Source organism: Tasmannia lanceolata, unplaced genomic scaffold (assembly GCF_043159265.1).
Source record: "Tasmannia lanceolata isolate RefF3 unplaced genomic scaffold, GAP_Taslan_0.1 ptg000037l, whole genome shotgun sequence".
Classification (NCBI taxonomy): Eukaryota; Viridiplantae; Streptophyta; class Magnoliopsida; order Canellales; family Winteraceae; genus Tasmannia; species Tasmannia lanceolata.
In genome coordinates this window covers 1325623-1469801 of record NW_027518714.1, presented here as the reverse complement: position 1 = coordinate 1469801, position 144179 = coordinate 1325623, and the positions used below count along the sequence as shown (strand labels likewise).

Here is a 144179-nt window from a genome sequence, read left to right as displayed (position 1 = left end):
ATTTGTGTCCTTCCCAACTGCACTTAAAATTTGTCCCCCCCAGGGTCCTTTTAAATGACACCCATCCAAACCAATGAAGGGCCTGCAACCGGCCAAGAACCCCTGCCTCATAGCATGAAGACTAACATAAAGCCTATGGAAGGTTGGCATCACATCTAAAGTTGGCATTTCGACCTTCAGCTTAAAACAACTACCTGGGTTTCTAGACCTAACAAGGTCACAATAGACCCAAACTCTAGCATACTGCTCAACATAACCACCCTCAATGCATACCATAGCCTTCCTCTTCGTCCTATGTATCTTTGAGTTGGAAACATCAACTTTGAAATTCCTTTTCACACTCTTTCTGATTGCATGTATATTCCAATTTGGGTCATCCCTGATCTTCTCAAGATACTTAGAAGACAACTAAGAAGAAGTCACGTGGTGGTTCTGATATGATCTAGGGCACTTGTGAGTGGGCACATAGCTTTTGATTTGGAAACCTTCCCCCATCTGCATAGGAGAAGCGTGTATCCTCCAACCACACTTACTCTTGCACACTGTAGTCACTCTTGAACTCTCATTCTTCAGAAAAGTATAGTCGAACCCATGCTGGATATCGTATTCATTCAAAGCAGCTCTAAAAACTTGAGGGGAGCTAAATATCATCCCCACAACCAACACTGGCTTCTGCATATCCACATTCTCATTAAACTCTACTCTAGGTTCTCGCTCATCTGAGGAAAACCTTGGACTTCTTATGCAATAGTCATCATTATCTTCTTCATGCACATTTGACCTTAGAGGATCAGGACATATAACCTCCTCTGGACATTCATCAGGTACATCATCCTTCTCATTTACAGGTTGTTCTTCAACAACATCTTCATCTCCCCCCAATAAATCATTATCATAATCAGAGTCATTTCCTACTCTACAGCTATGGTCACTATCACCATAAAAACTAGAGACATCATCAAGAAAATCATCGGAACCTTCATAATCTTCATAATCTTCACCAAGATTGCTAGGAAAACAATCATCAAGTTCAGTCTGTTGAACTGAGGATTCCCGTGGCGTAGCCAAACTGTCATCACCTTGGTTCTCCACTCTCCTAGGCAAATTTTCATGAACCTGTTCACTGGGGGTCTCCACTGTCCTACCCAAGCTTACATCAACTTCAACCTGTTCAATGGGGGTCTCCACTGACCTACCCAACCTTACATCAACTTCAACCTGTTTAGAGGGGGTCTTCACTGACCTACCCAACCTTACATCAACTTCAACCTGTTCAATGGGGACCTCCACTTGGCCATGCACACCAACATCAGCTCCCAAGACGCTCTGTGAGCTCCCACACAACACACCAGTTTGTGAGCTCACTCCCAATACATCAACTACATTTGGTGGCAATGGGGGAGTGTCAAGAAATATATGGATAGTTTTTTCCCCTCTATGAACCTCCATCATTTGCAACACATCTCTATCAGAATTGATCAGAATAAACCCACCTTTCTTACCCCTCCCTTCAATTCTATGATACATGAAAAGGTGCATAGGGGTGCCTACTATTTCCGACATCATGTCTTGCATTTCAAAAAGGGAGACCTTGTTTGGGTCGACATCATCAATGTGGGTAACAGATCTCCCCTTATATGCCCTCTTAGATTTATCAAATTTGCCACCATAGTGGACATCGAAAGTAACATAGTCCATCACTGTCATAAAGGACCAATAGAAATAAAGGAGTTAGATTGTACAAAGTAATAAAGGGCCAACGGAAGCTAAATGTACTTAAATGTTGCCCTACTAAGCTTATATTGTCTCTCAACAAAAGTTAAATGACGTAAATGTGGGTCACCAATGTCATTAAAATACATAGTGGTACAAAAGACAATAAAACACACCCCATGGCTACAGTAACCCAGTAATTGTAATTGAAAAACACTGATTTTATAGAGGGGGACCACAAAATATGAATTTATAAAGGAGGACTACACCCCATGGGTACAATTTTATAGAGGGGGACCACAAAATATGAATTTATAAAGGAGGACCACACCCCATGGGTACAGTAACCCACTATGGTTGTTAAATATGCCCTTAAAGAAACACAACAGATAGAAACCCCTAATTTATAAGGGCTTCCTATGCATAAAGGGTCGAAATTGGGGGAAAAATTAGGGTTTTGGTGCAAAAGAAGCGACATTCCCGACAAATTCCACTAGCAGCAGCAAATCGAATCTAAACTAAAGGGGTGGGGGGGGGGACCCACAGTCACACTAAAAAAACAGAAACCCCTAAGTTATTCGAATTGAAATCCCTAATTTTTTCACACAACGACAAGGAAAAAACCTAATTTATCCAAACAACAACAAATAATCAACTTCTTCTAATAAAAAAAGGGTTTCGAAGGAAGAAAACCCACATCCCCAACAGAAACATTACAAAACACCAAAAAACTATATAAAATTTTAGGATTTCATTTCAAAAAACCTCAACTCCATGCACAAAACCATAAACTATGGCACAAAAACATAAATTAGGGCAGAATAAAGGTACTTGAAGATTTAAGATATTAAACCAATTCTTCGTGATGGGGAGTTGGGAACGAAGGGGTGAAGGAGGAAAGGCAAAAAAATTTCTTACTTTTTGTACTTCTATTTTACTCTTCGTCATTTACTTCAGTTAAAAACAAAGGATATATTGGTCATTTCACCGTTGCCGTCAGCTCCGACCCGTTAAAAAAGCCCAACGAAACTTCAGGGGGTGTCCTTGTCATGTTTTGAAATGCAAGATTAGAAGTGTATGTGTCAGAAACTACAGGGGGTGTAAGTGTAATTTTCCCAAAGAAAAACGAGGATACTCTGGTTGAAAAAAATAAAACTGACAAAATGGGGCTGTCAGCAGGTATTAAATTATGATATGTGGCACTAGGGCTGCAACAGGGTCGGGTTTTTCAAAACTCTAGCCCAACCCTAGAACCCATTATCTCGGCCGTAACCTGCCCTGACCTTGAGTCTGGGCTGAAAAAGCTCAACGCATTGCCCGCCCTACAGGGTTCAGTGCTGGCCCTGGCCCGCCTTGATTGGTCCTGATTGGGCAGGGCCGGGCCGGGCCGGCCCTAATTGACCCTAGTGCAAATACTTGTTAAGAGTGCAAAAAATAAAGCAACTTATCATATAGAACAAAATGATCAATAAACAGAGAAAGGGAACAAAATAAGACAATATGAATTCAACAACATGACGGGCAACAGAGACAATTAATAATAATAATCTAAAGAAACATCAATCCAAGATAATAGAAAACATTAGCAAAGGAAACATGCACATATGGTCAGGGTACCCGAGGCATTAACCCAGAACCCGACCCGCCTGAGTCAGGGTCTAAAAAAATGAACCCTGACCCGCCCTCAGGGTTGGAAAATCCAGCCCTGGTCGGGCTCAGGGCGGGTCAGGGCTGACAGGGCCAAACTTGCACCCCTATGTGGCACCTTTGATCCGCAAGTGGTTCCATGGTCTAGTGGTAATAAGGACATTGGACTCTGAATCCAATAGCCCGAGTTCAAATCTCGGTGGAACCTTTTATCGGTTGCTTTTTCTAAAAGTTTATCGTTTTGTTTTTTACTAAAAGTTTATCGTTTCGTAATAGGCGACATTCCCCTGTGCAGACTTTTATCAATTTTCCGGAATCCAAACGCCAACCTCTTAAGCGAAATCTCCTTATTCTCTCTCTCTCTCTCTCTCTCTCTCTCTCATGGCAATTTTCCTTCCAACTCCAACCTCTCAATCCATCTTCTCCCATTCGAGCAGGTGGTCACGTGCCCCTTATCCAACCCTCAAGAGATCTTCCACTAAACCCCATCTCTTTTCTTCTTCCTCTCTTCAAACACCATACCACTCTACTTCACTACAAGATTTCCCTTCTCCTCCAACTGATAGGGTTTCCACAGAATCCGATTCTTCTATTGAAAGCGGAGAAAATCTTCAACTGAGGTTCATAATCATATCCCATTAGCTCTTTGTTAATTAGTTTATTTTGTAATTTCATTAATGATGCTACTCCTATTTAACTTCATCACATTTTTACGAAAAAAAAAAAACGAATTGTAATGGAAGTTTAGATAACTCTTCAGTAGTGTGATATGTGGAGATTTGAGATGGCAAGGAAATTATCCTTCTCTAATTCGCCAGCTAAAGTTTATTTGAATTGGGTTTCTTACATTTTGTTTCAATCTTACACTTATTGTTTATCTACTTATTACAATTATTATGGCAGTGATAATAACATGCTGCTTTATTTCTTAAGTACTTGTGATTTTCTTTAATTTGTTTTCAGTTTTTTACTGTTGCTATTGGTTTTCTTTGGGTTAGCCCGGAATTAGTTATTCTTTGTGAAATGGGAGAATTGATATCTTGACTCTTCTTTTATTAACACCTTTTCTAATTAGCAGTTAAAGGGTAATTACAATGCCCAAAAAACTATCATCACCCAATCAAAAATTGTTTGTAAAGTAAGCAGTACTGCTATTAAAACTAGGGAGGCTGGCATTAGTGTCAGCTTGGGAATATATGTGGATATTAGAATGGGAATGCTTGAAATGTCCCAACTGATCAAGACAATTCTACAACTCATTATTTGAGCATGGAGTTGTGCTTGTTTTTCATTTTCTTTTCCTCTTAGTTAGTTGGACACTGGATTATTTTCTTATAATGTGAGGATATAATTGATTTAGAAAACAATCATTATAATGCATGATTTGGAATCACCTGAAAACCTTTCTTCCATTACTCGGATCTGTGTAAGTTGTCAAACATCACATCCATCCTTTTTTAAGTTGGATGAGAATTCATTTCTATGTAAAATGAGATCTGTTCTATCACTAGTTATCACATGGGTTCTGGTTTTTTTCCCCGAATGGTCAAAGTGTCTGTGGATTCTTATAAGTGACAGATTTTTGTTTGTAAATAAGATGAATATTGTTTTACTGTGGTACGTTCTGCTTAATAAAGCCTTTCAAACGGAAACAATGGTATGCCTAATTCATGCATAACTGAGCATCTTATTTTTTTAATATGTATTCTGTGCAGCCTGTAAATTTAGTTAAAAAGTACATAAAGAATATTTTGTTTTTCATTTCTAATCATCTTATGCACTTTTAGGGGTTGTAAGGCCTGTGGGAGAGAGGAAATAGAGAAGGGATGTGATGGCGAGGGGAGGATTCAAGGTGGGATAGCAACAGTCCCAGGTTTTGGGTGGTGGCCCATAAAGGCTTTCAGGCCTTGTCCAGGGTTTGTGGCATCTGGCGGGAGGTATAGGCGACGTGGGCAAAACATGGACGAGGTTGCTTTTGGGAAGGAGAGGAGGGGAGTTTCCAAGGGGAGTACGAACAAAGATCAATCAGGGTAGAGCTTATATTGCACTCTTTATTTTCTTCTGAAGTCCTGTCGTTCCTCTGCAATTGTTAATTTTGTTCCTGGGTTATTGGAAACAATTGAGTTATGCTTGATAATTTGAGAACGATTGGATCGCCTGTAAGATATAAAGCAATATTTTACTTTCTTTATAGAAAGGGATTTGTTGTGAATGTCAAGATGAGTCGATTATCCTTAGTAGGCTGTTTGGAACTGGTATTTTTGTTTCTTGCAAGAATATTTGTTTCCATGGTTTGATGACTCCTTTTCGAATTATGACTAGAATATACTTGATTTCATTATAACTGTTATGCTTAATGAGGTTCAAGAAATGATATTATATACATATGCATGCATCTATTATGTATATATTATGCATGTGGGTGGGTTAGCAGACTGTTTCTTCCCATGGGATTGTTTGAACTGTAGCCCATTTTCTTATGCGTTTGAATTTCATGCCTTATTTATAAATTGATTGTATTTATTCTACTGAAAAAGTTATACCTTCAGTAAGTTCTGATGTAATGCGTGGAGATTTGGATCTTGGCGTATTGAGAGGACTTTTTAGCCTTGGTTTAGTGCAAGAGATTCCTTTTTTTTTTTTTTTTTTTGAAGAGTGGCTTTAGTAAAAAAAAAAAAAACAAACCAGAATTTACATGGGGGTAGAATTGCATTACATACAAAGAATCTATGTTCAAACTTCAAAGTCAGACCCCCTTTTGCTAACGTATCAGCTATCTCCTTGGCACTTTGGAGGGTTTGTTGCCAAAAAACAAAAAACTTGAAACTACAAGAGATGATAACTCTAATCTCGTTGATGATGTTAGTGAAACGAAATGACCCCAAGGAATCACCGTTGATCCATGACAAGACAGTGGACAAATCACCCTCTACCAACAATGAACTCCTACCATGATGAGTGGAATACATCCTTAGGCCCATTAGCTTTCACCATTAGCTCAGAAACCTCAAACGACCATGAAGTACTTCTCACATTGAGAAGATGAGTACAAGAAACACCAAGAAATATCAATGTGTCATCTGCAAATTGAGGTTGTGATGTAGAAGGATTGTTCATGCCCATATAGAATCATTCAAAAAGGCCCACCCCTTTGGCTCTAAAAAAAGCCTACTCAAAACATTACCCACTAAAGTGAAAAGGATAAGGGAGAGCATGTCCTCTTGTCTTAGGCCCCTAAAGATCTAAAAAAACCCGATTACTTTCACATTTATAAGGATGGAAAACTGTGGACAAGAGATTCACCCTATAATACAACTTCCCCACCTTTGCCCAATCCCATCCTTCCCAGGAGATTGAGAACGAAATCCCAATCCACCAGGTCGTAAGCTTTCTCTATGTCCACTTTGTAAATGACCCCCGGGTACCATCCCTTTTCTAGTTTCCAGGAGTATACTATAGAGATTTTTTGGCTTGTTGCCAATAAGGATCTGGGCGAAGGTAGAAAAAAAAGAAAAAAAAGGAAAGAGACTTCCTATGGGAAGGGGGGATCGAAGAAAAGGATCAAGCACTTGATGAGTTGGAAAAAGGTCTGTAGACTGAAGATCAATGGGGGTATTGCAATTAGAAAAATAAAGCTGCACAATAGGGCCCTAATGGGAAATGATTGTGCGGGGTATGGAGAAGAAAAAGAAGCCCTATGGCACAAAATTGTAAGGGATAAATATGGGAGGGGTTTGGGGATTGGGAGAGTAGGAACCCAACGTTAGGCGAAGGTTTGGGTGCATGGAAGACCATATGCGTGCCTAGAGCTGATTACGAGCCTTTAGTTAGGTTTAAAGTGGGGAGGGTGCGAACACTAGATTTTGGGTAGATGTTTAGCTAGGGAGTCCAGTCTATGCCACGTATTTCCAGACCTATACCGTTTAGCGACCCGTAGTGAGGCCATAGTTAGTGACTACTTGGTTTGCTTCACTCTTATTATTGTTCTCCTTGTACCCTAGAATTTGGAGCACTGATCCTCACGGTGAATTCTCTGCTAGATCATTCGTTTTGCAGGTTGAACTCCACGAACAGGGAAGCATCAAGCCGTGCTTAAATATGGAGATCGGCAACCTCGCCAAAGGTGGCAACATTTGTATGTACGTTGGAAAGTTAAACAATAAACATATGTGATCGTTAGAAAAGAAGAAAGTCCTTCTTGCTAGCCGTTGCATCTTTTGCAAAAGGAATGGAGATTTGATAGATCATTTGATGTTGCAATGTCCGTTCTCTTTCCGACTCTGTTGTCTATTATCAATAGCTTATGTATTATGGTGGGTGCACCAAAGATCCATTATGCATGTATTAAGAAATTAGATAAGAGGACCGTTTGGAGAAATGGGGCAACCGTTATGGAAGCTACTCCCTTTTGCCTTAGTGTGACATATATGGAGAGAAAGAGCAATTGGATATTTAAAGGGAAATAAAAGAGCTGGGGAAGAATTATAGCAGACATTAAAATGATATTGATATTATGGGGAAGAGAAAGCAAGGGTAATCCCAGGTATAGCGTGGGTGAGGTTAGGCACGAGGAACGGTTTTAGCTGCTTAACACCACTCAATCCATACGTAAAGATCTTCTTTACCTTGGTGCCTGCTTCTCTTCCCTGACCAGTGCCCAAGAGAACGAGTCGTCCTCGCAAGAATCCGCCCAAGCTCTCAAACCTGGGAGATCTCTGAGGGTTGATTTAAATGTTGATTTGAGTGGTCTGGTTCCGCCTCACGACCGCAAATCGCTCACCTGAGGGTGAGCTCTCACGACCGATTGTTTAACCAAATAACTCTTTTCTAGTATCTTCTGACCGGTTGACTCTCTTACTATTGGTTACTGGAGCCACTGGGTGTCACTCACGAGTTGAAGTTGCTTCTAGTCAGGATCACCCTATCCAGATTGACCCGCTATTGGTTACTAGCGCATTGGTTCTTAGAATGTGGCGTACAATGACGACCAAGAAGAAAATGAAGCAGAAAAATTGAGCCCAAATGGGAAGCTCCACCGAACGGCTTTCTAAAATTGAACTTTGATGGTAGCTCTAAGGATAAGCCGGTTAGGGCTGGGATCGGTGGAGTCATTCGCGACTCTAATGGGACGTTGATGTCATTCTTTGGTCTGGCAAGAGAATACAATGGTAATGAAGCAGAGGCAAATGCTTTGTCATGGAGGCTTGCTGGCTAGCCTTCTTTTCTTGTACTATTTCGGAATTATGTGAGGATAGTGTACATTTGACACATTAAGGGGGACATATTGTCCCCAGTGATGTAATCTGGTTGCCTTTATTAATAAATTTTGTTACTCTTCAAAAAAATAATAATCAAGAGAGGCAGGGTGGAAATGTCTCTGTATTTCCCTTTTCTTCATATCATGTCGAGTACATTGACTACAGGAGGAAGACTGTATATAAGATTGTTTTACAGAACGAAAGCTAGTTTTTGCTTTGTGTACATGTTTGTGATTCTTGTCACCTTTGCTGTGGATCTGTTCTAAAAGTTCTCCTTATGAAACTGGAACCGGGTCGTTGTGTTATGGCTGAATTCTTTGCACAGATCCTTCAGCTGTTTTATAAGTGTGGGGGGTCCACAGTAGAAGACACCTGAAATTTCATGAATTAGCGATTGCACACTGATAGCTTGATCTGTAAACACATGAGAGAGCAGTTGGTCTATGGCTTACCAATTCGAGCGGATTTGTGGGTGTTGGCCACTTCAGAGAACACTTTTTTCCAGTTGGGTCTTCCAAAGTGTGTCCGTATCTGTCATGTATGTGTAGGGTTAGATACCAAACTCAAATGCATTGCATTTGCAAAATAATGCTGTATATTAAACATTGAAGAATAGTATTTAAGGATTTTGACTCGATGAGAACTCGGTTGAGATAAAAAGGGAGTAAACTCAGGTGAGTCAATGATTGATGCGATCAATTTTTCATTAAAGCAGTTGAGTCAAAAGAGTTTTGATTGACTTGGTAGGGCGAAATTTGGACTTAAACTATTAGTTGGCCAAGGTAACACTGAGTTGACTCAGGCGAGTTGATGATTGACTTTGGGAGTTTCTAATCAGTGTTGAAGAATATTTACCCGGCTTCCGGAGACAATATCAACTCCATTTTTGGCACTTTGTAGTGACTGAACCATGGCAATGAGTGCTGACCGTGCATCTCCTTCTTCATATACACAACTCAAGTGGTTGTGCATTTCGATAATTCCCTGCAATTAACAAAGACTTTTATAGTCAGTTCACCCAAAAGTTCAGTTTGGAGGGAGGGAGGGAGGGAGGGAGGGAGGGAGCATACATTCTGATCACTCTCTGCAACATCGTTCATGACACCTTTGAACCATTCAAATGAGGTTTGTTCCTTTGTAACCCAGTAGAAGTAAGCCCTTTCAGGACATTTACCTTTGTTCGCATCTGCTCTATGTCCATTTGTAGGCTCCTGCACCGGTTTAGAAAAATGTTTAGAAACCAGGACTCAGTGTGGAGGTCGCTGGAGATCTGTGACTCAGACCAATCAACTAAGTTGATTGAGTAAACGAAAAATCCATTAAACAAATTCGAGAGAAAATGGGAAGAAGAAAGAGAATGGCAATCAAGAGAATTCAATAAGAAGATAATAATAAACAAAATCCAATAAATGAAGGATCTCCAAAAGGACAAATCTCCCCAGCCTCAACCATTTACTGTTTGGCCTTGGGATTTGGCATAGTTTCAATTCGAGCAGGTGATTATTCCAAAACCTCGTATTCCACACTAAACACTGCATTTACTCACCAGATTGGCCTCATTTGACTTGATATTGTTCAGGAGATCCTTTAGTATGCTGATAAATGGAGTTGCTCCAATTCCAAGCCCAATAAGCAAAAGAATGTCGTATTTCTTGTAATTCTGAGCAGGGGCCCCATAAGGCCCATCAATAAAGATCTTTGGAAGTCTGCAACAAAGAAGAGTGAGACATCTATGATAAACTAGCAGCAACTTAGACCTGGCCAAGAGACTTGAATAATTCAATTCCAATCACCTGGTCTTTGAAACTTCATCATGTACTATTACTGTGGTTTCAATTCTGTCTAGAGTAGCCTTCTTCTTACTGATCGGAGCTTCGGAAATCTGCATAACAACAAACCCATGTTGGTTCTTGCGAGTTTTAAACTAAACCAACGAGTTTTGATGTTCAGAATTGTGATATCTACACACCTTTTCAAATAGCTTCCAAATTGCTGATGTCCAGTCTCCCGCAGTTCGGATATGCACGCTCAAGTAGTCATCTCCTGGTGCAGAAGTGATGGAGAAGGGATGCCTGTTGAGACCAGATAAGAAGAAGAGTATAAATTACTACAGGGAGATGTTGGTTGTCTTTATATCTATCTTGTGAATACCATTTTTTTTAATGATATCTTGTGAATACTATTTACCATTCAAAAGGTGACACATCCGGGCACTTGATGAACAAGTACATTCCGCTTTTGTATTTAAATCCTGGAGGCTTGCTCATATACAATGAGAGGACATCTGGAAGGGGTTTTGCCTGTATATTTATATTGCATTGAAGAACAGTAAGTTTGATGATCTGAACATTTCTTAACTACATTTGTTACAAAAATCATTTGAGACTCACCTTAATGATGCTCACATGATGATGTTTTTCGCGAAATGCTCTGATTAATCTCTCGCTAATATATACGATGACCGGGATCATAAGGTACATCCAAGTCTGAAAAAAAACTGTTTATATTATGTCCGCATTCTTCTAAATTTACCATAAATCTAGTAGAAATATTTTTCGAATCTAATCACATATTTTTGGATCCAAAACCCAAATTTTCACCTCTAACGCCCTTTATACAAATCCGTCCCACACCAGATTTTGTTTTAAAGAGTTTAATATACTAAAAGGGTCGTGGTACTTACAGTCTTCTGGTACCATTCTTTGCTGAGAAAAATGAAGTAGGAATGAACAACCACGAGGACATAGACTAGAGCCAGCAAGTGATGGGCATACCAGAAGGCGTTGAAACCAGCCAAGTGATGGAAGGGCCTTTCCAACTTGACAACATTCCTCCTAAATGCATGTGTTGCTAAGGTTAAGGAAAATGCCATTATGATGATCATGAAAAATCCTGTGACACCTGGAATACTTTTTGATAAAGAAGCGTATGTCGGTTGCTTGTAACCAAAATTGGATCCTAAATTTCTCATGAATATGGGGTTTGGGCATGTAATTAGTCTTGGAAAATCACATGCCAGATGAACTGTCGCATGAACAAGTACCCCAGTAGCAATTCCCAATCCAACAATCTGCAAATCAAGGAAAGAAAAGAAATGAATGGTCTTTTGGCATGTTTAGTGGTATGTTGCATGATCACAAATAACACTTTCAAAATGTCTTGATAAAAATAGCAGCATTTTGATAAAATCACAGAACGCGGTTATAATCTTGAAATTTAAAAAAAAATTATGATATTTTTATTTTTATTATGGGGAAACATTTTCTAAGCGATACCTCAGATAAGTTATCTGAGCAAGAGCTCAAAAAATCATGTGGGCCCACATTGTTTGGATGATCAAAAGCATTCATTTGATAGGCCCTTACATAGATAGGGTGTGCCCAAAAAATCAGCTCCATAGGATCATCCTAACCCTTCGATTTTTGGAGGTTAAAAATGGACAGATTTGTGGAGGTTTATACCCATCCAGTTTAACCTCCACAAATTGAAGGGTTAGGATAATCCTATGGACTAGAATTTTTGTGCACACTCTATCTATCTTTCGACTATCCAAATGAATGCTTTGGATCATCCAAACAATGCGCCCCTATATGTTTTTTTGAGCTCTTGCGCAGATAACTTATCTGAGGTATCGTGCAGAAAATATGTCCCTTTTTATTATTTATCATGAAAATATTGTGATGATATTATGATAATTTTATGATATTCATTTTTGATAAATATGCCAAATTCATTAAAAGGGAAATATTACAAGTGCACTTCAGGCGGTAAAGATTGCCCCGTATAAAATGAGGTTCTAGATGCTTCTGATTTGACTAGACAATAGTTGGTGCCTCTAGGAATGAAAGGAAAAAAGTACTACACAAACATATATCTTTAATCTCATCCATGATAATTTTACGATATTTTTTACTTAATATTTTCTTAAATTATATATTTTTAAATATTATGTTTTCCTATTTTTTCCCCGATATAAATCCCAAATAACTAATAATCTGCACTTATGCTTGGCCCATGAAGTTTATGGCTGCTCTAGAACCTGGAAGGAGATTTGTTCTGTGCTCAGGAGCATTATATCATGATCAAAATGCTAAAAAATTTAAAGTCTCCCTATATACACTTCCCGAGAAATTTCCCACGCATATATATATGAGAAAACGGTTCCTACACATATGTGTAGATAAGTTATCTACACACTAGCTTAAAATACAGTGGGGGCCACATTATTTGGGTGATCCAAACCATTCATTTTTAAGGACCTCACATAGATAGGGTGTCCACAAAAAATCAGATCCATAACCATTCGAACTGTGGAGGCAAAAAATGGACTAATTTGTGAAGGTTTAAAGACATCCATTTTACCTCCACAAATCGTAGGGTTGGGACGATCCTATGGATCTGATTTTTTGTAGACACCCTATCTATGTGAGGGCCTTTAAAATGGATGGCTTGGATCACCCAAACAATGTGAGCCCCCACTGTATTTTAAGCTAGTGTGTAGAGAACTCTCTACACATATGTGTAGGAACCGTTTTCTCTCTCTCTCTCTCTCTCTCTCTCTATATATATATATATATATATATATATATATATATATATATATATATATATAGATTTGCGACTATGGTATGTTGAAACATGGATTTCACTACCTTGTGGAAATTGATATTCTCATCAAAGGGGATAATTGAGCTGAGAAAGCTCGATCTGAGCTTGGTTATGGTGTTTCGGCAGACGGGCAGAAGGATCAATGCCATGTTTAGTTTCGTCGTCTCGGCCGCCCCTTTGGCTATGCAGACACAAGTTCCCATCACTTCGTAAGCCGCCTTGTGCTTGTACTGTTCGAATTTCCATATAAACAGAACCATGTTTGCAGTCAACCATAGCACAAGGATCCATATCTGCTTCCAGTTCTCATGAATAATATCAGAAGCCCTGCTGAAAAAACGGTTAATCGGGTTTCTATATCGATGTGGAATCATCGTCTTGGTGAGATTTTGGCTATGCTTGGCATAATCTTCCCCTGATTGTGAGCTCACCATTCCAAGTAGGGATTCAAGCTGCCAAATCTGAAAAAGAAAAAAAAAAGCAAATAATTTCATGTTCAGACAAAGCTTCGAAACAACTCTGATTCCTGAGTACCTCTATGTAGCCATGGTTGTCAGGGTCGAACTTCTCCATTATCAGAGCAGCATACACTGCGGAGTCTTCCTTAAGCTTTACTAGCTTGTTTGCAGAGGCACTCAACACAATCACCTTCAATTCAAAAGCAAGACACCCATCTATAACTTCCAATAAATATCAAACAGGACAGAAATTTACTAGGGTTTTATTTTCCAATCTTACCTCCTTCACCTCTTCTTCTGAAAGCTTCCCATCACCATTCTTGTCGCACCTATAGAGAATTACACAAAATCACTTTTATCTTTGCTCTATATCTGAAATTTCCAAAAAAAAAAATTGAGGGTAAGTGATAGTGTTCTTACATGTCAAAGAATATTTGAAGGCGAGAATCGAAGTTCTGATCAGTCATTTCTGTCCAAAACTCCCTCAATTCATCCTTGGATATACCGGTTTTGATCTCTAAGTTCCGACGCCGGGCTAAGGTATCAAACAGCTCCCCAGCGAACTCCTTCGAATTGGTCATGCCTTCACAAACAATTCCCAAATTATTACACAGTACCTTTGTCTAAAATTCAAACTCTTAAGACCAAAATTTGAAAGAAAAAAAAAAAAAAAAGCTCACCAATGCACTGTCCGAATTTATCTTTGGAGAGCTTTCCATTTTCAGCCAACTGATCAAACTGTTTCTCGACCGTCTTCCACCCATCCTTTCTGGAGCATGTCTTGTCGAGGAAGTGCAAGCTTTTAAGACCTCTCTTGGCACTGGGAAGTGTCCTGTCCATTTTCTTCCGAGGCTTGAGCGACAGGACCCTTTTCACTTCGCTCTTGATCCTCAACGGTTGGGCTATGGTATTGTTACACAAGCACTTGGTTTCTGCTTCACCATCCAAAGTTTCTTCTGTTTTTCCGGGGTCGATCAAGACGCTCTGGAGCATCAAATTGGGAGGATTGGTTTGAGCTGGATCCTCCATATGATTTGATCTTTTCTTCATGAGGGACTGGTTTAGCAGTTTGGTAGCACAAACATATAGCCGTTGGGAGTTTACAGCTGGGGATCTCTCGCGCAAATATATAATGAGAATGAGAGAGAGTGCAGCCTCTTTTTCATGTGATGAAGGCCGCCTCTCTTTCGTAAAGAGTCACAACACCTGAGCAAAGGGTAGCTCGTGGCCCACCAACCATTTCCACATGTTACTCAATTGGGGCCCACACTAATACATGATTGACCTAATTGGGCCCATCAGAAGTTGTGATTAAGCCTTACCTATTGGCACCTCCATCAAAGTCCCGCCCTACCACTACCAAGTTCCATACCAAGCAGAAAAGAAAAAAGGAGTTCTTTGATGCAAACCTCCACTACCAAGTGCCACTCCTTTTCCCTTTTAAAACAAAATGATCAAGGACATTAGCAATCCATGAAGGAGCTTCTTATCACCGTTGTATCATGATCGGGCTGCAATAAAAAATTTATCTCGTCTTTGACTCAAGATCTCGGCTATTTCTCGTGTATCCTTGTCGTTACTGACTGCTTTCCACGTTGAGAGATTGAGGGGAACCACCTCTTCCTCTGCATGTGCATTTCTTTTCAAAGTCTTCCCCATTTATCTCTTATTTTAAGCTTTAGACATTGAAGAAATGGATGTAATGGAGTTGATTAAGGTATATCTCTTCATATAATCATACCAAACACATGGATTGATTCTTTCATAAATGGAGGTGTTGACTCCATCTTTGCTTAATCTAGACTATCCATCTGATAGGTCGTGTGTTGGATCTCAAGTGGCCCAAAATCACAACAATCGTACAATCTAGACCGTCCATCTGATAGGCCATGTGTTAGGATCCAACATAGAGACCAACTAATCGTCGTGCATACTATGTTATTGTTGTTCTAGGATTCTTCCTATTCGTGGGTCATTTGTGGCATGCTCCCGTGCAGCTGCAGCATGATTTGCTACAATGTGGTTTGATCTAAGTTACTCATTATCTCGTGTTTGGAGAGAAGTAAATGAGATCAAGTCATCTCGATGAGTGAAAATGGCCATGATCCAATGCAACTTAGCATAGTGCTCGGTGATCAGGACCGTTAATCTAATGGCCCATTGACTCTAGGTTTGAAGCCGAATGGGGATCTCACTCGCAAGACTGAGGCATAGAAAAAAATCAAAGGCTTAAAAGTAGGGCTGCAACTCGAGCCGGGTTTTACCCGACCCGCATCGACCCGACCCGAAAATAGCCTGGGTTGGGTTCAGGTTTCATGGGTCTCGGGTCGAGCCGGGTTGAAGGGGCCGGACCCGACCCGACCCGAGTTACATAAGTTATAATATGTACATTTTTTTCTATTGTTAGTTAAAAGTTAAAAGTGAAAACCCACGCACCCACTGTTATTGTATGTGAGTGTAATTTCTACTTCTATGAGTTGAGTTGATTCAAGTGTTTGATTCAGCATTGTTTGATTGTAATTACAACATTGTTTGATTCAAGTGTAATGTGAGTGTAATTACATCATTGTTTGATTCAAGTGCAATGTGAGTGTAATTTCTGCTTCTATGAGTTGAGTTGCCTTGCCAAACAAGAATTTTCCTTAAAAAATTGTGTCAACGTGAAAAAACCCGACCCGACCCGAGATTTATCATGGGTAGGGCCAGGTTTGGGAATCGTGGGTTTTCCGAAAAAAAACCCGACCCGAGATATTTCTTGGGTAGGGTTGGGTTCTCCAAAACCCGACCTGCCTGACCCGAGTTGCAGCCCTACTTAAAAGCGTCTGTAAGACGTCTTTTTCATCTTGCTTGATTGGGGTTTAGAGTTATCAGATGAGGGTCAGATCAAGTGCAATAGGCACTTGTGATGACCAACAATATTACATGGACCTGATCACTGTACATGTGATTGCGCAACAAATAAAAATCCTCTGATGCACGCTATGACGCAATTAGGCTCGGTTATTTCGCAGTGTGGCCCACCAGTAGAATCCCTATGACAATTGTCAAAAAAGTGTGAGGCGTCTAATCTGGACCCACCCACATGATGTCAGTGTGATCTAGACGTTCAATTTTCTTTAAGAATTTTAGTGTTCTGACAATCCAAACTCACCCAATATGCTATAACAAAGTGAGCAGTGCCGTTATCAAAAGAGGGTAGTATATTTACATGCTACTGTTATCAGCAATAGGGCAGTGATAAATCGACTCCCCATGTGTGTATCTCTCTCCTCTTTCTCTCTCTAACCTAGAGGAGAGAGAAAGACACTTTGGGGAGTCGATTTATCACTCCCCCAGCAATATCATGTATTATTGTTTACTCTTTTGTTTTATTCTTCTGTTACAGGCGGTTTCAACCAAGTGTTGGGAGCTTGTTGGGAATTGTAATAGCCTTTAACAGCCGGTTAAACAATGTAAAACAAGGCGACTTCATCCAATTATCAAAACACAGTCGTGCTGCTGATATCATTCCCTTCTTATATGGTGTTCACCCGTAGCTGCAAGTAGTTTAAAGGGTTTTGTTACTAACTTTAAATGTAACATAGTTTAAAGTTAATGACATACTTTAAGGCTTACATGAATTGATGATGCAAACCATGTCTTTGTTGATGAATGATAGAATGAAGGGCCCTCCTATTGGACCGTTTCAACCAAGTGTATTTATGAAGGCGCAGAAAATTATGGAAACGGCTTTGAACAATATGAAAGTAAAGGAAACATAAATGCACTTTGACTTTGGTGAAACGGTCCAATTGGAGGGCCCTTGTAGCTGGTTTTTGCAAGGGCGCCCTTCAATTTATCATTCCTCAAATTTAATTTTCTATGATATGCCTGTAAACCCTCTTTGGTATTTTGGAAGAAGAATAGCAATTGAAAGTACGAGAGAGAGAGAGAGAGAGAGAGAGAGAGAGAGAGAGAGAGAGAGAAAGAAAGAGAGAGAGAGTATTAGCACTATGTAGTGATGAAGTATTAGCACTATGTAAAAATGTTGAAGCCACTCTGCTTTTGGGAAACGTGAAAATTGCACTCTGAGAGAGAGAGAGAGAGAGAGAGAGAGAGAGTATTAGCACAGAGAGTATTAGCACTATGTAAAAATGTTGAAGACACTGCTTCTGGGAAACGTGAAAATTGCACTCTAAACTTTACTCACGTTAAAGCAGTAGATATATACATGAGAAATTTGAATAATAAAACTGCTTTTAGGAAACGTGAAAATTGCACTTTGAACTTTACTCGCGTTAAAGCAGTACATATATATACATGAGAAGTTTGAATAATAAAAAAACTCCGACTAGATAGCAACTAGCTATCAGGATAAAAACAAAACTACTTTAAACTAATCTTCTAGAATCCTAATAAAAACAAACTCTTAGCTTATCTAATATATTATTAATAAACTCAATCTGCAAAATCAAACAAAATAAGATAACTTTATTTGATTCAGTGGTGAGCCGGTGGTGACTCACGTTCACAACGCCAAAAAAAGGTGATTCAAGCCATTTTTTTGTGTGTGCAATCAGTCTGACCCACGTTGCCATTGTTGAGGCGGTGGGAGATTGATGCTTGAAGCATTACGCCTAAGGCATCTAAGTGGAATGCCAGACAAGTTGCCTCCAGCCCCTATCTATACTCTGTATAAATATTAAAGGGATAAAGATGAGAGATAAGAGAGGAGGTTATGGGCTTCACCCATACACCAAGTCCATTATCTATGGGCTTATATTAGAACATATATCCAACAATCTCCTCCTTATGTTCTACATATAGCACGATCCATAGATAGATAGTGTGATGTTCAAACAAATTATTGAACTATCCACAACATCATATCATAAAAGATCTGTAGTCTAATGAAAACAAGAATACTTTTATGAACCACCAAGAGTTTTAGATTCAATCTAAACTCAACAAAAGGTAGTTGCACTTACAAGTGAACCCCACCGATCTTAGAGAAATTCATTCATGGGGTATGATTCTCATCAAGATCCAAAAATAAAGTTTTACATACAAGTAAACTCTATACATAAGGGTGTCAATTTTGGCTCGGGTTCGGAAGCTCGCTCGAGCTCGACTCGAAAAAAGCTCGGCTCGAAAAAAGCTCGGCTCGAATCCTTAACGAGCCGAGCCAAGCCGGCTTGCCAGGCTCGTTAAGGCTCGTTAAGAATTTAATATATTTAAATATATATATTATATATTAATATATACACTAAAAGGGTTATCCAGGGAGTGAAAGGGGGAGGCAAAATATATCACTTCATTTTTGGAACCCCATTTGTTACTTGGACCACCCCCCATAGTGTAAAAAAAGTAGTCAAATTACACTAGATAGGGCTGTCCAGGAAAGATGAGGGGTGTGAACTTAATATAACCTGAGCTCGGTAAGGCTCGCAAGCCTGACCGAGCCGAGCCGAGCCTGGTTCGAGCCCGAGCCAAGCTTTTGAGCTTAACGAGCCGAGCCGAGCCTGGCCAAGTTCGGCTCGGCTCGGCTCGGCTCGTTTACACCCCTATCTATACATATACTGAAAGGTAGAAAAGTCTCCATGACTTTAATTAAAAGATTCACTCATCAAGTAAGTCATCCTCATCAAAGTCTATATCAAGACATGCTCCTCCTTTTCGCCAATCCCTGTAAATTATCACATATGGATTTCATTAAAACGAATCCAACCATTTGTGTAAAACATAAATTACACACATGAAAGTATCTAGTTCTACCATAAGAATAACTTAGTACAATCCTCATAGTTCACAAGAGTATCTAGTTCTACTATAAGAACTTAGTACAATTCCAAAAAAAATGGCTGAAAAAGGTATCAGTATCGCTCTTACTATAAGCATTATTGTCAAGTTTCAATTAAAAACAAAACCTAAACAGCTTCTTTTGCAAAGAGCTCTTAAAACATTGTCAAGTTTCAGTTAAGAACAAGACCAAACTAGTTTCTTTTGCAAAGAACTATTTCATGTTTCCATGACTTTATAGCCATCTTATCCATATTTGAGTAAAGTTGAAACATCTCCAACCCTTCCCCAAAAAGGATAATCAAATTTGAGTTAAGCTGTATCATCAAATGTAAAATGTACAACCTTTCCCAGAATGGATAATGTAATCAAGTGTGGAATGACACACAACACTATAACCGTCAAGGAAAACATATCAAGTGCTTATCTTTTTATGCAAAAAGTCAGGCGAAAACCCACTTCGTGAGAGAAATCCACGGCCAAAACAAGGAAGTCGATGGGTTGGAGGAGCAAGAGGCGGTGCCTAGTGCTTCAAGAATTGTTGAGGCGGTGATTGATGCTTGAAGCATTACGCCTAAGGCATCTAAGTGGAATGCCAGACACGTTGCCTCCAGCCCCTATTTATACTCTGTATAAATATTGAAGGGATAAAGATGAGAAATAAGAGAGAAGGTTATGGGCTTGAGCCCATATGGGCCCATACACCAAGTTCATTATCTATGGGCTTATATTAGAACATAAATCCAACAGCCATTCATAAACTAACCTGACCCCCATTAAATGTGACACTTTGGTATTTTTCTGGTCACACATCTTTTTAGAATTTGTATAGGTAAAACTTGGATTTCGAATTTCAAAAAATTTGCAATTTTAGATCATTCGCATAGGAACTTTTGGTGTCTCTAAAATTCGTAAATTTAGATGGGTTGCCTTCGAGAAAAAGAGTTAATCTAGACTTCGTTGCATTCAAGAAGTCTATTGTTTTGCGTGTCATGTTATGTATTGTTGAACTAACGCTGCTGTCTTTATGCTTTTTCAATTGTCATCTCCTAGTTTTTTTAGTGCATTGCCTCAATTCACTCCATCCACTTTTCTCCCCAATGTCTGTCTGAGATTAAAAAAAGGAAACGGGCTTTCAGGTATACTAATCTCAGCCATTCACGTAAAAGTGAACGGGCTGATTTTAGGCGACCCACCTCTCAGTTGAGATGGAGGTGAAACAGCCTCTTCATTCAATTGTATATATCAAGTTAGTTTATCAATGTACAACACGCATTTCCCACTTTCCCCAACCTTCTCATTTACAGTCTCGAGCCCAAATTAGGTCCTGTTTGGTTCGTTGGAAAGAAATTTTATGCATAAAAGTTTTTCTTAATTTTTTTCTTTCCTTTTCACTATTTTCCATGATATAGTTTTTAGTTGTTTGGCAGATCAAGCATGAAAAAGAGAACTTTTTGAGATAAAAATTACTTCTGGGGCTCATTCAAAGTCAAATCAACATTACTTTTTGGCACGAATACATTGATCATCTGGGTCCATCTGGCTGTATTGAAGCCTCTTATTCCGTGTCGTAATAAGGGGGCTAGGTCCAGTCCAGTTGTAGAGGTTCTCACCTTTTTTATTCATAGGAAATAGGGAGCTCTTGTGAGATGTTTGGATGATAGTTTCTAACTTTTCGGTCTTGGAACACTCCAACTAGGCCTACAAGGCCCAATGGCCAATGGGACCGACATGTGTTATATTGAGTGATTTACAAGTAAAACCTACACAGAGGGCCCATTGGCCAAACGGATAATGGGTGCATATGGATGCTAACGAGTGATCCATTGCAAGCGCCTAGGAGTTCCCAATCGTTACAAATTAGAAAGAATATATCATATAGGGGCGTTCGGATACATGGATTTTATAATTCAGGATTGTAAAATCTACCAGCTAAAATATGGATTTTTTAACCTGAAACCTGGATTCTATAATTCTAGATTGTAAAATCCAGGTTTTAGCTTGTAAAAGGGGAATCTTGTAAAAAATGGGCAATGATAAATTCGCACCCGTTCAAAGGAGGGTATTAGGCAGACTAAAACACAAAAAAATAATAGGGTGCGAATTATCCTACAGGGAAGGCGAATTTATCATTGCCCAAAAAAATATACTAGTGGAACCCACATGTATATTAATCAGTGATAACTAGTGGGTCCCAAATTAAGTGCCCAATAGACCGAAAACAAAGTGAGGCACAGCTGGATCTATGATAACACAAAAAATAAAAAAACTTGATAAATGAGCTTGACGCTGACTCATGCTTTATGGAAATTTGTCCCTGGTTTCTAAGAAAATTCTAATCATACCAACTCTTTTTACACATGAAAGATTTTATTTTCAATAAGAAATTTTAGCATAGATACAAGTAGGGGAGCAACTCGAGTCTATTTTTAGGAATTTGCGCCTTCATTTTTTTAGCAAAAGCTCAATCCAACCTATAGGCGGCCGTTTTTCAAGAAGGATAGTGATAAGGACACATATTGTCATGTAAACTTCTTTTTTGTTGTGATGTTTCCATGAGGAAGATAGAGAGGGTTGCTGTCTGTATCATAATTTTAGCCAAAGGCTAAATAGGTTAGTAAAGTTATAAAGGAGAGAACGTGGGCGTCCATGTCAATCAACTTTGTATGATGTAAAGAGAGGATAATTTAGAAAACTTATTCTTAGGTCTGTCAATGGACCCAGGGGATCCGACAAATCTTTTGTGTTAAAAACTCTAAATGGGTGAGAACTAGACAGATGATGTGGGTGGGTTGGAATGTCTCACATGGGGTGACCTAGGCATTGCTGAAAAAAAATCTGATGGTGTCCTAGATCCGAATATACTATGCAATAGTTCAAAAAAATACCTTTGAATTTTGTAAAATAATAGTAGGACCTAGGACGCTCCGATAGACCCTCTAAGGATTGTAAATTTGTAACACTAACAAGGAATGTAGGATCCGACCGAGTCGGACCCAACCGAGTTATGATTCAAATGGATCATGACACAAGCACAGGTGGATCCCATCCGAATTGGGACTCTGTTGACAGACCTACTTATTTTGAAAGACACATTGTTTTTATAAAGGGAAAAAAGTGCTCCACGTGAACTTGATCAGCTCTGATGATCAGCCTGGTGGTCACAAAATTGGCTTATAGCTCCCACAACTTGATCAGAAGATCCCAACCATTGATCCATTAGGCCTTGCTTAGGGTTTTTCTAAGAAAAGCTAAAGCATTGATTTTTGTAGGTCCTTATCATAGGGATGGGATATCCATGGTTTCCCCATAGGGCCGAAAATTATGTAGTCTAGATTCCACACGCATATCCCAGTGTGGGAATTAAACATTTTTTTATTTTTGGGTCTTGACCTTATAGATGGGGTGTGCATGTGGCCTCTTGGGTATTCACCAAATTAAATGTAAATTTATGGATATTAAATACTATCCCTTGACAAGCAACTATGTTGAAAGAATCTACGTGGATAATCTCGTCTTCTGTACTATACATGATCGATCTAATAAATAAAATTGGGTTGGAGTTGTAACAATGTTCGTTGAAACCAAGAAGACTTTAGCGAATCCATAATTTGTTACTCAATTTTACATATTTAGATCCATAACATGCGGATTGATAAAAAAAAATACTACATAACATTTGTTTTGTAACTGTTGTTAATCACTAACACAAGCAAATGCATCTTAGAAGAGCCAACACAATTCTTTTAAATAATTGTGTTTAAGAGAAGATTTGGAGTAAATAAAACATAACATGAGGATTACCGAATGATCATGCGAAATCCATCCTTGACAAGTAGGCCACAGTCTCTCATCATTCAAGAATCCTTGTAATCCGTGAACATGTTTTAATGCCACACATAAAACACAGCTTGTGGATCGTCGGCCACAGCAAAGGAACTCAGTTGCAAATTTCATGGTGATGGGAATTGCAGACCCATCACCAAAACTGCATCCTAAAAGGATGGTTTTCCTGTTTCAGTCAAACTCAGAATATTCATGTGTGCCGTAAATGAGAATAAAGATTACCAGGCATTTCTTTAGGCATCCAGAATTCTATGGGCATTTGTGTAGGACTTGAGCTTATTCTAGCTGATGTCTCTTCCTTAGTTTCGACATTTGCTCCCAGGTTCATGTTAGAGTCCATAACCTTTCGGAATGCACTACTTTGGCTCCATAGAAACTTGGCATGTCTGATCAACAGTTCATTGTTGGATGTTTCTATCATCCAGCCGAGACTCGGTTCTGTCCATTGCAACAAATTCAAAAGTCAGAATTAGGTTACCAATTTTTTTTAATGAATATAAGTGTAATAATTATAAACAAATGCTATGGCAGCAGCAAAACTTTATCAAAATCCTGATCACGGCCCGATGATAAATGTAGCAGGTGGGTGTGGGATTGGGACTGTTGATATTGTGAATGTCCAGTCTCACAAAGAACTTAAGATCAATGCCTGCCAATATGAAGACCAATTTGTTTTCTGCTTTTAGTAGAAGGCCTAAGAAAGCACTCTGAATTGAGGGGTTGGGATCATTCATACCGGTGTGGGGAAATAACTCCAAATCCCATCCCAATCACCACATTGATGTGCCACATGTATGCTAGGATGAAAGTAAGAAAAACTAAGCTTTGTAAGGAGCTAGGAATTCCTTCTCAACTTATGGAGGAAAAGCTCTAACTGGTGTAGGTCTACTCGACGGGTTTACTTCAACCTAACGTAGACACTCATAATATTCGCTATGCTTGGCCTCAGACATATATATGTATGCCTACATTTTTCTTTTCTACAGCTGGTAATAGAACTGACCTGAAATAGAAGCAAGAAAAAAGGAAAAAGTGCAATACATGGGCCAAGGTCCCCTCAAACCATGGTTTTAAATTTCGGCCGAAATCCGAAATTTCGGATTTCGGTGGAGACCGAAACCGATATTGGCGAAATCCAGAATTTCGGACTTTCCACCAAGTTCGGTATAGAGGAAGGAAAAACCCATGTGATCCCAAATGATTTATGTTCTTGGCCAACTTACAGTGAATGAATATGTGATGGACAGATTCTCCCGCCTCCACACATTTTCCTACTGTTGTATTTCTATATGACAAACAAACAGAGCCTTGCTTGATTGATTTCCGAAAAAGAGGAAGTGACGTGAAACACATGGAAAATTACTTTCCGGGGAGGTGTTTAGTTATCAAAGGTAAGTGAAGGACAAGCAGAGGGAAAGTGAGGTACATGTTGAGGAGTGGACCAATAATAATGTGGAGGCCACAGCCGCCACACTACCTGAAGTGGCACCATATGTGGTGGACCCCATACATAATGTGGGCCCCATGTGTGGTCATCCATGCACCTAATATGGGACCCCAAAATAATGGACCTAAACCTAAAGTGGGCCCCCCACACGTGGTGGACCCCATACCTAATGTAATACAAGCTTCTGATAAAGGGATGGTGGACCCCACCATCCATTTCCTACAATGCATACAAACTACAGAGTAGTTGCATGCAAATATTTTGTTTTAGGTACGTATTAACCCGAGCATTAAGATTTAGACAACCCATAGATAACATATTCGTCCATAGTGTAATAGATAAAAAACAATAATATATAATGATTATTTCCAACTAATCAATGCAAGTGTGAAGAACGATATAAATAAACATCTTGCTCGAACAACACAGATATGAATGTGCCATTCCTAGTCCGTAGTTGTTCCAGACAAATGTGGTTTACGTGATCCACATCCTCCAACACAATGTTAATTTCATCAGCCCAAATGAATGAGTTTGAGTGGCCTTGAAAAGATGACATTTTATAATTTGATAAGAGTTTTCTGTGCCTTTTTTTTTGAATGGCTTCTGCGCCTTTTGTTTGTACAGTTGGAGCTCTTATATTTTACATTCCTGGTGGTATCATTTTATATAAATAGGGTGATGGTATATCCGCACCCCCGGTAGGATAATTTACTCTCCTTTTAACGTGATTTGACGTCAAAAAGTGTTAAAGTCTGCGTCAATTCACGTTATAAGGTGTGCGAATTTATCATCTCCCATAAAATATTAGAGAAAATTGAGTATTAGAAAATAAGTCTACCACCTCCACCCTCCTTTTTTGATCTAGAAAACACTTAATTTCCCTTCTGATTACGTATACACTAATATTTCCTTTCGATTGATTTAACCAGATTTTTCTTGACTATAATAGTTATGAAATTTCCACAATCTGAAATTCTCTACAAATAAGGAAGCAGAAACTTACAGTTAATTCTCCTCAATGCTTGTGTCTCTGACAATGACGAAGGCTTGACTTGGAAAAGATATCATATGTACTCAACTAGGCTTGGATATATGATAATGATGATCAAAACTGAAACTATTTCTAATAGTTCAAACCCTAGTCATAAGGCCGATATATCACCTTCTTCTATGTTGTGCCTAAATATAGTATTGTAAATTTTATGTACTTTGAACAACATTTTCTAAGAAGATACTCTCTTATATCTTACATCACTAGATTTTTCTACCAAGTATCAGTATCAGAAATAAGAGATTATAAATTACCAACGTAGGAACAATGTTGGTTCCTGGTCTGAGCATAGGATATAACTATATTAAGAGAATATAATTTTATGGAGCATTAATAATGAGAGCTCCACTCTATTATACAAATAGGGCTAAGATGGAATACCTACCAATCTGGACATTGATGAAACTATCAAAATTGTGCCATGTGCCGATTGAGGTACTTCTTCTTTCGCCCGATCTCATACACCATGAATATTCGGGCTTGCTCGGGGTGAAGGCTGAGATACTCGAAGACGGAGTCAAGGAAGTTATTGTCAAAACCATCCACCTCCTGGACAGATGCAAAGAGAGCTGAACTATCAAGTACCGTATAATGTTGTCTATTGATGTCAGCTGTCATCTCACTAATGTTGCCAACCTTCTCCATGGTCTTCCAATATACAGCATGAGAACGCATCCTTTGCCCTATAGTATCACCCCTACTACACTTCACCATCAGAGATGATGAAGTCAGAACATTTGTACTTGACATAGGACTATGATCATCAGAGAGAAACTTGTTGTCTCCTAGGTCCTTTAGGCCCAAGTTCTCAGCGGAAGTTATGTATGGGGAAAAGTTGTTCACATTGTCAGAATCCCTCATGGTACAAACTCTAGCATCCATGTCACTTCTATTCCATGGTCCAATGGCATTGTCTTCGCCAAAATCATCCTTCATCTCCTCATACAACCCATGTCGCTGAGTAAATAATCTCTTCGATTCTGGGTGAGCCCATAACAAAGATAGGGATAAAAAAATAAGACAATGTCAAGTCATAATCATTTGTCAGTATGCGACATGGTCCTTTGTGAGGTGCAACCCAAAATCTTGGTTAACCTCATGAACTGCTGCATTGTATGCAACATCCTTGAAGCCATTTGGGATTTTATTGCCCACACTAACTTGATATAATAGGCTATTTACCAATACTCTGTCCATTTCACCGTTCCACACACTGATCTTCCCTCTCTTCCTTTTTCACCTGACATATCCATTCCCTACCCAATACAACAATTCATACTCAGTTTAAGTAATAAAAGAATCAATGTATTTAAAAATGTAGTCACATACAAAGAACTTGCACAAACTGAGCATCGCCAGCATAAACATCAACTTCAAATACGAAGCATACAACGATTCAAAACCCACATGAAAAGAAAATCATAAAATTACAACAATTCAAAACTGAGCATAGCCAGCATTAAATTGTCAACTTATGATATAGAGGCTAGAGCATGCACCAATTCAATACCTTCTTACTTCCTACATTCATTTCTCCCCTTTCCACCCCCCTCCTTCCTGCGTGGGTTTATAAACCGTTCCTCCTTTAGCCCTTATCATTCTTTTCCTTGATCTTCTTTCTTTTCTTGATCATATGATCTTTCTTGGATCGTGATCCCCTTTTCTTTTCTTGATCATATGATCTTTCTTGGATCGTGATCCCCTTTTCTTTTCTTGATCTTTACTAAATCTTATTCTTTTCTTGATTTTGATCTCTTCTAGATCTTGATCTTCCTTTCTCTTCCTGATCATTATTTGATCTTAATCTCCTTGTCTTGATCATATGATCATTATTTCCTTTATCTCCTTGTCTTGGCTGATATCAGCTCTGATTTCCCTCACTAGCTTTCACTCTTTCTCCTCTCGGCCATTACATACAACGGACGATCAAGGCACAAAGCCCAGCATGTCACCCCCGGTACAGATCGTATTCTATTCATTTTAACAGCCTACCTCCATGTCCTATCTCCGTAAACCTTTCCCATCAGATTTACAGTTTTATTTTTTGTGATCAGCCCTAACCTTGTCACCCATAATACCATACCCATATCATATCATCACCCATTTTTATTCTTACATCTATTGGACATCATTTGGGTCATAGTTAGGTAGACTTTTTATATATCTGATTGCTATGACAAATTTTTGGTTGAGATTTGATCTTTATTCCCATTAATTGTTGTTTCCCTTTTGGACTTACTGTATGAAACTTGCCTAGGTGGTTAAATTTTTATTTGATGAAAGAAATCCATTAATCCAAAGCTTAGAATCTCTGTAAGAACCATGGCTGATTTGATTATTATTACTTATTTAATCTGATTTTGTAATGCATGTCGTTGTTTTACTGAAATTAGAAATCATTTATGCTCCTAAATTCCCAAAAGTTCATTGGAGAACCCTATGTTTGCACTAATAGTTAAAAAACTGTTGTTGAAAACGGCAACACTTAAACATAGATTATAAATCATAATGCTACAGGAATCAAACTTGGGAAGTTGAAGCAAAGGTTCAATGAGACAATTTTTATAACGAAACACTAAAGTAAAAAAATGGTTCACATAATTCAAAAAAGGTGTCCACATAATTTTCACGAGTTCGCATATCTTCAATAATAACCAAGAAGGGGTCTACATATACCTCGGATGAGGTCCACATATCCTCAATGATAACTCAGTTGAGGTCGCCATATTCCTCCCCAATAAATCAGATGATGTCCACACATACCTTGAATGAGGTCCACATATACCACCTTGACAGAGGTCCAAATAATATCACATATATGTTACATAGATTCTTCTAAATGAGCGAAGAATCCATGTCGGACAAGTCTCGGATTCCAGTACTTCAGGATTCTCCAAGACACTTCTAGATCTCTTTTATTATTTTTTCTCTTTTATTATTTTTTCTACATACCACTACCACAACTTTACAATTACCTCATGTTTTGAATTTTACCCATCCTGCTAGTAAGTTTCGTAAATAGAAATAAAATATTATATCTACTTAACCGATTAAAATTTTCAATATATTTCTCATTATAACCATATTATTATGTAAGAAAAGAAAATTTGAAAATTGATTAAAATATTTTGGCGAATCCATGAAACGTTCTTTTTGAGGTTTGCCGAATCTGACACTCGATACCCGTGTCGGATCCCGACACTCGTATCCGTACTGATGCAACATAGTACCGAATCAATATATAGATGGGTCCACACAATTCTCACTGTAGATAAGGCAAAAAATGCCACATCAATGATTTGATGGGTTCACATAATCCTCACTGATAATTTAGATGAGGCCAAAAATATCGCATCAATGATTTGACTGGTCGACATATAATAGACATATTTATATAGCAGAGATTATGAAGTCAATATGAATTCCAAAACTGTAGTTTGCTCCTGAAAGTTAGGTATTGAAAGTATTACAAAATTGTGAACATATGCCCGAAAATTAAGTCCCAGAACTCTGCATATATATACATCTGAAAATCAACTTAAAATTATGCACCTATATACTTGAAAATAGTGTTTAAAAATCTAAGGTATAAATAGAAACATAATTACATATCACCATAAAAATCAAATTGTACTGAGGCCTGACTAAGACGATTGTTTCAAAAGGAATTTGTTGGAGTACTGGGAAATTCACTCAAGACGAAACACAAAGCTTACTGAAAGTGAAAATAGTAGAAGAATAATAATATCTTTTATAATAAAAAGATACTCCAGAAGCATGTAACTAAAGCCCTAGTGAATATGTACACCATTGGATGACCAGACATATGCTTCCTTGTGCTGAATCAATGAAGGGCTCAATGCTCTCCCTCATATTAGCCGGCATAGATGGATGATGACTCGGCATAGAAATCAGGGCCACATCAATGATTTGATGGGTTCACATAATCCTCACTGATAATTTAGATGAGGCCAAAAATATCGCATCAATGATTTGACTGGTCGACATATAATAGACATATTTATATAGCGGAAATTATGAAGTCAATATGAATTTCAAGACTGTAGTTTGCTCCTGAAAGTTAGGTATTGAAAGTATTACAAAATTGTGAACATATGCCCAAAAATTAAGTCCTAGAACTCTGCATATATATACATCTGAAAATCAACTTAAAATTATGCACCTATATACTTGAAAATCGTGTTTAAAAATCTAAGGTATAAATAGATACATAATTACATATCACCATAAAAATCAAATTGTACTGAGGCCTGACTAAGACGATTGTTTCAAAAGGAATTTGTTGGAGTACTGGGAACTTCACTCAAGACGAAACACAAAGCTTACTGACAGTGAAAATAGTAGAAGAATAATAATATCTTTTATAATAAAAAGATACTCCAGAAGCATGTAACTAAAGCCCTAGTGAATATGTACACCATTGGATGACCAGACATATGCTTCCTTGTGCTGAATCAATGAAGGGCTCAATGCTCTCCCTCATATTAGCCGGCATAGATGGATGATGACTCGGCATAGAAATCAGGGCCACATCAATGATTTGATGGGTTCACATAATCCTCACTGATAATTTAGATGAGGCCAAAAATATCGCATCAATGATTTGACTGGTCGACATATAATAGACATATTTATATAGCGGAAATTATGAAGTCAATATGAATTTCAAGACTGTAGTTTGCTCCTGAAAGTTAGGTATTGAAAGTATTACAAAATTGTGAACATATGCCCAAAAATTAAGTCCTAGAACTCTGCATATATATACATCTGAAAATCAACTTAAAATTATGCACCTATATACTTGAAAATCGTGTTTAAAAATCTAAGGTATAAATAGATACATAATTACATATCACCATAAAAATCAAATTGTACTGAGGCCTGACTAAGACGATTGTTTCAAAAGGAATTTGTTGGAGTACTGGGAACTTCACTCAAGACGAAACACAAAGCTTACTGAAAGTGAAAATAGTAGAAGAATAATAACATCTTTTAAAATAAAAAGATACTCCACAAGCATGTAACTAAAGCCCTAGTGAATATGTACACCATTGGATGACCTGACATATGCTTCCTTGTGCTGAATCAATGAAGGGCTCAATGCTCTCCCCCATATTAGTCGGCATAGACGGATGATGACTCGGCATAGAAATCAGAACTGAAATCGCATTCAGCATCTGAACCACCACCTACAACTTGATCTGCGGTCCCGTGATAGCTCATTTACAGTTCCGAGGCCGGATTTCTCTGTAGCATCTTTCCTTTGCCTTTTCCATTTCTTTGTGGATGAGGTTCCATCATCCAATCTTCTTCTTGTCTATCTTTGTGCAAATAAACCCACAGTTTCCTTTTTCCATCAAAATGTACACAAGGATCAGGTTCATAATGCAAACGATAAAGAGCCCTACTAACGACTTGGTTAACTTCTGCATCAGAAACATCCTCCACAATATACTGCGAGTCTCCTACCAGGGTGCAAACATCTGCCCTGGTGCCAATACTTCCAGGCAATCTGGCAGCTGCATCCCTTACAATACAGAGGATCGTGACATATGGCGGTCGATCTGGCTTAAGCATAAAATGGTCTCGAGCTTTTGACACTGGCTTGACATCACACCTCATTGGAGCAACTACGGACTTTTTACCATCAGCAGCAGTGTAGGAAAAAGCTCTGTCTGGAACTGAGTACCTTAGAAGTTCCTCCTCGCGAAAATATGCCCTAACTTCGTCAGAGCTTGGGCTCATCTTGGTGACACTCTTCTGTGCTCCTAAGTCCCTTAATCTTTCATAACTTGGGCTCATCTTGGTGAGACTCTTCTGTGCTCCTAAGTCCCTAAATCTTTCAGAGCTTGGGCTCATCTCGGTGAGACTCTTCTTTGCTCCTAAGTCCCTAAATCTTTCAGAGCTTGGGCTCATCTTGGTGAGACACTTCTGTGCTCCTAAGTCCCTAAATCTTTTTCTATCTCTGTGCAAGTAAACCCACAATCTCCTATCCCCATCAAAATGCACACAAGGATCGCGTTCATAATGCAAACGATCAAGAGCCCTACTAACGACTTGGTTAACTTTCGCATCAGAAACATCCTCCGCAATATACTGTGAGTCTCTTATCAAGGTGCAAACATCTGCTCTGGAGCCAATACCTCCAGGCAATCTGGCAGCTGCATCCTTTACAATGCAGTGGATTGTGACATGTGGCGGTCGATCTGGCTTAAGCATAAAATGGTCTCGAGCTTTTGACGTTGTCCTGCCGCCACACCTTCTCAGTGGAGCAACTACGGACTTTTTACCATCAGCAGCAGTGTATGAAAAAGTCTTGTCTGGAACTGAGTATCTTAGAAGTTCCTCCCTGCGAAAATATGCCCTGACTTCATCAGAGCTTGGGCTGATCTTGGTGAGATTCTTCTGTGCTCTTAAGACCCTACATCTTTCCTTCTCATTCATGTTGGGCATGGGTGGTGTGGGAAGGTTTCCAATTTGCTGACGGGTTTCTTGATCACTCTTTAACCAATTAGCAAATGCATCAACTAACTTCACAAGCATCTTGTGAGGGACATCCCAAGCCGCAGATGATGTTTCTTCTTCAGCCATATCATGATCTGATGAGCCAGAAGAAACTGGGCCAATCCAGGACCAACGTTTAGTAGATTTTTCATAGAATATAAGTGCTTTCCAACCCTTTGCTCCTAAAGGTGCGGTTTTAGATGAAAGTATCTTCAGCACTCCTCTGACCAAATCCTTAAGTGGCTCCTGTGTTTCGAGGATGCATGCGTCACCAGGGTTCGATCTGACACGGTTGACAATCTCTCGAACAGTGAGAGAAGGAAAATTCTTCTGCCCTGTATTGCCTGAGGAATTTAAATTGAAGTTCTCATGAGAAATGAAAACCTCGTTGATCCCTTCAATCTTCCTACTGTGTTTTTTTTTTGTAAGCTTTGGTCTTCCATCACTCCTCTCAAAATGGTTGCTAACCTCTAGAGGATCTTTGGAATGCAAAGTAGTCATCGCCAATCGGACAGATGAAAGAAGATGTACGATGGAGAATGAAAAGCCAGTGTGGACAGAAGGTGTGATCAAAGTAGATGGCTTCTGCAGCGGCTCTGTTTCTGGCCCTACATGTGCCAGTCCTCTTTCTCGAATGATAGCATCTGAAGTTATCCTCGCCAAAGAACTAGTTTCACCCTCCAATGTCTTTTTCCTCCGTTTCTTCATGAAATTGCGGTCATCAAAACTAGATTCCAAGTAATCAGATTCCTCTGACTCATCCAAACTTGCCACATCGACCTTCCCTTTCCGCTTCCGTGCTATTGAGTAGAATCCTAACAATGGTGTGCTCATTCTTCCATTCTGATCAATGTCAGTTACATGAGCTTCAACTTTTTCCTGCCCTGATCTACAAGTCCTTGCCTGGTTGTCCACAAAATTGTGTGTTACCAAATCATCCTCCTTCAAAGTACCACTGATATATTCATGCATATAATATGTTGCATCAGTACAAGTACAAGTGTCGGAATCCGACACAGAACTCGGTGTCAAATTCAACAAACCTAAAAAAGAAAGATTTGTGGATTTGCTAAAATATTTAAATCAATTCTCAAATTTAATTTTTTTTTTAAATAATAACACAGTTCTAAACAAGTAATATATTGGATTCGCTAAAATAAATCAATTCTAAAATTTTGATTTTTTTTAACATAAATAATAACATGGTTCTAACAAGTAATGGATTGAATTTTTATTTTTTTTAAATTTTTTTAATGATAATATATAGAAAATTTTAATCGGAGAAATACATATAATGTTTTATTTCCATAAAAACAACTTACTATTAGGATGGATAAAACTCAGAACATGTAGTAATTGCAAAGTTGAGGTTGTAGTATTCAGAAAAACAGATAAAAGAGATCAAGAAGTGCCATAGAGAATCCTTAAGTATTGAAATCACGGGTACAACGCCCATTCAGAAGAATTTATGTAACATGGAATTTGACTGAGGCAGAGAATAGTCCAGATCAACCTTCCCTTTTCGATCTCTCTGTAGTGTAGGTCTTCAAAAATGCAAAGTGTGACCTTTCACAAAAAACCATCCTGCATCTGGTCACTCTTCACTGGCTTATAAGTTTGTTTACGATTGTCTACTAACTTAGCTGAACTAGAAAAATTTCTATCCTCCAAACGTTCTGCACCATACCCGTGCAAGTAACTAGACTCCTTGATCTCCATCTGTTTTCCTTTTGAAGAGTGGATTTCAAATGAATTGTTTAAGTTAAATTGTTTTACACATTCATCCCTGCAACGACACTGATTTACATGAGAATCAATTAAGTTAAGATTTTACATGTAAACAAGGGAATAACCCCCACTTGGATTCAATAAAAATACTCCCAAATCTAAATTACAAAAGACTAAAAAGACTCCACTTTCTAATTCAAGTACAAAATTCACTTTTTAGGGGTACAAATTTTCAGCCAAAGTATTTTACCAATCTTAAAGGCTCATAAATTCTATCTTTCTAATGGCTTTTTTAATGGGTGCAAGCGCACAAACAGTTTGCTCTATATATATGTGTGTGTGTGTGTGTGTGCGCGTGCGTGTACGGGAAACTGTTTCTGCACTTGAACGCAGATAAGATATCTTATCTGCGCTAGAGTGCAGAAAACAGGAGTGGGCCCACATTTTTTGGGGGATCCAAAGCATTCATTTGATGGGCCCTATCATATTCATAGATAGGGTGTCCACCAAAAATCAGCTCCATTGGATCATCCTAACCCTTCCATTTGTGTGTGTGTGGAGGGAAGAATGGACAGATACTCGCTCGAGCACAGGAACAGTAAGCCCATGTGTGTGTGTGTGTGTGTGTTTCAAGTAGTAGCCTTGTAGCACATCCTCATCATATGCCAGTTGATGAGTAGTATGATAAGGGTGGAAATGAGGGGGACCCCTATGACGGTGAGGATCTAAGTTGTATATTTCGTTTCATTTCGGCCGAAACGGGCTGAAATTTCGGTTTCGGTCTGGAAATCGGAACGAAATCCGGTCGGAATTCGTTTCGGCCATTTCGGTTTGTTTCGGCAGAAATTGTCTGAAAATGCGTACAAAAAAGAAGAAGAAGGAATGCCATTATAGCCGTTGGGACTTGTTTTGGACCATTCTACCCTTATTTTATGACGGTGTATGACCGTTTTATAGCCGTTGGAAGGGTATTTTCCGTCTTTTCGCATCCACATGTATTCACACTATAATAACCATTGTTTCTCCACACTCTTCTCTTTCACCCTTCTCTTACAAACTTCATTTACACACTTTTCCACCAACTAAGATCTACTCTAATCTTCTTTTAAGCTCTTCAAGCTTCTCTAATTTTTTAACAATTTCTGATTTTTTTGCATTTTTTCATATTTTTAACTATTTAAAAAAAAAATCACTCTGGAAAGCAAAATGAAAAGTTTCGACGAAACGCGGAACAAAACGGCCAAAACACCGAAGCCTTCCGTTCCGGTCGCCAAAATGAAACGGCGAACAAAACAGATTTTATAACTTAGGCGAGGATAATGTTGACATTGATGAGGAGGACATAGATTATTGTATTTGATGGATTATGACTTTGCGTATTTGTGTTTCTTATGTAAGAAATTGGTAGATGTACTATAAACTTATTAACAACTCGTCCCTAACTATCTACTTTGTATTATTTGGTAGGTAAGTTGGTAATGATAGTTAGACACCTAGTTTGTTAGTGTATCGATGGTTGGATGATAGTATTTTTTTTTAATGGAAAAAATGATAATATTTTGTTAGAAATGAAGCATATGTTTTTATTTCTCTTCAAACAGATGGGATGTATATTCATTAGACCAAGACCATGTGGGTTGCCTCATGATGTCCTACAAGATCCCCCTCCCCCTCCCCCTCCCCCCCGCCACGCACAATGCCCATTGACTGCAAAAGTGACTTTTTTTTGTAGTGTTCTAATCATTATAAGGGGGCACCCCCAAACATACATAAGCGGCTAACTCCTAACATACACCAGTGGGTAACAAAAGTTTTAGTGCACCAGGGCAATATACATAAAAAAGTAAAATATTTTTGTAACAATGTATGTATGTAAATTCACTACAGGTACCTGGGGCACGCGCGGGGATGCCTCTGCGAGGAAACTCACGAACTCTTCCTTTTTACAGTCATAATTCTTTTTTGCATGCTGCAATAATGCTTCTTCTCTTTGCATATCTTCAAAGATCCTTTCTTTGTCCCACTCGATAAGCCTGATTTTCTCCTCAGTTTCAGTGATGTCCACAGGTACATTTGATATTCCTGAGCTTACTGGAAATCTCACTTCCATGTCTTTGCTGAAATCAGATAGAGATAATGATCAGAGATATAACAACAAAGAGGAATCTGATTAATGGGAGTTTTTGCAGGTTACTCAGTTAAATTCATGAAAGCAATAGCCAAGCTCATAATCATGTTAAAAGGACCTCAGCAGTTTCATATGTTAACAGTAAAAAATAAGATTGAAAGTTTTCTTACAGACTTGCAGTGTACTTCAGATATGTATAAATCATACTATTACTGAGGCACTTATACTCTTCATGATACATTTTTAAATGCATCATGAAGAGTATGCTAAATTGAAAGCTTTCTTACAGACTTGCAGTGTACTTCAGATATGTATAAATCATACTAGTACTGAGGCACTCATACTCTTCATGATGCATTTTTAAATATATCCACAAGGGTAACCTGGTTCAATTTAGCAAAATTTGATTGTGGCATTGCGTTAATCATGGTATCAAGCCAAGTAACATGCAAAATTATAAAGTTCTAAGTTGTTAGAAATAATTATTAGCTGTGTTTTATAATGTGCTGCAAGAATTTGAAATGTGAAAATTGTGAGCTCGTAATCTTTTTCACCTAGAAACAGTGTGCCTACGGCTTAAACGTAATATTGAAGAATCGTGCATATATACATAACCCATTTTGAAGTGTCTAGGAGTATGATACGTAGATACGAACACACATAGGGATATATACCAACATGGGAATGGAGATAATGAGCCCCCATTTTCCCAATGGCCAGAGCACGATACGGATTCACAGATTCGGGTATCCCATACAATGAGATAACACATAAGAGATGCATAAATAACATACCATAAATTATAACTAGATTTAACTTAGAAGGTGTAATAAATATCTATAACGGCAAATATGCGACACAAACAGGAAAAAGCATGATAGTTAATGCAAAGAGTGACATGTTTGAAACAGGATAGTTATTTTGACAAACAAAAGTATCAATGAAGCATACGATACATGTATAGGTATCATATTATGTCAGACACAATATGTTAGGTCTACACCAGTATCTGGGTATCATAGAGCTAGGTATTATAGTTGTTAATGTGCATAAAAAGTGGAATCATACTTCTAATTGGTCTACACAAGTATCTGGGTCTCATAGAGCTAGGTATTATAGTTGTTAATGTGCATAAAAAGTGGAATCATACTTCTAATTTTAGATTGGCCACAAGGAATTTCATGGTCTGATGTTATTGGAAAAGAGACTGATTTTAAACTTCCACCAACATGTGTCGATTTCGGCTGACATATGGGGACTTATGTGGGGACTCAAGTTTCAAGTTTGATTCCTTCGATGCACTCACAAAACCAAAAAAGTCATATTCATAAAATATTAATGTCATTCTATGATTTTCATAAAAAAAGGCTTTTGCCTTTTCTCTTTGTATTGACCACCTCGGTCTCCATCAATGAAGCACGGATACGCATACGGGGTTAGGGTATGACACGATACGGTTACGTAGATACGTATTAAAAAAAAGAAAAAAGGATACGGGTACGGGTACGTTGGGGGTACGCTGAATATAATATATTTTATATTTTATTATATATTTATAAAATAAAAATATTAAATATTTTGTTAAAGAATTCAAACAATTTAATGGGAGAACAATAAAAAAACAACAACACCAAAATCTAATATTACTTCTAAGTTGTTAGGTTTTTAATTACGGGATACACATATTTATATATGTATATATTATAGATATTTTGATATATTCAACCCCCCCTCCCCTTTGTTAATTGGGACAGCCCCTCTAATGTAAATCTGTAATTTTTGATTTAATTCGATCCGGGTGCGCAACAAATATGTACACAAAGCCCCAAACTGAATTTTTGTTTTGTTTGATGTTTGGGTGCGTACCGGGTACGCACCCAAAGAGTAGAGCACCCGCACACGATACGCACCCGACACGGGTGTGTGGGCGTCCGGAGAGTACCCGTGATTCTTAGGTCTCCATCTTTTCCTTCTCAGTTCTCACCTACCCTCTTCTATTATTCCATCTCCTTTTTTGCATTATATATTCATTACCATTCTTTCTTCTTACATCATATAGTCATTTCTTTTCCTCCTCCTTACAAACATTCACTTTCCTACCCCCTCATCTCCTCCTTTCACCCTTCCCGGTTGGCTTTATAAATTGTTCCCTCTTTTCTCCTTTTCACCCTTCCCAATTGGGTTCATAAACTGTTCTATTTTCCCCCCTTTTCATCCTTCCGGGTTGGGCTTATAATCGTTCCCCTTTCCCCCTTATCATCCTTCCGGGTTGGGCTTATAATCGTTCCCCTTTCCCCCTTATCATTTCGTTCCCTTGACCTCCATTGCTCTTTTCTTGTTCTTGACCTTTTCTGGATCTTGATCTTCCTTTCTTTCCTTGATCTTGACCTTGATCTTTTGGGTTCTTGATCTTTTCAAATTTTTCATCTTCCATTCCTTTCTTAGCTTGATTTTTTTAATGATGTTCTTTTGATCTTAATCCTTCATCTCTCCTTGTCTTGGTTGAGATCAGCCATTCTTTGCCTCAATATAGCTTTTTCTCTACCCCTTGAACCTTTCTCATCTTGTTTTAGATTCCCTCAACAAACCTTTTAGTTTCTCCATCACCTTGCCTTGGCCCCATTTTCAATTACCACACCCTAGCCACTCGTAGGTATTACTTGAGCCATAGATTATATTATTTCATAGATCTGATTTTTGTTATACATTATTTGAGATATGTTATATTCCAGTAGCTAGCTATTTTGTTATAGATTTGATGAATGGATGCATGTGGTTATGAATTCCTACAAAATCCCAGCTGCAATTGAATCTTATGGGATGTTTAATCTGATTTAGGGAATTGACATTGTTTTCTTCTTTGAAATTAGAACCCTTTTTATTGCTCCCAAATTCCCAGAAGTCAATCTGCGAACCCTAGTTTTGCATCAAATTGGTATCAGAGGTAGATTCACAACGATGATGGACAAAGAGAAAGGAAAAAAAAATTTAGAGCTGTTAGCCTGTTTGACAGAGAGAAATTATTCTCAAAAAGAGCTTAAATTGTGCTTTTTTTTTTCTTTTCAATTCAATGGGTCATGGGTGAAGTTGATCATTTTAACTGTACATAAATAACAGTTTTTTCTCTATATCAGAGTAGGATTATAATCAGTTTTACTATTTCTCTTTGTTTATTGCTATGAGGATTAGATGTAGCTCAGTTTATCATCTACCATAGTTTATGAACCCAATTGAGTACTTATGAAGCGCAATCTCAACTCAACTCAACTCAACTAAGCCCTTGTCCCAAACTAGTTGGGGTTGGCTTCTTGATGAAGCGCAATCACGAAGGAAAGTTAAACTTTAAAGAAAGAAATTTCCACAAATTATGACATTTTTTATTCACTTTCTGTTGCGAATCTAAGGATCACATCACTTTCGGAATAAATGCAGAACCAAATGAGGAAAGGCGCACAAAAATCCAACTAGACTGATATTAGGTCATGGTTGGGATTTAGGCAAGGAAATAGGGTTCGGGTTGAAGGATTAAAAGGGGAAATCTCAGGGTTGATTTTTTTTAATGGCCATTTTTTTAATGGCAATCTCATAGTTGATCTAAGGGCTGGGAAAGGGTAATTATAGAGGGGTCGAGTAGTGAGAAAACATGCTGTAAAGGTTCAGGTTTGGGGCTTAAGGTTTAGGACACAAGGAACTGGTTGGATGGCTTAGGTTAGGGTGCAGATATGAGTGACGGAATTCAACATGACTATTGAGTGTCGGATTCAGCTAATTTTGATAGGTTAAGTAAATAATGTTTTATTTTCATACATAAAGCTTAACATTAGAATAGATAAAAGTGGTAATAGTAAATTTGTTGTAATATTTAGGAAAAAAAAGATTAAAGAGACTTAGAAGTATCACAGTCAATCCTAAAGTACTGGAAAACGATACGTGTGACACACAAGTACTTCACCGATTCAGAAGAATCCATGTAACATAGGGTATAGCAATGTCAGGGATGAAGGCAGATTGTAGAATGTAGTGGCCAAGTGGTATAGGAGGAAGGTAGTAAGAGATATTAAATCTAATAAAGAACATGTTCAATCACTAACATAGCAAGAAACAAAACAAAATTTGTAGAGAAACAAATACCTTTAATGGAGAAAAAGAGAAGACAACATAAGAATCACTAGTGATTTCTCTAGGCGTCATAACTGGATGAAGGACTCACACTCCCACGGCTGCAAGTTTGCTTGCCGCAATAGCTTTCCAAAATCTCCATTAAGTTTCGATGCCCAAAAAGAAAAGCATCTACTTACTCATAACAGCCTCACGCCTCCCCTAAGTGGACTCCAAATCAACTCAAATAAGTTCAAGCAAGTATCGGCCCCATGTGGATTGGGTGCCATTTATTCTTGGATGGATTGTGGATTGTATTCCAGAAAATGTCCACCAATACCTTATTTTTTGCTGTTCATCAACTTTGAGTGGTCATCATGACCTACTAAAGGGTCCATGTGGGCCCACCTCATCATCGAACCTCCAAACAAGAGTTTGAACGGACCATTCTGTTCTCTCATATAATTTATTGCAAATTTTAAACTGATCCCTGCCAATATTTTTGTTGGATTTTAGGAAGTTCCTATTTTGGAAAGATGTGTGACCATTTGAAACTTCCAGAGTTTCTATTTTGAATTGAAAAGGTTTCAAGTGCAATAGGGAGGTTGAATTGCAACGATTTTACAGACAAGTTTAGGATATACAGTTTTCTTTAATGAGATTTAGGATTTAGTTTAGGTGCTTTCATAAAGTTCCCATTTTTGTTCTAAAAGGATTCTGGCTTGTTTCAGAACTGGAAGTGTTTTGAAGTAAGAAAGTAGGTACGGAGATCTAGGATTTTTTTTCCAGAGAAAGATATTTTTCTGGAGGGGAAAGAGTGTCTAGGATGTTTTTTTCTGGCTTGTTTTAGGACTGAAAGTGTTTTTAAGTTAGAAAGTAGGTATGGAAGTCTATGATGTTTTTTCCAATGATTTTTTTTAGAGGTGAAAAGCTCTAGGATGTTTTTTCCAAGTATCAGCTATTCATCTCCCATGAGGACACACGAACTTTTTTATTATTATTTAGAGGTGAGAAGGTCTAGGATGTTTTTGTCAAGTATCAACTATTCATCTCCCATGAGGATACGTGTGAAAATGAACAATCTGTTATTCTTGGTACTTCCATGCAATTATTCTCTGCAAAGCATGTAAGCCCTGCCTGTTTGAGCATGTGGTTGCTAATTATGAGCAATGTTGACACTTGGAAAGAAAATACATATTCAAATCTGATGAAATCATAGAAATACGAATGTTACAAGAGAAGCAGATAACAGGCAAAACTCTTCAAAACTTAATCATGAAAGAGATTCAAAAGAAGTGGAGTGATGAACCTGTTATTTACCTATTTCCAAGGAAAAACACACCAGCGCTCTTCATAATTCCACCATCTAAAGAAATGGCACCATCACTTATGCAAGGAACAGCACGTTCCATGTCAGCCCTTGTGCTATATACTTGCAACCGGGAAAAGAGACTATAAAATAGTGTCTCCCTGAGGCCATGCCCCCTTGCTGTGACACAAGATAAGTGTGTACCTTCCACGTTGATCATATTCACAGCAAAGCCTAGAAAGCCAGGTGGACACTCTCCACTAGGTAATCTTGGCTTCAGTAAAGCAAGTGACTTTTGTGGATCTTCTGCTACCAAGTCACCCGCGTATGGCCTATGCAAGAAAGTACTTTCAGTAATTATTCTGAGCAAAATGGCACAAATAATGACAGTATGAATGAAATAATTTGTCATGAGAATGAGACTAAATTGGTGTGCAATCCATACAGACATCAATGTTGAAACATGTTCAAACTCCTTAAAAAGAAATGCCTTTCAGATTTTTCTGCATGTATTATTCCATTAAGAAAAAGTAAAAGCGTATGTTCTGTTCTTGCCTTAAATCCTCAAGACAAATGACAAGGAATCTTCCGTCCATGGGCCTTCCAATAGAAGGTCCAAGACCATGAAGACCAGCATTCTTATCAACCCGGCCTTCTTTATCGTACATTTCAAGAGCTTTAACACCTTCATATGACTTGCACACAATTGCCAGCATAGCTTCCAATCCTAAGTATTCCGAGAGAAGTCTGTATAGAAACATGACAAGGAGCTAAGTATTAAGAGAAGTTAAATACAAATATAATAACCCTTTGCAATACATTTATGCAATTTAACTACTATGAAAAATGAATATGCAAGCCAAAATTAACCTGCTAAGATTATCATCTTCTACTCTGCCTAGTGTAGCTACTACACCCAACACGTCCTTGGTTAACCGTGATCCCGGAGTCGCATTTCGAAGTTTTAGTTGACAGAATATGCCAGCTGCTGTTTTCTCCTGCCGCAATATCTGTTCAATGGTGCTCTGCTCGGACTGTGCATGGTTAAGATTCTGGCTTCCGGCCTTGGATTGACTTGACGAATGGTACTTTCTAAGTATAACTGTGTGTGAATGCTTATGTTAGTTGATAAAGAACATGGAGGTCGCACATCTAAGCGATTGATTTGCTAAACATAGAAAAATGTGAGCAGAAAATGAGGTAGGTGCTGTTTTCCTCGTGAATTCCATCTTTCTTTCTTTTCTTTTCTTTTTTGAAAGATATTATTAGACCCTTAACTTAATTGTGGCATCCCAAAATAAAAAGGAAAATCTCAATTTTCAGAACCACTTTCACAGACCAAGCAGAAAGTCAAGGCTTCCTACTCAATTTCTGAATTTATCTATCTCTTTTGTCTTGCACACACACAATTGATACTAAGGAATTCTAGTGAATAGTATGAGTGTACACCTTGCATATCAAGAATTGAATCATCCAAGTCATTTGTGTGAGTCTTCAGAAATTTCAGGTTGTCCTCGTGATGCTTGATTTTCAACCCTAGCTTTTTTAAATCATCCTCAAGTTTCTGCAAGTAATAAAAGAGCGTGATATTAGGTGGCGCATACATATTCCAAACTTAAAATTGGTAATTATTACAGAAGAATGACCCATTAGCCTCAGTGGAAGATAAGATTGGACCAACCTTGGAATGGCTTCTGATTGTTTCCTCCATCCTATGTGTCTCGTCCTGTGTTTCATTCATCGTCATTAAATCAGGGTCACTTTGACATGCAGGTTCTGGAGAAGAGAATGCCTCTGTATAATTCGCCAGTGGAAGCTGAATAACAAGAGAAATCAGCAAGGATGTGCCTACTTCATGCACAAATTAAGCAGATTCATACTTTAAACAGTTGACATACATAGAGGAAAATGGTCTCTTCACATGCTTCTTGAAAATGTTTTCATTCCACTGCAATAAGCTAACGGACTAGATAAAGCTTGTGACTACATATGTTGAACTGTTTGCAAGCGAAACAGAGATTAACTAATATGAATGGATTGTGATTGAGCTGACATATAAAAGTTTTCTAACCTAAACTAACTACACAAAAAAACAAATAGCTTACATTTCTGTTTAAACAATAAGAAGCGGGGAATATAGAAACCTTTCCTATATCTATAACCATAGCAAATATAAAAAGATAAAAAGGGAATTGCTAGCGAGCTTTTGTCTCCATTCACGAGGTGGCTGGTCTGATATGCGACAGACCAGCCGCGAAATGCCTTTTGCGATGGACACTAACAAATCCCATATAAAAATAACTAACACGAAAACGAATCGCAGATACAGAGAGAGTAGAGCAAAAACAAATAGCTTATATTTCTGTTTAAAGTTTACACAATAAGAAGCGAGGAATATAGAAACCTTTGTGTGTGTGTGTGTGTGTGGGTAATGAAGGGGTTGGCAGAACCCCGACCAGAAAAATCAATGATAGAAAAAAATTACAAAGATTTAACAAACGATAGGAAATATAGAAACTTTTTTATACATCTATATCCATAGAAAATATAAAACAAATCACAGATACAAATAGTGTAGAGCCCCAAGTTAGGGCATTTCACCCACTTTTCAGGTTTCCTTTCTAGCTCTGGTGAATCACAAAGATCATAACGAGTGTTTATATAGAAGACTAAAAGATAAACATAGAAAGAAAAAGACTAAATGTAGAAAGAGATAAAGATGGAATCTGCCTGAATTAACCTACTTTCCTTATAACTCTAGGTTACCTCTTATAATCTACCTGCCTAATTTACCACAAAGACAATCCGACGGTGAATCTCAATCCAATTCAACGTCTCACATGACACAGAATCTCGATATCAGAAAGTTAGGGCATTATTGAATCAGAAATCGGTTTGAGCAGAAACAAAGGGGCAAGAACATGATCTTCTCTCTCAAAATAGCACAGCCAGAAACCCTCATTCTACATACTACAGGGCAATTCATCATTCATTTCACGGGCACAGAAGCAAGAGAATTAATAGAGAGGAAAAGGAAATCATTCTCAGATTAAAAACACTCAAAATCAAAGATTGTATAAACTGACAGAATCAACATTTCAGAGACATGCATTCGAGGGGGAAATTCAGATTTTACTTGTGGTAATTACGAAAACAGGAGAGAAATCCGACATGCAAAACAAAAGACACGAATTTTTTTTTTCCTTATCCCTTCCTTCTGAAAGATGTAAAATAATTTAAGTTGCAACGAACCTTATTAGGGTTGAACAAGGCAGAAATAGAGACGACAATCTCTCTCTGTCTCTCTCTCAGGATCAAGTGACTTTTATATTGAAATATAGTCTGTGGACCCCATTGGCTAGAAGAGTGGGACCCGCTTCGCTCCTCCTTTTTTTTCCAGGTATCTACAGACTATAATCTATTTGAGGAATCTCGGAGATTTCAAAAGATCTCTCTGATTTTTATTTCTAAATTTAGACAAATGCGCTCTTTCATTATGGTGGGCCCGGCGTCATCTATAGGATGGTTGGGATCATCCGCTTGGTGTGTATCCAGAACAATTGGCCATCCATGATGGGCCCACGTTACAAATATCATCGGCTATGAACTTCATTCTGAAGGAAAAATCTTTTAGGACGAGCATCGTTTCCAATAGAAACGAGCTTGATTTGTGGATGCCATGTGACATACGATATACCATTTTTAAAATGTTAAGAACAGGTTACCTAATTAAGTCCTTCGTTTCCTTTTTATGAATTTTTCATTGAAACTATTAAATATAAAAAAAAAAATCATTGAAGATAACATTACATAGAAAAAAATCCAGAGCCTAGTAACAGTAGGTCTGCAATTTTAGCTGAAAGCAAGGAATTTTTTATTTAATGAATTTTTGCTGTTTAGTGCCTCCATAGCAAAATAATTGCTTATTAATCCCTAAGAAAAGCATACTAGCTCAACAGTCCTACTTTTAGAAAATATTTACTAAAAGGCCCTCAAAACTCACGAACTTTAATTTTCTCCGTTTAAAATTTTAAAATGGCAAAGTTACTCCCAACCCATTTAATCAGTTTTATCGTTTTTTTTTTAAATTTCCCTCCCAATATTTTTGGAAAAAAACTAGGAAATAAGCAACAATTTTGCTGTGACAGACTTTAGAATCCTGGCTGGCCTAACCTACAACCTCATCGCCACATGCATTTGTACGATGTTTAGACTAACTTGTGAATGAGCCAAGACACAAACTATTTTTATGCATCGGATAGGGCACATAGTGAAAACTCAAGTAGGAATATGGTAAAGGAAGAGGGAATTTTCGGTGTAGGGATGAAAGAAATGGAGAGAGATCGGAAATTACACCAATAAGGATACAACACTGATGGCCAATTTTCAGGAAAAAAAACTCGTGTTTGCAAAACAATCCGGACACTAATAACTATAACTAGAAAACTTAATTCTAGCTTTATATAATACCCAAAACATAATCATATAAAATTTATAACCTACGGAAGTTGCACAGAAAAGGAAGCCCACGTGGCCAACATATTTACAATAGGGACTAACAAACCCAATTCTACGGTAGACTAAGAGTGAGACACTGCCAACATATTTACAACAGGGAATGCTAACCCATTTTATGGTAGACTGCCAGTGAAAAGCTCTATATACAGTATTATCTATAAAAAGCAGCAACAACAGGGTATCATGATCAGGGATATCCTAGCTCTTTGTTTCCGGTTTGTCCTCCAAAAGAAAGCCCTTGATCAAGGGTACCTTCTCTGCTACAAATCTCTGCAACCGTTCTTGTTGCTTTGTAAACTTTTGCAATGTTTTGTCATGAGCTTTCTCTTCTTTTGCTATTTCTTGACGCACCGCCTCCAGCTCTGCTAACTTACCTTCTATCATATTAAAAGCATCCATGCTAACCTGTGAGAGAGGCCTCTGGACTTTGGGATCAACCACTGGAAATAAGATGTCTGTTTCCCTGTATAAGACACGTCGCAACAAATCAAAACATAAAAATTGGCAAAGCAAAATTTAAAAAAAAAATATACCATGAATTTCCAAACAGGAGAGTGACTTCCAATGGGTCATTGTTACAAAGATTGATGCAGTGCGGAGTACAGTGCACACAACAAAGAATATGCTCATAATCACTGTCAAATGGCGATGCGAGATTCATTACCTTCCCTCTCTATCGGACCAATTAAAATAGGTCCATACCTCAAGCAAGTGGTGGCCCAACACCTGACCACCGCCTGATTGTGAGCAGAGTAGTGATGAACAAATAAGACCATTTTTTTACACTTCACACACGTGTTACGATTTGAATTGACAACATATGCTAGATGCTACTAAAACTAAGACAACTGTTACAGGGAAATAATGGCTCAACTCCCTTGATCTAATAATAGCACCCCCATCTTGTTTAAAAGTTTTCTAATCAGTTACTGAAGCCGGTTACTATCAACAACAAATCAGAAAACTGTTCTAATAAGTGTGAGTGGCCGATATAAAAAAAATAGGGGAGTACCTGTTGAAACAGGGGGTTATTGTTTGTTTACAGGGGTATAAGTGTAAGTAACATAATTGGTTTTTTTTTGTTTGAATGACGTAAGTAGCATAATTGTTAATATCTTTTATATATATATATATATATATATATATATGAGAGAGAGGTCCAAAATACTAGTTGTTAGTAACATATTTATAGACTAATGCAACAGCTAGAGTTGCTAAGGCCTTTTGATCGCCATAATATTAGATAGTAGTATCTCTAAGTGTTTTAGAACTTTAATATCTCCCTCATCACAAGATATGTCTCGCCGCTTGCAAGTGCCCACACATATTTCACTGTTATTAACAATTAAGCTGTACCACCAAAATCAAATCAATGAATCTGGAAAATAGGAACGGAGAAATTGCAATTCTACGGCCCGAAACAACATTTGGTCATGAGAATCTGATCAAGAACATAAATTTTTATAATTGAACTTGCAGAACCTAAAAATCACCAATCTGCATGTACTTACCGATGCCCAAGGGAAATAACTCCATTTCCTCTCTGGATTCCACCGTCCAGAGAGATGGCTCCAGATTTTATATAGGAACTAGCCTGTTTCATCTGTGCCCTGGTTTGATAAACTTGGAGTTCGCCGAAAAGAAGGTAAAACAAGGTCTCCCGAAGGCCATGACCTGTAATAGTTCTTGTATGCAAGTGATGCATGTCTAGATTGATCATGTTAACTGCATATCCTAAGTACCCAGGCGGGAGCTTTCTAGATGGTAGGAGAGGATCTGGCAAGGCCAGTATTCTCTGCGGATCATTGCCTTTGAACCCTCCACTAAAAGGCCTGTCAAGAAACTAGACTAGTTAAAGAAACTTTCCACTTTCAAAATTGCAGATTTGCATACCCCATAAGAAAGATTTTGCAGTAAACATAGTAATTTAGCACGCAGTCAGAAATTTATAGTCTTCAACAGGTTACACCCAAGGGGTTTGCTAGGGGACCATCGCAGAAGGCATTTCGCGGACCGGCTGCTGCATGAGAGAGAACCCACACAGGATTAATTAAATGAATAAGACAAAAAGTGAGCCTGTGGGTTCTCTCTCATGCAATTGCTGGCCCGCGAAATGCCTTCTGCAATGATCCCTAGCAAATCCCTACACCAAAATTACAATTTGAGTGCAAATTGGACCTCTGTAGATTTCACTCTGTGCAACAAAATTGGAGTTTGGGTGTACATCCAAAAACAACCAAATGCAACCAATGTGGGCAAAAGTAATTCAATTCACAGTTGTTACACACGAGAACTATAAGTTCTCTTGTCAGACAAAAAATAATTCGGAGGCAGACTTTTTCGCCAACACATTGAGTGTGTGCTACAAGTGTGTAAACTGTTGTCGGTACTGAAAATACAGCAAAAAGTTTTTTTTTCGTTGTATTGATTATTTACTTCATCATGGGCCATAAATGCCTAGAAGGGATTTGTCTATTCAAGCCAAATGCTTCAGATCCTTGAATTAAGAAGCCTTCTACACTACCTTATCTCCTCAAGACATATGACAAGAAAACGCCCATTTATCTTTTTACCCAATGTAGCTGCTGCTCCGTGAAGAGCAGAACTCCGGTTTATTTCTCCATTCTCACTATATTTTTCCAAACTACTTGAATTTTTAGATGATTTGCAGACAACTGCAAGCATATAATCTTCACCCAAATACTCAGCAAACATCCTGCAAACAGAGAAATGGTATATCAAAGGGAAATCATATGCAGGGTCAAATTACTTGTAATTTCCTTCTAAGGCTGATAAAACCTAAAAAGTGAAAAAAGCCGTGAGAAAGTTTACCGACTAAGGATTTTGCTGTCAACTGTTCCAAGAAGAGCAACAAGGCCAACTACATCTTTCATAAGATGTTTCTGTGGTTCTTGAAATTGAACAGCCCTTAACAGATTACAGAAAACACTTGCAGCAATATCACCCTTCCCTTCAATTCTTTTCCAGATCTGTTCCTTTGCATTCATTATGCAGTCAAATTGACCCAATGATTGATGTCCCATTGAAGCTGGAAAATACACCACATTTCATATTCACTTTAAGTCAGTTGGCATAATTAAATTTCCATCATCATATAGCTTATGCTCAAGAAAAAAGTATGATAAAGCTTCACCAAATCTGAGGATAAACCTTCAAATTCAAGAAACAAGAGATGCACTAATCATAGGTAAGGAGTGCTAGGGACCTCAATACCAATTATCGCTACCACGATATAACCGGTGAGAATAAGAATGAGGAATATATTAGACGAGTCAAACAGAGCGAAAAATATAGGGGTGAGTGATTCGGTATCATTTCACAGAAAAAATTCAGTTGGATGTTCACTTTTTTATTGAAGCTAGATGTAATAACTATATCACAATATTAAAATTTTAACAATAGAAATACTAATGATTTTTTCCTAAACAATATTTTATTTTAACCACCTGAATGAAAAATTAGAAAAACGTTTGTAAATGTGATTTCTTAAGTACTGTTTCTCAAACTCCTTTACAAGATAGGAATTCTAGTCCTTAATTAAAGACCACCGGAGTTTTTTATTTGAGATAAGTTCTTAACTTTGAAGTTTTCAACTTTTCATTTTTCAGATTATAATTATTTTCTTTATTATTTAGTTATTTGTTTGAAACTTAGTCATTTAAATTCTTGATTCGGAAACTTAGTTCACATCCCACATGTAATTGTCATACTATTGACATAAAATAATTTATCATTATGAATTACAGAGTGATAATGTCAGTCACATTTTTTGCAATATGAGCACCACGAATTCGATTTATTGCTGATAAATGCTACTATGGGTCTAAAACAGTTTTCCTTAGAAAAATAGCTGAAGCATTGACTGTTTGCAAATGGATGAAAGGATCCAAAAGGTGCTTCATCCAGATAACATTCTTACAGGATAACTCCATAGTTTTGAGGTAATACAGTTAATGGTCTTAATACTACTAAGAGTTACATTATTTTCTAAGATGACTTTAATTCCTCTCCAAATTCACAGATTAAACATATTAGAAACATTGTGTTTTACCATATCTTAAGAGACGCTCAGAAAATTGGAGGAACTTTTGATATATTTTGTAACATAACATCCATCACAAGCAAAACAAGGAGAGAAAATTGATCTTGTAAGGAATTTTAGAACCTTGTAAATCATATATTTCTTGCCCAATCACTTCCTTCTGACAATTGAGCATTTTAAGCTTGCTTTCATGGTCATCAATCCGTTGTGAGACTTCAGCAACAGCTTCTTCAAGATTCTGTGGAAAAGCATGGAAGAAAAGATGAACTGTACCGCAAAATCTAGCAAGGGTTAAATATATTACTTAATACCTTTTAATTAGACAAAATGTCTTACTGCTAAAAAATGATAAATATAAAGTGCAAATTAGTGGTGACTTTTAGAGCTAACGTGGCCATGCTTCAATTTCCCACATGCTTATCTGACCATATCATGCCACTGAGAGCCGGATCAAGGACCAGTTGCGAGTAAATTAGTTACCAAGATACGATAATCATATCAAAGACCAAAGCAATACAAAAACAAATTATCCAAGAAAAGTTTCTTAAAGCCAATGAAAAAAAAAAAACCAGCATTTGAGACAAATATGGACGGATTAGAAATAGAAATTGTTTTCTCACAGAAGCATGGGGTACCTGAAAAGTTCGTTACTATAAGGATAACTGACTTTTAAGTCCAAATAACATTGAAATAAATTTCTAGTACAGCCAAATCTGTCAGTTTACCTTCCAATCATTCATGTGGGAATCCACCAAGGTGTGCATATGCTTAGTACTACAGTGAGATGAATCCTGGAGGAGCAACATCCTTCCATCCAAACATTGTGATTGGACCACATCTGAATCTGGCTCTGATACAGTGACCAGCTCCAATTTGGGAGCTTGCATAATACAGACCTAGACATAAAAATAAAAATAAAATCTCGATCAGAAAATACCAGTCTAAAATCTACTTGAGTCTATCATTGACTCACCCGAATCGACTCGGTCTTGGCCCTACCGAGTCAATAGAAAATCCTTCAAATCGCTAGATTTAATGAAAAACACTCCGTGCCAATCATTGATAGGCCCGGGTCAACTCAATTTTACCTTGGTGAGTAGTTGTCTGAGTACAGTTTATAAAACTGGGAAACACAGAGGATGCAATTCCAAAAATAAACAAATGGATGAAAGATTGCAACCTCAAAACTTATGCGGAGTTCTGGGTGATGAGAATGGGAAGCCATAAAGCAGAAGTTCCCTTGCTCATGGGGAACTGGAATAGCAGGTACAGTGCACCTCCCATGTTGGAAAGCATATCGAATTGTAGTATCTATTTTTGATGATTCTGATATTATTGTAAGCGTATGAAACAAGCCATGTATTGCATCATCATTTATTGCTTCATCAACTGCACCTTCAGAGTCAATGATTTCGAAGACAATGTTTTCCAGTTGAGAACCGGCGACACAATATCCAGGCACCTGAATGAAACAAATCCAGAAAGATATGAGATGAGAGATTAATAGAAGCATCCATGCTATTCCATTCAGGTAATCCCATTATAGTGAATGGAAAAGAAACAAGTTTGGTAAAGTAGTTACCCCAGACACGGCTCTCAGCTCCCTTTTGGCAATCTGAAAGTCTTTCTTAAGGAACATTTTGTCACCAAAATAAACAGAAATAGACGCTGTGCAAGGTCACATAATTAGAAGGTCACTTAATTTATTTGCATAAAAGTGCAAGAAAGTCATAAACCTTTTTAAAAGGATTGTTGTTTGATAGAGAAGACAACAAATATATGATTTAAACCAAAACTAATAATTCTTGCAAATATCAAGAATGATTCATGGGCTTCTATACACCCTATTTAAAAGGATAGTTGTCTGATAAATGTACTAACAATCCCACAATTTGATACATAGTTGACATTTCTTGAAAACTAATTGAATGTCCTCTGAATAAGATACCAGTAAGAAATTCCAGGATAAGTAAGGCATACCACTCAACCGAGAGTAAAGGGTAACTCAAATTGTTTATGTCAAATACCAGATTCATCTGACTCCATTCACTAGATCCGAATCAATAGTGTTTTTTTTTTTGTGTGAAACAAAAAGTGTTTGTCATATTTTCAGATTTCTGTCCTAACCAATGCATTTTTTAATTCCATTCAACTCTTTGTACATCTCTCCACATCTTTACCATCAAACCTGAAATATGAAATGATTTCTGACGTAAGACGAAAAAAATTGTTAGAGGAAGTTATGTGCAAATATTTGTACGTGATAGAATATCTTTTGAAGATAGATGCAAAAGCAAAAAATCACGAAGCAGCAGCCTAATCATCTTTCCCTTCTTCTTTTTTTTGCATTATACATACGTACATAATGTTTTCCCCCTTAAATTGCTCTTTTAAACTATTATTGAAGATGTTTCCTTTTTTTCTTTTTCCTTTATATTTTCCAAATTAATGAATAAAATTTATGTATTTCTTCCAATTTCTGATTCTTTTTTTTTTTTTTTTGAATGGTAAAAGATTTCATTCCAAGAAAAAAGACCAAGGAGATCCATACAAGGAATAATGAGAAAAAGCAAAGACAATACAAAGACAAGCCCGCATGGAGCAAGAAAAAATAACAAACCAGGAGGGAGGAAATCAAACAACTCCATCTTCGCCCTCGACACACCCTCTCTAACTAATCTATCAGCCACTCCATTGGCCGATCGCTAGACATGAAGAAAAGATAAATTAGGTCCGCCCAACCTATCCTACATCTTATAAAAAAAAGGGGGCAAATCTCCAAGGATACGAATGGGAACCCCCCTAAGCCATCTTATCACTTTAAGTGAGTCCTGTCCCCCTCAATCACCACTTTATCAAGGTCAACATTTTCAAGGAACTTTATTCCTTGATGAACTGCTTGTACTTCAGCTTCATTTGCATCTGCTACTCCTATTGGACCCGAGAATGGCCATCTCACTACACCCTGCTTGTCCCTAAGGACACCCCCCAATGCCAGAAGGTCCAAGATTTCCCAAGCTAGGCCCGTCAAAATTAACCTTTAGAAACCTGAATGAGGGTAAAGTCCTCACCCAAGATATAGTGATGGCAATCACCTTATTGTATAGGAACAATGCTACCTTTGAATATCCTTTAAACACCCGCGCATTTCATTCTATCCATAGAACTACTAGGGAAAAATTCCAAAGGATCTTCCCTTTTTTTCTCCAAGGAACCACGGGCCAACATTCCAACAAATCAATAATCTTGGCAGGGAAGGACCAATGTATCTCAAATCTAGATAAAATACGGCTCCATACTTCTCTTGCCACCTTACAATGCATGGAATCCAGCGACTTATATCAATGTTAACATGTCTTGTGGCTTGCAGATTTAGCACATAAATATCATGTGGTTTGTGAATATGGAACAGCCATGTAGTATGTCGTTGTGCTTGAGAACTTGTCTGAAGCACATGGCCTTAATCCAAAACAAAGAAACTACATTTGACTCTAGAGTAAAAGCAAATAAACTATATGGTACAAATATGGAAATTCTTGGAAATTTTTGTCATACTAAACATTGATATGTAGTTCCTAAAATACTCTTTTACGATAATGATATGAAAAAGACACCTACACAATATCGAAAAAGATAGTTAATAATGTCAAACATAATCCTACAATAATCTCAACAGATTCTTACAAAATATTTGGACAAAGTAAGAGACTTAAGAAGTTCTTCAGGTAAGTTGATATGTTTTCCATTCGCGATAACCATTCACAAATAGGTATGAATTTCTAAAAGAGATGCGCATAAGAAAAATCAACTAGACCAAAAAAAATCAAGAAAGAGGGAATACCGCTTGTGTTATAACCCCCTGTGACTTCCAAGAGCCCACCAAGGTTCACATATCCTTGACCATCTACCTACATTAACATACAACCTTAGACAATACCAAGCATGCCATATCACCTTGTGTGGAAAATAAAATGTTCACATCAAGATATCTAAATAATTATGGAACTAGGGAAAGGTGTTGTTATCATTAGAGTATGATATTATAAATAATAACTAATTTGAAAATTTTAGCTTAGAATTCCAAAGAACACATAAACAAGAGTTCAAGAAATTGAATGCCCATTGTAACGTGCAAGCTACTCACAAGTGCTTTATTAAAGCCCCATGTAGCCAAGTTAACATTATTGGAAATTTTCATGTTTGGAGCAAAGTACGTACATTCAATTTTCTACTCATAATGACACAATTGAAGCTATACAAGAATGCTAAATGAAGGTCAGAAAAATGCTTCACCTTATGCTTTGAACCAATATGATCTTGAAAACGAAACCCATCCACATCCAAGCGAACTTCTATCCCTTCCTCAACATGATTTCCACAACCATCCAATAGCTGGTGCAAGTCCGATGGAAGTAAATGTTTAAAAAAACAACATAATCTAAAAATAGCGTCTATAAGTCAAACTATATTATCATCCAAAGTGAGAAACAACATCAAAACAAACTATTAACATTTCGCTAGCACCTATGCTGCATTTATTCACAATCTTTGTACAGCATTCTAAATGTGTGAATACATATTTAGTATGATATGCACCCCATGGTTCGAGTTGACCCAGATTTAGGAAGAATACAGAGGCGAGGTTATGTCAGATCATGTGGATAAGGTGCAGTAAGTGGGCATTGTCGAGCCCAGAACATTGTTCGATGACATAGTGTGCTTTTATGGCATAATTTTATAGGGGTGCAACTTGGGTCGGGTTCAGGACCTGTCCCCGATGGGTTCAACCCGGGAAAAAGTGGGGTCGGGTTGAGTTCGGGTCGGGTTTAGGTTGAGGGTTTGGGCAACCCGACCTGAGTAAAACCTGACATTTTTTTATGATTTTTTTTTTTTTGTAAGCTTAAAAACTCGTTTGGGTCATGTTGAACTCGGGACGGGTTCAGGATGGAAAAAAGGGTTCCTCGGGTTGGGTCGGGTTGGAAATTGGGTCGGGTCGGGTCGGATTCAGTTTGGAAAAAAGGGTTCCTCGGGTTGTCCTCAACCTGACCCAAGTTGCACCCCTATCATTTTACTTCTAAGGGAAGGAATTGTCGTGAGGAAGTCAAGAAAGCTTTGTTCTCGATGTCGGGAGGTGGTTAGAGACTTAGAGTGATATTTGATGCCCATATTTTAGAACATTTTTTATGGGCTGCAGTCAAGTCAAATAGTAGTACCAGTGCTACTTTCATCACTTATCCCAAAAAAGGATGGTGCGAATGGCCTCATGAATTTCCAGTCGATCAACGTCATGGGTATCTATAAATTATAAGATTTTATCTTAAGTGTTAGCTAATAAACAGTGGCGAGTGTTGGCTAATTTGATTTTGAAGCACCAAAGTGCGTTCATTCACAGTAAAAAATAATCCTTGACAGTGGCCTTATTGCTACCGAGTATGTCGACTAATATCACAAGAATGGAAAACGTGGTATGCTTTGTAAGGTGGAAAGAGAGAGACTATGACGGGGTTGAGTGGTGCAGTCTGGATTATCGTTTAGGCAGGATGATGTTTGGTTCGAGGTGGTGTAGTAGGATGAAGAGTCACATTTCTTCGATTTGATGCTCCGTTTTGATGAATGGACTTCCAGGAGCCTTAAGCAGGGAAATCAGCTCTCCTTGTTCCTCTTTACTATAATGGCTGATTCGTTTAGTAGGATGATGGATAATGCTTGAGACAATGACTTTATCAAGGGTTTCACTCCACTGGTTTGGAATTTTTGCATCTTCATTACGCTAATGACACCCTTCTTTTTCGTTCTGCCAATGAGGAGAGAGTTAAAAATCTGAAGGCGGTGATAAGATGTTACGAGGCGATTTCTGGGAAAAGAGTTAACCTCTAGAAATTTGCAATGACAGTCGTTTGGCTGCAAGAGGTGACTGGGGGGGGGGGGGGTGTGTGTGTGTTACTTGGGCGCATGGGGGGCATCTATTCCTAATTCTTATATTCAGTGTTACAATTTACAAGGCCCAATCCACCGCACCATCACATGCTTCAAAGTATCTTGACTACTACTTCCAAATGGTTCTCCAATTGAATTATCATATTGTCTAACTATTTTGTCACCTACTCTAGTACTTCCCAATAAGTGTATTCAATTCCCACAGCTTATCTGAATCATTTCCCAACTCCCACATTCATTGTGTACCATTTCCTAAATGTTCCCTTTTCTAGGAAAATCATTTTCAGCTATCAAGCACTTGTTAGAAGCTGTAGATGCAAGAATAGAGAAAATGTGTTACTTTTTATTAAATAATTTCTTCATTTATATTCTATTTCAATAATTTTACAAATTGCAATTTAGTAGCTGTTAGAAATAGCATCAACACTTTAAAACAATACAGTAAACATTAATAACATGATTGTGCATAAAGCTGAAGAAAGTTAAAAAAAAATAAAAAAGCTGAAGAAAGTTCAACATGGCACATCATAATCGGGATTATGAAAATGATAAAAGAGATTACCTCTAATCTGAGCTCCTTGATCAAAACCCCAGGTACGAGACAGTTCTGTAAATTTAGGCAGTGAATCATCCTAACGCGATATAAAGGTCCTGGAATGACTGGTATAAGTCGAATACACAAAACGGATGAGTAATTAGAACACAACCCTCATAAAAGTAGCCGAAGATAATTCCTAACCTACATAATAAATGGATGATACGCATTGATACAGAATGTTAAAAAGTAAGACACTACCTTTGCAAGGAACAGATACAGAGAATAACTTGTCATGTGAACATATCTCCAAGGTTGCTTCATAAAGTGGACGGATCAAATCTAGCTCACTACTTTCAACAAGTATATCCTAGATAATTTGGAAAATCCAAGCAAGTGATTAAGAAAATAAATACAAGGACGTTGGAAGAACAGTGAAAAATACTAAAAACCGGCATACCGTAATTTCCAGAGACATTTTACTCGATGAAATGCCAACCATCAGTTTGTCTATGTGAATAAGTATTATCCCTTTTGTATTTATTTTGATATCCAATTTGGGAACACCAGCGAATGGAATCCGATTATAGTACTCATCATAACATGCAACAGAAAGATGTGGAGCACAAGAACCAACCCTGTTAAATCACTATCAATTAGAAATGGTAACAGAACAAGAAAATGTATAACAGCAAATTCCATGCTCCCACTGTGGACAGGAATTCAGTTGAAATGGTTCATCTTCATAAAGTATTCAATGATTCAGCAGTGTATTGTATTCTACCATGAAATACAAACATGGATCAAAACACGAATGTTATGACAACATTGACTAGCTCTGGTCAAGTCGATGCTATTATTTTCGAATAAAAAAAAATCACAGAATGGGGAACTTAGAAGGCTCGGTCTGCCTTCTAGGGGTCTTATATTTTGGGATATATGCAACTACGATATTAAAAAAAAAAAAGGCTCATCAACAAATCTGAAATATATGCAGCCTTCACAACAAGATCATGTCTGACCTAGTTTTGTCGAAAGCTCAAGAGATCAACAAGGTCGCCTTTTCCCATGTTCCACTTATTATTTTGAATTTTTAGAATTTGGACTATGATACCCAGACATGGATATGGGGACTACACGTCAGTTCAGCAGTGCCTATCATCCCTATAAGGATAGACAAAAGGAAGTGGTCAATCACAGCCTCATGCAATTGCAAAGATGTCTAGCTGGAGAGACCTCATCAATCGGACTTAATTTTGCCCCCAAGAAGAAGTTGTATAAAATAGTGTCATGAATCGTTCTACTGGAAAATCCCTTTTTGCGACTATCTACAGAGACCACATTCGCCACTTTTTTATTGTACCCTGTTGATCTATCTTGGTCAGTGTAGTGTTGAAGCCAAAGACCTTGTTCATTGAATAAAAACCTAGAAATAAATTCTCTAATAAGGATTAAACACAATTTGCAGCATATGTGAAAAAAAAAGAGAGAGAGAGAAACAAAATCACACAATGCAAGAAGACAGGATTTACGTGGTTCATAGCTTAAGCTTTTGGAGTAATTTTTTATCACCAAATTGAGAAATATTTTGTTTTTCCATATTTCTTTTACTTTTCAAAAAAAAAAAAAAGATTTACGTGGTTCGGCAATCAGCCTACGTCCATGGGAGAAGAGTTTCACTATTTCGGTTTACGGTCACAAAACCCTTCTTCTCGGCCAAGAAATCACAATGAAAACCATGCTACCTGAAATCCTAACATGCGGCTTATATATCAATGCCACTACATCAAAAAATTACAAAAATACCCTTTTCAGTCAAGGTCCTGTATATTGAAGGAATACAGCGCGGGTGCATCACGCACATTAGTCCGTTAGGGTCCTGATCAGCACCGGAGAGATCACAAATTCAATGTTGAGGATTTGATGATTGCTTATTTTTGACGAGAGCGATTCCCACTTGTAGCAAACAAGTTGAAGCAGAAGATGTTCGGACCTTGCAGAATCTTCAAAGAGTTGGGTCCAAATGCATATCTATTGAACCTCCAAGGGGATGTGATGACTTCTCTGATCTTCAACGTTGCAGACCTTTCCTAGTTTCACTGAGGCCTCGGAGAGCCCAATGACATCGCCACCTTACCATTTAAAGCGATTCATCTATGAAGGACAAGATTCACATCATGGATATAAGGACGACTGACACTTGTCGATGATTGCATTGACGATAAATTGTTCGTTGGCGAGATTGACCGTTGACAAATTATTCGTGGATTTACGAAGTTGGCTTGTGAAGACTTCGGAAGACATATTTCAATGTGTTACCAACGTTTACTCCATGGAGTCGAGTTCTTCCTAAATAGGGGGAACTGATGTGATCCAAACGACTTGATAATGGACCTTCATTATTATATTTGGGCATGATTAGTTGAAGTTATTTTTTCTTTTTATTTAGGATTTATTATATTTTAGCATGCTTATTGACATAGATGTGGGGGTTGTCCACATCATCTAGGGCTAACAGTTGATCCCCCTTCTAATTTTCCCCACACTATTCTCCATACTATGCCCACTTATGCCTTATTAAGCCCCTCAAGTCACTCATGACCTTTTTATTTCCCAAGGCCTAAATAGGGCATACCACTCAAAAAAAAGCAACCCTTGTAGAACCCCAAAGAGAAGCCCTAATCCCAAACTTCGGAAAAATCATGGGAGCAACCCCTATACCTAGCCGTTAGGTGAGAACTTCTCCCCATATTGGTTCCTTCTCCTCCTCCCTCTTTCTCCTCTACTTTCCTCCCCAGCCTTGTTCCTTCTCCCCTCCTTCCTCCTTCCCTTTCCCTTCTATAATGAGGTTCGAAAGCAAATGAACCAGTTGTGGGTGTGTTCCGCCTTTGATTACAATTGACAGTCTGGGTGCCTCGATCACATCGGTTCCTTCTCCTCCTCTTCTCTTTCTCCTCTAGTTTCCATCCCAGCCTTGTTCCTTCTCCCCTCCTTCCTCCTTCTCTTCCCTTCCACTTTCTCTCCCTCTTCCCCTCTCACTTCTCTTTATCTCTTCCACTTCTCTTTCTTTCTCCCTTCTCCCTCACTTCTCTTTCTCTCTTCCACTTCTCTTTACTTCTTCCTTCCCCCTCACTCTTTCGGCTAGCCCATCGTGGCACTACAGCTGCCCTTCTTTTTCTTTCTTCCCTCCCCTTCACTCTTTCGGCCAGCCCATCGTGGCACTACAGCTGCCCTTGTACCCCACTTCTCCCTCCTCTTCCCTTATCCTCTCAAAGGGTTGTCGGCCAGCACAACCCCTTTTGGCTTCAACAGGCAGCCTCTGGCTCTTCCTCCGCCACATCCTTGATCAACAACAACTCTGATTAGTTGTTCTCTTTCCCTCTTTTGTACAGGTCAATCATTTTGGCTATTGTCCTCCCTCTTTTTTGCTGTACTTCATCAAGTTACAACAAATCTAGACCTTCATTTCCCCTCCTTTTCAAAGTCATAGCTGTCCTATCTGACCTCTTTGCTAAAAAATGCAGTTACAACATCTACTTCTCATCATTATTGAGGCTACTGCCTTGCTGTCCCTGCAGTTTCCATTGCCTCTATACCAATTTTCTCGCCTTTCTCTTCCTCACCGGTGGGCCTGGCAAACGGGTGGGCCGGGCTGGGTTTGACCCGACCCGAACGGGTCCGGGTCATACGGGCAGGGTAAAAAATGACCTGGAAAATTTACGGATCACGAAGTGTGGACCCCGACCCCACTCGTACGGGCCAGGTCGACCTGCAGGTCACCCGTTTTTTCCCACATTTTTTTTACTATTTTTCCCCCTGTTTTTTTTCCGCTAAGTCTGCATGACCTGCGGGTTTTCCCATCACCCGGCCCACCCGTTTGCCTGTTGTGCATGCATCATAGACCCTAAATGAAACCTGATGGGATAAAGGGTTAATATTATCCGATCAATGTGAAAATCAATGGCAATGGGATGGACTTTTCCAGCCCAAAATCCACTGTTGCAGACAACACAAGCCCGCTTTAACTACATGCTCACAAACCCAATTCACGTTAAACCCTTGTCAATGGCAGCTTTCAATACCCACAACCTGAACCCTTTTATCACTCATACCCTAAAATGTTTCTCAAGAAATACGTTACCACAGGAAGAAGAAGACCAAAAAAAAATCAGAGAAACCTAATCAAAGAAACCCCAAATAAAAAAACAAAACCCTTATCAGAGAAGAAGAACGAGAGAGAGAGAGAGAGGGAGAGAGAGAGAGAGAGTGGTACCGGAAGAGAGTTTTCGCCTGTGGGTGGCGTCGGCTAGAGGAGGCCGGTAAAAAACGGTGCCTGAGGCAGAGGGGAACCTTGGTCTCTTAGGGTATGGTCTTTCAAAAGCCAGAGGGGAACCTTTGTCTTTCAAAAGCCAGAGAGAAATTTCGCCCAAAAAAAAAACGTCAAACGTATTCCAAATTTCGCCACAAAAAAAACACAAGACTCTATATGGCATTTTTACGGGCACCCGCAGGTCAACTCGGACCGGCCCAGTTTTTACGGGCAGGGTGGACCCGCGGTTCATTTTTAAACGGGTTAAAATGAGTGACCGGGACCCTGAAAAAACGGGCGGGCAGGGTCAACCCGTGGGTCCGGGTCACTTCTTGCCAGGTCTACTCACCGGGGCGGTTGGTACAAACCTTTGACAGACCGTGGCTGCATCGCCCCAGCCCTCTTGGGATCTCCTCCACAAGGTTCGTGACCACAGCCTACACGATCAGCTGATATCTGACCTTTATTATCCACTACCCTATATAAACTTCAATTTACAGCCCTACTCATTGAACAAACTTTTGGGTCGTAGCTTTGTTTTTTTTATATCATTTCACGGCGTGGACAGATTAGTATGTTACAGTTTCATCTAATTTATGGATCTGATCTCTTAGCATGAACTATGTGTTTGCAAAATATAATGGCCATTTAATTCTAGTTTATTATTTTGGGTGTTTAATTCTGTTAGTGGAATGAATGCCCTGCTTTAATTGAGGTCTGCTCACTTTTATGCTCTTGACGTTCTCTAAAAGAACTTGCGAACGCTAGGTTTTCACCATAATTAAAGAAGTAGCAGCTGAGCTTGTGAGGTATAGGGTGCCAGAACATGCAGTAGGATGTCTTTCTTCCTTTTTTCATTGATAAGTGATTACATGTTTCGAGGAAGGACTAGGCAAGGCATCAGGAATCGTTCCCAAGAAAGGAAATTAACTAGGAAACATTGGCAGTAGATGAGTCATGTGGAAGCGAGTACAAGCGCACATTTTCAAAAAAAATAATATAACTTGAGACACAGAGACAATGTCGAGACCATCACCATATCCAACAAAGACACACTTCACAGCTTGAGGGAAAAGTTTATCCTTCTCATGTGGAAGAAGAACCATACAAACATAACTGAAGACATGGAGAAAGTACACTAACTTGTTGTTTAAGAATACATTCTTATCTATTTAGACACACTTGATTTTATGAGTATAAACTTGTTTACAAAGGTATTTCAATGTTACATATACACCAAATGATGGTTTATATAAGTCCTCTATGTTTCACATATCCGATAGGTTTTTAGTTTCGAACTGAATGAGGGAACAGATCTAAATAGGTCTTGGGTTTCCAAGGATGGAAGAAATAAGATCTGACAGGTTTGAGTCTTTGAAAGGAGGTGGGGAGCAGATCTAACATTTTAGTTACAGATCTATGGGTTTGGGTGATATATCAAAGGGTTTTTATGAGCAGAGGGGCAGATCTAACGTTGGGAAGGGTCTCATGAACGAAAGACACTGGATATGGATATTGAGAAATGGGAAGACATAGGTATTCGAATGAGACGTGGAGACAGATCTCACAGGTGGCGTAGTAGATACAGTCACATATCTAGAGGTCTGGGTTTCTAAACTAGGATGCAGACATGCAGTGTCGGAGATCTAGGGTTTTGGATTATAGATCTAGAGAAGAGATCATAGGGAAGTTTCAGCACTTACGCATGCAAGATAGAAACAGCCACACAAAAAGGAAAAAAATGAGAGCTCACGGCCCATGAATTGTCTCTCTTTTCTAGTATATAATAAATGAGATGTGACAATTACAAGTGTACACATGTCTGCAATTCTGTTATGAGATCTTTGTTCACGAAGAACTCGAGTTAACGAAAGCTTCACATTCTAAAAACAACTTTCTGAAAATTTAAAGCTATTAAACCGTTTAAGTTAAATCAGTACATGAGTCATACGATGCATGTTTTAGCAGCCCTAATAGTTAGTACGTAGACAATTTGATTTCACAATTTATTTATACTGCACCATTGTTTGAGTTTATTTACTAATTTGCTGACTTTCCAAAGCAATTCTCAAAATACAGACTCAATCAAACATATGGCAGAGTTTCATGTCAACTTGGTTCATGCACTCATCATGCTATATTTTCAGAGGACAGAAAATATTGTAGCTTCAATTTTCCATGCCCTTTAATTTTTAATATCTGAACAATAAAATCTTCCACATTTCCTCATGCTAGATAGTAGAAGGTTCCTACCTCACAACAAGTGATTTTCCATCATTGAATGGACCCTGTTCATTGCATAAAAGCCCCCACTTCCCAACCTCACAAGATGGCTCAACAATTATTTGTTTTTCCAGCTTTATGCAACTTGAATCTGGACAAATCTGATAAACATAAAACAAAATACATCCAGATTATTTTAGTCATGCAGAAACAAATATCCTTCCCTACTTTTAACCAAGATCAAGATATCATCAAAGGATCCAATACAGTACTTACAACACGGAAGGTAAAGCTATAAGCACCCGCATTACGAAAAAGCATTGAGAATTTGGAACCCAGAGGAAAGATATAAAAGCCATGCAATCCTTTACGTGACGAAGCTTTGATGCGTTCTGCACAAATAGGTGCACCATCTTGACAGTCTTTACCTTTACCGAAACGTATAATTTCCATCTTCATTTCAAGATCATTCTTCAAAATATACTTTTGATCAAGACCTTCAGAGGGGCTAGAAGTAGTAAAACAACCAGGCCTAACAACAGCCACAATTTCGTTCGGAGGAACGTATCCAGCATAAATTCGAGTTTCGATAGGCAATGCCTGAAACAAGATTTGAAGCAATATCAATATTAATGCATTCGACTTAAAGATAGACCAAATCCAATCCCTTGGTTTGAAATTAAACATGATACTGTAAATATAATGGAATCTCAGGTATGATCACACTTTGATTAAGGATACCAGGACCACCGAAATGAACTAACCCCATTAATCTCTAACTGACGGCATTGATGAGCATTTAATACACTAATTGAGGAAGGAGCCTTTTGACGCTGCTTTTCAAGTTGATAACCCCAGGCAGCAGTATCCATAGGTTGGCACTGGAGTGGAAGATTTAAGAGTTTGAAGATATAAAGTTAGCATCTCTATGTTGTATTTTAATAGTCATTACTTTATGTGAAACGTAAAAACATGCTGAACCAAAATCAAAGGAAAAACATAACCTTCCCAGAGTCGATCACATTTATGGGAAAAGATAACGAGTCGCGAATGTCAAATGTAGGACTTTCACCATTCACTGTAAGCAGGGAGCCTTTGTCTTCCGAGCAACCTAGCGGCCTTCTCAGAATGACAAAAACATTTTAAATAAAAATGAAAAAAATAAAGAAGCACAAAATAATAATGAAATGAATAATAACGGTAAATGCAAGTGCTAAGTAAATATACCTGCATATAAGACGTGCAGCCCCTATACAAAATGAGAAAATAGGTAGAATTTATCAAACATAGTGGCAGCTACATGAATGTGTGCACGCGTACACTAAGACCCATGCATCCTAGAAAAATGTAAGGCTATATTAACATATTCTGGAATGCATATGCTGTGCATAACGTAACATTCTCAAAAAATTGTGGGTAAACGGCAGCATTTTGCTAACAGTGCCACACATGTAAAGTTCTCCTACGAAACAAGTTGGAGTTTCAGAGATAAATGACTATATGAAAATACATAACAAGCATGATCATATGTACAACATTCCCACAGACACAGATCATGTTCATACATAAGCTGAAATAAATTTACTTACCACCAGCATCTCCTTCAAACCCTTCTAGTAAAATGTACTCCAATGTTGCATAAATATTGTTTTTATGGCACCGCTCTGCCCCTTTAAGAATTTTAACCCTCTGCCCTGATTTCCAAGATGCTCCTTTCCTCCTTATGAGTTGATGCACTCTAACAACTACAAATCACGGATAAACATAGCAAGATTAAACAGATAGTACCAAATAAAGAAAACCAAAATATTCAAAGCTAATGACAGAGATGCACATTGTAACACGGATTTTCTAATAACCAACCTGAATGTAGCAAAACCAGGTCATGAATCTAAGTTCGAGATGTCCTATTCCATAATTTTTACAATGTTTGACCATTTAGCCTAGAAATGGTAGATGCCCATAGAAACCATCTACACAATCTAATGGAAGATTTAACAATAGTAAAACCCTCTTTTGCATAGACTACGTGGGCGGTATTGGGATTATTTTGGTTCTAGATGGATATTGACATGTTATTGATAAATGGCAGGTCCAGTGTAATGTGTGTTCATGTGTTGCTTTAGAATTTCAAGTGTTCTTATATTTACATTTAAAAATAAAAACAAAGACATTTAACTTTTACAAAATTGTGCACGTTTTTTTTTCAAATTGTAATACCAAATTGGTCCACCAAAACGTCCCTTTCTAGATGAAAATGTACTCCCACCGAAATGGAATTGATGACCACTTTAGCAGCTCAACAACAGTTCTCTCAGAACCTTACCATCAGAAGAAATGCCAAGTGCCTTTTTGTTCGATGGTCTTAAAATAAGAACTGGTTGATCTTCACCCCCTACAATTTCTTCATCATATCCATCATGCATCTTGCAGAGCCAGTCTTGATACTCCTTTTCAAGGTTTGAAAGATTCAGTGGCATCCCATCTTTACGTATTTCAACAGTTGTTTCTACATACACAGTTACAATGTCTAAGCGGATGTTTCATTCAAAAAAAAAAGTCTAAGCGACTGTCATAGAAGCAAACAAAATTATTTACCAAACCATAGAAATAATATGAAAGTTTCAAAATGATAAGAAATGAATAAATGAAGCAGTTACCTGGTTCTTCCCCAAGAGACTTATGGCCAAAGTTCTTCAAGGCAATAGTAAAGGGATCATGATGAGCTAAGTCAGTCTACAAAGCAAAATTTTCCCAAGTGATAACAGAGATCAATGTCAACTTTTAATAATAAAAATAAATAAAATGACATTAAACCTAGTGATCTCAAAATAAATGGAAAACAATAACTAGGCAAACGACTAAGGAATTTCTTTCCCTTATTAACTCAAGAAATGATGCACGCTAGAGAAATCATCAATAATGACCCAATCGATTTTTAGAGCAAGTAATTATTAAAAAAACGAAGCCACAGAGTGATAAATACAATGCAAGAGCACAGACAATACCCAAGCGCGCCCCTAAATCAGCACAACAAAAAGCAACAAGCAACAAAATAAACGACACCACTACAACATCAGCATCAATTAATTGTATTCAGGAGGGGAAAGCACTGAGAAGCACAATCAAGAAGTTGCTAAGCAGAGAAACAGAGAAGAATGCCTGCCATGAACCACAACCATGAACAGAACCACAGAGGAAACGACAGTCGAACCAGGAATCAACGACAAAACCACGGCCAAATTCAACATCAAAGGCAAGAACTAGCGACGGAGAACAAAGACCAAAGAAATAATCGAGATGAGGGCCGATGGGAAGCGATGAAAGGAAAGGTAGCTAGAAGATATGAGAGAGCTGCTGAGGAGAGAGCAGAAATCTTGGCCATCGGCTCTGTGGAAAATTAAGTCCCTTTCAAAGGAGGGTGGCCTGCTGGAGATGCGGGAACCTGTGGACGAATAGGGACAAGGAAATGCATAGGAAAACCAGCCAACCAACATAGGATAAACCGGGTGCGGTGGAGGACAAGAAGACGATCACTGATCAGGAAAAGGCGAACAGATCGTTTTCCGCAGTCTGACACTCATGGTCTACGTTATCATCCTCGCCAACTTCACCATCTAGTCCATGAGCCACAAAGCCACCGTCGTGGCAGAGAACCCGTCAGAATCTTAGACAGCCATACACAATCATAGCTGAGACCGTGGAAAACCAAACATAGAAAGAAGAAAGGTTACCGAGTAGCCATGGACTTCTTACAGTTTTTGTTGGGAAGTGAGATGATCTCAGTCATTTAAATTCTGAGTGGTTCCAGTCATTGTTTTAAATTTAGGCCGAAATTCAAAATTTCGGAGGCAATATCTCGGCTTCGGCCAAGACCGAAATGAAATGCGCAATGAATCATTTTATTTTCCATGATTTCACCGAAAATTCATTTGCCAGCTTATTTACAAGATTTCACCGAAATTTTAAAGAAATCCAACGAAATTTTAAAGGTGTCTGCCGAAATTTAAAGATTTCAACAGAAATTGGCTAAATATCCAGCAAAATTGCAGCAATTTTCACCAAAATTTTAGACATTTGCATCGAAATTATAAAAATACCTAATTTTTTAACTAAATTTTACATGATTTAGGCCGAAATTTCCACCGAAAGAAACCAAAATATTTCTATTATGGTGGTGGCTGAAACCAACACCGAAATTCAAAACCTTGGTTCCAGTCTTGCTTCTTTCTTCCCTGACAGGCTTGTCTTTTGAGATGGGTTCTGTTGCTTTCTGCATTGTTTGATGGTGAATCCAACAAATGTTACTAGTTTTTGGGATGTGGTTGCTAGTTTGAATTTCTCTGCATGATTTCATGTACTGTTCTCTTTTCATTTTGTTTTAGTTATTCGTTACCTGGCTATTTATTCAAACCAGAAGAATTCAGTTTCGGCACAAAATCACTTTATCTGACGCTCCTATAAATCAATGCATACATTTTCCTGTCAATCTACTATTGAACAAAACTTGAGATTTGGAATTCATAAAATTATATACATATAATAGAGGAAGCAACGATCAATGAGATCACTCACCCTAATAGCAAACTTATTGATGATTCTAACCCTTTGGTCTGTTCTTCATAAAAGCTCTACACTTACTCCTATGATGTATGGTACCGAAACAGTAGAAATCAAATGCCCCCTTAAATTTATCCTCTACAATGGAACAATAAAAATTAACAAAGTTAAGAGAAAATTCTCATTAAATATCACTAATTTTCATCAAGTCACCGACCTTAAATCACATCATGACTCATTAATTGTATATTATAGCTCAACTTGAACCCACACCTTTAAAAACAAGATGAGCTTTACAATTTCGCTATGTGTATATATATCATCTATGAGACCAAAACCACTTAAATTCTACCTAATGACAATAAATAGAAAAAAGTAAACTACATACCTAAGTAGCTAACTTTCCCCTTTAAAACATTCAATAACTACCCAACTCCTTCGAAATGTACACCCAAAATTTTCTTAAACTGTAATCCCATTAAATTATCAAATGATACCCAAAGACGCCCCATTTCAACAGTTATTTCTAAAAAAAAAGACGCCCCATTTCAATAGTTATTTCTAAAAAAAAAGACGCCCCATTTCAAATCTTAAGAGACTTTGCATGTTGGAAATAATTCAAGTCCTACTTTGACTCCAAACCTCCTAAAATCCCAATTAATCCTATAGCTTAAGCATAGCCCTTAAAACATTCCAACATAAATCCTAAATTCCTTCTAATTACAACCACAACAAAAATAGGAAGGGTGCCGTAATCTTAATTAACCAAAGTTACCAGGACACTTCTACTTCTGTCCTCTCGTCGATCCAAACACTATGGGACACTTGGAAACTCCTCGACACGTATTGATTTTTTATTTTTTTTGAATGGTTCCTCGACACGTATTGATGAAGTGTGTTTGTAATTGTAATACCAAAAAGTATTATGCATCAATGTGGTAAGTGCGATGATTATTTATTAGATTTGATATTTTTAATCGACATTGGTCGAATTGCACTGATATTTTCAAAATTTTGCCTTTATTATTTTTTGTTATAATTTATATTTTCATTAGTTTAGCTATTATTCTATGAAAGTTTCCATGTTCCTTGAATTTTAAAGTTGGTCGTACCATACACTCAATGACTCTTTTGAAATTTGACCCCAATTCCATTTCTCTAGGCAACACTACTAATTACACTAACTTTCCTCCATTCATAAACATTCAAAAACTACAAAATTCCTTCTAAATGTAAAGCCAAAACTTTCTTAAACACTAATCCCAAATAAGATTACCAAATCCACATTTCAAAAAAAATAATTTACCAAATCCACTTCATATCTTAAAAATATTCCAAATTACATATAACCCAAGTCCTTCACAAGTAGTATTGTTAGAATTTTTTTGTAGCCGTGTTAAAAAAACCTACAAAGATTGTCATGACCTGTTTGAAAGCGACAAAGAGAATGTCAGTTTTGAGACAATTGGACATGAATGGAAACACAATATTGAGGTTAGCATAATGTCATGTCGATTGATAACAAGCTCCTCCATCCATGCAATTGAATCCTAATCTCAAATTTATTTGCCAAACTAGATCATGATCGTGAAAATTGCCTGAATCAATTCCCTTAGATTTGTAGAAACCAGGCTCAAATTTGCATCTAATGATGTTGACAAACACATGCCCGACCTCACAGATTAACGCCACTATGATACACCCTTGGAAGATTGTTTTTTACCAATCATGGGAAGAAATTATTCCAAGAAAACATGGATAAGAAGAGAGAACCTTTGAGGGTGTAGGAGAGAAACCAGCATCAGTCTCTGCAACCATAAAAAAAAATTGTTGGAGCTCATCTAATGAAAAGAAGAATAAATAAATGAGATCAGCAAAATGAAGAAACATAAACAGCATTCCTAATTAATAGAAACAATGAGTTTACCAACAAAACATTTAACTCTCCAACAACACCTCTTCAATACTTGGGCTTTATCTCCCTTCCTTTGCTTAGGTTCCATAAAAGGAAGCCTTCCCTATTGGAAAAGCAAAGAACTCCATAGGTTATGTAGATACCCAGAAAAAGAATTAAAAATAAAATTACATACATGCTAAAATATGAGATAAAATCAGTCTTTCAAAAATTCTTTTAAACTGAAACATCACAAACTATGATGATATAGGTACCATAAACAAATCAACAAATGGTTGAATAACGCAATGGAGGCAAAAAGGAGATCGAAACATAAAAAACCACCAAATTAGTTGGTCCCCTATTCCACTAGAAAAATGATAGGATCCACCATGAAAAATGATGGGGATTGCCGAAGTATTGAAACACTCAAGTTCAGGCTAATTCAAAATTCAATGCTAATGTCAGAAAGATTTAGGGTAAACATCTATGTTAATAAGACTTTGCTGAATAGTATGATTGCCCATTGTAAATCATGCAACCTTTGAGTCTAATAATTAGATAGGGACGCATCCAAATGAACCCCAAGTTGACTTGGGTGAATAACCCCAAGTTGACTTGGATGAACCCCAAGTTGATACATAATTATATTTATATAAATTACATGTGCAACATCGTCTATGTATTATGTATAAATATGTATATGAATTACATGTGAAATGTGGTATGTAGTGAATCATTACACATGCACGACAGGACATTTCACTAGGTGTTTGATGCTATTAAAAAAATACAGACCTTTTTTCACTTATGTGATGGTCTTTGAGTGTGTATTTGTGCTTACTCTAGCACTTTCTGCAGTTTCATCCTGAATGTCCATTTTTTTTTTTTGCATAGGTTTCCATAAGTTTCAGAGATTTTATATGATTTCTACAGAAATTTCTATCCGAAACTGACATCGTTCTATTTCCGTCATGACCGAAATACATACCGAAACTGGAACCTCAAACCTTGGTTGTGGTTAGTAGTTACAGGTTACGACTTACAAGCAAAGGTATGCCTTCATTGTGATCATTAAAGTTCCATCAAACTCGCTCAGCATACTTCTCACAAGCTCAAAGCATATTATTAACATCAGTTGATTTACAAGCGATCAATGTTTTAAGGAACCATGTCAAGTTGATGGTGACTATCAAAAAACAAAAAAATAATGCTTCTCTTGTCAATATTAGGCAACACATTTATGATGACATTTTTTCCATTCACTAAACAGAATTTTTAAAAAAAATCACATGACCCACATGCCAAAATTACATAATTTGAAGTTCTCCCAAATAACTCCTTGATTCTATGGAAACTTTACAATCAGCAATGTTGATTATCGTCTATTTAAGGATGCAGTTTTAGGATAGGTCATGTCAGATATATAATATAAAATAAATTTAGAACACTTGGAGAGTGGCAATAACTATGCATTTATAGGGTTGCACTCGGATTTCACCCTCAACCTGACATGTATACTTAAAAACTTGATAGCCTATTATTATTACATGATACATTTAAGATGACATTTCTTCCTTTCACTATACTAAATTTAGAAGAAAAAAGGTCCTTCGACCTTCACAATGAAATTACTGAATTTTGAGTTCTCCCCATCAACTCGTCCCTCTCTCTCCTTCATTCTTGTTATAAATGGAATTCGGGTTAGAAGAGAGGAAGAAGAGGGAGGAGTAGAGAAGATGGGAACTCTCCACTAGGGAGCTCCTCATGTATATGATATATACATATAGGCCCCAAATAGGGCAACAATATACAATGATTGTAATAGCCCTAAGACTACAAGTAATGACTAAACTACCCCAATACATGTTATTCAACACTCCCCCTCAAGCTGGAGTGTATATGCTATGGAACTCCAGCTTGCTACAAAGGAGACAATAACAACCAACTAACAAATAACAAAAAAGTACAATAAGCTCATATACACAATCAGCTTGGTATAACACTCCTCAAGCTGGTGTGGTGAATACACAATGAAAAGCATAACAAATAGTAGTAACGGCCACGGTGAACAGCATCGAGAGCAACGGCTATAAAAAATGAACAACTCCCCATTAAGTAGCACAACGGCGAGAGCGATCAAACTGGGCCTCCGCCTGAATGAGAGCGTGGCGAACAAATCTACAAATCAACGAGCAATGGAGGCGCCATGGCAGGAACCATCAACGGTCCAACGAACAAAATAGGCACACCAAAGGTGTGCACAACGAACATCGGTGAAGTAGACATCAGTTGAGTGGCACGACGCCAAGAGAAGATAACCACCGATGGGGAAACCATCAGAGACAAGGTCGACAAGGAAACCATCACTTGGAGAGAAGAAGAAAATGAGAAGATGACCAACCAACAATGGGATACCCATCGTCTGGTGACAAGGTCGATAGCATGAACATCGTCGCCTGATGAAAAGAAGAAAAAATGAAAAGATAACCAACCAACGATGGGGAAACCATCGTCTGGTGACAAGGTCGACAGCATGAACATTGCCGGCTGAAGATAAAAAGAAGATAACCGACCAACGATGAGAAACCATCACCAGGTGAACCGACAAACAATGGGGATACCATCGCCCGAAGAACTGACCAACGACGGGGATACCATCGCCCGGTGGGACTTAGTCGACGGGGACACTGTCGCCTGTGAACCGACCAATGATGGGGAAACCCTCGCCTAGTGAAGATGAGGTATAAACACGGAAAAATAAGATGACTGCATAAAAGTTACGCCAAGAACACGAAGAGAAGAAACAACTAAAGAATGAAACTGACATTTGAAGAGTGGTGAAATACATCAATGAAGACGAAGAACAAAATCACCAACAATACTCCCCCTCAGGCGAGACTACATGAGCCCAGAGACAACAAGACAAGAGAAGACAACAAGGAAGACACACCAAGACAACACTAACACTCCCTCTCAAGAAAAGACAACATAACAACACTCCCTCTCAAGTTGAAGGCCGAGTACCTTCGACTTGCAAAGAAAATAAGACAATCAAGGCACCACACCTCTCTCGGACATTTCATAGAACACTTGGGGTGCACCTTGGAGATGAAGACAAAGGCCATAGGCCAAAAAATATAGAAAAAGAGAAAAGAAGGAGTTTTAGAGTTAAGATTTGGGAATGAAAAAGGATATTAAGGAGTAGATCTACACAAACACAAGCCATAAAGGCCGGAAAAGATAGATAAGAGAAGAATAAAGGTATTTGGAGTTGAAAATTGGGGTTTGGGGTTATAGATATAGGGTTTGGAGGATGCCGAAAGGGATTTGGGAAGAAGATTTCTTCCCAAATGAATTCAAAAGAGAAAGAAAGGAAAGATTAGGGGTTTCGGGGTTGTGGATAGAGGGATTTCGGGTTTTGAATGGAGATTTGTGAGTAGAGGAACCCAAAAAGGGTTTACAAGAGGGGGAAAAAGGGGGAAAAAGAACTGAAATATTATTATTTTTTGAATGGTTAAAAAGAACTGAAACTTGTTTTTTTGTTGTTGTAAATGCGAGAGAGAGAGAGAGGGAGAGAGAGAGAGAGAGAGTTGGCAAAGAAAAGAAGGAGATTTAGGAAATGAGGAAGAGGGCAAGAGGGGTTTGTTTTTTGGTTGATCGAGATTTACGGCCAACCCAAAGGGTTGCAGTATTGCTCAGAGAGAGACCCGAGAGGATGAGAGAGATTTGAGGACGGCAAAGACTCAAAAGAGGGTTGGTGCAAGAAATCCAATAAACACACACACACACACAGAGTGAGATGTGAGAGAGATTTTCGATCAAGTGTGAGGAGATTTAAGGCAAACCCACAAAATGGGTTTGCGCAAAAGAGAGAAGAGGACTGATTTGAGCGAGATACCGAGAGAGGGAAATATGGAGATATTTTAGGGATTCGTGGGACAGAAATTTGGAAACGAGACAGAGACAAAGACAGAGACAGAGATTTAAGGGGAGAAAGTTGACGACCCCCCCTCCCCTCTCTCTCTCTCTCTCCCCAACAAAAAGTTAAAAAAAGGGTTTGCGTGAAAGTACAAACAGCGGGGGAGACAGATTGGCGTGAGAGAGAGATAACTCTTCTTCTTTTCCCTAAGGATCTTGCTCTGATACCGTGTTAGAAATGGAATTAAGGTAAGAAGAGTAGAGAAGATGGGAAGTCTCCACTAGGGAGCTCCTCATGTATATGATGTATATATAGACCCCAAATAGAGTAACAATGTACAATGATTGTAATACCCCTAAGACTACAAGTAATGACTAAACTACCCTAATACATGTTATTCAACAATTCTATAGCAATTTCATGTCTTTCACAATTAGTAACGATGGTAATCTTCAATTGAAGGAGGACCTTTTATGATAGTTCATGTCGGATAAATAATATAAACAACTCAACTAGAAGAACCAGAACACTAAAAGAGTCAGTGGCAATAACTTTGCATTGTAGACTTAGAACAAGGACTTGACAAAAATAATGATTCTAGACCCAAAGGTCATCTAGAATAAGGGTACTCTACGCAAAACCGATCATACCAAAAACAAACATATGTTGTTGGGATGTGACCGTTCAAATGATTAACAAATAAATGGAAGGAACAGACACAAGAAAAGAAACGCACAAAAAACTCACCCATCGAGCATCAGGAAGTAGACGACCTAGCCGTCGAATAGATACACGACAGAAGGTTTCAAAGTCTTCTGTGAGTCCACATCCTTCAGCTTCTAGCTTTTCCAAGATCCTATCAATATTTTCTATTCCCTGTAAAAGAATCAATTCGACATGTGGCGCTATGAAAAAGTTCTGCAACAGTGGTAAAGTGATACGAACCTCAATAATGGGAAAGTAAACGCATTTCAAACGAGCATTAGCCTCACGAAGCTCCCTTGAACCTAAAGTATAGGGAATCAAAGACAAAGTTACAATGAAAATAAAACCAGAAAAGCTAAAATGAAGAAATCATAACATACATACTTGGAGTTTTAGATGTGGTTGTCTCCTGTTTAACCAAAAACCGTAGTTGTAAAACAAACTCCAGACCATTACAAGAACGCAAATTTGTAATCGCGACCTCCCCGCCTTCAATTTCAGCTAAATCAACATCATTCACCTACAAAAATGGATAATTCCTTTTGAAACTGATTGATAATTTTATTTTACGTGTAATCATTGTTGAGAATTTTATAATCAATACATTATATCATAAGCAAACTAAGTGATGAGAACCATCCAAGATGCCATGCAGAATCAAGGAGTTGAGAAAATGGGACCCATCGTTAATTTTAAGAGTTTTATTTGTTTCTTAGTGGGTATTTTGGTCTTTCTTTAAGTAACCCTATTCTCTTGTGTATATATCATTTTACATGGGAGCTCCCTCAAGGAGACCCCATCTTCTCCCTCACTTCTTCTTCTCCACCACCACCACCACGATTGAAGAGAACAACAAACAAAGAAGAAGAAAACCCTAGCTCCCTAGCTCCCTAGCTCCCTAGCTCCCTCCCTCTGTTGATAAGCTACACCAATCTAGCCTTCTATAAGATCCTGTCACATCCTTAGGTTGTGAGTTCTGTGAGTTAGGTAAACACCATTGTGCACCCCCCCCCCCCCCGGCGCATTCATAGAGCTTCCCGTCTCTTTGAGTTGGTCCACTCCGATATTGGGGTCCTTTTAGAACCTCCTCCTTATCTAGTTCCAAATATTTTGTCATATTCATAGATGATTATTCGCATCAAACTTGGGTATTTTTGTTGAAGGATTGTAGTGAGGTTTTCTCTACTTTTCGCATCTTTTACCATGAGGTGTGTACTCAATATAGTTGTTCTGTTTGGTGCTTGCGGACTGACAATGCCAAGGAGAGTTTTTCCTTGGCTTTTGGTTTCCGATCTTTCCTTGAATCCCAGAATGTGATCACCCTCTAAAAATGGTTAAAATTCTTATGGTTGTGGGAATTCCTTCTTCACCCTTCTAATCACTTGACTAAAATCACCTTTAATCCATCATTAAAGGCTAATAAAGCACGGTTGAATGCAGTGGAAGCAATAGACTAGGATTTACAAACAAGGATCCAATGGTGCTAGGAGTAAGAGCCTAGGCAATGCAAGAAGTAATACATAAAAAGATGGTTGATCAATAGAGGATCCGAGTACGCAAGCATGAAAGTGATGTTGATAAAAGAATACAACAATAAAGAGTGATTAATAGGTCAAGTGATCCTAATTCTTAATGATAGTAGTCTACATCAAGAATTTTTGTGTCCAAGTTCAACACACATTTTCCCCATTAGCTTTAGAAGATACAAAGAAAATATATCATACAAATCAGCCTAAATAGTTTTGAGGAAGTAAGAAAAAACCAAACCTGGAATTCAATAGGCATTACCGTCTTCCCAGTGGAAAGCACTTCATCACACTGTAGAAGAATAAAGACAAATACCACATTCATTTTAATGAGAATATTTTGACTATTCAACAACATGAACTGTCCATAGCACAACAAAAAAGAGAAAATGACGCTACCTTGCTCTAATTCCATATCACAATCATTCAAACGCAGATTTAGATTAGTTTGGTAAGTAACAAATCACTCACTTGAAGGTTAAAAAAAAAAGAGAATCTCCTTTGGGTTCCTGGAAATTCGTGAGGGCATGGGCATCAAGTACTATCTTTTTTTTAATGGCAGCACAAGTATTACCTTAGTTATCAATTTCACTCCGATGATCATTCTCGTTTCTAGATTTGTTCCATTTTTGAATTGGAAGAACAAAACGGAAAAGAAATGGTAACTAAGGATACTATTGTTCACACAAGCCTATAGAAAAGCTGTAACATACTTATGGGCAAGGGCACCAAACCTAGAATGCATGATGTCAACACCCTAATACGGAGGGAGGCTGGGTGGAAAGTTCGGCTAGAAACATCAAAACATTAGCACTACCAGGCTTATAAATCGAGTTGAGTAAATGCATACAGTACTAGAAAATAAAATTAAGATGCATCACAACGAGCTAAAGACACAATTATATTTAGATAATGGTACGAACTCACGCTGTTTTATGTTTTTTAACCTGCTGTCAAAGCCTTTTGACAGCTGGTTAAAAAAGGTAGCACTAGGTGAGTTCTTACCATTATCAAAACATGGCCACCTTGATATCAGTAGCCTTTACTTCTTATGCAGTTAAATTGAAAAGACAAGTATAAATGGCTTCGAAAATGCAAAACAGGTTTAGAAATGATTATTAGGTTCAAATTGAAATGGCTAGAAAATTACTCAAACTAACCAGGATTGTTAAATGCCTATTAATGTCCAATTGACTTGAAATAACCACTAATAATATAAAATAACATTTTCCTAGGGTCACATAGAGGACATTACAAAGAATTAATAAAGAAAAATAATCCTGGATGGCTAGATTTCTTTTAACAAGAAAAAACTAATAATCATGGTATTATGGAGACAACAGTTGAAGGCTAAATGGATTGGGGAGGATTCATGATAAATATCGAAGGTGAATGAGAGATGTGGAGAAACAATATAAGAAATAGGATTTCGACAAAGATCCATAGAGGATGCAAAAGTGAGCTTAAGTGAAAGTGGAGATGATGTAGGACAGTTTAGGGAGAATTGAATCACGACTGGTTGAGGAAAATTGAATCAAGACTGTTAATTTTAATCACTGCAATAAGGTGCGCGTTTATAGAAGCTAGGGTTGTAGTTCAGTTGAGAAATTAATGATTAAGAGGAATATCACAAGGATTTAACGTGGCCGATTGGGATGGGCGCTTAGAAGCAGGAACCTCCTCTTGGGATGACGCTCCCACCTCGGAACCTCGATTCGGCGCTCCTTAGGAAGGAGCTTCCAGGAAGCGCGACCCCAGAAAGACGGGAACCGCTCTAATGACGCTCCCAGTCTGCTTCTATTATTCTATAAGTCCCACCATCACCAACTTCCTTATATCAAACTCCTCCAACTCTTCAAAGTACTTCATTGGAGCAAGCACAAAGGCTTGTACATCTTCAGAAGGCACGAGGAACGAGTGCACACAAATGAAGATGGTGAAGATGGTTAGAAATTAGCTTTTAGATGTACTTAAATATTGAAAGATACAAATGAAAATGGTTAGAAACTATTATTTTTTGATATACTTGAATTTTGAAAGATATATAAAGAAAATATTACATGCACGCTCCCACGGCGCTCCCAAACTTAGACTCTACTAGACCCCACGCTTCCCCGCCCCCGCTTCGTGCTTGTAAGGATGGGCGTATGGTGGTCGATTGGATATTTGGGTTAGATGGCAGCCATTTGGATTTTAGGACAAGTAAAGATAAGGTCAAGGGCTGACCGAGTAGGAAAGGCTTGTGGGCTAGGGTTATGGAAAAAAGAAAGAAGATGAGTTCTTCTTTCCTTTATCACTTACGAGCCGAGCAAGATGAAAGTCCCATGCATGGTTTTGAAGTGCCCAAACATGGATATGCCCACCAACACCTTTCTTTTCCATCAAAATGAGAGAATGAAGTGAGAAATCCTTTTTTTTTTCAACTGACACTCAAAGTCGTAATTTTTCTTTCTGTTACTTCGACAAGAAAAAGATTGATTTGATTCATGTACATTTATTGAACAACAATTACATCAGATTAAAGATTAAAAACAATCAAGAAATAGATAAAAAGAAGAAGAAATCAAGGAGTGAGAGGAAAGAACCTACAATTACACTAGGGTTCCTAGGAGTCACTCCTAAAGCTGAAGCATCTGAGTCCAAAAAGCAAACGGTGGCTGCAAATCTGTAAATTTTATTCATCATCTCTAAGGGGGCCAAAGGCCTGCATACATACATAATTTCCACTCTTGAAGGCTAACTCTGTGTGGGAGCTTGTTATTGCTACTAAGTAGGACATCCAACTCCATCCACGAAAATGTGGTTGCGGGTTTCTAGGAGTCCACTTCAACCACACTTTAACACTTAGGACTATACTAAGACTCTTGATAAACCTTCAGTTAAAACAAGGACTCTTAAAAGAAACATCCAAATAAAAAAAGGACTCTGATAATAAGTAACCCGAAAATCGTTTTCTTTTTCCTCCCGGTCGCATAGCTAAGTTGGGTATTCTTAATTTATTTAAGTGAGGTTAGTGAATTTGAATCTCCCGCGTGTGCCCCACACCATCCTCATGCCAAATCAGTAATGAGGATTTGGGCTTTGGAATTCGGTCCTTCGTGTCTCCTTTGATAGTCTTTAATAGCGAGTTTCTAGGCCTCCTTGCAAACTTTCCAAGGATCTGGGACTCTTCTGGACTTTGCAACGATCTCTGGTTCGTTTTGCGAACACAAAAAGTGTCACCAACGATGACGACAGTTGGCGGCATGCTGGTGGATGGCTTCTTCTGTGAAGGCGGTGGTAGCGTTGGTGGTGGATTGGAGTGCAATCGGTCGGCTTTCTTCTAGGATGGATGAGGTAATGTCTACGGAACGATAAAGGGTTGAAAATGGTAAAAAAGTGGTGCAGATATTAAAATTGGTATCTTGTGGAGGGGTGAAATGGTGTTTTGTGGAATGGTGAAATGGTCGAAGGGGAATAGTACAATGGTGATGACGGTGATAGATGGGTCAGATGCATGAAAAGGAGGTGGAAATACAAAGACAAAATGGCAAAGATGATGATGGTGGCTGTCGGCTACATAAGTAGAGAACTAGCTGCGCAAGTAGAGAATTGATGAACAACAACAGGGAGAAAAAAAAGGTGGAAGAAAAGAGAGGAGAGGGAAAGAGTATCACTGTGTGTGTGTGTGTGAGAGAGAGAAGAGGGAGGGAGATACAGAGAAGAGGGAGGGATATATATATATATATATATATATATATATATATATATATATATATATATAGAGAGAGAGAGAGAGAGAGAGTTAAATCTCATGAAAGAGAGGAAGAAAAGAGGAGAAGAGTGTGAGAGAAGTCTATTTTTCCCACTTTTTACCTTTTTCGCTTTTTTCTTTTCTTTTTTTTCCATTTTTGCTTTCTTTCTTCCTATTTTTTTTTGCTTCCTTTTCAAATATATTTTACTGTTGGCTTTTGCTTATCTATACTTCTTTTTTGGACAACTCAAAAAAATAAACGTACATCCCAGCTGCGCAGCACCGAATGAAAACCCTTGTGATAACTTTAAGCAAGCCAAAAAATACGGAAATGTTACCTATGGATAAGGTGATGCAGGACAAAACCTAGAATAGGGAAGATCCTACACTCCTAATGGGATAAAGGTTTAGGAAATATTTAGGGCTAACATGGAATACTAGAAAACACTTAAAAGACTAACCTAGGGCTGAATTAACACGTGATTATTTTACGGGTAATAGCAAAACGGGGTCAAATTAGCTCAATTTAGGCCAAAAGGGCATTTTGGTAATTTCTGCAAATCTGGAAATTGGTTTAATACTGCTGTCCCAATCTTAGGTTAGGGTTTAGAAGGTAAAAGAAAAGTTAATCTAGGGTTTAGGCTCTGATTTGGTGGTAGGTTTAGGCTACGGGTCTTTTGAAAGGGTTTTCGGGTTTGAAAAGGGTGAAAATTGCAATAAGGCTCAAAACGGATTTAAAGCTATGGTTCTTTGGTGCTTAGGCTGAGATTTAATCATAAAAACAATCCTTCAAAGTCTCGAAAAAAGAAAATTTGATTTACTAACCTTGTTTGTGGTGATTTGATTGAAGAAATAGAAGATAATAGAGGAGAGAAGATGGTTCCAAACCACCAAGAGGAGAAGAGAAGAAGAAGTCTAAGCCACAATAGCTCTCACAAAAGAAAATCTCAATTTTATTCAATATTCAAAGTCAAAAGTCCCTTTACATTGCTTTGATCAGATATATTTATAAGAAAAGAAACCCTAGAAGATAACTAAAGTAAAAACTAATCTTAACAACTCATCTAATCTAATGCAAAGCTAAATAAAGATAAAAACTTACCAAAAATAGTAATCCCATATTTGACCTATACCCCTTCCTGAAAACAATCATAACTTGCACAAAACACATCCAAATCATGTGATCTTGGGCTCGTTAGATAGGTAATCGAAAAACCCTTCTAAAGACACAAAAAACACTTCGGATGAGATTTGAAGCCTAAAAAGTAGCCTACAAATAAGAAGACGAAAATAATAGTTAAAATATAAAAACTTGCTCAACGCCAACGACTTGAACAATCTTTATGATTTTTATCCGCATTATTCTCTCCTGCTTGAAAAAGAACTCGTCCTCGAGTTCTAGTCCGCCTGGATCAAATATGTAGATGATCTGCTGAATCAGTGTAAGTCATAATATGTCAGAGTCTCGAATGCCGTAACAAGCTCGTGGGAACTGTAAGAACCGTCTGAAATGCCAATGGAGTGAGAAGGAAGAAATCGCCCCTGAAAAATTATAAGAACACAAACGGCTGCGGAGAAGTAATCTGGCTCGAAAGATAGCAACGCACTCCTGGATCGGCATGACACCTCTGTGCAGTATCAATCCATGACCATCCTCTAAAATATCAACATCCGCTGGAATCGCAACAGGCTTAGTGAAATCGGCAACAAAAGCATCTACTATAATTGTATCTGGCTCAGTAATGGCAGACTGACAAACCTCCTGAAGATCATCATGTTCACTGATATCGTCGGTCTCAACCTCCGCAATCATCTTGATCGGAGCATCGACTGTAGAGTCAATACTGTCATTGTGCTCATGTACTATAGAATCGGCATCCTCGGTCACAATACTCATCATGGCCTCGATGTTTGCAATCTCTGCAATAGGCTCAGATGCAGTATACACAGCAACTCTGTCATCAGTGGTGCACTCTTCACCAAGAACATTCGACCCATCACTAGCATCAACTGCGTCTGTCATGTCGTGGGAGTGGGTAACATCGGTTGTGGGCTTATAGCTCTCGACTGTGGTAACATTGAATAACGTCGGTTGGTAACATCGATACCATGGAATCTCATGGCTAACGGTTTGTAGCTTTCGAAGGCGGGCTTCATGGTCTCAATTTCAGGCTTCACGGTGTTCTCTACTAAGGCGTATCTCTTCGCGGCTGTTTCTAATAAGTTGGGCCAACTCCTCATTTGATATTTGGTTACCGGATGTCATTGTGTGGTAATCCTTACCACTCCTTGTGGGCATGCAAAGGAAACTAGACACTAATCTGGAGACTAACACCCTAAAAGGTTTCCTACGACTAACTCTAGGCTCTGATACCAAGTTGATGCAAGACAATACCTAGAATAGGGAAGATCTACACTCCTAATGGGATAAAGAGTTAGGAAATATTTATGGCTAACATAGAATACTAGAAAACACTTAAAAAACTAACCTAGGGCTGAATTAACACATGATTATTTTACGGGCAGTAGCAAAACGGGGTCAAATTAGCTCAATTTAGGCCAAAAGGGCGTTTTGGTAATTTCTGCAAGTCTGGAAATTGTTTTAACCACTGCTGTCCAAATCTTAGGTTAGGGTTTAGAAGGTAAAAGAAAGGTTAATCTAGGATTTAGGCTCTGATTTGGTGGTAGGTTTAGGCTACGGGTCTTTTAAAAGGATTTTCGGTCTTGAGAAGGGTGAAAATTGCAATAAGGCTCAAAAGGGATTTAAGCTATGGTTCTTTGGTGTTTAGGCTGAGGTTTAATCATAAAAACAATCCTTCAAAGTCTCGAAACGAGATCTTGAAGAACGAGAGAAATCTATGGATTTTGGATTTTTATATTTTAGGGTTCAAGAACAAAGAAAAAAAGAAAATTTGATTTACTAACCTTCCTTGAGCTGATTTGATTGAAGAAATAGAAGATAATAGAGGAGAGAAGATGAGAGAAGATGGTTCCAAACCACCAAGAGGAGAAGAGAGGAAGAAGTCCAAGCTACAATAGCTCTCACAAAAGAAAATCTCAATTTTATTCAATATTCAAAGGCAAAAGTCCCTTTACATTGCTTTGATAAGATATATTTATAAGAAAAGAACCCTAAAAGATAACTAAAGTAAAAACTAATCTTAACCACTCATCTAATCTAAAGCAAAGCTAAATAAAGATAAAAACTTACCAAAAATAGTAATCCAGTATTTGACCTATACCACTTCCTAAAAACAGTCATAACTTGCTCAAAACACATCCAAATCATGTGATCTTGGGCTCGTTAGATAGGTAGTCGAAAAACCTTTCTAAAGACACCAAAAACACTTCAAAAGGATGAGATTTGATGCCTAAAAAGTAGCCTACAAATAAGATGACGAAATAATAGTTAAAATATAAAAACTTGCTCAACACCAACGACTGGAACAATCTTTATGATTTTTATCCGCATTATAAGGCCAACCGAGGGAAAACTCCCACAACGGCTATACAATCAGAGTTGGCACAATATTCACGGAAAAAGGTTTAAGTTGGCGAGACCCATAATCAAATCTGGTTAGCAACAGTCATCGCAGAAAAAAAAATCATCAGAAAACTTTGAGAACTCACTGGAGAAGATGGGTAGATGACCGACGGTTCGTTGTGCTGCTGGAACAGGAGGCGAGCTTGATCACTTTAATTGATCGGCATGCGAGACTAGAGGTGCCGGAAATGGAAAAAACGGGGTGGTTGGTCTCCCCACAATTGGAGGCTTCTAGTTGGGCGACGGAACAGGTGTCTTCGGAGTCAAGTGGCGAGTGAAGATGGTGGTAGCCCGGTTCTGATCGTGGCATCGCATGGTGGTTATTCTATGGCTGAGCGGAGCACGCATAAAGGACACCAAGTGACTGACACTTTTTCTTATGTCTTCTTGAGGCTGAGAACAATTGTTGTTCTTCACTTGAGGTTCACTTATGAGCAACAATTCGAAAAAAATTTAAGAAAACGGCAGTGATGTTGTTTTTACAAGGGCCGGTCTTTGTTGGTGCTGCAACGAGTTGAGCATCAATTGGGGCTGAGGTTTGGGGCCAAAAAGGGTCTTTTGTGGATTGATACTCAGGTGTTGTCTGGTCTGCGGTTTCTGGTGACTCCAAGGCCGGAAGATTCAGGGTGATGTGTAGGATTGGAAGGTGACAGTTGTTGTTGCTAAACGTCGGCTTTCTTCGGCTTGTTGGGAAAGCAACAAATAACTTAATGAAGTGTAGAAGAAAATATCCAACGGGAAGAACTCCTCGGAGGGTGAAGAAGACCAACGAGTTGATTCGCCAACAAGAACAAAGTAACTAGTGGTTGAAGAAAAATTGTTGAACTTCAATTTTTATCAAACAATTTTCGCAACGATATGTCTTAATCTTCTCGCTAAGATAACACTTGACGTATACGGAGAAGAGGAAGGAAAGGGAAGAAGAGAAATAGGAGAGAAGATATGTAGTAAGAGAAGAAGAAAATTGCACATAATATTATTTCACAAGGCAAAAGCTATATGTCCTATACCTCATCCCCAATACATGGGCAATTAAAAATAAAAAATGGGTTATTAAAAATCAACAAATAAAATAAAATAAATTATAAGGGAAAATATGCCTCTTATTGGGCCCTCATGGGCTTGCCGTGCCTAGAGTACTTATGAAGCGAGTGCCTACAATCCCCTTCATAGACCACCCCTGAAATCATAGATGCTAGGAGGGTTAGGGACTCGGGGTTAATAGTCAACAATCATTCTTACATTAGGCATGTAAACTACGAAGAATTAATATAAGAAGGTTTAAAAAGAGGGCATTTCTTCATCAATAATAGGTTTCTCTAAGGAAAGGTATCCATAATCATAGAAAAGCACTCTAAGAATCATATTGCTTTACAAACTCAACAAACCCATACTCATTTTTCCCTCTTATGTAGCCTTGAAACCCCACAGTCCCTCTCATTTTATTCCAATACATGTTTAATGCCCCTCCCTTTATGTTGTCTATGAAGATTCCCTTTATGTATAAGTGGAATTAGCTTTCCATGTCTTCGAAGGGGCCTTCATCCACTCACTTCATTCTTTTGGAATCCACCTTTTATCTCAATCAAATAATGAAACCTATGTTTCAAATATATATATATATATATATATATATATATATATATATATATATATATAGAGAGAGAGAGAGAGAGAGAGATGAGAGAAAACGGTTCCTACACATGTGTAGAGAGTTCTCTACACATTAGCTTAAAATACAGTGGGGGCCTACATTGTTTGGGTGATCCAAGCCATCCATTTTAAAGGCCCTCATATAGATAGGCTTCCTACAAAAAATCAGATCCATAGGATCATCCCAACCCTACGATTTGTGGAGGTAAAATGGATGTCTTTAAACCTTCACAAATTAGTCCATTTTTTGCCTCCACAGTTCGAATGGTTAGGATGATCCTATGGATCTGATTTTTTGTGGACACCCTATCTATGTGAGGGCCTTAAAAACGAATGGTTTGGATCACCCAAATAATGTGGCCCCCACTATATTTTAAGCTAGTCTGTAGATAACTATCTACACATGTGTAGGAACCGTTCTCTCATATATATATATATATATATATATAGAGAGAGAGAGAGAGAGAGAGAGAGAACGGTTTCTACACACAAGTGTAGATAAGTTATCTACACACTAGCTTAAAATACAGTGGAGGGCATATTGTTTGGGTGATCCAAACCATTCATTTGATTGGCCTTCACATAGATAGGTGTCCACAAAAAATCAGCTCCATAGGGTCATCCCAACCCTACGATTTTGGAGGTAAAATGGACGTGTATAAACCTTCACAAATCTGTCCATTTCTTGCCTCCACGGTTTGAAGGGTTAGGATGATCCTATGGAGCTGATTTTTTGGGCACAACCTATCTATGCGAGGGCCCATCAAATGAATGCTTTGGATCACCCAAACAATGTGGGCCCCCACTGTATTTTAAGTTAGTGTGGAGATCACTTATCTACACTTGTGTGTAGAAACCGTTTTCTCATTTATATATATATATATATATATATATATATATATATATATATATATATATATATATATATATATAGAGAGAGAGAGAGAGGAGGAGGAGGAATGATAGATCCAAGGGAGCCCTTGCATAAAGAGCCAAAAAAGGGCTTTGATTGGACCCACATCATCAAATGTAACTGATTCTACTTTTTCAACCGATTTTAAAATGTAACTGAAAATGATGTGGATCCAATGAAGAGCCCTTTTGCGGCTCTTTATGCAAGGGTTCCCTTGTATCAATCATTGCTCATATGGGAAAACAGTTTGTGAGCTCAAGCTCATATAACTTATATGAGCTCGAGTTCCACTAACACATGGGTCCCACATTTTTCAGGGTGATCCAAAGCATTCATTTGGAAGGCCCTCCCATAGATAGGGTGTGTACCAAAACTCAGATCCATAGGATGATCCTTAACCTCTCCAAAAGTGAAAAAAAATGGGCGTCTGTCCATTTGTCCCTCCACTTTTGGAGGGGTTAGGATGATCCATAGGATCTGATTTTGTAACGACCCGTTTTCCGTCGAGTCGCTACGAGCAAAAGAAAGTAAAAATCATGGAAATAATTTTTTTTTTTTTTTTTTACAAGCATCAACCACGATAGAATCTTATTACAACTTGAATATGTCTTATCATAACAAAGTATCGATAGAAATGGTAAATGACGCAAGGCGTCAAAATGCAAAGACTCCAGGAATAAACTCTCTGATCACACAGTCCCTTATCCCATGGTTCCTTCATTTGCAAATGCTCCGCCTTCTAATGCCTCAACCCCTGTGGTGGAGGAATCAACGTCAGAGCAGGGTCATCCAGAGACCGAGCAAAGTAAAAGAGACAATAATAACAGTGCATACAATATAATCCACATCCTCAATAATGTCTAGAAACAATATCATAAAGTTTACAATGCCCATGGCAATATAAATAAAAGCAATGACAATAATTTCAATTTATACTATGTATGCAACAATTATGAGACAGCACATTCCCCAGGTACATCCGGCTTTTCCCCCATTTATTTTTTTTTTGTCAGTTCTTTTCTGACTTTTTCATTTTATTTTTCTGCCGGTGTCCTTGCCGCACGACTACCCACTACCCCTGTCTGAAGGTAGTGACGTTATGGACTTGGATTACGGTCTCGCATTTGCCGAGCCGGGGATACTATCCCTCCGGGATACTTTCCCTTTTTGGTTGGTTTGCCAACGAAAGGCAGTACACGCTTCTCGCGTTGGCCTTTGGACCTTAGGTCCCAGGATGATTCCACCACACCCTTAAGTTCCCCTTCACTCTACCCCATGTATGCAACATGTATGGAATTACTTACCTTTGCCTTTCTTCCTGCATTCATTTGATTCCAGGCAAGCGAGTATAAATTCACTAAGCAGGTATTTATCAAGCAATTTATAAGCAGAGCTATATTGCATAGACAATTATATTGAATACCATTACAAGACAAGGTCTAGCTGTCACCTGCCTTTTCAAACTTGGAAATGTGAGTGAAATTAGAACCTGAAAAGTCCCAATAGAGTAGGAAATGATTATCCTGAAAATAAGACCACACATACCATTATTTGTATAGTGGTTTATGCGAATACTTATACCCCATTTCTGTCAGATTTGGATTCAAGAATTACTACACCAAAAGCTCATAAATCTGGTATGTTTGGAACCCAAAAACACCCACACGTACAGTGTATAAATCTGTCTGTCAGATTTGGATTCAAGAATTACTACACCAAAAGCTCATAAATCTGGTATGTTTGGAACCCAAAAACACCCACACGTACAGTGTATAAATCTGTCCTGTTTTGGGCTCGGAGATACACACACATACAGTACATAAATCTGTCCCGTTTTTTGATTCAAGAATTACACACCCAAAGCTCATAAATCTGGTATGTTTGGAACCCAAAAACACCCACACGTACAGTGTATAAATCTGTCCTGTTTTGGGCTCGGAGATACACACACATACAGTACATAAATCTGTCCCGTTTTTGGATTCAAGAATTACACACCCAAAGCTCATAAATCTGGTATGTTTGGAACCCAAAAACACCCACACGTACAGTGTTAAATCTGTCCTGTTTTGGGCTCGGAGATACACACACATACAGTACATAAATCTGTCCCGTTTTTGGATTCAAGAATTACACACCCAAAGCTCATAAATCTGGTATGTTTGGAACCCAAAAACACCCACACGTACAGTGTATAAATCTGTCCTGTTTTGGGCTCGGAGATACACACACATACAGTACATAAATCTGTCCCGTTTTTGGAGACATAAGATGCTCTCATTTTCAAACACAACCTGGCCCACTTTTGGTCCTAAAATCTTCGACCAACAGTGTGAAAATCTGGTCCCATTTGGACCTCAATACTTATATATATATAGAACATAAATCTGGACATATTTGGTGATCTCGTTTAAGGTACAAAACAGTACTAGGATTTAAATTTTATAATTAAAATCTATAGATATATACGTACATGTAAGCACAAATTAAATATATACAAATTCCAGGTTTAAACCTAAGTGTATATGCCCATGTAATACAATAGATATTTCAGATTAAATACGGTAAATCAGGCACATAATTTCGCATATATCAATGTAAATATAATTTTTTTTTTTTTTTTTTGATTTAACTATATAACAGTACGCACGTATTCATATGGTTAGGTAAGTCTCCTCCTTGTCTTTTCTTCCTCTCCCTCTATTCTTCTTTTCTTTCTTATTTTCTTATTTATTTTGTTTTGAACGAGTCTCTCTCTCTCTCTCTCTCTCTGCTGAAATTTTGGGCGTGAGAGGAAAGAGAAGACAAGGTCACGATTGTATATGCCCCTCCTTTTGCCTAGTTTCATTTGTTTACAACAACCTTAATTATTTATTTTTAACAGAGATATGGGTTTTGCATATGATGAAATCGTGAGATTTGAGCATGGTTTTTGTGATACATGAGATGTGGAAATCCAAGAATTTAAAAATAAAGACACTTACTTGTTGTAAAAGAATGATGGAGGTTGAAGAAGAATAGAAGGACCAATGGTTTCTTCTCTCTATTTCCTTACTTCTCTTTTCTTTCTTTTCTTTTCTTTTTTTTTCTTCTCTTCTTTTTTTTTTCTTCTTTTCTTTCTCTATTTATAGATGTATTTTCACCCACCATCTTCTTAAAATAAGATTAACAATAATGATTTCACCCACCATTAACAATAATGATTTCACCCACCATCTTCTTAAATAAGATTAACAATAATGATTTCTCCCACCATCTTCTTAAATAAGATTAACAATAATGATTTCTCCCACCATTAACAATAATGATTTCACCCACCATCTTCTTAAATAAGATTAACAATAATGATTTCTCCCACCATCTTCTTAAATAAGATTAACAATAATAATTAATCTCATTAATTATTATTTTTATTGGTAAGTGCAACTATAGTGGTTGTGGCGTGACCCGCTATTTGTGGGTCCTGCATGTTGTGGGGCCCGCTGATGTGGGACCCGCTTGTGTGGGACCCGCTGATGTGGGACCCGCTAATGTGGGGCCCGCTAATGTGGGGCCCGCTTATGTGGGACCCGCTAATGTGGGGCCCGCTTATGTGGGACCCACTTTAAATAGTAATTTTTGAATAGTGACTATTTGGTAATGCCGATGATTACTCACCTATATATTTTTACCGGTTATTACATTCTACCCCCCTTAAAAAAAAAAATTTCGTCCTCGAAATTCCTCTTTATCACTAAATAACTAAAAGCGTACCTCCAAATAATTCTGGAAAATTTTTCTGGATATCCGATTCTCGCTCCCAAGTAGTCTCATTAGCGCCATGGTGACGCCAAAGTACTCTGACAAGGGGAATCGACTTGTTCCGCAAAACTCTATCCTTGCGCTCCAGAATGCGCACAGGCCCTTCCGAAAAGGACCAATCACCCTGAAGCTCCACCTCGTCCTCTTCTAGCACGTGAGAAGGGTCGGGATGATATAGACGAAGCATAGATACATGAAATACGTTATGCATCCTATCAAGGTTTGGAGGTAATTCCAACTCATAAGCTCGAGATCCAACTTGCTTAGAGATGCGATAAGGCCCGATGTAACGAGGGCTCAACTTACCTTTCCTGCCGAACCGCATAACCGCTTTGAAAGGCGAGATTTTAACAAAAACCATATCTCCTTCAGCGAACTCGAGTTCTCTACGCCGCTGATCGGCATAGCTCTTCTGCCTACTCTGAGCTGTCTTTAACCTTTCCCTGATCAAGGTTACTTTCTCAGAAGTTTCTTCCACCAATTTCGGCCCAAGCAACTGCCTTTCACCAACTTCAACCCAACACAATGGTGATCTACAAGCACGACCATAAAGAGCCTCGAAGGGAGCCATCTGAATACTTTGCTGATAACTGTTATTATAAGCAAATTCGACTAGGGGCAAATGACGCTCCCAGTCTCCCCCAAAATCGAGAATACAGGCTCTCAATAGGTCCTCCACAATCTGGTTAACCCTCTCGGTCTGACCATCTGTCTGAGGATGATAGGCCGTGCTAAAATTTAGCTTTGACCCCAAAGCCTCATGCAACCCATGCCAAAACTTAGAAGTGAACCTGGTGTCCCTGTCTGATACTATAGAAGTAGGTACTCCATGCAATCTGATAATTTGAGCTACATACACCTCAGCCAACTTGTTCAAAGTCCAAGTCTTTTTCATGGCAATAAAATGTGCAGATTTGGTGAGACGATCAACAATTACCCAGATGCTATCACAACCGTTCTTGGTTTTGGGCAAACCCATGATGAAGTCCATAGAAATGCTATCCCACTTCCACATGGGTATTTCCAAAGGCTTTAGAGTGCCTCCAGGTTTCTGATGCTCAATCTTTATTTTTTGACAAGTCAAACATTTCGAAACATAGCTAGCCACTTCTCTTTTCATTCCGCTCCACCAGAAGTTTCTTTTCAAATCATGATACATCTTGGTGCTACCCGGGTGAATGGTGTAGCGAGACTTATGAGCCTCATCCAAGATACTCCTTCTGAGATCTTCTTTAGCTGGCACACATATCCTGTCTTTAAAGTACAAGAAACCATCTGCCCCAATTGAAAAGTCTGGTCTGGAATCTACTTCTTTCTTCAACTTGATCAACTCTGCATCATCTGCTTGAGCCGCCTTTATCGACTCCAAAAAGTCTGACTGAACTCGAAAATTTGCTAAGACTGATTTTTCACCCACTTTGCAAATATCCAGAGTCAAATCTCTAAACTGTTCAAGAAGTTTCCACTCTTCCATCAGTAAGCATGCAAGTTTAGCACATCCTTGCCTACTGAGAGCATCGGCAACCACATTGGCTTTACCTGGATGGTAGCTCAATGTAAAATCGTAGTCTTTTAAGAACTCAAGCCACCTCCTCTGGCGCATATTTAATTCTTTCTGATCAAACAGGTATTTGAGGCTTTTGTGGTCCGTAAAAACCTCAAACTTCACACCATACAAATAATGACGCCAGATCCTGAGCGCAAAAACCACAGCTGCCAATTCTAAGTCATGGATAGGGTAATTTACCTCATGCCGCTTCAACTGCCGTGAGCCATATGCAATCACCTTCCCATCCTGCATAAGTACACAACCTAACCCCTTTATGGAAGCATCGCTATAAATAACAAAATCCATTCCTTCAGAAGGAAGGACAAGAACAGGTGACGAAGTCAACCTCTTCTTCAATTCCTGGAAACTGAGCTCACACTCCTCTGCCCAAATAAACTTGACATTCTTTCTAGTCAACTTGGTAAGAGGACCAGCCAATGCCGAAAATCCCTCAACAAATTTTCGGTAATAACCAGCTAGCCCCAAGAAACTCCTGACTTCAGTTGCGCTAGACGGCTGTTTCCAATGCAACACTGCCTCGACTTTAGCTGGGTCCACCGAGATGCCCTCCTTAGAGACCACATGACCTAGGAATGTCACGCTCTCTAACCAAAATTCGCACTTCGAAAACTTGGCAAACAAATGATTCTGCCTCAAAGTTTCAAGTGCTCTTCTCAGATGCTCTGCATGATCTTCCTTGGACTTAGAATAAATGAGTATATCATCAATAAATACTACAATGAACTGATCTAAGAAGGGTTTGAAGATCCTGTTCATTATATCCATAAAGATAGCTGGAGCATTAGTCAATCCAAATGGCATTACCACGAATTCAAAATGACCGTATCGGGTCCTGAAAGCTGTCTTGGATATGTCCCCATCTTTGACACGAAGCTGATGATACCCTGATCTGAGATCAATCTTAGAAAAATGACAAGCTCCCTGCAACTGGTCAAAAAGATCGTCGATCCTAGGCAAAGGATAACGATTTTTGATAGTAACCTTATTCAGTTGCCGATAATCGATGCACAAACGGAGGCTGCCATCCTTCTTTTTAACAAATAGAACAGGAGCACCCCACGGCGAAGAACTTGGCCTGATGAATCCTTTCTCGAGCAACTCAGACAACTGTTCCTTCAATTCCTTCAACTCGGCAGGGGCCATCCGATAAGGTGCTTTGGAAATGGGTAAGGTTCCTGGCTCGAGAGCAATGGTGAAGTCGATCTCCCTATGGGGAGGCAACTCCGTGAGATCCTCTGGAAAAACATCAAGGAATTCACTCACCACGGGAATATCAGCTGTTGATAACCCTACACCATCATCTTCTTTCTTCACATACGCCAAGAAACCTTCACATCCCTTACTTAACATTTTCTGGGCCCTTAATGCAGCAATAATTTTGATCTTGCCAGGGCGCTTCACACCCTCAAACAAGAATTCTTCCTCTCCGGGTATTCTGAACACCACTACCTTATGGAAACAATCCACACTGGCGTGATAAGACGCCAACCAGTCCATGCCTAAGATGACCTGGAAGTCATTCATATTCAGTAATACAAGGTTTCCCAAAAGCTCCCGGTCCTCAATTTTAATTTTGCAATCCTTACATACCAAGTTAGTAATTACTACATCACCTACTGGTGTGACCACTCTCAACGGATGTAGTAAGGGTACAGGAGATAAAGCTAATTCTCGAACAAAATCAGGCGATATAAATGATAATGTAGAGCCAGAATCAAATAAGACATGAACAGATATACCATTAACGAGAAGCTGACCTTCGATAACTGCATCAGATGCTTCAGCATCGCGCTGACTTAAGGCAAAGACCCGATTGATAGGAGCTTGGGGTGCATTTCTTCCTTGAACTGGTATGAGATTTGGGTTTCCCCTCCACTGATTTTGCTGCTGCGGCTGGTATGGAGGTCTAGGAAGAGCCTGCTGTTGCTGCTGATATGGCTGTCTAGCATACTGCTGGCGCTTCTTCTTAGGGCAATCCCTCTGCTTATGGTTGGGATCTCCACAATTGAAACAGACATTCATTGCTTTCCAACACTGGCCTGAATGGAATTTTCCGCAAAGAGAGCACAAGGTCTTGGATTGCGAACCACCATCCGTCCTCTGCTTTTTGGGTGGGGGTCCCTGATTCCTGCTAATAATAGATTGAGATCTAGCTGCCTGTACTGACTTCTCACAGTCTTCCGCCACTTCGGCCTTTTCACAGGCCTCTGCCAAGGTCCTAGAACCAAGGTTAACGATACTCGCCTTAATGGAAGGACGAAGACCGCTAACAAATTTTCTAACCTTATCATTTTCTGTCGCTGCATAACCCGGGGCATAGCGCGACAAAGCCCTAAACTTGGCCCCATATCGAGCCACCGTCAACGTTCCCTGCTTCAGTTCTGCAAACTGTCCTGCTAACTGGTCCTTGATATGCGAAGGGAAAAATTGATTGTTGAATCGTGATTTGAACTGGTCCCAAGTTTCGTTCCTAACCGTCGGGTAATTTTCTTCTACTGTTTGCCACCAAACACCGGCATCGTCTTTTAGTTGGAATGATGCAAGGCGGATCCTTTGAGTATCAGTGCAATTCATCACTGCGAAGATCCTTTCCATTTCAACTAACCAATGGTCAGCTGCTAAGGGTTCTCCTTCTCCATTAAATTCAGAGGGATGGTAGTCCCTGAACTGTCTATGGACTTGAGTGGTATCCTCATGATATCTTGGCTCCTGACGAGTCCCAATGCTCGCTGCAATGGCCTGAAGAGCTGCTTGATTTGCCTCTTGATTTGTCCTGAGGATTTCAGCCAGTAATTGTAGGTCATCTTGATTCTGATCCTGAGTTGGGCCCTGGGTATTGTTGTCAGGCGCAGGAGCTTGGTTAGTGTTGCCATTACTGCCAGTTTGCTTCCTTCTTGAATACATCTATAAGATACAAGAATACATGGAATGAGGAGAAAACTATGGGTCAGAACGAAATCTCTTTATTTCACAACTAAATTTCGAGGTACCATGAAGTTTCTAATCAATTGTTTACTTACTAAGGTTTTTAGGGTAGTTCTCCTATCTCGTTCGAATTCTCGGTTGACCTTAAAGGTGTGACATATCATATGTCACCTATTACCTATCTAACCCAAATTAACGACTCAACCCACAAGCACCAGATTTTCCGTAAAACCTGGCTTTGATACCACAACTGTAACGACCCGTTTTCCGTCGAGTCGCTACGAGCAAAAGAAAGTAAAAATCATGGAAATAATTTTTTTTTTTTTTTTTTACAAGCATCAACCACGATAGAATCTTATTACAACTTGAATATGTCTTATCATAACAAAGTATCGATAGAAATGGTAAATGACGCAAGGCGTCAAAATGCAAAGACTCCAGGAATAAACTCTCTGATCACACAGTCCCTTATCCCATGGTTCCTTCATTTGCAAATGCTCCGCCTTCTAATGCCTCAACCCCTGTGGTGGAGGAATCAACGTCAGAGCAGGGTCATCCAGAGACCGAGCAAAGTAAAAGAGACAATAATAACAGTGCATACAATATAATCCACATCCTCAATAATGTCTAGAAACAATATCATAAAGTTTACAATGCCCATGGCAATATAAATAAAAGCAATGACAATAATTTCAATTTATACTATGTATGCAACAATTATGAGACAGCACATTCCCCAGGTACATCCGGCTTTTCCCCCATTTATTTTTTTTTTGTCAGTTCTTTTCTGACTTTTTCATTTTATTTTTCTGCCGGTGTCCTTGCCGCACGACTACCCACTACCCCTGTCTGAAGGTAGTGACGTTATGGACTTGGATTACGGTCTCGCATTTGCCGAGCCGGGGATACTATCCCTCCGGGATACTTTCCCTTTTTGGTTGGTTTGCCAACGAAAGGCAGTACACGCTTCTCGCGTTGGCCTTTGGACCTTAGGTCCCAGGATGATTCCACCACACCCTTAAGTTCCCCTTCACTCTACCCCATGTATGCAACATGTATGGAATTACTTACCTTTGCCTTTCTTCCTGCATTCATTTGATTCCAGGCAAGCGAGTATAAATTCACTAAGCAGGTATTTATCAAGCAATTTATAAGCAGAGCTATATTGCATAGACAATTATATTGAATACCATTACAAGACAAGGTCTAGCTGTCACCTGCCTTTTCAAACTTGGAAATGTGAGTGAAATTAGAACCTGAAAAGTCCCAATAGAGTAGGAAATGATTATCCTGAAAATAAGACCACACATACCATTATTTGTATAGTGGTTTATGCGAATACTTATACCCCATTTCTGTCAGATTTGGATTCAAGAATTACTACACCAAAAGCTCATAAATCTGGTATGTTTGGAACCCAAAAACACCCACACGTACAGTGTATAAATCTGTCTGTCAGATTTGGATTCAAGAATTACTACACCAAAAGCTCATAAATCTGGTATGTTTGGAACCCAAAAACACCCACACGTACAGTGTATAAATCTGTCCTGTTTTGGGCTCGGAGATACACACACATACAGTACATAAATCTGTCCCGTTTTTTGATTCAAGAATTACACACCCAAAGCTCATAAATCTGGTATGTTTGGAACCCAAAAACACCCACACGTACAGTGTATAAATCTGTCCTGTTTTGGGCTCGGAGATACACACACATACAGTACATAAATCTGTCCCGTTTTTGGATTCAAGAATTACACACCCAAAGCTCATAAATCTGGTATGTTTGGAACCCAAAAACACCCACACGTACAGTGTTAAATCTGTCCTGTTTTGGGCTCGGAGATACACACACATACAGTACATAAATCTGTCCCGTTTTTGGATTCAAGAATTACACACCCAAAGCTCATAAATCTGGTATGTTTGGAACCCAAAAACACCCACACGTACAGTGTATAAATCTGTCCTGTTTTGGGCTCGGAGATACACACACATACAGTACATAAATCTGTCCCGTTTTTGGAGACATAAGATGCTCTCATTTTCAAACACAACCTGGCCCACTTTTGGTCCTAAAATCTTCGACCAACAGTGTGAAAATCTGGTCCCATTTGGACCTCAATACTTATATATATATAGAACATAAATCTGGACATATTTGGTGATCTCGTTTAAGGTACAAAACAGTACTAGGATTTAAATTTTATAATTAAAATCTATAGATATATACGTACATGTAAGCACAAATTAAATATATACAAATTCCAGGTTTAAACCTAAGTGTATATGCCCATGTAATACAATAGATATTTCAGATTAAATACGGTAAATCAGGCACATAATTTCGCATATATCAATGTAAATATAATTTTTTTTTTTTTTTTTTGATTTAACTATATAACAGTACGCACGTATTCATATGGTTAGGTAAGTCTCCTCCTTGTCTTTTCTTCCTCTCCCTCTATTCTTCTTTTCTTTCTTATTTTCTTATTTATTTTGTTTTGAACGAGTCTCTCTCTCTCTCTCTCTCTCTGCTGAAATTTTGGGCGTGAGAGGAAAGAGAAGACAAGGTCACGATTGTATATGCCCCTCCTTTTGCCTAGTTTCATTTGTTTACAACAACCTTAATTATTTATTTTTAACAGAGATATGGGTTTTGCATATGATGAAATCGTGAGATTTGAGCATGGTTTTTGTGATACATGAGATGTGGAAATCCAAGAATTTAAAAATAAAGACACTTACTTGTTGTAAAAGAATGATGGAGGTTGAAGAAGAATAGAAGGACCAATGGTTTCTTCTCTCTATTTCCTTACTTCTCTTTTCTTTCTTTTCTTTTCTTTTTTTTTCTTCTCTTCTTTTTTTTTTCTTCTTTTCTTTCTCTATTTATAGATGTATTTTCACCCACCATCTTCTTAAAATAAGATTAACAATAATGATTTCACCCACCATTAACAATAATGATTTCACCCACCATCTTCTTAAATAAGATTAACAATAATGATTTCTCCCACCATCTTCTTAAATAAGATTAACAATAATGATTTCTCCCACCATTAACAATAATGATTTCACCCACCATCTTCTTAAATAAGATTAACAATAATGATTTCTCCCACCATCTTCTTAAATAAGATTAACAATAATAATTAATCTCATTAATTATTATTTTTATTGGTAAGTGCAACTATAGTGGTTGTGGCGTGACCCGCTATTTGTGGGTCCTGCATGTTGTGGGGCCCGCTGATGTGGGACCCGCTTGTGTGGGACCCGCTGATGTGGGACCCGCTAATGTGGGGCCCGCTAATGTGGGGCCCGCTTATGTGGGACCCGCTAATGTGGGGCCCGCTTATGTGGGACCCACTTTAAATAGTAATTTTTGAATAGTGACTATTTGGTAATGCCGATGATTACTCACCTATATATTTTTACCGGTTATTACAGATTTTTTGTGGACACCCTATCTAGGTAAGGGTCTTTCAAATGAATGGTTTGGATCACCATAAAAATGTGGGCCCACCCTGTGCACTCGAGCGCACAAACAGTTTTCCCTATATATATAAATAAACGCCTGTGTTTGCTTGAGCGCACAAACAGTTTTCCCTATATATATAAATAAACGCAAACCATCAATGCCTGTGTTTGCTTGTAATTATACATGCAGGTAATATTTTGGATTTAAAATAATAAATAGTTGGCATTACATGGGTATGCTCAAAATCTTATTCTATTAGCAAGCCAACAATCTCTCGCCTAAAAACAGAAGCCTCAATAACCAACAGTTCATAATTTCCTTAGGCTAAAATTTCACTCTTTTTTTGTGCATTCTAACAAATTTGTAAATCAAGATCAATTAAATCCATATACAAAAAGCATCAGTAGAAAATTTAAACACATAAAATGCAACAAACAAAAAAGAGGGAAATTATTGAAGGAAAGTTCTTCATTTACAGTCATTAGGGATACTTTTTTCCATTTTTGGGTTAACGGAGTAAAAACCTGAATATATGGAAAATAGATGTCCTTCAACCTACATTGCAGCTGAAAGACCTCCAAGCACTTTATTTTAGGCTCACGAATTTCAACCTGCCATAGAGTCCCACAATTGCTTACCAATAATATACCCTAATAGTGTGAAGTAAAACACATATTTGAATTTTAAACCATGCACCATCTTGTAAGTGCTGTCAGCATGATGGATAAGATAATGGATAAGATAATGACCCAAGTTTTATGAATTGTCAATCGAATGAAATATTATGGATAAGATAAATTACATGAAAATTTTATGTATCATGGACTCATAGCAAAAGTAAAAAAGGGAACAAATGAAGATATTTTATCAAACAAACATAGCTGCCAAAGTTTTAGCATGAGAAACCATAATCCAAAGTTTTACAAACCATGATCCAAAGTTTTATGTCATGGATGTTCAAATAATGAAAATTTTCCATTCATGGTAGAAAAAAGCGCAGCATGATTTATGTATGCTCTTTACAGTAGCGAACATTCAACAGAGGCGTGATTTTAAATTTCTACAGCAACCGACACAGAATAACCGAAATATTTCTGCTTCCTCACCGAAACTAGTACCAAAACCAAAATCATGTGTATTAATGCTATACTATATCAGTATGTGTTATATATTTAAACTTATATGAATTGCAGGTGAAATCTAATATATATGTATATATATTATGTATACATTTTTATAAATGAATCATATGTGAAATGCTGTATGTAGAGAATCATCAGACATGTGCGACAACGCATGTCACCAGGTGTTTGATGTTGCCAAATCATTATGAATGGTTTTCTTGCTTATGTGATCGTATCTAAGTGTGTATTTGTGCTTATTCTAGCATTTCTTGAAGTTTCATCTTAAAATTCTACCATTTTCATATGTTTCCACACGTTTCCGTAATTTTACAGGAATTCTACCGAAATTTCCAACCAAAACCAATATGTTTATGTTTCCATGGTGACCGAAACTAAAACTGAAACTGAAACCGAAATGTAAAACATTGAACAAAGGTTCTTCTTAGCATTGGGAAAGGGGATTGAACCAGATGGTCATGAGCCATCATCAGATCAGGTGTGATTAGGAGCATATGTAAATGTAAATAATCATGTCAAAAGTAACATGGGGCCATTAGATCAGGAGAAGCAGCTACAAATATATATTATCATATTAATAATACAACAAGTTTGTTCATTTGTAGATACCTCCAGAAACACAATGTGCCCCCAGTGCATGTACATATTTAGCTAACCATACACTTACGACATCACGCACAAGTTAATATCACACTCCACCACATTCCTCTTAATGTCAAATGATGCTATCAACAATCCGACCAGCTAATAATACAGTAGAATCTGTAAAAGTAGAGAGATAGGGTCCATCATATACATACGTAAGTTGGGTTTTGGTTTTTCCTTATGTATGTAGGTTTATATTAGTTTTTGGGCGCTGATATCCTCCCCGTCACCCCTCTTAACAGTTTCTGTGAGAGTGGTTCACTGGTTTAGGATAAATTCCATTCCTTTTTTCCTTTTCTTAATTGTTTATAACTCACTTAAGTGACTTCTTTTGAAATGGACTCACTTAAGTGATATGATTTATGAAGTAGGCCCACCTGGGCATTTGAATTAAAAAGGTAAAAGGTTGGCTGGTTGGGCTTTTCCATCCTCAAGAATTCTTTCCCCCATCCTAATGAACTCTCTCACTTCTGCTTCATCTTCTTTCCTCCATTTCGTCCTTCATTCTTGCGTCTGCAGATTTCTTCTTCTTAATCTAATTTATGTACACTTTTATGTCGATATGTTTCACATTATATAGGAACTCACGTGGCATACCATTATTCACGTGAATAGTGATGTGAATAATGAAACCCTATTTGTGATGTTTGTCCATATAAATAATTAAAAGGGGTTGTAGGGTTCAGACTTTGGAACCCACGAACTAACTTCCTCTCTGCTCGTCTCCTCATTTTAATCTCTCTTCTTCCCTCATTTCTTGATACATTTACAGGGCTAAATCGCAACTTCGTATCAGAGCTTCAAGATCGATAGTCGTTGCTCCCCTTTCTTTGAGTTTTGAACCTCAAGGTAACATCTTAGGGACGTGCATCTTAGGGTTGTACGGTTGACGCAGTTGTAAAGACACATTCTTGGGATGATGAAGAGCCAGATTTTTTTTTTAAATGATACGAAGACCTAGATTCTAGATCACATGAACATACAATGTGATTTATACATATTTTTTGGTAAACTTTTGAAGCAAGTTTATATTAAGGTTTCTTCAAAAATTGAAGAAAAACTCAGTTTGGGGTTTACGGCAACACAAGTTTCTAAGGGGGATTTTTTGGGAAGCGGCGATCTACAATTTTTTTGCAAAGGATTTTTCACCCAAACTAATAATTAACTTGTATGATTCCGAGATCTATTGAGATTTTGAAGATTTCACCATTTCCTGTTGTTAACTTACCAACTTCTCCAAAAGCTTAAGCTGTTGGAGAGAGGCATTATTTTGCTTTTATACTTTAACACTCCCCCGCACGTGTGGCCCACTTGGCAAACACGTGGCACATGTGGTCCCACTTTGGGCCGACTATCGCATGTGGACTTTTGCTATCTGGGAGATTTGAAATCAAGACCTTTGCTCTGATACCATGTTCACTTACCAACTTCTCCAAAAGCTTAAGCTGTTGGAGAGAGGCATTATTTTGCTTTTATACATTAACACCTGTGAAAAAGGATCTCTTCTCATTGTCACCCCCAAGCTGTAGTAATTGGCGAGGGAGAATTTGTCAAATCGCTACAGTGGCTACCTGAAGGACTTTTTAGGTTTCAAAGATAGAAGATAGTGACTATTGGTGATTCAAAAGCCACTTCCAGGTGTTTGGGACTCCAGGTAATGCTCCTCTGGCTAGAAACTATGTGATCCAATATACGTCAAGGTTACGACGGTGAAGTTTGATTATTCAAATTACCTTGAATGGTCCTAATCTACGAAGATGCATACTAATGGCGGTAGAGGAAAGCTTGGGTAGTTGACTGGTCCGTTGAAAGGGGGAAATTAAGGTAATCAGTGAGCCATGAAAGTAGATGATAAAGATAAATTATGATGTGCTCACTGTGGGAAGACTCAGCATACTAGGGAAACTTATTGGGTATTGCATGGAAGGCCTCAGAGGTTCAATAGGAACAATCAAAAGGGAAAATTACTAAAGCCAATTGTCAATACCTGAAGCCTACGAGCTGACAGTACCACCTACAAGATCCCATCTTGTCATTGCTCCCAACTCAATTGTTCCAATGTCTAGATCAAACAGTTTCTTGCATCACAGTTGGAGCAGCTTTGTTACCGGTTGAATCAGTGAGAAGGATCCACATCCTCTTCAACCTTGGCTCAATCAGGTACTCCATCCGCTAATCGAATGTGTCGGACCTCATCGAGTCCTTCATGGATTATTGATTCTTGAGCACCAAACCACATGACTCCAATCCATTCACTTCGTATAATTTGCTTTATGGTCAAGAAAAGGTGTGCATTGTTAATGATTCGTTATCCATTAACACAAGAAAAGGAGAGATTGTAATTAGTTAGTAACCAAAAATCTGAATTGCAATATACTAGTTTTCTATTCGTTAGTAGTTTAATCAAAAAACTGAATTGCAATATAACCTTTTATACTTTTAACCATTTTTACTTGTCAATTGTCATATAATTCAGGACCAAGGTTACCTGGAACGCAATTCGTTCTGGTATGGGAACGGGTACGGGGTACGATGGTAGCCCGGTACGCGGTAGGAAGAGGGTAGGCTAAGTCGGTTCGCTATTTCGAGTCGCAAGGCGGTTTGGATGCTCTGGTGAATATATATATATATATATATATATATATATATATATATATATATATATATATATATATATATATATTCATATATTTTTACAAGAATATCATTCTATAGTCCATACTACATACATTTAATAAACAAAACCGAAAACCTTATGTATGCCATTCACATATATTCAAAATGGAAATTCCAATTCTAATCATATCCATAATATATAAAATTTGAAGAAAAAAAAAAAACACACACACACACACACTAATCATTTGAGAATGCAGGCAATATTTAAGTGGCTATGCCCGGCTGTTTAAAGCACAATATTTCTCACCTTTTGACGACAGTATTTAAGCGGTTGGGTCGGCTATTTAAAACACAATATTTCCCACCCTTTGACAGATGTTTAAAAAAGAGGTGCCAATATCATAGGCTTGTGGTCGGCTTAAGTGGCTTTATTCCTTCCACGATTTCCCTTCTCCTTCATCTCTTATGCCTTTTACAAGCTCTCTCCTCTCTCTCTCTCTCTCAAACAAGTCGGGAAGGATGTTTTACAATAGTACATCGATTGTATTTCCAGAGGAGATCTTCAATGGAAGTTAATGACAAAACAAGTTTCACGTTAGTCTCTACCTCTTCTCTCTTTCTTCATTTTTTTTTCTCTTTTTTCGCCTCCAATTGGTATGTTTAGATTAAGGCCGGAATGAGAGTGTTTTTTTTAGTTCCTCCCTTCTTCCCTCTCTATGCATCTCTCCCTTTCCCGCGGGTCGCCCGGGTCGCCATTTTTTGCGATCCGGGTAGCAAACGACCCATGTTTCGGGTCGTGGGACCCCGGATCGTGGGTCAGAGAGTGGGAGGGCGACCCTGGTAATATTGTTTAGGACGTGGCACGAAGGAGAAGATTGGTAGTGGTCATGAAGCGACTAGTCTTCATCTCCTGGACGCATATTCTCCACCAACACTTCAGTCGAGTAGTAATCATAATGGTTTTAGTTCCAACCAAATTAGGTCGTGGCACATCTAGCGAGGACGTCCTTCATTTGCGTAGGTTAAGTAGTTATCTCGTGAAATTTCGGTAGAAATCCAGTAATAAAAAATTATTTTAGTAATTCCCAAATTTCGACCTAATAATATTTAAAAAATATCAATTTTTCGAAATTTTACGCCGAAATTTCAGATTTCGCCAAAATTTCGGTTTCGGTCCCAACTAAATCCGAAATTTAAAACCATGGTTCGAAGTCAGTGACATGGGTAGTCCATGTCAGGTCTGTCAAATACAGCATTGATGAACTTTGTTTTCGTTGAGTATTAACAGAAGTATATCTTCATTTCACAATGTTTACACTGATGGCTTCTCCCTGATTGGCTCTACGGATGGCTACTATTACTTTACTAGATTTGTTGTACAATAATGTATCACGTGAAGACATGGGATGAAGTACCGAGAATTGCCATACTATTCCAAAAGATTCAAGTTATTCATTTTGAAAAGGAGAGAAAAAAATGATGATCTAATCATGAAAAAGAATATCTTGATGGGGAATCAATAGCAACCTTGCAAAGAATAAGATAGTTTTCCAAAGTTGAAGTGTACACTCCACAACCAAATGGAGTAGCAACAAGAAAAAATAGACACTTACTTGACGTGACACGAGGGCAACTGATGAGCATGGGAGTTCCCAAACGTTTTTGGGCAGATAGAGTATTGAGTACAACCTACATGATAAATCATATGTGATCTACAATTCTTCATTTGATATCTCTTTTATAAGCCTTGTGTCCAAATCAATCTGTTTTTGTATGCATGTGCTCTATTTGAAACCAAATCGTACAAAATTGGATCCTAAAACTATTTGCGGTGTCTTCATAGGATACAATCTTGTCTCAGGGAAACATATCGTCTCCACGGATGTTGCTTTCTTTGAGTCATTTCCTTATTTTTCCTCCTCGGGTGCCTCACTTAAAGAAGAAATGACATGTGCGATGAGATACACCTTCGTGCTCATATTCCTATTCATGTTCTTCATTCCTCTACTATTTCAATCCCAAAAGAGGTGTACGATAAGGAGTTACAAGGGTATTCCAAAAGAAAGAAGACCATTGAGGAGAAATGACAAATTTAATCCTTTAGAACCATGCCGTTCCAAGTTTCAGTTTTGGTATGTGTTTCAATCGTGATGGAAATGAAAACATGACGGTTTCATATGGAAATTTCAGTTGAAATCCAGTAAAATTACAAAAAAAAATGTACATATGAAAATGATGAAATTTCATTAAGTGCTATTAGGAAAAATGTACACATGAAAATGTACATATGAAAAATGTACATAAGCACAAATGCAGACTAAAAAACCGTCATACAATAAAAACTACCCATAATGGCTTAACAACATCGAACACCTAGTGACACGCATTGGCGTGCATGTCTGATGCAATACATACCACATTTCTCATGCATTTCATATATGTGTGTGCGCGTGCGCGAGCGCGTGTGTATGGGGAAAATAGTTTCTGAGTGTCAAAAACTCATGTGGGCCACATTTTTGGGGTGATCCAAAGCATTCATTTGAAAGGCCCTTACATAGATAGGGTGTGTACAAAAAATCACGTCCATAGGATCATACTAACCCATCCAAAAGTGGAAGGAAAAATGGACAGATAATGTTTCTCCACAAATCTGCCCATTTTTTTCCCTCCACAAATGGAAGGGTAAGGATGATCCTAACCACCTGATTTTTTGTGAACACCCTATCTATGTAAGGGTCTTTCAAATGAATGCTTTGGATCACCCCAAAAATGTGGGCCCACACTATTTCTGAGCTCGAGCTCGGATAAGCTTATTTGAGCTTGACCTCAGAAACAGTTTTCCCTATATGTATTTAGACATAATACATACCCCGCATTTCACATGCAATTCATATAAACATAGCTATGTAATACGTACTAATGTAGTAGTATACCACTAATACACTTATTGTTTCGGTTTCGTAATGTGCTTTGATTTCAGTGTGTGTTTTAGTGGGATGGAAATGAAAATATTTTGATCATTTCATGTCAATTTCATTGAAATTTAAAACTGTGTATTACAAAAAAAAAGGAATATTTAAAAATTGTGTATTTCAAAAAAAAAAATGTGTCCAGTACTTCTGCATACATTCTTATTATTTATTTTTATTTTTTGAAATGGTACATTCTTATTACTTTTATCCCCGTTCTTGGTTATATTCCTCCTATTCATGTTGGTTCTCTAATTCATTCTAATGATTCCAACCTTCTCATTGCCCTACATAAGGGAAAGCATCTGTGCATTCTAATGTACTGAATTATTAAACATGCATGACACACATGTCACTAAGTGTTCAATGATATTAAACCATTACAAAATGAATGGCTGTCTAGCTTATATGATGGTTTCTAAGTATGTAGTTGTGCTTATTCTCGTATTTGCTCAAGTTTCATCTTAAAATTCATCATTTGCATGTGTTTCCATACGTTTCCGTGATCTTACAGGATTTCCACTAAAATTTTCACTGAAACTTTATTGGTACCGAAATCGAAACTGAAACCGATATTTAAAACCTTGGTACCGAGATGGCGGATGCTATAAATGAGAATTATTATTATTTTTTGAATGGTTCTATAAATGAGAATTATTATTATCAATTTGAACCGGGTAGATTCCTTTCACCTTCTTCATGAAAATTTTCTAAAGGATTCATTTAGCCGACCCGGACAAGGCTTTGTTGACTTGAGTTGAGTTGAGTTTATATTCTTTAAGACCATTAATGGGTTTCCAAAACATTCTTTGTGAAGCAAATGTGAAGGATGACACTTAGACGAAAGAGGTACTAAGACTAAAGTTATCCTCTCTCCATCCCTCCATCTCTTTGGGTTGAGAGAAACACTTTACCAAAATACTCCTACCTTGTAGAAAATAAGTAAATAACAAAATTAGTTGTCTTACAGAAAGTGACTAAAATAGCCATACATGTAAGTTATGAAACATTATTGTGATCCCTAAAGCACTCCAAAGAATGAGAAGTGATTCTTGCTTCCAAAATGAGAATTAAGAGAATGCTAAAAGAACACAACCAAAGTGGTCAAAACTGCCATATTTCGGAACATTTTTCATTTTTTCCCATCTCCTTCTAAGCGTGCTGGTTGGGGGCTTCAACATGGCCTATGCTTAAGCCTATTAATTTTAACATTATCAATATTCCAACTCATTGTATGGTGTTCCTTTCAATACATTCCAACTGACGGTTATCTACTACAACGAACCAGCTGGAGGTTTTCACACTAAGATTAATGCATGAAACATTTCTTTCTAGATTATGGAATCCTATACTTGCACGTCAGAATTTTCTTCTGAGCATTTTCAAAGTTGAATCTTGCATAGGTAAAAGGAAAATCTTCAAGGAATGAAAGGGATCGCCACCCAAAAGATAGGATTTGGCTGTCTCACAAGAAAACACGCCACAAAACAATCACGGAAAGACAAGAAAATGAGTTTTAAGGAAATTTCTATAATAGATACCTTCGTGAAGCTACCATGAGGTGACATCTTGATTTCAGAATCCGAAGGATCCCTAATGCCACCATCAGTCTACAGTATAATCCAATTGCACCATCAGCTAAAAATTAAACTAAAGGTAAAAGATATAAGCAAGGAAAGTATATGAAAACAGTCATACCAAAGAAAAAAAGGAAAGAAATAAATAACATGAAAAAGGAAAAAAGCATTTCAAATTCATGACCAGAAAGTATTACCCTCCAAATGCCTTTTGAACTGAGCAAAGCTTCTCTCTCAAGAAGTAGAGTATAGACTTTCTTTGATTCTTTCGTCTTGGAAGAAACTAAAGCACGCCTAACAGAAACATTAAGGGAATGAAATGGAACTATGAACCAAGTCATATCTCAATGGAACTAATCGAAAAAGCAGAACACATTCCATAAATGTTGGTACCTTCCCAGATGCATTGAGGCAATAGGTCCACCATAACCAAACATACCGAAAAATGGCTGCATATACTCCAAGCAGAATTTTCAAGAGAACACAAGAAATTTTATAAAGACGGTCTACAAAGAATCATTTTGGAGGGAATTTGAAATAAACAAATTTAAGGTACAAGACTAGTAGTTTTTTCAATTTTACATTTTAAAACATAAGACACTGGAAGTCATAACCATGATAAATTGAAGAATTAACCACAGCCAATAAAAATACACTCTATGGTGCTCAAAAGCTATGTCAAAATTAACCATGAAAGTTTTCTTAATCAATAGAAGTCAACCAAACTACTATTGCCAAAAATAAATAATGAAAAGCATCTGATTCAGCCTAGTCAAACTGGCTTTTGGCCCTACTGACCCGACCAAAAATTGGTTTGAATAGCCAAATTTTGAGATGCCCAAATATACGCATTACATAAAGTTTCAAAACTTACCATTAAATATGGAGGTTTTCCTCCTACAGCTAATCCTCTAGATGACCTATGATTTGAGGAACCAATCTTTCCCCTAGAAAAGTCGCAAATGACAACCAATCAATCCTAAGATCGATGCAGCTCCAACAAAGTCTAAAAGGTTAAACAATAGAGAGAACATACAGGACACAAATATTTCACACATCATGAAAAGCCTAGATCCAAAGCAGCATAAGAATTATGAAAAGAGAAGAGAGCATGCCGGGCATAGACACTTACTTTCTTTAAATGAATAATGTGTTTTTGAGATTATATTGATAATGTGATGTTTATTACTATTACATAATACTTCCCATATGAGCATATCATCATTTTTTGTATGCATTGAATATGTTCTGTCATTTAAACACTAAGATAGATGCAGCTCCAACAGTATCTCAAAGGTTTATATAGACACCAATATTTCACAAGTGCCATGAACAGTGTGCGGAGCGGTGGCAGGGATGGGGGATTAGATTTTCCCCGAGGGGTGGGGACAGGGATTCCTCGACAAACCCGAAGCAGAGACGGGGAATCTTCCTTGAGGAAGGGATGGGGACAGGAATGCAACATCCGGCCCCGCCCTGCCCCGTTGCCACTCCTGTTCCTACTACTATAGTGGATCATCTACATATTTGATCCAGGCGGATTACCAAGACGATGAGGCTAGTTAGGAACCATAGGAAAAGCTCTTTCAAGAAGGGGAGAATGACGTGAATCGTAGACACTATATTAGGCGGGGCCATACCCGTGGGACCCAGCAAGGGCATAATGCTATTTAGGGATTTTATTTCCATGTTATTTACTTTTAGGAATTTTATTTCTGTGTTATTTAGGGAGTTAATTTTTATTTTTATTTGTTGCCTATATATATGCATGATGGAGTGAACTTTGGGTCCTGATGGAGTGAAATATGGGCAGCTTCTGGAATATTCAAGCAGATTTTTCTCCCCTTACTATTTCTCTTCCTATTCTCTGCTTCTCTTTCTTCTCTAGGCCAGCATCACTCCTCTTAATTTCTCAATCATCTTCTCTCTTTCTTAATTTGTTGTTCAGGATATTATAGATATTTTTAACATTGTCCTCATTTTGGCTCCAGAAGTTGCCTTGGTTGAAATTCAAGGTTTTCTGCTAACAAATAAGAAACATTTTTACCAAGTTGCTCTTTCTTTTAAATCAGATTTCTTCTGATCAGACCTATAGGTGTTGGTTTAGAACTGCTTGCTTCGAAGATGTCTGGTCTGAGAATATTTTAAAATAGAATTGGATCTTGTCCAAGACAATGTTTGACAAAGAAGAGTCCGCATTTAGGGCACACTAAATTCACTCTTCACTTTGCCCAAAGAGCTTGATTTACATGAAATTTGAGGTTTTTATAATTACAAATACCAAACAAAAATGACAATTTTATTCTAAAATTGAATTTATTGAAACAGATCAGAAGGCATTGAATTTTCCCCGTACAGCATTTGTATCTGATATTTTTAAATTGATTTGAGATTGTTCCAAAATAACTTCAGATCATCATCCCGTTACCACGGTATTGAATCTTTTGGTGGCATGTTTGGTTCTCGCATTGTTGTAAATTTCGTTTCATTTTGCCCGAAATGGGGGAACCATTTCGGTTTCGGCCAAAAACTGGAACGAAATGGGGGTCCATTTTGTTTTGGTCGAAATTTCGGTCAATTTCGGTTATTTCAACCAAAATTTCCGAAATTCCGGATATCGGCCGAAATCTGTCAACTTGGTTGTTTTGCTTCACTGCCCTTGTCTCTTATTGGTTCTCTTCCCTTCTTCTGTTGATTTGCTTCACTCCCCTTGTCTCTTATTGGTTCTCTTCCCTTCTTCTTTCCTCCTCTCTGTATACATGTAAAGTCATTTTAAGAACCATTTACTTAAGATTTACATGTAAATAAGGGAAAACCCCCCATTTGAATCTATCAAAAATAGTTTCAAGACCCAAATCTAAAAGGATAAAAAGCCATCTTTCCCGTTCTAGTACAAAATTCGAAAAAAAAAAAAATGGGTGGAGTCAAAATCTTAACTTCCAAACGATGGGGTATTTTTCCAATTTTAAAAATTCATAAATTCTATCATGCCCAAACATTATTAAATCCCAAAAGTCCGGTAAAAATTTCTCATAATTTGGTCTCTAAAATTTTTTCATCTTGTCAGGCACTGGTCAACACACTAGTTAACACAGGCATTTCAGATGATGGTGATTTTCCTTTAAGTAAATGCTAAATCTTTTGCATATTTTATTCATTTAATTGTTTCTTATATTCATTTAACAATTTCTGATTTTTTGGGATTTTTCATATTTCTAACTATTAAAAAATTCCCTTGTCGTAGCGGAACAAAAAGTTTCAAAAGAAATCAGAACGAAATGACCTAAACGTTCCATTCTACTCACCAAAACGAAACGGCAAACGAAACAAAATTTACAACTAAGGGTTCTCGTCAAGACTCAAATCAATAAAATGCATTTTTCTAATGGCCAAGGATTTCATTAAAAAGACCGAAATGGTCAAAGAATATACAGAAGAAATAGGAAAATGCACAAACAATATACAAAACTAAAGGAACTCCAGAATGTCAAGGATGAAGAAATCATAATGCTCTACGATCTCCAAGTGAACTCCGCTTTTGGCCAACGTATCCGCCACTCCATTGGCCGATCTCCTAATATGACGAAAGGAAATATTGTTTAAACCCACAATGTCCAAAATCTCATTGAAGAAATCCACGGATCGCCAAGGAAAAGAGTGGGAACCGGATAACCATTTAATGAAATTAATGCTATGTTTGGTTGCTTGGGGTGGCTCGGAGAGTAGTGGAATAGGAAGTCAAAGGGAGGAGACAAGCATTTTGATTTGCCTTGAATTACCTCGAAAAATTGTGTAGTGGTGTTTGGTTGCGCGGCATATACTTGGAGAGTAGGAGAAAAAGTTGGGGGTGTCATTACCAATATAGGGAGAGAGGAGAGAGAGAGAGCATCATTCCCTACAAAATTCAACCATAATTCTTTGCTTTTGGAAGAAGGGGACAAGAAAGAGACAAGTAATTATTACATGAGAGACATCCAAGGGAATCAAAGGGAGTCCAATGCATTTTGGCAACCAAACGTGGAATGGCATGCCAAATACAAACCAAATTCTGATGGCTGCCGAGCATTTGTGCAACCAAACGAAGCATGAGGGAGTCACCTTCCACCATAACACAATTGAGGTCCATCCTCCCCCCCCCCCCAAAAAAAAAAAAAAAACCACACACACAAATAATTTAATCCCCTGATAGGCAGCCCACATTTCCGCCTCGCTCGAATCGGCTATTCCAATGCTGGCCGGACCGGGGTTGCCAAGAATTGAGGCATCGAAATTCAATTTGAGAAGACCCCCATCTGGAGGCTCCCAATCTTGGATGATAGTGGTAGAAAAATCTCGGCAGTGGAACACACCAATCTCCAACCATTCCATAAATCAAAAGGGGACACAAAGGAGAAGCTATGGAGGGGTTTTGCCCAAAACATCGAAAGAGCCATCATCTTAGAAGCCAGATAGGGGGCACTTTTTACCACTCCTTTGAATATTCTAGCATTCATTTCCTTCCATAATACCCAAACAACCGTTAAGAAGAAAATATACCATAAAATTTTTCCTTTCCTCCTCTCCAAGGAGAAAAGAACCAGCACTCCAACGCGTGTGAGAAGTCCAGGGGGAAAACCCAAGAGATATCGAACCTCTTTAAAACACTGCTCCATACTTCTCTAGTATGGGCCGCCATCCAAAAGCGTATTCAGACAGTGGATTTCTTGAGGTAGAGAAACATGTTGATCATTAATCATTGTGCACTTTGCATTGAGGATGAGGAATCGGTTAATCATCTCTTTATCAATAAAATGCATTTACAACAAGAAATTCAGTATATTGGGACTGAAATAATTCACCAACACAAGTGGTCCCAAATGCCACCAATTTGAGAACAAGGGAAAATTACACTATGATATACAAAGTCAATCTCAGCACTCAAGCCCAAAACATCCATAGCATGAATCCAACATTTACTAAAAAATGAAGCCTCCCATGCATTTATCCGACTAAAAGAAAATGCATGAACATGAAAACTACAGTATGCCTATATTTTTCATTTTACAAGTTCTTAAACAACAAAATGTAAGCATTCAACAAGGAAAGAATTTTGGGTGCACACTACGTGAAAGGCATTGCTACAACATACCAATTCACAAAATTATAGCTTGGTAAAAAAAAAGACAAATACCACTTCACAATGGACTTCTTATCGGTGCCATCCATTCCTGGCCCTGTATCAATGATTGAAATCCCATGCTCATCAATTGTCACACTGCGAAAAACAACCAAGGACTCAGAAATTAAAATAAAATATGAATTCATGCCAGTAATAAAGCTCAAATGCAATGAACCAGAAACAAAGTAGGAAATAAGTCATACATCCTGAAGCCAAAAAAGGTAAAAATGTGTATAGAAACGTAAGAATTGATTATTTGAATAATTAGATCTACCCGTATCCTTGAGAAGACCAACAACTTATGTAGACCAATGATGTCAAAAAAAAAAAAAGCCCGTGCGAGAATCACATTAATAACAATTTTTTTTTCCTTCGAATGAAAAAGCACATTAAAAACCCCATCATGCATGATTGATAATTCCATACGCGTATCCTATCCCCGCAATAAGTCCCCACCTGCACCTAAAATGGCTCAAAGACTTGACCTTTGAGTGCAGCATAATCTAGCCTGCAGTCTCATTACAAACACCTCAATTCTCCAAAATATACAAAAGCACTAGAAAATCTAGAATAACTACTAGTATTTCAAAATTATGATGAATGAATTAATGAACTCCATATAAACATTAAATGCATGGGAGATTCCCCCTCAGACAGACAGACACGCACACGCACACGCACAATTCGAACAAAGAGGGCTACTAGGGAGGCTACTCGAGATTCACACACACACACAAACGGCGCACACGTGTGCTCAGCGTTTTCCGATGAGATTTCCTCCAGCATGTGGCTCCACACAATCAGATAGGATAGGGAATGGAAATCCAACTAGATTCCAACACCCATCGGTCTCGAATCCAACCGAAAACAGAGAAGTGAGGTTGTTGAAATATTCCCACAAGAAAAATAAACATTAAACATAGATTGACATGATTTCCATAGAAAATAACAAAAAAAATGCTGGGTTACAGTGTCCCAATAATTTGTAAATATTACAGCCACCAACAAGCTCGAATCCAGCCAAATATTGTGTAGGAAGGTTATTGGAATATTCCACACCCCCACCCCCACGCCACCCGTACACACGACTGAAAAAAGAAAAGAAAAATGGAAAAAAAATGGCTTAAAATGATTTTCATAAAAAATTACAAAAAATAGGTACACACGTTATCAAATTAATTTCCCACGAGAAATCAACCACCAACAAGCTTGAATCCAGCCAGAATCAACGAATTCATCATCAAAATGTCGACTTATTGGCATATCGAATTCGCACAAGATACATTGGAACATGACTATAGGACGAATCCTAACATGTCCTGCACAAATCCGTCCTAGCATGTGATTCGATACCCTTCCCCCAAGAATCTAGCAAGAATCCATGGAGGTTGTTGCTGGACACTCCACCCTCCAAAAAAAAAGGAAAAAAAAAAAACTACAAGGATGATTTTCAGTAAAAAAGACAGGTATACCTTTAATTACGAGGTTCCAACAGCCTCGGACAGCTTCCCCAGAAAATTGTCGGCTTCTAGGATTCAAAAATCCTTGTCTTGTGGACCTTTTTTGTCTCCTCAAACGTCGACAACCGCATGTGGTTTAGAATAAACAAAGAGACAACAAACAAAACCCTCTAGATTCGTTTGCCTTTATGTAATCCCTAAAATATCCCAAGTGAATCCGTCTCAAGACGCAATTCGACAATCTGCTACCAAGAATCCATGCAACACCTCAAAACTACCTCAAGAAGAGAAGGCCTCCTTTGAAAGAATGCACTATGAATAGAAGAACTCACCATGATTAGAAGTCTGAGATCATAGATTTACAACGATCAGAATATTCTACAATGTTGTCCCATCATACAATTAACCTTAGTACACCTCTAAGCAAGGGATACAATGCTTGTTCACACTCATTACCTTAAAAACAAAAATAAGAGGAGACTTTTCCTCTCTTTGGACAGTGGTATTACCCTCATAAATGGTACTCTTTCCACCCTCCATATCTATTTTACGTCCATATTCAAAAATCATGCGGGAGTGCTGAAATGGATAAAAAAAAGTTGCAGTGCTTTTTTCTTTTGTTTTTTTTCTTCGGTTAGGTAGGCAAGAAAGTTTTAGCCGAGTCAACTCAGCTAAACTGGTGAGATACTCAATTAACTTGGTACACCACCAATCTGCGGGAGCACATAGTTAATGTGACTCATGCGGATCACCCAAAAAATAGCTTGGTGCTTCATTACTTACCTCTTGACAATAAAAAAAAGATCCACCTCGGTTTCTCACTTGAGTGGTTCCTAAAACCATCAAGGTTGCAGGAGGGATAAAAACTTAAACCCGGATCGATTTCAAAAAAAAAAAAATACTTCCACCTCGATTTCAAAAATAAAAAATAAAAAATGATGATTCCTTTTTTTTTTTAAATAAAAAATAGCAATTCCTTTGGACGATCATGGTAAAGAAAAGTACTGTGGTGGACAAGATGAGGAATTTTCAAATGGAAAATAGATGTACCGTGTGCCTTCAAGAGAAAGAATTTGTGGATCACTTGTTCATCCACTGCAATGCAACGGCTTGTAATTTGGATCCAAGTTTTTGAGTGGTTTACGAATGATTGGGTGCGGTTGAACTTTGTTGGTAGCTTATTACTTTATTAGAGAGTTGGAGATTAGGAAAACTTGGTTCCCTGGGATAATCCCTTTGGGACATTATCCATTTTTTCAGTATCTTATTATTTTATTAGAGTTGGACACTAGGAAAGCTTGGTTCCCTAGGGGTAGGCACAATCATTTCTTTTGGTGATACAGTGTCTTTGGTGTGCAAGAAACGCATGGACATTGGATGGTAGATCTTGAGTTGTATCCACGGTGGCTTGGAATGTCAAGTTCATGGTGGCTAGTTGGGCTTCACAGAGATGTGATTTTTGGTGTTACTTGATTAGAAAGACTTTGGGAAATTGGAATGATATTTTGAATGGGAGAGGGTCTAAGAGAAATTTTGTGGCTAAAAGCACTGTTCGCCTCCCAAGTCCATATAAGTCAATGTTGATGGTTGTTCCCTTGACAATCATGGACCAGCAGAGATTGGAGGCATTTTACAGGAATGTCAAAAGCACATCTAGTTCTCTGTTTAAGGACATATAGAGCACATTATCTCGTTCACAGTTGAGGTGAGAGCTCTCCATTGTGGGTTACACACTTTCATTAGCAGATTCGAGGGAAGGCATGAAACCGAAGGTGGCGCGCGGCTAATGTTACCTCTTCTCTACGTTACACTTATAAATCTCTTTTATCTATTTTTTCCCATAAATACTACGACCATAACTTTACTATTACGGCATGTTTTGCGTTTTATCCATTCTGAAAATGAGCTTTGCTAAGGAAATAAATTATTATATTTGCATAACCAATTAAAATTATATTTAAGTATTTTACTTGTTATAACTATATTATAATCTAAACAATTAAAATTTAAGAATTGATTAAAAGATTTTGGCAAACCCACAAATCTTTCTATTTGAGGTTTGTCGAATCTGACACTCATATTCATATCAGATTCTAACATTCCATATTCATATCAGATTCTGACACTCGTACTCGTACAGATCCAACACAGCCACTTGGGTTCGTGGTAATCGAGCGGGGCATGGGAGATTTGCGAAGTTTATTGGTGAGATAGGCGATGAGGTTAGAGAGTGGGATTTTGTTTTTCGCATATGCATAGATGCTGGGAGGCCTTTGTTGAATGTTGGAACTTTGTTCCCTCATGATCTTCCTTTGTAATATTCTATTTCTTTACTAAATTTATGTTATCTTCGTCAAAAAAAGACACTGCTCATATAAGTATCCAATAGTTGAACGCAATTTTCACCATTCAAAACAAAAAAAGTTGAACACAATTTTAAATGCCAAAAGTTTAAAAAAAATTGTGACTTGAAAATAACCACCAAAATCCACAAAGAAGAAAGAGAGTAACCGACACGCACATTATTGCTAAAAAAAACTACTCAGCAACTCTTGTATAAAACCAGCAAAGACGCTTAATAACAAATACAACAATACCATTTGAGTAGTGAATTACCCAAAGCCCCACAAATAACCACCCAGAAACTAAAACAAGGATCACATCCTAGGTGAAAGGCCCCTAAATTCAAACAAGGATATAAAGGTGTAAAAAAATTGCGCCAATCATAACCTAAACTTATAATCCCAACCAGAAAATAATAATTTATGAACAACTCTGTCAAAATTAGGCTAACAAGAAAGAACAAATTACTTAGGACAAGCACCTGAGATCTAATGAAAAACAAGATAGCACAGAAAATAAATGAATGGAAAGTATATATTGAAAACCAGAAACGGAAATCATCATTTACTGTGCATTAAGGTGTGCAATGAAATTGTAATTTAGGTGTAAATTGCACCCATCGTTTTAAATGTCCACTAAAACCCACACGAAACAACTGAAATGTTTTTGTTTTCATTCCTGTTGAAATGCATATCAAGATTGAAATGCATACTGAAACCAAAACTGTAAGTGCATTAGTAATATTACATCAATGTGATAAATAATAATATTTAGATGAAATGCATGTGAAATCTAGTGTATGTAATATATATATATATATATCTATGAGGAAAAGGATTGTACGCTCGAGTGTACCAAGCTTATGGTACGCTCGAGTGCCCAATCACATGTGGGCCCACTTTGTTAGCATGATCCAAAGCATTCATTTGAAAGGCCCTTACATAGATGGGGTGTGTACCAAAAATCAGCTCCATAGGATCATCCTAACCCATCCATTTGTGGAGGTCAAAATGGACAGACACTGTGTGTCCACAAATCTGCCCATTTTTACCCTCCACTTTTGGAGGGGTTAGGATGATTCAATGGAGCTGATTTTTGGTACACATCCTATCTATGATAGGGCCTTGCAAATGAATGCTTTGGATCACCACAAAAAATGTGGGACCCATGTGATTGGGCACTCGAGCGTACCATAAGCTTGGTACGCTCGAGCGTACAATCCTCTCTCTCTCTCTCTCTCTCTCTCTCTCTCTCTCTCTCTCTCTCTCTCTCTATATATATATATATATATATATATATATACATATATATATATATATATATTCCGAGAACATGCTATATACGTTTGTACAATGGTGAGACCCACCGTAATGCATAGGTTTTGGTAGAGATGGTAAGCCCCACCCTGTCAATAACATTAGGAGTAAAATGGTGGGCCCAACTCTGTGTATGGATTTAGATGGAGATGGTTGGTTCAACCCCATAAAAACCTGAGGTCTAAAATGCTAGGCTCCACCCAATATAAAACATGGGGTGTAAAAAAAGTGGCCCTATCCATCAATAACATGTGTAAAATGGTGGGTCACACTATATGCATGACTTTGTATGAAAATGGTGGGCCCCACCTATGATATGTATGGTTATAATATGTATTAACGAATTTCTTGAGGAAAAGGTTTTCCAATAAAATATTTTCTTGGAAAGAAAGCGAATGGCAATGGAAAGAAACGTGCTAAGTATCTATTATAGATATAATATAAGTATCTATTATAATGCTAAGTATCTATTATAGTTCCTGCTTTTGTGTTGTTTTATCTGTTCTCCTTGGTCCTATCTTTGGGTGACCTCCTTGGTCCTCCCTTTTAATATATTTGGTTGCCTTTAAAAAAAAAAAAGACACATGTAAAAGACACACGTGGTTACATGTATTATGTATATATAAGCATGTGGTTACATGTAAAATGTGGTATGTATTAAATTATCGAACACTCGTGACGGCATGTGTCTCTAGGTGTTCAACATTGCTAAACCATTTTGAGTTTTTTTTTTTTTTGCTTATGTGATGGTTTTTGAGTGCGTATCTGTACTTATTGTGGCACTTCTTAAAATTTCGTCTTAAATGCCTATCATTTGCATATGTTTCCGTGATTTTACAGGATTTCCACTGAAACATCCATCCAAAACCGAAATGTTTCCACTTCTGCCATGACAGAAGTGCATACAGAAACCAAAACCATAAACCTTGACATGGTTTGAAATTTCAACCGAAATTAACATGAAATAAACGAAATGATTCTTTTTTCATCCCCGCCGAAACACATACCGAAGCATGAAACTAAAATTGTTATGTATGGGAGGTACACTATGCCAATATGTGTTACAAAATTAAACCGACATGTTTTCAATTCTATCACAATCGAAATTCATACTAAATCGAAACCTAATGCTTGAGTGTTTTTTTCAACTGATCTTGTCAATTGAGTTTCTCGGGTATGACGAGCTACGCAATCTTCATCACTTAGAAGGTACTTCGTCTTATTTATCAAGAACATTATAAGCTTGCTGAGTAAGAATTAACTAGTCTAATTAGTATGAAGATAAGGTTAAAACAATTTAATTAAAGCATATATTGTTTGGACCGCAGCTATGCAATCTATCATCAAGGCTAATTTCGATTACCCTCACTAACTATGTAAACATAACACTTGTCGTTTGGCACTTCGTTCACCTTGGAGGCAATTCCCTTTAAGGCCAGATATCCAAAGTGACTCGCAAAAAAATCAAGATTGACCTTTATACAAAGCAGAAGCAATGTGCCATGGAGCAAGCAATGCAAATGAGGCTTTAAAGAAAAAACAAACAACTTGTGCTGTGTGAGCTCGCAATTTTCACATTGCATCAATGTAACGAAAGAGCAAAAGAAAGTCGAAGTATTAACACTTACCTGACCAACCTTCTCTCATCTGGACCATTAAACCATACTGCTTGCAATGAATTATCCTGGTAAGCCATATGGTATGCAAGAAGTGTAAGGAAGACAGACGATCACATACACAAATGACTAAAACTAACTACCAAATACCACTTTAGTCAAGAACAACTTGGTGACTTACAATTAAGTCAGCAAGAGAAGTTTCAAAGGTATACTCCGCTGGAAGTTCTGATAGCAGGTCGGTATGAGGTGTCAAATCCCACATGTTCTGAAAAAACACAAATACCAAAAATCAGTCCCACAATTAAAGTTAGACAATAGCCAACTAAGCTTTCCGACAAACACCCTAAGGTATGGAAGTACAACAAAGTCACAACAAAGGGCTATACTGCAGAAAATGTAAGACATAAGAACCACATATACACAATATAACTCAAAGGGTACTCAATAGATAATTATAGACGATTACAACAAAAAAAATGATAACAAAGAAAACCATCAAAATAGAAAATCACCTGAAAAGTACCTGTAGTCTCTTTGCCACCATCCTAATTAAAAACAGAAGCAGAGAACATTAGCATGTTACTCCTTAGAGAGCTAAGATGAAACATAACGGGCTAATAAAATGAAGGGTATGAGAGGGAGGGAGAGAGTAAATTTAAATGAAATGGGTCTCGGATATACATGCAGCCTTAGTATGTGTAATTCATTGGTTTTAAAATGGTTGAATGAGATTCTCTTCCTGATCTTGTTTTCAGACAGATCCTCCAGATAAACATTTCCGTCCCACATGATCTTCCTCTTAGAACCCGAGGTTCTTTTTGCAGTTCTTTCAAACTCCTCTCTCACAGCGTGAATAAATTCATCAAGAGACATACCCTCCCCTGGTTCGCGCAAAATCAAACCTGTGGTTGCGCCATTGGGCAACAAAATTCGAAACTTGTAGACTTTCTCCAGATCTTCATCCAAGCATTCTACAAAAGGTCTTTTTCGAGGATTTCGATATGCCATATGATTAAGTTTCCCCCTGGTCGAATAGACTTGAAAAAACAAACCAGCTTAACTTCTATCAGCTGTTCACAAGGCATGCACTAAATCTTAACGGTCCGTTCCTGCCAAGATCATGTGATGAGTTAAGGATATGGGGACAAATTCCAGTACATACTCAATATAAGCAGCAACCTCATGAAAGTAATCTGGTAAGCAGTCGCATTTTGAGGGGATTTACAAAATGTAAATAAACAGTATTCTAGTAAAGGTAAAAGTAGAGAAATACATAAAGAAAAGGTTGAATATAAAACCAGGCAACATAAACATACAATAGTTATACAAAGACCACCAGTTGGTCTACTTTTTCTGCCTTCAACATGGTGAACACAAGACCTCGCAAAATTGTAGCAAGCCCACAATCTCACCGTACAGGTGCACGTGTACAGATATAGGTACCGGTAAGCATTGGTCACAGCCATAGACGGGAAGCTCAAAATTGCACTGACAAAATAAATGTAGCCAGGTGATTGGTCGAATTCACAGAGATGGACAAAACAAAATGGCAATGGTTCACATTAAAAGGGAGAAAGTCCTAATTGGTGAGGTCTACTTCTTGACTGGTTTCAATCACCATACACATACATGCACAAGGAAATTAAGCAGGCCTCAGACATGACACCTGGATTTCTCATCCCATAAACAACATAAACCATCATTGCATCACCTATGAGTAACCTTTTAAAAGTGAATTTTACATGGAAGCCGCAAGTGACTTGATTTTCCCATGTTTCGCCAGCCCCATCTACAGCTAACACTCGTGTACAGTGGTCAGCCATTGATCTGGTGGATCACTTGTATGGGGTACAAGCCAACAATTTCGGTGATCAGACATTGTTAACCATCCAATCATGACTAGCAAATGGACAGTGGTCAAAACCTAACAGGGGATAAACCCAAGAAAGCCTCTTTCTGATCTGACGAAGCAATTAACATAACCCAGTGACAGCCATTTTGGCAAGTTCACTATGTACACCACCAGATCAACAGCCATGAACACCATACGTGTGCCATAGGTTGGTGGGACCCATAATCTTAGAAACATCAAGCCCCAAGAGATGTAATACTATTTTCTTTTTAAAGCCTTCATATTATGTTATTCCTTTCAATTTTCAAAAACTTGGAAAGAATGCATGAGAAATTTAAAAAATATATATTACGAAGCTTTAATGCATGTGAAACAATAAAGTTTGGAATCAGCACAAAGCTAGTTATAGGGACCATCCCTCATTACCAACCAAATAGGAAAACCAAAGGGACCTAGGCCCATTGATGGGATCCACTTATTATCACGCCCAGCACTAAAGCGGGCTTCCATGTCTTATTTGCTTTCATAGGGAGTAGCAGTCGGACATGCCTAGTAGAACTTTGATTACTAGTTTTTCACGTCCAACACTGAAGGGGCTTCCATGACTTATTTGCTTTCTTGAGGAGTGTAACAGTTGGACATGATTAGTAGGACTTTGATTATTAGTTTTTCACGTCCATCACTGAAGAAGGTAGTTTTTCAAGTCCAACATTAAAGGGGCTTCCATGACTTAGTTGCTTTCTTAAGGAGTGTTACAGTCAACCATGATTAGTAGGACTTTGATTAATAGTTTTCCATGTCCATCACTGAAGAAGGCTGAAGGCTTCCATGTCTTATTTACTTTCAAAGGGAATCTAGGAGTCGGCCATGATTAATAGGACTTTAATTATTTGTTTGCTTTAAGATTTTTGTTTGATTAACAATTGATGTAACAAGATGTTATTTCAGTTCTGTAGATGTTAGTTTCTAATCTGAAATCCTCTGATCAATATTTTTTTAAGGGAGAAGATGGTGAGATTCTCCAGTGAGGTGTCCTCCCATGTAATCCTCTTATCAATATATAAATTCGTTTCTTGATTATTTAGGATAAAAGATGTAAGATTAAGGATTTAATTCAGTTTCTTGAAACATAAATTTATGTTCATCCTTTGTCCAGATTTGAAAACGATTATACTAACCTTAAGTATTGAGTTCTGAAAATTCTTTAAGCTAATTTATGTTAATTTCAAATAAATTTCTGCAAAATCTGTAATTTTCAGAACATCCCTGAATTTCTTTAATTGTTCTGCTCTTCCCATAGCCTTCCTAAATCAGGTGGCTCAGCCTAAGCCGAAAATAAGATAATTAAAAAATATGAAATGATAGAACTAGATGGCAACCTGCTAAATAAAAATAATGAAAAAGCAACAAAAAAGTTAGCAAAAAAAAACATACTTTGCATAGGTTGACTGAGGAAATATTACAATTATCGGCCCATGAAAACCTAAAACTGCCCAAAACAGCTAGAAAATTAAGCTTAAAAAATCAATTTTTGCAACATTAATACACAGTAATCAGCTGCATGCAGTGCTGGCATTAGAATCAGACTACTGGAAACACAATACCCCCATAAGAACTACGAAAAAATGCACGATTCCGATATTAGCAGGAAAAGTTCAAAAAGTAAATAAAACCAGAAAAATGTATGCAGCGAAAATTTCTTCAAACGGTCAGCAACAAAGCAGAGAGAACTCCATATTGAAGCAAACATATCAACTTTTTTGCTGAAAACACATGGATAAATCTCAATTGCCAAATGAAACACCAAACATCACAAAGACTAGGTAATCTAGCACAATGTACCAATAAACCTAGAGATATCAGCAGGAAAGTTTCGGAAACTGAATAAAACCGGCAATCATGGTATGCGATGAAATCTTCTTCAAATAAACGGCTACAGCAGCCGAGAGAAATCGAGATTTCTGAAGTAAACCTACCACCTTTTTATTACTAACAACGCAAGAAGAAAAATCGAATACCAAATGATACACCACCAAACAACACAGAGACGAAGAAATCGGGTGAGAAAGCAGGAACAAATCTAGAGATATCAGCAGGAAAAGTTTAGAAACTGTGTAAAATATGGAAACATAGCACGTAATGAAAATTACTCCAAAACAATCAGATACAAGAGCTGAGAGAAATCTAAAGACCTCTGAAGCAAAAGCACCACCATTTTTGCTGAACATGCGTGAAAAACATCAATTTACCACAAGGCAAACCAAAAAATGCAAAGACAGAGTAATCTGATGAAAATACACTAATAAACCTAGGGAAATCAGCAGAAAAGGTTGCGAAGTGCAAAAAAATCGAGAATCCTAGCATTCAACGAAAAATAAAAATCAGAAACAAAAACAGAGAGAAAAATGAAGATTTTTGGAAACGCGAGAAAATTTACCTTCGAAAAATGATGGCAGAAATGCTAAGGTTTTAGGAACAGAGTAAAGGTGCACAAGGAAACCAGAGAGAATAAAAGGAGAAGGCACCGGAATGGAAGCGGAAGAAGCGTTGCGTGCTGTCGAAGCTTCTTTATGAGTACTTAAATCAGTTCATGTAAGAAGAAGTTCTAAAACGGGGCTCCGTCCCGGAAATTGAGACCGGATGTTTAATGACTAAAATACCCTTTACTTGGGTTGAATTTTCAAACGAATGCCGCATCGTGAATGAGTCATTTCGTCCGTTAAACTCTGAAAATTTGACCTTACCTACTGGGGTATTTTAGCCATTCCAGTAGACCCAAAAAATGTTGCAATGCTAATTAATACCCACGTGTCACATATGAAAAGAACTTTTTAAACAAAACGGCACTCGTTCAGTCGTCCGCTAACAAGTCCCAATGTTTATAACTTGTGCGTGTAGCGCAATGCGCACCGTTACCATTTTGCTACCGCCTGACACGAATCAGTGGTATTGGGGTAAGCGGTAAGCTTCCCACCTGCGCGATAGCCGATGTGTATGGTTGGGATTTTAAACGCCTGCCGTCTGTTGAAATTCCCTTGAATAGAATCAAATTTAAAAAAAGGTCGAACGTACGGATAGTACAGAAAAGGCAATTTGACGGAGACACTCGAAAACCATGCTATTAAGAGAATATTTTGCAGTGGCATTTTTACTAGGTTGCAACTCGGGTCGGGCGGGTGGGGTTTTCGAGAACCCTACCTTACCCTACGCTACCCTACCCTACGCATGAAACTACTTCGGGTCGGGTCGGGTTTATTTTTTAAAAACCCAACCGGCCAACCCTACCCGAGGTAGTTTTCGGGTCGGCTCGGGCGGGCCGGATTTTTCTACACTCAATATATGCACCAATATCTAATATCTTAGCTCTGTTTGGTTGCTGGGTTTTTTTTGTGCCTGGGAGTTTTGTTGGAGAGTAAGTTAAATTTTGGTCCCATCCCATGTTTGGTTGCCTTTTAGCACTAGGTTTATTTTAATCCCACTCTTGTAATGATTACTTGTGGGGTGAATTTTTTAATCCCACTTTTGTAATGATTGCCTTTTCATCCCATTCCAAGATAACCCCAGGAACCAAAATAAACTCAGGAACCAAAAATAAGCTTGAGAAGAATTTTTTTCTACCCAACAGTTCAAGCAACCAAACAAAGGTTTTTTTTTCTCCCACCATATCTCCCAGGGTATTTTTTTCTCCCACATAACCAAACATGGGATTTTTATTTTACCAGGATACTTCCAGGACTCTTTTTTTCCCACCTATCTCCCAGAGTATTTTTTTCTCCCACATAACTCCCGGGAACAAAAAAAACCCGGCAACCAAACAGAGCATTAGAGATTTAGAAACAAAGAAAAAAAAAAGTATTGTCAAAGTCAATGTCCATGAATGCTAACAAGGAATGACAACATACAATAAGGTTGTCCAATTATCCTCCTCCTATAGATTTGGAATATCTTATTGAGTAATGCTACACAGGCATCACCGAAAAAATCGAATTGGACATTGGTAACAGTTACAAGAGCAACACTATGGTAAGAACTAATATCGGTAAGGCTCAGAGGCAAGGATTGATTAATTTCTAGCAAGAGATAATATCAAACCTTTGTATTATTAGAACAGAACAAAATGAACTTTTTTTTTTGGTAAAAATACCATTGTACAAAATACCATTTTACTGAAAGAATTGAGAATCAAAGGGTAAGAGTAAGATTTATAGAATTTCAGGATAAAACTGTTGGAAACTGCTTCCACATCTCCACTCATAGATTGTGCCTTAGCTTGATCATCTTCACTGAAGGGTCTTTAGGCCATTAAATTTTCAGAATAGCTTTACCCTCTTCATCATTATGTGAATTATTTGCACTAGAGAAGCAGATTTTTAAAGTATCATAAGTTGAGAATAGAAAACCAACATATCTAGAATCTATGGGTATTGGATTGTTGACAAATTATTGGGCATTGAACAGACAAGTGCAAGGTGATGATTGAATAGAAATTAATCGGTGTGGTGACAAATTTACCATCGTGAGGCTGGAAAGGGATAAGAACGAACTCAAGACGAGAGAGAGAGAGAGAGATTTGACGGGTGGAAAGAGAAGTTTCTAGTTTTCTGACTTTTCTTTCTGCAGTAGTTTATAATATAATAACAAAAACCATAAAAAATGAACTCACGCTGGATAAAAAAAAAAGTAACGTTTCTCAGGATTCTCGCCGATAAATCCAAACTAACACAAGATTTTAAAAAAAAAAGAACTAATGCGGGTTTCTCGGGTTTTCGGGTTTTACATTATTAAACCCGACCCGGACCGAGAAAACCTCGGGTTTTCAAATCCTAAACCCGACCCGACCCGACCCAAGACCCACCTTCTTTGAACCGGGCCCTTGCATTTTTCGGGTCGGGTTAATGCGGGTCGAGTAAAACCCGACCCAAGTTGCAACCCTAATTTTTACTAGGGCAGGCAACGGGGCAGAGCCAGGAATCTGCTTCAAGGGGGGGCAAAAATAATTTTTTAAAAGAATAATTTCCCTAAAATTATCTAGCAACCCGCGTCCTAACCTACATCAAGATTAAATTATGCTCAACCATAGATATGAGTTAATTGTGCATCAAGAGCTGTGGAACTAACTGTACTCTACATTCCATAATTATAATTTTGTATAACTCTAAGTTTGCTATATCTCATTCATTGTGGCATAGCAATTTTTTCTTTTACTTCAAAGTTCATAGTAGACATGGAAATAAAAAATGATTTTCATGTTAGTTTCTAGGTTCATCTTTGTATTATTAAAAATTACTTGTTTGTGGTTACATATAGGCCTAATTACTCTCTTTATGTATCTTACTCTTTCTCATGCCAAATAATTTGTCATTATTAAGATCTAGACTTGCTGGCTGGTGCTAATATACTATGGTTTTTCACTTTTTCAACTTTTCTAAGTATTTTACATATTATTTAGTTACAAAATAAACATATGAAAAGAATTTGCCTTCAGCCGCATGAGAGTAATTTTAGAAAAACAACCCTAAAAATCAGCTTTGGTGTGATTTTGGGAAGGCCTAACTTTCTTTTGGCTTGAAAATGATCGAAATCTCTTCTCCCCATCTAACCTCTGTCACAAATGTCGTTCTCAGGAATTTCTCGGCAAGGAAAATCTCGGGATATATTAATTTTTTCGGGTTTATATCGAGAAATAAATAGTAAAATTAAAATTATTTTAAAAATATTAAATTTAAGAAAAAAATATAAAATATAAATATCGTAAAAAATAATGGGATAATATTGCGATATTATCGGGATATTTTATGATAAAAAAAAATATCGCTATATTATTAAAATCTCAGGATTAGTTCAGGATTTTGTCGTTTTATCAAAATCTAGCGATAATAACGCTATATTTTGAAAATATCAGAGATATTTGTAACATAGTTAACCATAAAGAATGTTTAGGAAAATATCACTAAAAATCAGGCTTTTTGCGATTTAGAAAAGCATGACTTCATATTTGGTGTGAAAGGGTAAAAATCTAAAATAATTCCATTTGCCCCCTCCCTCACAAAAAGTAGGAAATTTAACTGGGGAAAGGGGTACTCTTGTAATTTTCAAAAGGTTAAATTGATTTTTTTCATATTTTTAAGGGGGCAACTGCCCCCTCTTGCCCCCTGCTGGCTCCGCCCTGGGGAAACGAATGTTGCATTCCCCATCCCCGCCGGAAGGAAAATTCCCCGTACCTGCCCCGGGGGGGAATTTCTAATCCCCATCCCCTCCCCTCCCCACCCCACACAAAAAAAGTCCACCTCAAAAAATGCCCGTCAACGCCCATGAAGAAGAAAAGACAAGCCATGTTTGTGCACTTAGTAAAATATAGTAGTGCCAATATCACGTAAAAGAAATTTTTACTATTCACAAAAAACACTATAACAGAACAATGGCTTGCATGTTGAAAAGGGTGGGGTGGGCCCGTCTTCATCCCTGCCTCGACCCCGATCCGGGGGATTTTTTAAATCCCCATCCCCATCCCCACCCCTGCCAAAATTGGGGAATCTCCGTCCCAAGCGGGATGGGGCAAATCCCCGTTTTCACGGGTGAAATTGCCAGCCCTAATTTTCACCCCTGTTTTTTTCTAGAAAATTTGTTGGGCGTCGGGCATCCAAATTAATGGGGACAAGCATGGCCCACTTCCACGTGGTGTGGTGGGTGATTTTTGCCGATTAATCCCTGCTTTGCAGAATTATTGCTAAGTCCCTCTATCAGAAAATAATTTCTACACAATCCCCAAAACAAACTCTAGTTACTTTTCTCTTTCAAATTTATTAAAATGACAAAATTACCTACAACCTGTCCCTCTCTAAAGTCCACACTCCAACAATTAACACACACACTCTCAAGGTGAACATGGGTGGGGTCAACAACTGAATTGTTTAGGAAAAGTGATATACTCACCCCCTTTTGTTCACTAGCCATCTAGTGTATTTATGAGAATGCAGAAAATGAGAGAATGCAGAAAATGAATAAGAGGATGCGAGACTGGCGCCCCTTACAAAAAGGGGACCGATGGCGCCCTCATTAGTCAAATTCTATTTAAGATGGCATAGAAAATTAAGATCGGAACATTCTTTAAAGGAATTTGACAAATAGGGGCACCCGTTGTGCCTTTTTTTTTGCAACAGTGCCTACGAGTCTAGCATTCCTCAAGGAAAAAATATATACCAAAGTGGGGAAAGCAATTAAAAAGAGCAACATATATCCAACCAACTCAAGCCAACCCAAGCCCAGCTGAAATCGAGTTGAATACCTTGGGGTTCAGATTGAGACCGACCCAAGTTGGATCCCTGAGCAAGAATTGTTAAAGTTTAACTCTCTCTCTCTCTCTCTCTCTCTCTCTCTCTCTCTCTCTCTCTCTCTCTCTCCACTTATAGCCAATCTTCTATATATATATAAGTAAAGCTGAATGTTGTAAGCCGAGGCTGCGCCACGTGTCACCTCCACTGCATTCCAAAATTTAATAATGCATTAAGGGGATGTGGCACACCGTTTCACACACAGTCCTCTATCACACGTAACCTTAATAATGAAATTTAAAAACGTGTTAAGGGGATGTGGCACCCGGAATTTAAAACACTTCTTATATTGGAATTGACAAAACGCCAAAAATCAAGGAATGTAAAAACGTGTTAAGGGGATGTGGCAACCAGAATGTAAAACGCTTCTTATATTGGAAATGACAAAACACCTAAAATTAAGGAATGGAAAAATCCCCTAAAATCAGTGATTGATTAAAATAATATCTCTCCACAGATTAAATCTCCTAAAATACTCTTCTTATTTTGGAATTGAAAAAATGCCTAAAATCAAGGAATATTGTGGTTATCAATATTTTAGCACATATCCATTTCCATCCGGATTTTATCAAGATTTTTTCTTCAATTTTGGATATCCCTACTTTTGATCCTATTGTAACTCCATTTTTTTATTGTAACGGGGCCATTGAGTCAAATTATGTGCCTTAAATACTGTGAGTAACGAATCATCGACACAAACGTATCCCCTGAGAGGGGATGTGAACGTCTTCGATTTATGGCCACGTATGGCCTTAAAAAAATGGCCATAAGTTACATATCGCATATGCGTGTCTTGATTCCATACATGTGATATATTTTCTCATTCTCCCTTTTCTAATAGCTTTTTATAATGTTACTTGCAAAATCCCTATGTTTAATGCATTCAATTTTTATGATCACATTTAATTTAGCAACTAATATTCAATAAAATTTCAGTTTCCTTTTAAATCTAGACCAAAACAGAATCGTTTGAAGAGTTCCCATTAATCGTGCCTAATGTATCTAAGCATACTCAACCCCTTATGCCGTTTGCTATTCTCTCCCATATCCCTCTTTCTCTTCCTCAACGACAACCAATCTCTTCTTCTTCCTCTATATTAAATTTATATTTTTTCGCCAGCCTCATCTTCCTCCTCATGACAGCCCCCTTCCCCTTCAGCCTCTTGCCCATAAGTTTTCCTTTGAAGCCATGGAAAGCTGATAAAGGTATTAGTTTCATGTTGTAGATATTATTGAAGCCATGGAACCCATCTGCCAGATTTGTAATTACGAACTCCTGAAGTTTCTACTTGGACACCCCATCACGATTTCATTCGCATGTCCTTTCCAATTCCAACGTGGCAAATTTATATATATATTTTTTAAATCAAATAAATTTACTCCGAACCTATCCATGGACGCTTCAACAGCCTCCCCTTCCCAAAAATCATTTCCTCTTCTAAAAACGATTTATGCCGATTCTTTTTTGATGATGATACATTCGCACCCACTGTAGGATAATTCGCACGCCAGTAACGGAGGGTAAGTGGCAGACTTTTAACGCTTTTTAACGTCAATTCACATTCAAAGGGGAGCGAATTATCCTACAGGGGGTGCAAATTTATCATTGCCCTTGTTTCGGCTTTTTTAATTCATAAAATAGGATGTTTCCAGTCCGCCAAATCGGTTTCTATCCTAAATTCTCGCACAATCCCGATTTTTTCGGATTCCTTTTATAACTTGCATCTCTCTCTCTCTCTCTTCCCATCTCCCCCCCTCTCCGTTTCTCTGTTTCTTTATCTTCTTCTCTTAGTATGATGATTGATTCTTCTTCTTATTTTTTCCCATTTCTCTTTGGCTGATGATCTTTTTTCTTGGTCATCTTCTTCTGTAATGCTCCTTGGCAGGTTTTGTTGCTGATTTTGGGTAAGCTATATGGCTCCTTTTTCTTTTAAAACACTACCTTTTGCTACTGTGATTTATTTGTTTATTATTTGCTTATTTGTTTATTTTCTTAGTTGTTGATGTATTGTTTTTGTGACAATTAACAGTCATAGAAACCACTTCTATTGGACCCCTTAAGGCCATGGGTTGTTATAGTTGTGTCTCTTTCTCTCTCACTCTTTGTTGGTCTCTCTCTCTCTCTCTCTCTCTCTCTCTCTATCTCTCTCTGAACAGAACAGAGTTCTTGCAAGCAACAATAGTAGATGAGGGAACTTTGATTTCTTGGATGATTTCGAACAAAACAATTTATGCGTTTTGAATCATCAGAAGCGTTTCTAATATTTATATTTGGCTTTCTTACTGATTTTAGTTTAAATATCTACTGTAGGCCTGAGATTTTGGTTTTCAATTTGTGTCCAACCTATCTACATAAGTCCCCTAGAATTTGAAATTGTTGTCGAATATAGCTGGGTATTATGATATATTTAAAAATATGTGACGTGGGTTGCAGAAACCTTGAATCAACTTATATTTTTAAACAAATATTTTTCCTCATATTTTTAACAAACATTTATGCCCTTGGCTATGTGCTTGATGTTGAGACATAGTAATAAGTTTTCTATGGTAAACTAAAAATCAATTGAAGGCGAATTTTCTGTAGTTGTTTGACATTATATCAATTGAAAGTATCCCTTTTTTTAATGGTAATTATGCCAGACATTTTTAATGATAATTATGTCAATTTTTTTAAGAATATTACAATTATGTCATTTTATTTATTTTGCCATATTTCTCATTCCCATTTTGTTTAAAAATTTAGAAGGGGTTTCTGTTGTATACGCCAGGTTCATGGATGTTGTCAATTTCTATCTGTTGGCAATTATATAAAGATGTCCTTGCTGATTGCTTTTTCCATCATGGTTGTAAGTCCAAGTCTTCTTTTAAAAAATGTCAAGTTTTTGTTATTTCCTAAGAATGTGTGCAAAGTAGTATATGGGATTGTTTGATTATTTTTATTCTTTTTTTATTTTTGGGTTTGAGGTTCCATTTTATGTCCAAATAAAATGAGCTTCGCTATTACATAGTGCTGATGTTTCATTGTTGATGTGAGTTATGACCCCTTCCTAAATAAAAATTAGTTTTCAGGTTCATGGTTAAGTTATTTGGGTTGGTTCAAAATTTGTACTTTATGTTTTGTAGTTTACTATATCCATGACTTCTCTACAATTAATTTTTGGTTACTGTATTAGCCTTTTGGTTGTTGTATATAGGTGTACCCTCACACTCTTTTTTGAAGCTTCTGAAATTTAAACTCCTTCGTTAATTCTTTGAGCTCCCTCTAGCTCACTAGGTAATTGGTCCAAGTTCTCAGAGAGTAAGTGTGTTCACTATATTATGTCATTATAAGTGATTGTACCCGAGACTTGAGGGGATAGTCCATTGGCTTTTGAAGCCCATTGAGTTTTGCATTTGGTTCAAGCTTTTTGATGAACCATGAGTTGAATTTGGGCTTTAATTTCATGTGAAGCGGAAGACTTTAAGCAAGGTTTGTTAAAGCGATTATAAAAAATTATCTATCCATAGTTGGAAAACTTGAAACTCATACTCAAATTGATCAGTGGGTTGGTTGCGTTCTTTTCTTTTACAGTATAAGAGATTACATCTGCTATACTTTCAAGTAATTTAACAATAGAAATCTATCCAGAAGGCTATAGGAGCTGAACTTGAAGGGCCTCTATGTCAGTATCTCTAGGTTTTATTTACTTCTTTTTGGGGTTTTAACTTGTTTTTTTGGGCTTCGCCTATGCCATTTTAATTTAGTCATTCCTTTGTCATCAGTATCATTTTACTTTTCCACGTGCCTTCTCATCTTCCCTTCCATTCCTCTCCCTCTCTCATTAATTGCCACATGATGGAATTTTTGGCCGAGTTCTATGAATCTTCTTTGGGTTTGAGATCAAAAAACATATTGCAAAAAAGAGATTCCATCCGAATCACCTTTGGCTTCATCATAATTCGTTCATTGCTAAGGTCTTCTCTCTCTCTATCTATCTATGTCTCTCTCTCTCTCTCTCCAAATCCCATTTATAGTGATAACTTCTTGCTTTGATGTATTTTCTTTTTTATTGTTCAAATTAAAGATTGGATTTTATTTGATGGTAATTCTGGTGATTACAGGGTTTTGTGCTCAGAGCGATCACTAAGTTAGTTGATTTTTGTATGCGTTTTTTATGCATATTTTTTCCTCACCACGGCCCACGGGACTGCAACTAGTTGGAATTGTAAACCAATACAAAAGAAAGCTGCCAGATGCCATTGATTTCCATTCCTCTACAAGTGTGATGGTGCCGATGGATCGAAAAGAAGATTTGAGTCAATTTAAAAATGTTTTCGAAGGGGTAGTGAGGAGAGAGAGAGAGAGAGCGGGAAAGAGACGATTGTAATTGAAGTTTGGGAGATATTTCGAGGGGCGGGGAGATATTTCAGGAGGCCTTTGTGGTGGGTCCTTATTGGGCCACATCCCATCAAAACAGATGATGCAAAATGGTGGCTCCACCCAAAAACAATAGAACCATTAGGTGACAAAAGCATATCTGCATCCCACATTATCTCTTCAAGATCAAGACATTTCCATGTAACAATCCATAAATCAAATGTATTTACGTACCTGCGCACAGTTATTGGTCATGCCATTAACATTGCTTCATTTCGAGAATTTTTTTTTTTTCATTCTAAATATTTCATTTGTATTTACAAAAGGAAGAACCCCCAACTAAATCAAACAATGGTCGAACATAAACCCTCTCATCCGAGCTGAATTTTCCACCTATAACATTCACAATGCAACAAAAGTCAATAAATTGGTAAGAAACACGAAGTGAACCTAAAAACCAAACACCAAAAAAAAAAAAAAAAAAGATAGAAAAGAAAAGGTAATAAAAGGGAGATTTTTATATGGTGTAAGCCCTTAGAGTCCCGTATTTTTTTGAAAGTATTGCACAGACCACACTGTAGGATGATCCAAACTGTCCATGTGATGGAACACAACATAAAGAGGTTTTTCCTCAAAAATCATTTCCATAGGATGATCCTAGCCTTTTGATCTATAGAGTTTTCCATAATATACAGTTCCTCTATAGATTAGAGGGTTGGGATCATCCTATAGAAATGTTTTTGGGGCACAACCTATATACGTTGTGGCCTATCACATAGACGGTTTGGATCACCCTATAGTATGGTCTGTACAATTTTTTTTTTTTAAAATACGGGAGTATAAGGGCTTACACCATATAATTTCTCATAAAGAAGAAAGGGAAGTGATAAATCCGCTCCTTTTGATTACTCGTGTGTCCCAAGTAGGAAATGGTAATCAGTAGGGCTGCAACTTGGGTCGGGCGGGTCGGGTTTTGGAGAACCCAACCCTACCCGAGAAATATCTTGGGTCGGGTTGGGTTTTCTTCCGGAAAACCCACGATTCGCAAACCCGGCCCTACCCATGATAAATCTCGGGTTGGGTTGGGTCGGGTAAGGTTTTTTCACGTTGACGCAATTTTTTAAGGAAAACTCTTGTTTGGCAAGGCAACTCAACTCATAGAAATCAGAAATTACACTCACATTACACTTGAATCAAACAATGATGTAATTACACTCACATTACACTTGAATCAAACAATGCTGTAATCAAACAATGTTGTAATTACAATCAGACAACGCTGAATCAAACACTTGAATCAACTCAACTCATAGAAGCAGAAATTACACTCACATGCTATAACAGTTCATGTGTGAGTTTTCACTTTTAACTTTTAACTAACAATAGAAAAAAAAACATACTATAGCTTATGTAACTCGGGTCGGGTCGGGCCCCTTCAAACCCGGCTCTACCCGAAACCCGAGAAACCTGAACCCAACCGAGGCTATTTTCGGGTAGGGTCGATGTGGGTTGGGTGAAACCCGGCTCGAGTTGCAGCCCTAGTAATCAGAAGGGGCGGATATGTCACTGTCCATATGTGGTCCATACACTGCTGCCGGGTGTCCCAAGTAATCAAAAGGGGCGGATATGTCACTTCCCAAAAGAAGAGGTGTACAACATACGAACAGGGTATAAATGTAGGAAATGGTAAACCGCTGTTGAGAATTCAACTCTTAATTCTAGACGTTGGATTTAACTCTTAATTCCTAATAATCAGGATTTAAAAAGATGGGATTTTGAGAGAAATTCTCTCCCATGCGCCTTGTAGGGATAGAGAATTTTTGGAGAGTTTTATTTTCGTTAATAAGAGACCAAATATGTTGAAGTCGTTTCACGGCTCACGGGCAACGCGACGAAACAATTTGCACTTCCTCTCACCTCTTTTGAAACCGTGCGATTACTTCTGCGGCTTAGATTAAATGACATGAAAACCCACTTATTAAGAGACCCCAGCGGCCACGCATCCCTTGAAAACATAGCCCTTGTTCCTATTTTCGCTCACCCCATTCTCCTCAAGAAATTCGCCTGATAACAAAAAAATCTCAATACAAGCGAAGATTCTTGGTAGTTCAAGAACAGAGGTCTGGTCTGGCACAAAAAAATCGCCCTTGTGCATTTGCTGCAAGGTAATTTCCAAAGCCTCGATTCAGTAGTTTGATCCAATGAAAGTTATTTAAAAAATCAGTGGTTTAGGCTCTGGTTCAGCGGATATTTTAGGAAGATTAGGAGTTGGACTGAGGATAGGCTTGGTAGAGTTTTTTGGAGGTAGGTTTCCTTTTGGGTTAATTCTTTATCTAAGATAAGGAGAGGGAAAGAAAGTTGCCGAAATTTAGAGGAGAGGTTGTAAGGGAAGTTATAGTAGGAGTGGTATTAGTTATGAAAATAGAAATTGTGTTGATGTCCGGTGAATTTATCTCAGCCCTACTACTATAAATAACCTACTTGCGTTGAGTTGGACAAAACGAAAAGACTGGTTTTCTAACCAAAAACGGGGAAAGTTTCATCTTTCTTCCTCTGCTTTTTATTCAAAATAGAGCTTCCCATCTTATTATTGGTTCGGTAAGTCTCTTTTCTATCTTGTATGATTTGAGAAACCATCATATCTCTCTATATCTATATCAATGGCAATTTTAAGGGTTTTCTGTTCTTAGGATTTTGGATACTCCCAACCAAAATTAGCTTTCTTTCTTTCTTTCTTTCTTTCTGGACGTGAAAGAAAAAGCAATGGATGCTACGGAGCATAGGTGGTCTGAACTTCCCTTCGACATGATGGTTTTAATTCTAAATCGGCTATCCCTGGAAGATCGTGTCAGTTGTGCTGCTGTCTGCATCTGGTGGAAAAAGATAACAACAGTGAATCCTCATCCATCATCTCAACTCCCTTGCTTCTTTTCTCCGAAACCCAAAATAGCAAGATTCGGAGTTTTTTTAAGCTCATATGAGAACAAAGTTTACAATCTAAAGTGGGCAGAGGCTCGTGGAGTTCAATGCTGTGGATCTTCTGGTCAGTGGATGATAATGACGGATCGGGTGAAACGCTATTTTCTGTTCAACCCATTCTCAAGAACACAAATCCAACTTCCATACAAGGTTTCTTTACGAAGATTACAATTCAAGCCCTTAAACATCAAGAAGGCATTGGTATTTTCTCCACCCACTTTTTCGGATGTTCATAAAACGATGGAGAATTGTGTAGTTGTGGCCCTTTGTCGTGATAGACGATTACTCTCATGTCGAATTGGTGATAAAACATGGACTTCCATTGGAATTGAGTATGAGGATTTCATATTCTATAAGGGCCCATTTGGATACCTCAGATTCTGTATTTAGATTTGGAATTGAGTTTTGAATACAAAATGAATAGATCCGGCAGCTCATATGTACAGGGAGATAGAGAGGGAAGGGTGTACTTCCTAGTGGAGTGGAGAAGTTGAGGAGCAAAGATGGTGAAGGAAACTGCCACGTCTATGGATTTCCAATTACTTATTTCCACAGCATATTTGGAAATCTGATTTTTTTCACTGTCAGTCGCTGATTTGGAAATCAAAGGATTTGATCCAGATACAAATTACAACACAAAAAGGGTTGCAAATGTGAGAAATCCAAATCAAAATCTTCTCGCCATCCAAACGGGCACTAAAGGAATTTTGTATGCTTGGAAGACTTGAGGCTTTCAATTTGGAAGCCAGACCTAGACGTTGGGCTGTCTCAGAGTTACCACACACACCTTGTTGTAATATATATCGCTCTTTGAGACTCTCCCAATGCTTTTCTACCTATTTGATAGAATCGCGTGGAGAGTTGTTGTTGGTCTGAGGATATTGTTTTCCACCGACATATTATTGTGCTACTACTAACTCCTCCCATGTTTTCAAACTGGATTGGAGTGTTCGAGAGTGGGTTTTGATGGAAAGCATGGGTGACTCCATACTGTTCTTGGGGGAGAGTTGCTCCATATCTCTTAAAGCTTCTGGCTTGTTGGGGTTCAGAGAGAACTGTATTTCTTTCGTTCACAAGGATCATATACAGATGTTTTGCATAGATAAAAACGAGATCGCGCGACATTTGACAACCATTGAAGTTATGGTACAGTTTTTGGATTCTTGGATGAACTGTACAAACAATTGGGTTACATCGGATCCATATTAACAACAGTAAAGACTCTAAGCCTGTCTTTAATTTTTTAAAATCGTTTGAGTGAGATTTAGGATTTAAATTAAGCTTCTTATTTGGATGTATTGAAAGAACTATGGTACTGGAAGAACTTGTATTTAATGCATTTGGGTTATCTTTTCTCTCTTTTTTGTTTGGGTGTAATTGTGTTAGACGAGTATATATTTGTTTGGATTTTAGAGATTATGTTGCAATGCATTTGGATGTGAGTTGGGAGATTAATACAATGTCTTTAGAATTTAGTATGTAATTGGCAAAATGCCATGCCATCCATATTTGCTACTGTATATGTTTTTGTGATTCACGGAAACAGCCTCTCTGCAATAAGGCTGTGTACATCTAGCCCTCCCTAGACCGTGCAATGGTGTGAGCCTCGTGCACTGGGCCGCCCCTTTTTTATATGTTTTTGTGATTGGTTTCTGAGATTTCTGAAGACTTAGATGTGTTTTGGTTGTGATTGTTTTGGGCTAGATGTGCCATATCCAGTCTAAGATCTTGGCTCGAGTGTATCCGCCTTGTTGTGGGGTTGCTGTTTTTCTGTGCCATCCTCCAACTTGAAAATGCATTGCTGGACCCTTTTTCAATCAGCTGTCCATCTCCCTTTTGTGCTTTAAACACTACAGAAAAATAAATTCATCGGGAAAAAATACATCACCTTTGAATCAATTGCATGAAAAGATGTGATTGCTTGATTGTCTTATCTTGACCATGTTACGAAGAAAATACAAGTTGTTGGCATTTGCAGTGAAACTTAAAAATGTCCAGTCGGAACAAGTGATGAATCCATGAAAGGACTATCTCTAAGGAGAGTGCAACTTGGAAAAAAAAATCCATTCAGCACGACACAAGTGATGAAGCATTGGAAGGACTATCTCTAAGGACAAGAATGTGATGGACAAGAAAGAGGAGGGCCAGGCACTTCTGTTTAGACTGCAGATATAAAACTAATTTAAAGGAGAAGGTTGACTGAAAACTGAAAAATGGTCTTCAGATTGAGACTAATTTTATTTTGACCATATACTGTGCAGAATTTGGACTGCATGTGATGTAACTATGTAAGAATTTCATGCTCAACCAATGCAAGGGTGAAGAAACAACCCTTTAATTTGTTGCAAATTTGGTTGCATAAGAACTAAGAACTTTACAAGTGTCAACATGAACCCATTTACAGAATTTGCAGAAATGCTCAAGTTGCTAGCAGTGGGTACTTTTACTACCAAGTTACTACCAAGTTACTACCAAGGGAAGAGTAGGACAGAAACATTGAAAAAAGACAGCTGACTTTTAGACTAGTTTTTTTTTTTTTTTTTTTTTTTTTTTTTTTTTTTTTTTTTTTAACCCGGAAAGGAATGCGACTCGGGGGCGGGCCTCTGCATATTATTTATTGAAGGCACAATACAAGAGGAGGGCAAACAACCAGCCCTCTAGACCGCGACAAACAAAGGGGTACCAAAGACCCTACACAACACCACCTGCTTCGATCATTTGCTTGGGCGAATATTTGGAAAACCATTAGTGTCGCATCTTGCAGCCCCCCGGGCTTTGCGAGGCATTTCTGACCATCCATGGAAAATTTGATGAGATCTAGATTTGCAAGCTTCATTTGCAAGAGCATCTACCACTTGGTTACCTTCTCTAAACTGGTGCTGATGATGAGGGCCCATGAAGTCCATGAGGTCTATGATTTCGGGCCAGAAGAAAGATTGTACAACTACAAATAACTAGTTTCAGCATTGATTGTTTTCACTTGTCATGACTCATGAAGATGCACCATGTAAGTATAGTAACAGCGTCAAAACTTATGAGGTAATCAAGAGGAAGGTGTAGCTTCCTAAATACTAACTTTACTGATTTCGATTATTTTTTTACCATTATGAACCACAGTTTCTAACACTTAGGTCAGGGTTCAAACTTCACACTTATCGATCGGAAACAGAGAAAAAAAGTAGAAACTCCCTGAGTTTTTATTCACAAATAATACAACTCCTGCTAGGTTCAAGAATTTACAAAATTTAGAAGGAATGCATTCATGAAAAAGAAAATGTTGAGATAAAATTGAGGGAAAGTATTTCTCAGCAAGATGTTTGAAAGCACTTGGTAGCTGGTTCCTTTCATCTGATAATCACAATCATCTTTATACATGGCATTTTCGTCTGAAATCTCAGCTTTCATCCCCTTCTAATGATTCTTCCATAGACGCAAATAATTTAACCTGAAAGGTAAACTATTCGAACAGCCTTGATATAACTCATCAAACCATCCATCTAACCCAAAGCTCCTATCGAAAAGATTCTCCATCCTTTGTGTTAAGCAATTCTATCTACTAGGCCCATGGGGGCAAAATGGCCAATGTGACCTAGCCATCTAGGTACCGAGTCACAATTGCAGGTTTCCTAGATCACCTTTATCCCATACATCTTCTCTCCTGAGTGTCTTTATCGCTCTTCCATAAGCATGTGGATTCTAATACTTCTTCTAACCTCTGTTTACTAAGAATACCATCCAATTCACTTCACCATCATACATAAGTAGTCATAGTCATCACATTTAAACTTATTCCAAGTGCAAAAGTATGAAAATGGACTATTAAAATCCCATCTTGACCCCATATTTTACTCGAACCTTGAATACTCTGTTCCTGAGAATATTATGGGGGCACGTCATACCGTTTCAAAATCACTGCACTCAATTTAAACAGGATGTTTTCAACCCACTAATAAAGTGGTAAATCTCGAACTGAAACATGGTTGACTTTGTCAAGCACTGTTGGAGCACCCAAATTCTAATGTCTTACCGATTTTATAAGAAAAAAACTTAACCTAGAGTGGAACCAATACTATAAATCAGCACAGGACTCTAATTATGATCATAAACAGATATATTTTGTAAATAGAAAGCTTCCAACCCAAGCCTTTGAAGCATCCTCACATGTTTTTTGTTCTCCCATGATTTGGGAAAGAGAGATCCATACACAGAAAACAGTCTCAACTAAATGGGTGAGTAATCCTTCTCTCCACAACTCCTGGTAATGTTGGGAAAGAGTGTGTGACCCAACTATATCTAAAACATGATTGCGTAATTTGCGCATTTCATCTTCAAACATGGATATGTGATTTCAATCCAGCCACTTGACATTATGAGAAAACCAATTACCAAAATTATATACCCTTCGTGAACTAACAAATAATCCTAAAAAGGGTAAACTAGCTCCTGCTTTTACACACACATATATAATCGCCGTTTGGATATGCGGATTTTAGAATTCAGGTTTTTAGTTTGAAAACAGTGTAAAAGATGGTTCATGTTGCAGCTGCTGAATGCTGTCCTGGCAGCGTTTTTTGGATTTTAAGTAAGAAATCCAGGTTTTAGAAATCTCTCCCGCATCCTGAGATTTCTAAAACCTAGAAACATGGGATGACCTGCTACTCTCTTCCTGATGGAAAGAAGGGCGAGAAATCAACAAACGGCGGCCGGTCTGCTTCTTCTCTTATTTCACATCTACAATTTCAAAGAAATCCCGGATTCTAAAATTTGCATATCCAAACGGCCCCATAGGGTATTAGTGCTCTCAAGTTAAGTTCTGTTTATTTCAATTTAAAACCATTTTACCAAATCAACACAATAAGGGTCATTCCTTTGGATGTCATGCGCGAGGTTTCCTTACATTATTGAAAACCCCTCCTTCTTCCCCAAATAATTGCTCCAACATACACTCCAACCCACTCGTTAGGATGCCCCCCACTCAATAGATAAGCTGGTGCTTCCAATCCTTGGAGAAATAAGCACAGCATTTCATTCAGGAAGAATATCCAATAATTGAATTACTCAACAAGATCAATTCGTTCTTTTTTCTCTGACAGAGGGTCAGAACTTAATCTGGGTTCGAATCCTACTGAGAGGTCCACTAGAGATCAGAAATTGTTGAAGAAAAGTTCATATCCTACCACTTGACATTTTGAAACAGTTCAAAAACAATTATATTGAGAACCTTCAACTAAGTTTTGACGGGATATAAGTTATAATCAAGGACAGATAATCCTTTTTTATGCTCAAATTCCAAACTACCTAAGCATGGACTGGAATCTGGTGTGTACTCTACATTCTCTAAGTCAAAGAGACATGTTAAGAACAGCCGGGAACCTAAATGCAAGGGCAAATTTTGGTAGCAGTGATTAACATTACTCCCATGGAGTGGTAAACACATCATTTCATTTGAAGGGAAATCATTGCACCATATCTTGGGCGAAAACCTCAAATTAAAATGTGTGGATTTTCAATTCTCATCATCCACTTGGGAACTCGAGTTCGGGTTACCATCACCCTCTCAAGAATGAAACCCTTCTTATTATCGAGGCCCTAAAATTGCCACCCGTCTTTACTTCGTAGGGAATAGGATATTTCGATCACCTACTTCGATCCCATCGAAGTCAAGTTTCTCAGAGTGAAACTAGAAAATACTCATGCAGGTGCTAATCCAAGCAATCAAAAGTTCTCAAAAGAACTCAAAAGCCTAAAGGCAAATTTCATTCAATAATTAAAGTCCCATTACATGTCTCATCCAACTCCTTCCATAGATTAGGAGGAATTCTAAAAATGGAATCTCATACAAGAAAAAAGAAACATCTAAAATTGCCACCTTCATATTAAAGGCAAACTAAATATAAAAAGTAAACTCAATCCTAAATGACCTTATTTAACTATGTATGGAATGGACAAATTCCTTATTTGGTCATGTATGGAAATAGAAATAAATCTATCCTAATTGGCATGAAAGAAAATGGAAATAAATCTAGCCTAAATGATATGCAGGAAAATAGAAACAAATCAGCCCATAGGATTTGGGTTGCATCAGTCTCCCCGGGTTGGATAAAATCCGTCTTAAGATTTGAATCTTTCAAACAACACATGTTTTCGATGGTGGTCGCCTCCATCATTCTTCCATGCCTTCAGAGCAACCAGCAATAAAGCGTGTAATTAACCAAATGAAATCCATAAACTTCTCATCACTATGAATCCATGAGCCAAAGCTATAAATCCAATCGCAACTATAAAAGGAATCCTTACCAACTACATAAAATAAATGTCTTTTTAAAGAAATAAATCCCTAATTGACTACTAAACTGTAAATAAACTATCTAATGCCGACGAATTCCTCACTGCCAAACCCCGTAAGACCTTTAGCAATTCATCATTATCTGTACAAATATAACACAACATGGAATGAGCTTTTACACTCAATACGTAATAAGGATTCCACATAGAATGCATCAAGTACACAACGACAAAATCATGATACAAAACATGTAACAATACTCTATCCACTAGATATAGCTATGGCCAGAGTCACATCCCATAATGAGAGGCTACAAGAAACACCAGCTTCAAATCTCCTACCTGCAGGGTCATCGATCGGCCACACGTAGTCATGGTCACAAACGCACACTCACTAAGGAGGCAAAAACTATATCAAAGGTACCATGGGAACTCTCCCATAAACGTGCACTCACTATGAAGGCAAAAAGGATGTCAAAGTTACCATGGGAACTCTCCCACAAACAGGCACTCACTACGGAGGCAAAAACGATACAATGGGAACTCTCCAATAAACACGCACCCACTATGGATTATGGAGGCAAAAAGACCGATCTTTCATGACTACGCACCTGTTATCACTAGTTATCACCCACCAACCGGTTAAGGTCGGGATACTACAACATAGCTATACTAGTGTCTGTGCACATAGCATCAATCCTATATAGGACCCTTCTATATTTCCATGGGCTAATCACAATCATGTTATAAAACACGGACAACTTGAGATTTACTTGTAACGAGAATCCAACAGATCACAGAGACATAAATCAAATGAGATTTACATATAACAATAATCCAACAAATCACAGAGACATAAATCAACTTGCAAATTTTATGCAACAAAACACGAGCAAACAACATCGTACTTGATCCAGGTTTTCATCTATTTTACCATGCTGAAACATGCTTTTACTAAACAACAATTTATCAGTTCAGATCATGTATATCAGTTCACAAACATGGTTTATAAATCAGGATTTATATGTAGCTCAACTCCTACATGGAAGCACAAGTTACGTACCAATACTTTCATTCAATTTTCGTCACTTGAACCCTCAAGTTGAATCACCCAAATCACCTAATCAATCATGTAATCTCAATTTAGAGAGATGGTAATCCTTTTAGAACAAATTAAAGGTTTTTACAATCTCCTAAAAGTCTAAAGCAAGGGCCGAAACCCGAATCCGCAACACAAACTGCATTACCCAAGGGGGGTTCGGGTCGGTCGACTGAGCATGCTTGGTTGACTGTCCAGATCCCACTCCGGGTTCTGAGACTCGTTCGATTTGGCTCTTTTTGTTACACAAAAATTATCCGAAAATCCTTATTTCTTTCTCAAAATACAACTAAAATACTAATTAATCTTAATTAGCCTTTCAATGTAGAAAATCAAGATAAAAGCAACAAGCCTTGATATCATTTGTTTAATACAAATCAAGATCAAAAGTAAAGAAGCAAACCACCAAACACAAATTACAAGAGAGAGTGAATGAATTTCTATTCAATATAATATTCAAAAATAATATACTCACTTCTCATACTCATCTCGAGAAGACTCTGTCACTCTCTCTGTCTGCAAACGTATTGCACTTCTCTCTCTATTATCGTCTTTGCACTAGCTTCTTTTTAAAAGCATAAAATAATAATCCTAATACAATTATAACTCTAACAACACAAAAAGACTTCTAATAAGGCTCAAAGTCTCCTAACTATTAAAAACCAACCACACGGTTTCAGCCTCCTACTTAAAATCCTAACAAATTAGGATTCCTAGTTTAACTAGAATACATCTACTCATGGGGGGCCCGCACCGCACCTCGTCGTGCAGGCCCGTCCCCTCTGGCACAGTAAAGAGTCGGCGATGACTCTCAACAGTCCCTCCCAACGCTGACTCTCTACAGGTCATGCGAAGTTCTTTTGCAAACTTCTTCAAAGTTGTCGGTTCCACAATACTGACTTCACCACCTGGCATTTCTTCATATGCAACTTCTGCAAACTTTGGATTTGGCTTCCGTATTCGCGAGGATCTTTTAGGCTTGATCACTTCAACATCATATTCCTGTAGTTGAGATGGTCTCATCTCTTCAACTGTTTTTGTCTCATGAACACCAGTTTTCCATGGACTCCGTTCCTTTGGATTTTTAGGACTCTCCTGTCTAGGCACCACCTCCTCATGAAGTTTTGTCGATTTGACATCATCTCCCCTTGGAACGTCCGCTCTTAACTTCTCTTTCAGATTAGTCTCTAGCTATGGACTATCTGGACAATCTAAAAAGGATTTGGGTTCAAATAACACTAAAAGATTCTCAAGTTCTTTAGAGAAAATGAATTTTCAAAACCCTTTTTACCCTAAAATCTATCTCCACTACTCGCTTACATGAAAACTGATTTTTTCCTTGATGAACCACATAAAACTTTCAAGATCATTTCTAGATTTGTGAATTTCAATCCCTAAATTCCCATCCAAACCCAAGAATTTCAAGAAAACTTATTGGTTGGCTTGGTCATTCATCAATTTCTTAATTACTTTACAAATCTAAAACCCAAATCTTGTTTGCCCTTTATTACAAGTAATAACTACCGATTTAGGGATTTTTTTAAGAGGAATTCTAGACCGAAGGGAGCCCTTGCAAAAAAGAGGTGAAAGGGCTCTCCCATTGGCTGCACATCACCATCATGTATTAATAACTGCCGAAAAGTCAAACATGATGGTGATTTGCAGCCAATGGGGGAGCCCGTTCACCTCTTTTTTGCAAGGGCTTCTTTCCGTTTAGACTTCCTCTTTTTTTAAAGATCAAAACAAGAAAATTAAGTTAAACTCCACATACCTCCCGGGTAAAAACAACTTTTTCTCTCTCGCTAAACTCCAAAGTTCCACATGTTTTTCTCTTGGGTAAAAGTTTTGTAGGATTTTGGCTTTTAAAGAGTATTTATATACATAATAAGAGTCCTGATTTAGGTTGAATAGAAAACCCTAATTTACTTAAGCTACGAAACGTTCTTTTAGCTAGATTTCTACCAAGAGACCTTCTTGTTGGGCTTTAACTCAATTTAGGACAAAACACCACAATCCTTT

At 37.9% G+C, this 144179-nt stretch overlaps 4 protein-coding genes and 1 non-coding gene across 14 annotated transcripts; 1 reads left to right on the top strand and 4 right to left on the bottom strand.

Annotated features, from left to right (window-relative positions):
• Positions 1-3493: 3493 nt before the first annotated feature.
• On the top strand, positions 3494-3568 carry TRNAQ-CUG (transfer RNA glutamine (anticodon CUG)). Its single transcript has one exon. It is a non-coding gene; the product is annotated as a tRNA-Gln (tRNA).
• Positions 3569-8723: 5155 nt separating this feature from the next.
• On the bottom strand, positions 8724-15034 carry LOC143860593 (putative respiratory burst oxidase homolog protein H). The gene is made up of 15 exons (XM_077371309.1): positions 14365-15034; positions 14105-14267; positions 13965-14013; positions 13761-13874; positions 13271-13687; positions 11302-11688; positions 11009-11104; positions 10806-10918; positions 10588-10690; positions 10412-10500; positions 10165-10324; positions 9689-9829; positions 9474-9602; positions 9071-9149; positions 8724-8990 (listed from the first exon to the last, which is right to left on the bottom strand). Exons 1-15 carry the CDS (start codon positions 14732-14734, stop codon positions 8881-8883), a joined length of 2520 nt encoding a protein of 839 aa, XP_077227424.1. The 5' UTR covers positions 14735-15034; the 3' UTR covers positions 8724-8880.
• An 8006-nt stretch (positions 15035-23040) lies between these two features.
• Positions 23041-45009, bottom strand: LOC143859983 (uncharacterized). Of its 6 annotated transcripts, XM_077370478.1 has the most exons (10): positions 44734-44793; positions 43496-43594; positions 43279-43413; positions 43047-43161; positions 42468-42699; positions 42153-42344; positions 41609-41929; positions 35954-36179; positions 30891-33237; positions 23041-23746 (listed from the first exon to the last, which is right to left on the bottom strand). In XM_077370478.1, exons 3-9 carry the CDS (start codon positions 43342-43344, stop codon positions 31054-31056), a joined length of 3336 nt encoding a protein of 1111 aa, XP_077226593.1. In that variant the 5' UTR covers positions 43345-43413; positions 43496-43594; positions 44734-44793; the 3' UTR covers positions 23041-23746; positions 30891-31053. The 6 variants fall into 6 exon arrangements, with proteins under 6 accessions (XP_077226593.1, XP_077226590.1, XP_077226591.1 ...); XM_077370475.1 differs by lacking the exons at positions 43496-43594; positions 44734-44793 and adding an exon at positions 44850-45009; XM_077370476.1 differs by lacking the exon at positions 43496-43594 and having other exon boundaries at positions 44734-44838.
• A 1046-nt stretch (positions 45010-46055) lies between these two features.
• Positions 46056-122697, bottom strand: GMI1 (gamma-irradiation and mitomycin c induced 1). The gene is made up of 38 exons (XM_077370697.1): positions 122547-122697; positions 118939-119366; positions 118770-118802; positions 118436-118522; positions 118267-118322; positions 111532-111615; positions 107236-107308; positions 106755-106810; positions 106559-106655; positions 106326-106394; positions 97934-98020; positions 76031-76081; positions 74648-74783; positions 74504-74565; positions 74306-74434; positions 69670-69760; positions 69516-69550; positions 65843-65918; positions 65509-65691; positions 64772-64927; positions 64410-64431; positions 64187-64301; positions 63947-64063; positions 63459-63782; positions 63213-63343; positions 57111-57288; positions 56912-57020; positions 56678-56775; positions 54472-54570; positions 54020-54086; positions 51761-51846; positions 51359-51640; positions 50904-51074; positions 50302-50416; positions 48948-49164; positions 48640-48831; positions 47627-47947; positions 46056-46578 (listed from the first exon to the last, which is right to left on the bottom strand). The coding sequence occupies exons 2-38, from the start codon at positions 119263-119265 to the stop codon at positions 46314-46316; spliced, it is 4797 nt and encodes a 1598-aa protein (XP_077226812.1). The 5' UTR covers positions 119266-119366; positions 122547-122697; the 3' UTR covers positions 46056-46313.
• Positions 86082-97693, bottom strand: LOC143861053 (uncharacterized). 5 transcript variants are annotated; one of them, XM_077371940.1, is made up of 3 exons: positions 96680-97523; positions 92761-93907; positions 86097-86386 (listed from the first exon to the last, which is right to left on the bottom strand). In XM_077371940.1, exons 2-3 carry the CDS (start codon positions 93905-93907, stop codon positions 86334-86336), a joined length of 1200 nt encoding a protein of 399 aa, XP_077228055.1. In that variant the 5' UTR covers positions 96680-97523; the 3' UTR covers positions 86097-86333. The 5 variants fall into 5 exon arrangements, 1 of the variants encoding a protein (XP_077228055.1); XR_013239864.1 differs by lacking the exons at positions 86097-86386; positions 92761-93907 and adding exons at positions 93916-94449; positions 95150-95218 and having other exon boundaries at positions 96680-97693; XR_013239865.1 differs by lacking the exons at positions 86097-86386; positions 92761-93907 and adding exons at positions 93916-94449; positions 95150-95184 and having other exon boundaries at positions 96680-97693.
• Positions 122698-144179: the final 21482 nt, after the last annotated feature.

Coding starts and splice junctions, on each gene's coding strand:
- LOC143860593 (XM_077371309.1), bottom strand. CDS start 14,734: ATGAAGAAAAGATCAAATCATATGGAGGATCCAGCTCAAACCAATCCT. Junction 10,919..11,008: donor ATCATGTGAGCATCATTAAG/GTGAGTCTCAAA, acceptor ATAAATATACAG/GCAAAACCCCTTCCAGATGT. Junction 10,691..10,805: donor GATGTGTCACCTTTTGAATG/GTAAATAGTATT, acceptor TGGTCTCAACAG/GCATCCCTTCTCCATCACTT.
- LOC143859983 (XM_077370475.1), bottom strand. CDS start 43,344: ATGACGATGAATGAAACACAGGACGAGACACATAGGATGGAGGAAACA. Junction 42,345..42,467: donor GAAGATGATAATCTTAGCAG/GTTAATTTTGGC, acceptor GTTTCTATACAG/ACTTCTCTCGGAATACTTAG. Junction 41,930..42,152: donor ATTTGTCTTGAGGATTTAAG/GCAAGAACAGAA, acceptor TTTCTTGCATAG/GCCATACGCGGGTGACTTGG.
- LOC143861053 (XM_077371940.1), bottom strand. CDS start 93,907: ATGTATTCAAGAAGGAAGCAAACTGGCAGTAATGGCAACACTAACCAA. Junction 86,387..92,760: donor ATCTGATGCAGTTATCGAAG/GTCAGCTTCTCG, acceptor CCTCCACCACAG/GGGTTGAGGCATTAGAAGGC.
- GMI1 (XM_077370697.1), bottom strand. CDS start 119,265: ATGGCATATCGAAATCCTCGAAAAAGACCTTTTGTAGAATGCTTGGAT. Junction 118,803..118,938: donor TACACATACTAAGGCTGCAT/GTATATCCGAGA, acceptor GTTTTTAATTAG/GATGGTGGCAAAGAGACTAC. Junction 64,432..64,771: donor GTTTGAAGGAGATGCTGGTG/GTAAGTAAATTT, acceptor CATTTTGTATAG/GGGCTGCACGTCTTATATGC.